This window comes from Lissotriton vulgaris, chromosome 10, assembly GCF_964263255.1.
Source record: "Lissotriton vulgaris chromosome 10, aLisVul1.2, whole genome shotgun sequence".
NCBI classification, from domain to species: Eukaryota; Metazoa; Chordata; class Amphibia; order Caudata; family Salamandridae; genus Lissotriton; species Lissotriton vulgaris.
Window position 1 is genome coordinate 764,428,702 of NC_141698.1, and position 144,179 is coordinate 764,572,880.

The following is a 144,179-nucleotide window of genomic DNA, read 5'->3' on the forward strand; positions in this document are numbered from 1 at the left end:
TTTCTTCCTAAACAGGATTTCATTATTCTCCATCCTGATATCCAAAGGAAGAAGGTTCCATTTCCTAGCCGCTAAAGTCCGGAAAGATCTGCCTCCCATTCTCGCTTTTTTGGGGCATGAAGTTCTAAGCAGGCACATACCTTTAGATCTAAGCGACCTGCTAGGTTCGTAAACAGAAGCCAGATCCAACATGTAGGCCGGTGCTCTAAGATGAATTATTTTGTGGCACCAAAGCATAGCTTTAAAATCAATCCTCTTCCTGATAGGCAGCCAGTGGAGGGCTACAAGAGAGGGGCGTGATGGTGCTCGGCGAGGGAGCCTCAGGACCAGGCGAGCTGCCGAATTCTGTAACACCTGCAGCTTTTTAATATTTTTCTCAGATGTACCCATGAGCAGCACGTTTCCGTAATCAATACGGGACGTTATTAGTGCTTGCGTCATGGTGCGCCTGGAATTGATGGGTAACAGGTCCAGGGTATGGTTCAAAGTTTTCATCACCCCAAAGCATTTGCCCACAGTTTTTCTAACGTGGCTATCAAAGGACAATTTATTGTCCACCCACACACCCAAATTCTTCGCCTCTCGAGAAGGGGAGGGCAAAGGACCAAGGCAACTGGGCCACCACTCAGTCGTCCATTTAGCTTCATTGCCTCCTATGATGAGGACCTCTGTCTTAGATCCATTAAGTTTCAGACAGTGGTCATTCATCCATGTGGCCAGTTTAGTCATGCAGGCATTAAAATTATCGGCTTCCTTGGAAGGGGCTTGGGTCAGAGATATGAGGAGTTGCGTGTCGTCGGCGTAGGAGACAAGCTCCACGCCGAACGACTGCACTACTTCTGCCAGTGGGGCCATATATAAATTAAACAGGGTGGGACTCAGGGCAGAGCCCTGAGGCACCCCCTGCTCAAGCCTCACCCCATCGGAGAGAAAACTCCCCCTTTGGACTTGAAAGCTTCTGTTAAGCAGAAAAGCTTTCAGCCATCCCAGTGCCTTATTGGTGACTCCCGCTTTGTTTAGACACTGTAGCAAGATGGAATGTGCTACAGTGTCAAAAGCGGCACTGAGATCAAGCATGATGAGGGCCATTGTCTTTCCCTCATCTGCTCCCTTACGTAGGGTTTCTGTGGCCCTCAGGAGAGCTGTCTCCGTTGAGAAGCCTGATCTAAAACCCGACTGGGATTTATGGAGAACATTATGGGTCTCAAGATGTTCCATCAGTTGGGTGTTAGCGATTTTCTCTGCCAACTTGGCCACATACGGTAGCAGGGATATAGGTCTTAAATTATCCATTACGTCCAGACTGATGTTGGGCTTTTTCTTAATGGGTAACACTATTGCCTGTTTCCATTCCTCCGGGAGACAAGAGGTAGCGGTCAGTAGTTCGCTTCCCACTCCCTGTATGGTATAAACGTCTACTAACACTACTTGCAGACGTATACTACAGCGCCCAGAGCCCATCCCTTTACAGCAATTACCTCGGTTTCATCCCCAAGTCTTCACACCGGTGGGCGTGAGTACATTGCTTCAAGCTTCCGGTATACTATAAACACACAGTAGCGGTCAGTAGTTAGCTTCCCACTTCCTGTATGGTATAAACGCCTACTAACACTACTTGCACACATATGCTTCAAACACCATGTCATATGGATACTTCATTACATATATTGCGTTAAGTTAGCATGAGTGTATTACATGTTTAAACAGCCGGTTTGCCTTCGGCTTCAGTTTTGCACACGACACATACTTGTTGTTGTAGCTTTCACCCTAGAAGCGGTGAGGTGGTTTATTTGAGAATAATATGTTATTTCTATGATATCAGCTTTGCCTGGTACACTTGGTACAACTGTCTGCACACTGAGAGCTGCACACTCTAAGATTAACCTAACACAAGGTTGCTGAGAGGCCTGATCCTCGCACCACATTAGACATAACACAAATAATGTTGATGCCAACATTTTGGGCTCTACGCGGGTTTAAGATAGAGTTACATGGAATGAACGTAGACACTTGGTGCTGCGCATGGAGAGAGCTGGTAGCTGTTGATGTGAACTGCTCCTACTGACATTGAGAGGTATGGGGCCGCCCTGCTAAAGCCCGAATGAGACCTTCTTAGATATAAAATAATATACTAGATAGGGTGCGCGAAATATAGGTGATATCGATTTCTATAGGTTTTGCATTATAACATGCTAGCACCTTTTGCTTACTATGGATTAGTGACTATGCTGCTGACTCTGATTTTTATAATCTGCATTTTGGTATTATACAAGATACTGCGTTTGAGAACTTTGCATTGAATAATAAATATTTCAAACTTGCACTTGTGTTCTTTGACTCCCAGTTTTGGTTTGAAATGATTATATAACGAAAGAGTGTTCATGTGTTCCACGATTCCTGAGGTATTCTAAAGATCATGTTCTGGTTTGTCTAAGACATGGTTCATTCCATAATGATCCATGAGACACTGTAGCTAGCTAGGTAAGGAGATTTCTGACACTGAGATGAGTTTTGGATCATCCTAACTCACTGAGGTTCTAGATCTCTATGCACAGTTCTGTGGGAGAACGGAAACCCTGCTACATGGCGCCCAACGGATTGGTTGGCCGTATTTCATGACACTCGAGTAGTATATCATTCAAACCTCAACACCTTCATTCCCGTTTCCGGTAAACGGTGGTGTCGGAAAAACCTACCTATTTTTGAAATAGGTCTTTTCAAGCTTGAATTCTACTTTAAACGGTTTCTTTGAATTACTACCCAGTTGTGCTACAAAGTGTTCTTTGTCTTTTTTTTCACTTCCGGTGCTACCATGGCTGTGGACATAGCGCAGCATAGCCGCGTCGCGGTTCGCGACCACTTGCGGGCATATAATGTCCCGGCGGAAGGTTTGGCTGTGGTTCTAGTGGTGAGTGCGGAACACGCGTACCCGTACGAATTGTTTTATTCCTGGGTGACGTTTCCGGAAGTAAACGCTAATTCGGGCGTCTACCATTCATACACTGCCTCGGCTGTACCGGCGGCTTATGCTCCGTACAGGGCACTGGAAGTACCTATCGATGCTTGGCAGCACGGAGTTTGGTTTGGTGGCGTCCTACCCCACTCTTTAACGGCTCCGAGGTTAGGTCCGTTGTCCATTCCGGGCACAGCCTGGCCCGCCTTGGGCGGATTTACTCCTCATCCTAATCGCGCCACTTGTAATGTGGGTGATTTGCGGCGTCTGCATGATGTCGCGGTTGACGTGATTAGAGCGCTTGTTCATTACATTGGTCGTAATATACATGGCGCAGCCCCCGCAGGTGCGCAGCTTCGAGCGGAACAGGCTGGTTTGAAAATCAGTCCTGTCTTGGTGAATTCCGTAATGGGCAGAAAGCCAGATAATAAGGATGATTTTCCTTACTGGCTTGCCGAGAAATTCGACCAGCTGGAGGCTGTGTTTCCTAATACGACTCCGGGTGAAAAACACCGGATTCTTACGCTTAGTTTACCGAAGGATTTAGCCCCTGAACTTGCTGACTGTGAAACATGGGGTAAGACTTTTGCAGCGGTTTACTCGAGGTGCTTTGGCACACCGACAGTGTCGAACCTGTCTGCGATCCTCAAGCGTGTTCAAGATGATCACGGACCTGAGTCGGCGGTTGAGTTGGGTATGCGCCTGAACGGTTCATTTGAGACAGTTTGCGGTATTATCCTTGCCAATGTAAAAGGGGATGCTGTGAACTTTCAGGTGGCCAATGGTCTGGCGTTAATTCCCGATGCCGAGAAACCCCGTCAGCTGGCAAAAATTATTGTGGCGGCTTATAAAACGGTTGGCCGCAATTCTAAGGGTGCAAAGGTTTTTCTTGAAAAAGAAAAGAAGCAGCCCCAGGGACAGTCTTCGGAAACAGGTGGACAGCCCAGGTCCAAAAAACAAAATTGGCCTAAAAAGCAGAATCAGGGTAAGCAACAACAACAACAGACACAGGTTTCGAGTCCGGCGCCTTCACAACCTGCGCAGTCAGAGCGAGTTTATGAATTGCGCGATCGCGCTACGATTAAATCGCCTGAGAGATATCAGGCATCTGACCAACGCTCTCCTCGTTCCTTTCAGGACTCATCGGCTCCGTCAACCGGTGGTGGAGGGGGCGGCAGGGGCAGGGGTGGCCAGCAAGGACGTGGCCAGCCCCGCACACGAAGTGAAGGGGATCAGCGGGACGACTCTACGCCAAAGAGACCGCAGTTTGCCAAGAAGAAAGTCGCTGCCTTAACGGCGCATCGATATGCCCCAGATAGTGAGAACGCGGCTTCGGAATCTGACGTGGGCTCTGACCTTGCTGGACAGCGCGGCGGAGATTACCATAGTGAGAGAGGCCCTCCGTCCACTGTTGAAGGTGACAGCGACTGAGACTTTTATTGTGATTGAAACAGCTGATACACATGTTGCTCCCCCTGAAAGACTTTTTGAAATTGTCCTGTTAATTGAAGGTGACATGCAGCGAACTGTAAAAGGGGTATTTTGGGAGAATCTTTCGGATACGTATGACATTTTGCTTTCGGAGGCTGACTGGCCCCCACCTTTTGTTCTCGCAGCTCCGCGAGGGGAGGAGGTAATCCTCCCCAGTTTCGCGCACACTGTGCCGAGAGTGGAAGCGCTGCATTTTGCAGAAGAGTGGGCTCTGGCGCTTGCGCCGGCTGTGTACCGGAATCAGTGTGGCTGGGATAAATTGTCCCCTAGCCATGAGATTCCGTTACGGTCACAGCCGCAGCCACAACCCCAGTATCCCATACGGCGTGAAGCTAAAGCTTCGGTCGCGGCTATCCTTGAACAATTGGAATATCAAGGTGTAATTGAAACGTGTGTGTCACCGATGAATAATCCCCTTTTTACTGTTAACAAGCCGGACGGATCATATCGTCTGGTTTTGGATTACCGGCATTTGAACTCGCATTGCCGTAACTGTGCAGTACAGAATACTCACGGCTCTGCCCTAGTGAATAGTCTTGAGCGTAAACGGTTCAAAACCACGCTTGACATTTCCAATGGTTTTTATGCACATAGATTAGATGGTCTAAGTTCCCAATGGACCAGTTTTACGTGCGGCGGCGTACAAAAAAAGTTTAATCGACTCCCAATGGGATATAAAAATAGTCCTGGAGTGTTTTCCGCCCGCATAGTCTCTCTTTTAGAGAGTTTCGATCCAGTTGCATGTTCATATGTGGATGATATTTATCTCACAGACGACGAGCTTTGGGTGCATCTGTGTCGAGTAAACAGCATAATTTGTAACTTTGCAGACATGGGTTACAAGTTTAACTTTGCAAAATCGCACATTGCGGAGTACACAGTGTTGTTTCTAGGTTATGAACTTAACCATGAAGGAAAGGGATTGGCTCCTCAGTTCCTGGAGAAGTGCGCGCAGTTGCGCTCTCCGACAACGCTGAAAAAATTACAGTCTTTGCTGGGTTTTTTAAATTTCGGGAGGACATACATTCCGGAATATGCCCAGCGTATCAAGCCTTTATATGCCTTGGTACAACCATCTTTTTCCAAATCATGCTGGCTGCCTGAGCATTCAGCCATTCTGCAGTCCTTGCAGGCTGATATGCTAACTTCTGACTACTTACAGACTCGTGATAACCAGACCAACCTGGTGATAAGAATTATCCCTGGGACGGTGGGTTTCACGTACCTGACTTTTAATGAAGGGGATACTGTACCTATTGCTTACAAGTCACACTTGTACACTTCGGCTGAACTGCGTTTTTCCACTGTGGAGAAAGTTTTGACGGCTGTGCAGATGGCAATTCTTAAGGAACGTGCCCTGTCGCAGGGAAAGCGCATGTTGGTTGTCACCCCGTGTCCAGCCTTGGAGGCGGTCACGAAAGCCAGTGTACCTAATTCTAAAGCTTTGCACCCTCGGTGGATTCAGTGGGCTACATCCTTGACATCTCAGGATGTCACGTTTATTTTTGACGCCGCTTTACGGTCGCAGGAGTATTTACAGTATGAATTTGTTCATCCTGCTCCTTTAGCAATGCGGCCGTTGGAGGATTTCCATTGTATCATTTACACGGATGGTTCGGCGCAGGTTGCGCATGGCTCTAAACACGCCTACGTTTCCGCTTGCGCCATTGTGGTCGGTGCCATGGTGAACGATGAGTTCAAGTCCAGTGTTGTGCACACGCAAACGCTAGGGGACTGCACCGCACAGTTGGCAGAGCTTCGTGCTCTTATGCTTGCATTGGAGTACGCTGATCCTTGTGTGACGACTTTAATCGTAAGTGATTCTTACTACTGTGTCCAGTCTTACAATGAGAACTTGTTCTTTTGGATTCAGAATGATTTTCGTGATTCCAAGGGTAGCACAATAAAACATAAAATGATCTGGGTCCGAGTGGCGGAACTTAAAGAGAAACTGCCGCTCGTGTTTGTGATTCATACTCTCGGCCACCAGCGCGTGGGGGTCCACGCTGTTGGCAACTCGCTTGCTGATGAAGCAGCGAAGTCAGCGGTATCAAAATACTTAGTTGCAGCAGTCACGAGGTCCAAAAGCAAAATAGATGATGACATCTTGGCGGCTGTTGCTGTTGCTGCCACGGCGAAGGGAGGTAAATATCCTGCGGGGTTCCCTTCGAAATACACATACCACTTAAGTCCCGATAAGGTTCCTTATGTGAAAATTCCTGAAGTTGGAGAGCGTTTAGTTCCCAACTCGGATCGCAGAGCTTCTCTGATTACAGCGGCTCATGAAGGTGTAGCGTCTGCGCATGCGGGCGTCTCAGCCACTGTATCTCAGCTACAACAGAGGTTCTGGTGGCGGGGACTGTACAAACAGACGCGCGATTATGTCCTTATGTGTGACATTTGTCAGCAGATCAAGCCTTCTACTGCTGCGCGTCCGCCTCAGACACAGTTGTACATCTCTAATAAACCACTTGGATGTGTTTATTTGGATCACTGCGGTCCTTTTTCTTCTGATACTGCGTATAAATACATCTTAGTAGCAGTTGACTCATGCACACGCTTTGTATGGGTATGGCCGCATCGAAGCGCTGATTCGCGAACTGTCATTAAGGATTTGCGTGTCTTTGTGGGAATCTTTGCTTGTGGTACTTTCCATTCGGACCAGGGTCCGGCTTTCGCCTCTAAGGCGTATAAGGATGCTATGGTTTCGTTGGGAGTACAGGTGAAGTTTTCAAGCCCCTACAGGCCTGAGGGCAATTCTGTAGTAGGAAGAATGAACCGCGACTTAAAGCAATCTTTGACAGCCCGTGTTATAGGCACTGGTAGAAACTGGCTGACCCACCTCTATGGCGTGCAGCGTGCGCTTAATAATCTCCCTAGAAGGTCTCTGGGTGGGCGGACCCCATACGAAATGCTCTTTGGTATCAAGATGTACGTCCCTGACCTTGATGGTGCAGACTGCCAGGCCCAGGCCGCGGCCTTTGACGTAGATGAACATTGCAATGTTTTACAGGATCTACAAAAGACCAGAGACAGTCTTGCAAAGGAACACTTGCCCTCCACATCGGATGATGCGTTGCAGATCCCGGTAGTTGGCTGGCTGCCCCAAGTTGGAGAACTGGTTCGAGAGAAGATCGATAACAAGAAAGAGTTTGGTCCCTCATATCGACCGCCGGTTCGAGTCCTTGGAGTGAAGGGCACAAGAACAGTCATTTTACCACCACTTCCAGGTCGTAAAGAAAACAGATTTATTTCTATTGACAATGTCAAGACACACAGGGTGGCCGATTCTTCATAGCATGACACCGGCTGCATCCTGTCCTTCCATGGTGAGGAACTCTGTGCTGGCTATTACATCTGGTACAGATCAGGAGGTGTCCCTCGAGATGCCTGCTTTATCCAGTCCTTTATTAAATACTATTCCTCTTGCTAACATTGATGAGCTGACCTATGCAGATCCTGCTGATTTATCTATGTCCGACCTACATGCCCGTTTGGCTAACCAGTCCAGATTCTCTTTTGACTCTGATTCGGAACTTTCAAAGAAACCATCGACTATTGCAAAATATGCCACGTTGTTTAAAAAACATTTTATAATTCCACCTTGGACATACGTTTGGCTGATACTATTTTCATTTTATCTTTTTATGTCAATTGGTTTTGTGTTTTATTTTTTCCGCTTGATCGATGGCCATTATGTGATAGAAAGAACAGGAATTCGGTACCTTAATGGAACATTGGCCCCTCTGTCCTCCTCACATTCAGTACACAGACTAAAGAGAGACTTACATTCAGTACAGATTACTGCTTGGCCAGTCCTTGATGGGATTGTGTGGGATGCGGTTAGGTTTCAGATACATGGCCCCACAGAAGTTATTAATGTTCCTAATGTGCTTAGAGTAAACATGGGAGATGTGATTAAGCAAAATGTTCGTTCTGATGACTGGGATCTTCAGGCTGTAGAAGCATTGTTCTCTGATTTGAAATATTATGCGGCCTTTGATGCTGAGGATTTGTACTTAGATTCTGTCAATTATGGTGATTTGTTTTGTTATCAACATTATGGGAATCATTTCTTACACAAGACAAGTTCCAGGAGGGTTCCTGTGAATTACACTCAGTGGGAACATTGCCCTACTCCCTTACAGGGGAGCTCAAGTACATTTCTGGGAAAATACTCTTATTTTACAGATTTTAATCAATCAAATCCTGAATCGTTTTATTTTAAAGTGAACCAGAAATTCATACCCAAAGTTAGACTTACAGATACAAAATTGCTGTATTCAAAGTCCTTTTTAGATAGGTTATCTGTGGATGGCTATGAGTTATGGAAGGATGCTATTGACCTTAAATCGGTTTGGGGTACCAAAGATTGGCAGGTACAAGGCACTGAGGCTTTGCATCGTGCATGTCTCATCCCGAATCACATGTTGTTTTTAAATTCTACTGTTTCTCAAACAACGTGTTTTGGATTGGCTACATCTAAAAAATTAAATACCCCTACTATCCCTGACTTAGAAGAATATTCAGGTTGGAGTAATTTCACTACAATATCCATCAATGGGATACAAGCACTTTTGCAGAATTCCTCCTTTAATATTTCCCGTTTTGATCCGGAGGGATGGCTTTTGTGGCAAAGAAGCACTGATGCTTGCCAACGTAGGTTTTTGGGTTTATCTGAGGGTTTTACGCACATCAGGTCAGATCCCAGGTTTGACACAGATCACACTGTCACCACTTATTCAGTAGGTAAATTGTGTCAGAACTGGTTACAACATTCCACTTTGGCTGCTGTTAAACTGCATCTGTCCCAGTTGAATGAGAATATAGAGCTAAATGATTTTATAAAAGGCCCGACTAGGGGTAGATCTAAACGCTTTATTTATGCTGTATACAATGAAATTTGGAAATTTTCACAAGTTGAGGCAGCTAAACGCCTGAGAGCAAATTTGGAAAAGGTGCTTGCAGTGGTCGATAACAGTATTAACATGCTTTCTTCCAGAATTTACATATTGGATAATATTGTTTCTTCTGTTGTTGATATTGTACATGATGAAGTGTCCACGTTATACCATGGTCAAAATCAATTGCGTTCTGTAATGCAGTTTGCCTGGACTCTACAGACAATTAAGGCTGGTCGAGTTCCCTGGACCTCATTGAACGTTTCATCCCTTTTCGCCCCTTTTAATCTAACTGAAAAACAGCGCATGCTTTCAATGCGTGATGCATCATTTTCTATGTTACATATTGAGAAGCTAGAATCCTTGCCTTTTTCTGTTGCTGAAACCACTACTGCCACGTGGCTTATTCATGGTTTAATTACATTACCATTTCCTTTATATAAATTTACTAACTGTATGCGGTATATTGCTATAGGACGATATGAACCACTAGGCAATGCATTCCTACATGAGGCATGGTCATTACCATACACATACAGATGTCTGAAGGATGGGAAAGAAGTGAATCTTAATGGTGAGGAATGCACACAGTCACCTGACCATTCATTAATATGCAGACACATTCAGTTACACGGTTCTTGTAATCAGGACCGCCCAAATTTAGCATGTGTTTTAAAAGGCACGCCAGTTCCAGCAGTGGTTCCCACATTTACATTATTAGCTAATGGTAGTTATTTGCTTTTAAACAACGAATTATGTTGTGGTTTATTAATTGGTGTGGCATATGTGGTAACTGTATCAGAGCGTGTAGTGTGCTGCAAGAATGTTCTATACCCACCCACGCATGGTTCTTCAGATGTCTCCATCTGGCCACGGATTCCAACCTTGGAAGCAAAATTCAATGGTTTAGGCAGAATAAGGGCCCTTTTGTCTCAAAAACAAGTGACCCTGAGTTCGGCCCGGGAAACTTATGTCCTTCACATAGCCAACACCCGCACAGAGGTGCAGGCGCTTTTAAATACTGATTTGCCGTTTCATTTCTGCGAGCTGGTACACCAGATATTTAATGCTTCTTCAACGACTGGGCTGGCACATTTTTTCAAGTTAGTCAGCAGTGGCCTCGTGACTACGTTTGAAAAGGTTTTTGGTATCATTCCCACGTTTTTCCACACTATTTTTTCGAGTCTGTTTGGTGGACTACCTGTGTTACTGGCTATAGCAGCAGGTATTCTGTTGGTGTTTTTCTTCATAAAACATGGATGCCCATCCTGCGCAAGACGCCGTTCAACGCCTCCTGACACTGTGCCGTAATCGGATGCTCAATTACTATGGAACATTGCCGCTTGCAGCGTTAAGCACGGCCTATAGATTGTCATTTCGGTTCACCGACTTCACGTGTGTCCGACCTGTGTTTCACTGCCTGAGCTGCGAGTTCGATTGGGCCATTGATTTGTGCCTATGCTTGAGGACTGCTCCTGACGTCGATTTTGATCAGCTAATGCGTCCCGTGGTGGCTCACGAGCTGATCTGTTCTGGCGAGAGAGTTATGGCCTTGGCAGCGATAAATGGAGTTCTGGGCCAATGGGAGATTTCTGCAGCGGCGGATGCCTTTCTGACACACAGCGATCTGGTGAACCCACCGAGTTGTCCTCTGACGTTACAGGAGGATCCGATGCTGGAGGAGCACGTATGTTCTTTCCCATTGCTAAATTGGATTGCTGAACTATTTTCGGATGATGGCAGTGATTTCATGCTGGAGGCTGTGGCAACTTTCTTTGCATATACTTTCCAATCGTGAGATGCCTGGGAGGAATGCTTTGTTGTGAAATATGAGTTTCCCCTCGCTGGATTGGAGGGATGGACTATGTTCAGCTGATGGAGAGTACAATCATGTGATGTCGCTGGGGATAACGTCAATGTGGCACATGACTTTGGAAATCGGATACGTGCCTTGTTTTTTCTCTTCCAAACATTTGAATTGATGAAACCTGGTCCTACGTTTCATATTTTTGAGACCTGGTGGATGACTTTTGGTTCAAAAGTTTTGTTTTTATTATTAGATTTGAGGCCACTGTAGGCATTCATACATATTCATTCATACATATTTTTAGCTTATTTTAGCTCAAGATTATTGAACTTTGCTTTCAATTGTTGTGTCTGATTTAGTATTGCCTTTTCCCTTATGTTTGACGGTGCTCGGACCAATGGGGGGGTGTCATATGGATACTTCATTACATATATTGCGTTAAGTTAGCATGAGTGTATTACATGTTTAAACAGCCGGTTTGCCTTCGGCTTCAGTTTTGCACACGACACATACTTGTTGTTGTAGCTTTCACCCTAGAAGCGGTGAGGTGGTTTATTTGAGAATAATATGTTATTTCTATGATATCAGCTTTGCCTGGTACACTTGGTACAACTGTCTGCACACTGAGAGCTGCACACTCTAAGATTAACCTAACACAAGGTTGCTGAGAGGCCTGATCCTCGCACCACATTAGACATAACACAAATAATGTTGATGCCAACATTTTGGGCTCTACGCGGGTTTAAGATAGAGTTACATGGAATGAACGTAGACACTTGGTGCTGCGCATGGAGAGAGCTGGTAGCTGTTGATGTGAACTGCTCCTACTGACATTGAGAGGTATGGGGCCGCCCTGCTAAAGCCCGAATGAGACCTTCTTAGATATAAAATAATATACTAGATAGGGTGCGCGAAATATAGGTGATATCGATTTCTATAGGTTTTGCATTATAACATGCTAGCACCTTTTGCTTACTATGGATTAGTGACTATGCTGCTGACTCTGATTTTTATAATCTGCATTTTGGTATTATACAAGATACTGCGTTTGAGAACTTTGCATTGAATAATAAATATTTCAAACTTGCACTTGTGTTCTTTGACTCCCAGTTTTGGTTTGAAATGATTATATAACGAAAGAGTGTTCATGTGTTCCACGATTCCTGAGGTATTCTAAAGATCATGTTCTGGTTTGTCTAAGACATGGTTCATTCCATAATGATCCATGAGACACTGTAGCTAGCTAGGTAAGGAGATTTCTGACACTGAGATGAGTTTTGGATCATCCTAACTCACTGAGGTTCTAGATCTCTATGCACAGTTCTGTGGGAGAACGGAAACCCTGCTACAACCAGACCACATCACTTTACAGCAATGACCTCACGGTTTAGGCTCTCTGTTTCGTCACCATATCATATCAGCACCATGTTACTCTGAGCAACACCGCACTTTCAGACCGGTAAGAGTTACTACTTTCGTTGCACTCCCCCACAGAGGTTACAGTGCTCCTACCCTCCTTTCCAACTTTTTCTGTCCTTTCTTCCCCTTTCTCGCTTCAACGGAATCACACAATGGCAGCCAACACTACCTAGTTGCAACCGCTCGCAGTGCTTACAGCCAATAAGCAGCAAGCTCATGCTCGTAACGCCTCAGCCAATTAGATAGCAGAATTCCCAAATATTGATATCTGTAAATTTCGATATTTCCTATGGAAATAAAAATGGAGTAAACATGTTTTGTGAACCCCCTTTTATCTCGCCCCCCCTTGACGAATCACCCCCAAACTTTCAACATAGGAGCTGATATGAACAAACAATTAGTTTTGAAAATGTCATGAAGATTCATCAAACAACGCCAAAGTTTCAAGTGAAACAAAAAATGCTCTTCCTATGGAAACTCGGTCCTAACTATAACTACCTACTGGTGACCACCAGTAGGTAATATATATATATATATTCACTGAAAATACAAAAGGTTACAGGGATGTTATACTTAGGCGCAGATTTCACTCATACAAAATCACTAAAAATCTGCAGTTCGAGCTAGCTGAGCTAACTTTAACTTCCGCCCCAAAATGCACTGCTTAAGACCTCACATCATGTCCCAGGAGGCCTGTTTCTGGTCCGGGATAGACCTGGCCTGGCAGTTCAGGCTGGACTGTTCCCATGATGAGCAGGGTCAAGACTGATTTGCATATGGCTGGGTTCAAACTGGGGTGGCTTAGAGAGAAGAACGATGATGGATTCAACCCAGATCTGTGACTGGGGTTGAGTGTCCAAAAAGTTCAGCACTCAGTCCATCATATTATTGTGCTTAGTAAACCTTGCCTAAGTGGCAAGGTTTTGCTCAGACATAAGTCCATTCCTGACTTTGACACTGGATTCAAGCTAGACTGGCTGATGACGGGTGATATCCTGAAATACGTCCCAGGATGCTTGTTTCGGGTCCAGGGAGGACCAGACCTGGCAGTTCGGGCTAGACTGTTCCCATGAGGCGCAGGGTCAAGACTGATTTACATATGGCTGGGTACAAACTGGAGTGGCTTAGTGAGCAGATCAACAATGTTGGATTCAGCCCAGATCTGTGACTGGAGGTCAGTGTCTGAAAAGTTTCATCACTCCGTCCATCATCTTATTGTGTTCACTATTTTCACCCTAAGTTGCCAGTGTCTGCCCAGACATGAATCCCTTGCTTACTTTGCCACTAGATTCAAGCTAGCTTGGCTGATGTGGGGTGATGTGGGGTGATAACCCGAAAACCGGTCCCAGGAGGCTTGTTTCTTGTCCAGGGAGGACCTATCTTGGCAGATCGGACTAGACTGTTCCCATGAGAAGTAGGGTCAAGACTGATTTGCATATGGCAGGGTCCAAACTGGGATGGCTTAGTAAACAGAAGAATGATGGTGGATTAAACTCAGATCTGTGACTAGGGGTGAGTGTCTGAAAAGTTTCAGCACTCCATCCATCATCTTATTGTGTTTGTTATGTTTGCACTAAGTAGCCAGGGAATGACCAGACGTGGTTCTCTTGCTCACTTTGCCACTGGATTCAAGCTAGCCTGGCTGATGGGGGGTTGATACCCCAAAACCGGTCCCAGGATGCTTGTTTCCAGTCCAGGAAGGACTTGGCCTGGCAGATCAGACTGGACTGTTCCCATGAGTGGCAGAGTCCAGACTGATTTGCATATGACGGGGTCCAACCTGGGGTGGATTTGTGAGCAGAAGAAAGTTGATGGATTCAACCCAGATCTGTGACTGGAGTGAGTGTCTGAAAAGTTTCAGCACTTCATCCAGCATCTTTTTGTGTTTGCTGTGTTTGCCCCAGGTGGCCTGGGCATACCCAGACGTTGGGTTCTTGCTCACTTTGCCACTGGATTCAAGCTAGTCTGGCGGATGAGGGGTGAAACTCCAATTCAGGTCCCAGGATGCTTGTTTCTAGTCCAGGGAGGTCCATGCCTGGCAGTTGGGGCTGGACTGTTCCCATTAGGAGCATGATCAAGACTGATTTGCATATGGCTGGCTCCAAACTGGGGTGGTTTAGTGAGTAGAAGAACGATTCAACACAGATATGTGACTGGGGGTCAGTGTCTGAAAAGTTTTAGCACTCCTTCCATCATCTTATTGTGTTTGCTATGTTCATGCTAAGGGGCCAGATTATGCCCAGACATAGTCCCTTGCTTACTTTGCCACTGGATTCAAGCTACCCTGGCTGATGAGGGGTGATATCCCGAAACCGGTCCCAGGAGGATTTGTTCTCATTCAATGCGGACCAGGCCTGGCTGTTCCGACTGGACTGTTCCCTTGAGGAGCAGGGTCAAGACTGATTTGCATATGGCTGGCTCCAAACTGGGGTGGCTTAGTGAGCAGAAGAATGATAAAGGATGAAACTCAGATCTGTGACTCAGTTTGAGTGTCTGAAAAGTTTAAGCACTCCATCCATTATCTTATTGTGCTTGTTATTTTTGCCCTACCCATCAATTTCCACCAAACAGCTCGGTTTGATCCCTGACTCTTCACACCGGTAGGCGTGAGTTCTTTGCTTCCCACTTCCGGTATAGTATAAATGCACGGTAGCGGTCAGTACTTCACTTCCCACTCCCTGTATGGTATAAACGCCTACTAACACTACTTGCACATGTATACTAGGACGCCTAGAGCCCATCCCTTTACAGAAATTACATTGGTTTCCTCCCCAAGTCTTCACACCGGTAGGCGTGAGTACTTTGCTTCCGGTATATTATAAAACACAGAGTTGCGGTCAGTAGTTCGCTTCCCACTCCCTGTATGGTATAAACGTCTACTAACACTACTTGCAGACGTATACTACAGCGCCCAGAGCCCATCCCTTTACAGCAATTACCTCGGTTTCATCCCCAAGTCTTCACACCGGTGGGCGTGAGTACATTGCTTCAAGCTTCCGGTATACTATAAACACACAGTAGCGGTCAGTAGTTAGCTTCCCACTTCCTGTATGGTATAAACGCCTACTAACACTACTTGCACACATATGCTTCAAACACCAGACCACATCACTTTACAGCAATGACCTCACGGTTTAGGCTCTCTGTTTCGTCACCATATCATATCAGCACCATGTTACTCTGAGCAACACCGCACTTTCAGACCGGTAAGAGTTACTACTTTCGTTGCACTCCCCCACAGAGGTTACAGTGCTCCTACCCTCCTTTCCAACTTTTTCTGTCCTTTCTTCCCCTTTCTCGCTTCAACGGAATCACACAATGGCAGCCAACACTACCTAGTTGCAACCGCTCGCAGTGCTTACAGCCAATAAGCAGCAAGCTCATGCTCGTAACGCCTCAGCCAATTAGATAGCAGAATTCCCAAATATTGATATCTGTAAATTTCGATATTTCCTATGGAAATAAAAATGGAGTAAACATGTTTTGTGAACCCCCTTTTATCTCGCCCCCCCCTTGACGAATCACCCCCAAACTTTCAACATAGGAGCTGATATGAACAAACAATTAGTTTTGAAAATGTCATGAAGATTCATCAAACAACGCCAAAGTTTCAAGTGAAACAAAAAATGCTCTTCCTATGGAAACTCGGTCCTAACTATAACTACCTACTGGTGACCACCAGTAGGTAATATATATATATATATTCACTGAAAATACAAAAGGTTACAGGGATGTTATACTTAGGCGCAGATTTCACTCATACAAAATCACTAAAAATCTGCAGTTCGAGCTAGCTGAGCTAACTTTAACTTCCGCCCCAAAATGCACTGCTTAAGACCTCACATCATGTCCCAGGAGGCTTGTTTCTGGTCCGGGATAGACCTGGCCTGGCAGTTCAGGCTGGACTGTTCCCATGATGAGCAGGGTCAAGACTGATTTGCATATGGCTGGGTTCAAACTGGGGTGGCTTAGAGAGAAGAACGATGATGGATTCAACCCAGATCTGTGACTGGGGTTGAGTGTCCAAAAAGTTCAGCACTCAGTCCATCATATTATTGTGCTTAGTAAACCTTGCCTAAGTGGCAAGGTTTTGCTCAGACATAAGTCCATTCCTGACTTTGACACTGGATTCAAGCTAGACTGGCTGATGACGGGTGATATCCTGAAATACGTCCCAGGATGCTTGTTTCGGGTCCAGGGAGGACCAGACCTGGCAGTTCGGGCTAGACTGTTCCCATGAGGCGCAGGGTCAAGACTGATTTACATATGGCTGGGTACAAACTGGAGTGGCTTAGTGAGCAGATCAACAATGTTGGATTCAGCCCAGATCTGTGACTGGAGGTCAGTGTCTGAAAAGTTTCATCACTCCGTCCATCATCTTATTGTGTTCACTATTTTCACCCTAAGTTGCCAGTGTCTGCCCAGACATGAATCCCTTGCTTACTTTGCCACTAGATTCAAGCTAGCTTGGCTGATGTGGGGTGATGTGGGGTGATAACCCGAAAACCGGTCCCAGGAGGCTTGTTTCTTGTCCAGGGAGGACCTATCTTGGCAGATCGGACTAGACTGTTCCCATGAGAAGTAGGGTCAAGACTGATTTGCATATGGCAGGGTCCAAACTGGGATGGCTTAGTAAACAGAAGAATGATGGTGGATTAAACTCAGATCTGTGACTAGGGGTGAGTGTCTGAAAAGTTTCAGCACTCCATCCATCATCTTATTGTGTTTGTTATGTTTGCACTAAGTGGCCAGGTAATGACCAGACGTGGTTCTCTTGCTCACTTTGCCACTGGATTCAAGCTAGCCTGGCTGATGGGGGGTTGATACCCCAAAACCGGTCCCAGGATGCTTGTTTCCAGTCCAGGAAGGACTTGGCCTGGCAGATCAGACTGGACTGTTCCCATGAGTGGCAGAGTCCAGACTGATTTGCATATGACGGGGTCCAACCTGGGGTGGATTTGTGAGCAGAAGAAAGTTGATGGATTCAACCCAGATCTGTGACTGGAGTGAGTGTCTGAAAAGTTTCAGCACTTCATCCATCATCTTTTTGTGTTTGCTGTGTTTGCCCCAGGTGGCCTGGGCATACCCAGACGTTGGGTTCTTGCTCACTTTGCCACTGGATTCAAGCTAGTCTGGCGGATGAGGGGTGATACTCCAATTCAGGTCCCAGGATGCTTGTTTCTAGTCCAGGGAGGTCCATGCCTGGCAGTTGGGGCTGGACTTTTCCCATTAGGAGCATGATCAAGACTGATTTGCATATGGCTGGCTCCAAACTGGGGTGGTTTAGTGAGTAGAAGAACGATTCAACACAGATATGTGACTGGGGGTCAGTGTCTGAAAAGTTTTAGCACTCCTTCCATCATCTTATTGTGTTTGCTATGTTCATGCTAAGGGGCCAGATTATGCCCAGACATAGTCCCTTGCTTACTTTGCCACTGGATTCAAGCTACCCTGGCTGATGAGGGGTGATATCCCGAAACCGGACCCAGGAGGATTTGTTCTCATTCAATGCGGACCAGGCCTGGCTGTTCCGACTGGACTGTTCCCTTGAGGAGCAGGGTCAAGACTGATTTGCATATGGCTGGCTCCAAACTGGGGTGGCTTAGTGAGCAGAAGAATGATAAAGGATGAAACTCAGATCTGTGACTCAGTTTGAGTGTCTGAAAAGTTTAAGCACTCCATCCATTATCTTATTGTGCTTGTTATTTTTGCCCTACGTGGCCAGGGTATGCCCAGACGTGGTTCCCTAGCTCACTTTGACACTGGAATCAAACTAGCCTGGCTGATGAGGGGTGATACCCCAAAACTAGTCACAGAATACACGTTTCTGGTCAAGGAGGAACTTGGCCTGGCAGTTCAGACTGGACGGTTCCCGTGTGGAGCAGGGTCAAGACTGATTTGCATATGGCTGGCTCCAAACTGGGGTGGCTTAGTGAGCAGAAGAATGATAATGGATGAAACTCAGATCTGTGACTCAGTTTGAGTGTCTGAAAAGTTTGAGCACTCCATCCATCATCTTATTGTGTTTGTTATTTTTGCCCTAAGTGGCCAGGGTATGCCTTGACATGGTTCCCTAGCTCACTTTGACACTGGAATCAAGCTAGCCTGGCTGATGAGGGGTGATACCCCAAAATTGGTCCCAGAATGCTTGTTTCTGGTCAAGGAGGTACTTGGCCTGGCAGTTTGGGCTGGACTGTTCCCTTGAGTAGCAGGGTCAAAACTGATTTGTATATGGTTGGGTCCAAATTGGGGTGGCTTAATGAGCAGAAGGACAATGATGGATTCATCCCAGATCTGTGTCCAGGAGCGAGTGTCTGAAAGGTTCCAGCACTCCTTCCATCATCTTATTGTGTTTGCTATGTTTGCCCTAAGTGGCCAGGGTGTGCCCACTTTGCCACTGGATTCAAGCTTGCCTGGCGGATGAGAGGTGATACCAAGAAACTAGTCCTCAGATGCTTGTTTCTGGTCAGGGACCTAGCGGTCCAGGCTGGACATTTTCCATGAAGGGTAGGGTCAATAATTATTTGAATATGGCTTTGTCCAAACTGAAGTGACTTAATGAGCAGAAGAACGATGATGGATTCAACCCAGATCTGTGACTGGTGTGTGTCTGAAAGGTTTCAGCACTCCATCTATCATCTGGTTATGTTTGCAATGACCTCAGATATTATATCACTGATGGCATGGTCAGTGACACCACTGATGACATCACTTATGACATCATCCAGTGACTGTGAGTGTTTTCTAACAGATTATAAGTATTAAACATATATATCAAGGTATTACAAGAGTTAAGATAGTATAGTTCATGTACTACTAATTAGTGATGTTATTTCTAACATATATTATGTGAGTGGATGTGTGACTTTGTGCATCTGTATGTGAGTGGGTGTCTGAGTGCCTGTAGGGGTGTGTGAGTGGCTGCATGTGTGTATAAGTAGGTGTGTTGTTTGTAGCTGTGTGGGTGGTGAGAAGCTGTGTGAGTGGCTATTGGTGAGTGAGTGGATTTGTCAGTTGCTGTATGGGTAGGTAAGAGGTAAGAAGGAGTATAAATAACTGTAGATATATATATATATATATATACATATATATATATATATATATATTCACTGAAGAAAACATAGGTTTCACATTTGTAATAGTTAGGAATTAGCATTTAAAAAAACTTTGAAATTCATTGAAAAAACCATAGGTTTCACACCACCTATAGTTAGCTGAACATTTTACTCATACAAAACCATTGAAATTCCCATGTTATAGGTAGTTGGACTCACTATACCTCGCGCGCCCGCAATCCACTGCTGATGATGTCACATATTACATCATTCATGACATGGTCAGTGACATCACTGATGACATCTCAAATGGCATCACTGATGACATCACTGATGACATCATCCAGTGTCTGTGTGTTTCTGTAAAGTTCTATACATCATTTGTGTGTTACTGTAAAGTTTAAATATGTTTTACATATTCAAGAATGAGTGGGTGTATAAGTGTCTGGATGAAGGATTTAGTTGGTGCGTGACTGACTGTATAAGTGAGTGATTAAATGTGTCTTACTGAATGCATGGGTTAGTGACTAAACTGTCTGTATGTGTGCATCATTATGTCTGTTGTTGTGTAAGGTGCTGCATGTGTTGATTAGTAGCTATGTCAGTGGCTATATGGGTTATTGATTGGTTGCCCAAGTATTTGTATGTGAGGGTGAGTGTGTGTGGGAGTGGCTGGGAGGTATTTGACTCTGTGCATAGTTGTGTGAGCAGTTGATTCACTTGGTGTATGGGTTCAAGAGTGCATGTGGAAACAGCTGTATGGGCGGTTGACTGTGTGCATGGATGTGTTGGTGAATGAATGGATATCTCAGTGCTACATGTCCAAGTAAGTACATATGTAAAACACAGTGCATGTGAGAGTTGGCATATATCAATGACTATACATGAGAGTCTGTGATTGCGTAAGTGACTGTATGGATCAATGTGTACTTGTATCAGTGATTGTAAAAGAGAGTAAGTATGTGTTAGTATATGTTTGAATAAGTAAGGTTATGTGTGTATAACTGTATAGATGAGGAAATGGGAGTGTGATTGATTCTTTGCATGACTGACTAGGTTTGTGAGTAACTCCATGGATGAGTGACAGTGTGTCAGTGTCTGTATAGGTGTATGAGTGCATATGATTGTGTTGTATTGATGAGTGACTGTATGTATGAGTGATTGTATGGGTGAATGAGTGGATGTGTGTGTAGACTTAGGAATCAGTGAGTGTGTATGTAGTAACTAGTATTGGTGTGTCAATGGTTTCAGGAATCGTAGTCTGTATTCAACACTGGATGTATCAAAGGTTAGATTAGAGTGTGAGGAGGTGCATTATATTATCACATGGATGATGTCATCAGTGATGTCATTTGAGATGTCATCAGTGATGTCACTGACCACGTCATGAATGATGTAATATGTGACATCATCAGCAGTGGATTGCAGGCGCGCGAGTTATAGTGAGTCCAACTAACTATAACGTGGGAATTTCAATGGTTTTGTATGAGTAAAATGTTCAGCTAACTATAACTGGTGTGAAACCTATGTTTTTTTCAGTGAATTTCAAAGGTTTTTTAAATGCTAATTCCTAACTTTAACAAATGTGAAACTTATGGTTTTTTCAGTGAATTTCAAAGGTTTTTTAAATGCTAATTCCTAACTATAACAATTGTGAAACCTATGTTTTTTTCAGTGAATTTCAAAGGTTTTTTAAAGCTAATTCCTTTGTATGTCAAGTTTGTAACCTACGATTTTTAAATTGATTTTTTTATTAGCTGTTTTTTTTAACTATTAATTATTAAAAAAAAATTCTCCCCCAAAATTTTTTCCAATGTATTTTTCATGTAGTTTTTTTTTAATCATTTTGTCTTGGAGCGCTCAGGGTGTGCGCACCGGTAAGCTAACCCGAGAGCGCAGCAAGAGCGCTATTTCCACAACCTTGATTTACCAAATGTGGACATTGTGTGGATTGGACAAAGAGGATTGAGAAGTCACCAATTGATACCATTGGTAAAATCCTTTATGCATCTTCCACACCCTGACCTCATAATTGTGCACTGTGGTGGCAATGACGTGGGCACTTTGACTGGGGTAGATCTGGAAATGCTTTTAAAGGACATCTTTGGGCAATTGATGTCACTTTTCCCAAAAACGGCCTTGGTATTTTCTAATATATGCCAAAGGCAAAAATGGAACTGGTCCAACCAATTTTGTCCACAGATTGAGAAAGCAAGGAAACATGTGAGTAAATCTGTTTCTGCTTTCCTCAGAGACTATGGTATGGGTTCCATATACCACAACAACTTGCGTTACAACATGAAAGGCATCTATAGGAGAGATGGTGTACATTTTACAGATGAAGGGAATAGAGTCTTCCTCTTGAATTTGAGACTTTGCATTGGTACCTACTTGCAGGTACAAAAAACACCCACATAACACAACAGCTCTTTTCAGAGCTAACATACCTCTAAGCACTCTAAATTATTTTTTTACTCTATTTTTTTTAACACTGTTTTTCCCCGTGGTGCGCTCAGGGTGCGCGTACCGGAGAGCGCACCTGAGAATGCACCCAGCGCTTACCCCGCGAAAATTTTTAAAAAAATAGTTTTTTTCCCCTTTAGGGTTCTTCTAGGCCCTCCTCAGAAAACCTAGAGGGTCAGGGGGTGTCTACCCTGCCCCCTTTTAATCATTTCCCCCTTTTTATTTTCACCTCAGGTGTCTCGATTTTACAGAGACACAAGATGGCGGACTCTCTGGACTGTTTAGAATGTTGACGGACATCCGACAGCCAATCACCTTTCCGCTCGTGCACTCCCGTAGCGCGCTGGGTGCGCTCCCTGGTACGCGTCCCGGTGAGCGCTCGGAGCGCGCCTCTAGATATATATATATATGTGTTTTTGAAGTTAATTTTCGTAAAAACCACTGGCGCAATTTTAAACAAATATGGAAAAGGCCCTACTACGTACCAGTCCCTACCATTTTGCCAAGTTTGGTGTAATTCCATTCAGCAGTACGGGCTGTAGCCCTGTCTAAATGTCCTATGGAAAACTGCATGGGGAAAATACATTTGAAACTATTGAAAATTAGAACCAATCAAAACGTTACTTACGTTTTGAATTTGTATGTGATGAAGTATGATAGGTTATATATATATATCTCAAATGAGAGGAAAACAGGCCATTTTGTGATACTCCTGTCTGAGGTACTTTTGAGAAGAATTTTGGGTGCTCAATTTCTGGACTTGGAATTACACAGTTTTAACTCTTCTCCTACTTACAAAAAGGTGAGTTGTTAATTTGTAAGAGGAACTATGTTGTACACTTTAAGATAATTTGGAAAAGGTTTTCAATTAGCTATTTACAGTCATTCTCTTATAATTATGGATTAAGAAAGACTTAATCACATGCAGTGCTTTATATTTCTAGTTCCTGCCTCATACTATACACTACCAATTAATTTTAAAAGAACTAAATACTTGATTAAGCTACTTTTATATTATGTATTTATAAAAACGATAAATGAAAGTGATTACTTTTTTCTGCAATTTACAGCAAGAAATTTGAAATTAAAATGGAGGGGAGCAAGAAAATTTCTTTTGAAATTACAACAACATATCTTGAAAATGAAAATGTCATTGATATTGAAAGCACCATTTCATCACAAAGAGGAGATGACTTAAAAGATTTGTTTGATCAATCTCTAGACGAAGAATTAATTGAATGTTTGGATGAAATAGAATTCCAACAAACATCAATGAACACTTTTCATGAGGACATTAATTATATGATTGTAGATGAAATACCAGATGAGGACATGCTACAAGTTCTAATAAATTATGAAAAATCTGAACAATAAATTATTAATTACAAATTAAAAAATTGTTGACATAATATTCATTTTTATTTCTAATTTATGAGGTAAAAGCGAAGTGATTGTAGTATAATGTAATACTTATAGTATAGAGTGCAACATTTGTATGTTACATAGTACGTTTACTCATATTTACTTCCCTTCTCCCACTGTATTTTTACCAATGTATATTTGACATCTCTTCTTCATCTCCTGCCTCCTTTCTCTCACTGTCTGTCTCTGATGCACCCTATCGCCGCCATTTTGTGTAGTTTCAGAAGAGAGTGAAATGTAATACTTCAAAACTTGAAAAGGGAGCAGGGTAGAGTGCCCCTCACCCCCTAGACCTTCTCAGGAGGTCCCAAAAGGATCTGTTTCTGCTTTCCTGAGAGACTATGGTATGAGTTCAATATACCACAATAACTTGCATTACAACATGCAAGATATCTACAGAGGAGACAATGTACATTTCTCAGATGAGGAGAACAGAGTTTTTCTCTTGAATTTTAGACTCTGCATCGGTACCTACTTGTAGGTAATTAAATCACCCACATAACACAACAGCTCTTTCTCGAGCTACCCTACCTCTAAGCAATCCAAATTCTTATTTAAAACTATTTTCTTTCACTGTTTTACCCTGTGGTGCGCTCAGGGTGCGCGTACCGGAGAGCGTATATGGGAATGCACCCAGGACTTACCCCGCGAAAATTGCAACAAAAAAAAAGTTTTTTTGCCCTCCAGGGTCCTTCTAGGCCAACCTCAAAAAACCTAGGGGGTCAGGGGGTGTGTATCCTGCCCCCTTTACACATTTCCCCCTTTTTATTTTCACCTCTTGTGTCTCGATTCCACCGAGACACAAGATGGTGGACTCTCCGGACTGTTTAGAATGTTAACAGACATCCGACAGCCAATCAGCTTTCCACTCGCGGAGAAGTGTGGCTCAATGGTTAGAGCAGGCAGACCTTGATGCAGAGCTCTGGCCAGGGACCAGGGTTCGATTCCTACTCCGGCAGTTCTTGGGCTCATTAATTCCCCTGACCAGATATTCTCGCCTCAGTGCCTATTCTGATCATGGGTCCCACGCTCCAACTCTGGGCAACAGCTTGCTTAGTCTCCACAACAGCCCCCACAACGCGAGGGATGCCTGGTCTGCACCATGGGGTATCCAGGAGCCGACACTTCACAGGGAAAACCAGGAAGGGTTCCCTTGCGGTATTCGTACAAGCGCCGGGAAACCCACTGCGGGTAGCTGTGCGCTATACAAGTACAAAAACATTTACATTTACATTTACTCGCGCACTCCCGTAGCACGCCGAGTGCACTCCCCGGGACGCGTATCGGAGAGCGCTCGGAGCGCGCCTATAGATATATATGTGTTTTTGAAGTTATTTTTCGTAAAAACCACTGGAGCAAATTTCACCAAATATAGCAATGGCACATCTGCGTACCAGTCCCTACAATTTTGCAAAGTTTGGCGTAATTCCGGTCAGGGTCAACCCCCCTTTTTTCTCAGCCCCCACTTGACGAATCCCCCCAAAACTTCCAGGAAAAGAGCGGAGCGGCGCTGGCCAAAATGTTGGAAAATTACACGCAAATTCCTCAACCGGCGCCAAAGTTATTCCCAATAGAATGTTGCGGATTTCCTATGGTAGCTAGGTCCTAACTATAACTACCTACTGGCGCCCGCCAGTAGGTAATATATATATATATATATATATATATATATATATATATATATATATATATATATATATATATATATATATATATATATATATATATATATATATATATCTTTAAATGCTTGCAACCTCTGTAGAGAAATGCCCTGAAATGCACACCACTTCCCAAGGGTGAACAGAAGAACGGCAGAACAAAATCCTTAATGACGAGGTGCTTTATTTGAATTTCTGTAAGCAACCACATGTCATGGAGCCACAACAAGCAAAGTGCAGAGGTTCATAGCATCCAAAACTGACCTACGTGCTTCGGCCAGAGCCTTTTACTGGGACATAGAGTGAAACATAGAGTGTCAATTTAAAGGGGAATCACTACCCTTTCCCCACCACCAATTAAAAGGGTACACACAACCAAAGTCACTTTAACTTCTTCATTTTGATTGTGAAAAGACCAATCTAATTGCAACATTGCAAATAGGAAAATAATGCTCAAATAATCCTTGTACACACAATTTCAGGGACATTTTGACAAAAAAAAAACAGATTTTCAAAATACATCTGGCATGTAAATTGTGCAAAAAATATCTGGCATGTTGATTGAGCAAAAAACATGTAACACTATACAGACCCATTCATTGAGGACCAATTACATATACACTCCCTATGGTCTTAACATTGGATAATTAACCACAGAAATTTAGGGGGAGTCTATTTTCGCTCCTCCATGTCAATATGAGGGTGCCAGGAACAAGAGACCCAAGCACACCTCCAACATGTGCCAGAACAAACCAGTAGTGAAACACACCAATATTCCATACATGGGACACCACGAGCAAGAATACAATTAACTGCGTCAGGTACTGAAATGGACCAATGTTCAAACCATGTTATAAACAAAAAGGTGTAAAGAAAACAGAGGGGAAAAAGCCTACAGATTACACCGATATTTAAGATCCAATGGTGAATACTAAGATGCACCTTAAAAAGGTATTATAAATAAATTATCTAAAATACAGCCAGTTAGATTTATTTAACAGTAGTTAAAGTGCATTGTACACATTTCTGTAAAGTACAAAAATCCCATAGAAAAAATCCTCTCAATAATATTCTCCAAAGTTGCATATATGCAATAAAAGTGCTGAGTGAAATTGTCATCCTAAATCGAGATAAAAGTGGCTCATACTGAAGTAAGCATTTTGATTAAGGTACATTATTAAACAACCTTGCTGCAAACTTCAGCACTGGGTTGATTCTATATCATCCTCCTCTCCAAGATTACACATACTTCAATAAAGTGCCCAGTGCAGTAAAAAACCTATTCAGGAAAAAGTGGCGTTTGCATATGCTGAAACACATTAAATATATAATTCATATTGAACCCACAATCAATTGAAAACCAGGTCAAAGCACAAGTAAAAAATCATTTGTAAAAAATCGCATTCATAGAAAAAATATCACATCCATAGAAAAAAATCAAATTCATAGAAACTGTCTACCTGGGTCAGTTAAGGATTAGAGATAATAGTCATCCTTCCATTCAACCAATTATTAAAGAGTCACTAAGCAGACAAAGGCATTACAGAAAGGTATAAAGTTTAACATCAGTATTCAGGCCCCATGGATTTTCTCTGCCCCGAGTCACTATCCATCATTTTTTTCCATTTCAACATCTTTATTCCACATTTGCAGTCATAAAAGCAATGTGCGAAATAATGAATGGGATTAAATATACAAAATCACGAATAATAAAAGACATACATAACTCGTATAATAAAACTACTTCGCATCCCCATAGATAAAAATACATGTAATAAAATCATTAAAAACTCGGTAAGTTAAAAAGATAAAAACATTTAAAATATGTAAAAGTCACAGCATTAAAAAGAAATCATTTTTTTTTGTTTTCACACACTCTGAGAGATTAGGCGAGCCCTCAAAATCCATCCCCAGCCTAGAAATTTTGCCATAGCTAGTACAATAGGTGGTGATGTGTCAGTCTGCAAGATGCGTTCGGCTTCCACTACCCCCCTTTGGCCCAGGAGCCTACAAATTGGTAACAGCCAGGCCTGTTGCGGGGCTACATAAGCATCACAAACAAAGAGTATATGGGCCGTGGACTCGTTGGAGGATCTACACCCCGGGCACCTAGTTGATGATTGGGCTGACCATTTAGTGGTAAACGATCTCACCGGGAGCGTTCCCACCCTGAACTGAAAGTACAATTTACGGACAAGGGGTTTAGTAATAGCATCCCAGTAAGGTTCCAGCCTCGGGCGACTTTATGGTCCAAAAACCCGCTAGTAAGTAAGGGAAGTTGATACTTGTTGTCTCTGGCAACAAAAATCCTCAAAGATTTTTAATGCCTTATGAAGCCCAATAGGGGTCTTGGAAAGGATCAACCTGTCGTCGGCAAACATCAATATTGGTACTTTTTCTCCGGCAAGTGTGGGGGCATCAGTTGGTGTTGCACTCATACATTTAGCTATCCCGTTAATATATAACGAGAATAGCGTAGGGGCCATCACACATCCCTGTCTCACACCGCGTTCAACAGGGAAAAATTCAGTGACTTCCCCCTGCCCCCCTCATCTTATTTGGGCATTATTGTCTTCATGGAGCATTCTGATCAAAGTCAAAAGGTCCAGGGGAAGCCTAAGCTGTTTCAAAACTAGCCATAATTTCCAACGGGGTACTAAATCTAATGCCACCCTAAGATCTACGAAGGCGGCATAAAGGCTACCCTTGCCTATTGTAACAATCTTCCAGTAAGTTAGGGTGAATCTGAATACCTGGTCAATGGTGCTTATGAACGCTCGGAATCCAGCTTGCAATGGAGATAGGACTTCGAACTCCTCTATCCCCCCCTGTAATCTATTTAACACCATTCTACCAATTATTTTCTGGAAGCAGTCAATTAGGATGATAGGCCTATAGTTCCCCAGGCATGCTTTGTCTCCTTTCTTGTAGACAAGGATGATTTCCGCACTTTTCCAAGACGGGGCTCCTTATGCAATCGCATTAGATAGCAAGAGGATATATCGGCACCAGCTAGCTTTATCATGTAGAAAGATGTCGCCAGGGATGCCATCAGACCCTGGGGCTTTCCGCGGAAAAATTGATTTCAGTGCTGTCTCGACTTCACTCTTAGTAAAAGAATACATCACACTTGTGAGATTGATTTCCCCCACTAAAGGGGGTCGAATCATATTGAGGCTTAAAGTGATTTACCCAGGCTGATACGGAGACATGATTTTGGGGGCGCTCAGCTTGGCCCCCGGTAGACCATTTATAGATGTGCCAAAACTGCTTTGGATATTTCGAGACCCATGCGTCCCTCAATTCCTGCCACCTTTTAACATCCCAGGCTTTCTTGGCCTTTACTAGCATGAGCTTATAGAGTGTTCTCGTTTCGCGGACCTTTATTGGGTCACCCCCTCTTATGGCTTTCCAAAGGGCCAGGAGTGCCTCCCGGCATTCACCATTGTACCAGCGCCCCTCTTTCTGGGCAGATACTTTGGGCTTCTTTCCCTGCTTCACAAAGTATGAGCACTAGAGATTAAAAAAGGCAGTGTGAGTGCTCACTATTTTAGCTTGATCTCCTTTCTGGTGTACGAAAGCCTCAAGTTCATTAATAGCGAGATCCAGGCTCCGTGCTATGTTATCTAACAAGTTTGGTGCTTCTTTTACCTGTACCCATTTAAATGTCCTTTGATCATTGGTGGGGACAACCTCGCCTAAGTGATTCCTATCAACTAACTGTGAGTCTGATATATGACAATTCAGAAGCAAAGAACCACAGAGCGGGTTACGATCACTTTCAAGCCTATCAGTGACCTTCATGTTCTCCACCAAATACCACAGGCTCAGGCTTACCAAAACATAGTCGATTCTACTTGCATGATGGCCATTATTAAATGTGTTTGCTCCTTGCCTATCAGATTTAGTGCGCCAATTCAGAGCCCTTAGGCCCAGTTCCATGCAAACATTATTTAATTGGATAGCCACATCTGTCCACTTTCCAATAGGCTGCAACTCAAGCGGTGGAACACCCCATTTACTGTCATCTACCTCAATCCAGTGGCCATCTTCTTCAGTAAGGGGTTCAAACGATATAGTAAAATCCACCATTATTATTACCTTAGAAGCGTCAGGTAGTATGTCAAGGAGCTCTTCAAGAGCCACTAAAACTCTTGATCTTTTTCCCCTTGTGCGCCTGACATAGATGTTGAATAACACTATTGATAAATGGTCCTGGGTGATTAATCTAATCACTTGGATATCCTTATTCTGGGTTGAAAGAACCTGGATATTGACTTTAAGCTCTTGACGAACCCAAATCGTTAGCCCTCCCGAGGGCCTCCCCTTCTCTTTTCTTTCAACTTCTATGGAGAAATTCAAATTCGAATACCCATTACAAACCAGAGGTGTTTCCGCTCAAGTCTCTTGGAAGGCACATATATTATATATCTTTACAAATGTATTCCATTCAGGCGAGCATAGATTTGAGTTAAGGCCTGTAATATTCCAGCTCAGGATGTTACATACTATTGCTAGATTCTCAACTATCTGTGAAGTTCCTGGTTGGTGTGTGCCCCTATTGCTAAGAGATTCTACAGGTACCCCCCTCGGGACATTACTTACAGATAGGGTAGTATCTGGGATCTGGGGCACGGGTTGTTTTATAGTTGGTAGGACAGCTAAACGTATGCCCCCATCAGCTTCTAGTGTCGGAGCCACATTATCGATAGGGGTCGATAGCCTCTCCTTAGATCCCTCCCTAGGGGATGCAATATAATCATCTTTTTGAGCCCCGGGAAGGTTTGTGAGATTTAGTTAATCGTTGATCTCAAGCCAATTCTGAACTGGGGTGGCAGAGTGGGCTAAAGAACGGTGATGGATTAAACCCAGATCTTTTGACTGGGTGTGAGTGTTTGATTGGTTCAGATGCTTCGTCCATCACCACCCCCTTTTGTACCACCCCAAAAAGAACAGCTTGCTCATTGAGTAAGAACGACATATGAGAAAGTCTTGCAGCCAAACAATAAAGCTATGCAAACACCATGAGAAAACATAACATGCATTGACAAAGCCTAAAGGTCGGTAGACATTGAAGACGTATTGGTTTTACCATTGCTTCTATTATCCGTTACTGAGCATTCTCCATTTTCAAAGTACAAAGGTTCCAATTGTTACCGCTAACCTTATCTACAAAATTGACAATGTGCAAGACTGCTGGCACAAGCCAGCTATTGCTGCCCAATGGATGGAATCTGGGTGAACAAAGAACAGTGCACAAACCCAAGTCATACATGTCATAAACCAGTAAACTGCAGATTGTACAGCGTTAACCTAAAGAGGTTACAGTTCAGCTGAACCTATCGACTTTTGTACAGACACATCCTAAAACGTGCATGTTTAAAACTACATTATGTGTTTTCTTGCCAATAATATATAAGTTCTGATTGAAACGGTAGCCCCATTTCTGTCACTGGGGATTGGCCTCATTTTTCAAAACACGTCACCAAATCAGATCATGGACTAATGTTGAAAGGTTATTTGTAACATACCTCTTCATCAACACTTTTAAAATTCGGAAATAGGCGCAGCTTAACTGGTATGATAATTATAGCACAGTGCCTCTGGTTTTTGTGGTCATGTCCATAGCAACCGTTGTCATGATTTGTGTTGTTGCTTGGAGCTTTTTGTAAGAGATACTAGAGTGACAGGGCGGTGCCTCAGTCACTCTTTGTCTGCCTTTTCAGGAGCTAGGGTCTCAGCGCTGAATCAATGTTGCCTCAAAGGAAAACAAAATCTATGAGTCGTTTTGCTCCTTCTCCCCCCAAGGATGATTTGCGAGAAAAAGAAAGACGGTTTGTTTTGGACTGTGTCGCAGTGGAAAGCATCGCCCGGGATTACAGCCAGTCGCTGCCCAAACTTATTTCTGTCATTCCGCCATACAACTCTCAGCGGGACCCCCACACCAGCGCTTATTTCAAATCAAGACCGGTGCCCCCTTTGCTCAGAAAAACCGGGCAAGTAAGTATGGTGCAAGCTGTGCTTGTGTGCTCTGGGCGTTTGTTTAGGGCGACCAAATGGCTTCATGTCACCGGGACAACACTTATCCATTCCTGGACTTTGCATTTACCAAGCAGTGCATGCTTGGAGTTGTAGTCTTTGTTCAGTTTTAATGAGTCCTATGGACAAACACACCTGGTAAAAGTGATAGGTGAAAACAGAGTCAGCCCTTATATGCCCTGTTTAAACACCATATATGCCAACGTTTTGTACCAGGAAAAGTGGGAGATTTTGAAAAAGAAGCAGGGGATTGGATGTTCCTCATTGACTTCTATTGAAGCAGAGGCAATATCAGGCGAGAGACAGCTAAAATAAAAACATTTTTGGTGTAAAAAATCGTAAACCTCCCACCTGAATTGGGTCTATTGGCTTGGAGCCCTCTACTCACCCTAAGTATGTTGCTGTGTGCTTTTGGTGCTGTTTGCGATTTGATGCCCCGAGTCATTGTTTTTTCCTTTGCTTACTGGTACTTGTAGTACAGCTAATTCCATACGACTTTTAGACCTACAAGAAACAATGCGCAGAAAAAGAGAGAAAGTGGGAGGTATTGGGAGAGAATTACTGAAATAAAAAAAAGAAACAATGCGCAGAAAAAAAGGGACTGGATAACCTGCTCCCCAATATAACTAGGACGTTTAAAGTTGTTACATGCCGTGCGATCCAGGCATGCTGGAATAATGTTCTGAGTAGGGGTGCTGCCATCAATGTTACATCACTGAAGGCATAGGCATTGTAAAAATGCCAAGCGTCACACTAACAACAAGTGTAGCAAATGCATTGGGCTGGAGTGTGATAAGGATGTAGTATGTAGCTGAAGGTGCATTTTGAAGCGCATTGTCACAAATATGCTATTAAAGCATGCCGTGGTAGCGTACTGTCCTTTACGGACAGCGTATTTCCATTGAAATAGCAACACAATGTGAACAAATATACAGTTTTACTGAAAAAAGATGCAGCACACAATGATGTGTAGAAATCGGGTTTCATCGAACATTTCATGTGTGCATCACCAAGTGTATTGATTTGATTTGATCATATTAAAATCTTTGTTTCGATCATACTTCAGCATTGCAACAACAAAAAACTTGCTTCATTTGTTCTTTCCTTACTGCTGATATTTATTGAAATATTTATACAGTTCCTATGCAGGCCTTTACATTTTGTTGCGGGTTAGGAAAAATTATATCCTATAGCTTTTCCTGTCACACTCACTGTACCCAGCAGGATTGTGTCATAGTTCACATTTAAAAATCCTCTAACTTTGCAGTCAGAGAAAGATAAGTAAACACCACCCACCTTTTTAAACGAATAAGCAGCAATTTGTCAGAAGCCACAGTCTGAAATTGGACTTCTGGTTTTGAACGCAGAGCAAATGTATCAATATTAAAACAAAATTTAGCACATCTTTATATGGCCGGGATGCCCGTCACCCCCTCCCAACACAATCCCCAAGGATGGGAAGTCGGACGCAGTTTTGAACTTTTGGAAGGCAGGAGGGAGTAACCCTCCCGGCCGTATCTATTAAAATATGAAACAAAATTTAAAACATTAAATAAAAGTTTCATAATCATGTACAATTTTACATTTATTACATTCCGATGAAGACATGTTCTTTGGCTAACCTTAACAAATCTCTAATACAAAGGTTTTCCTAGCCGAGTCTAACATCCTGCAAATGCATACATTCTAAATTAAAATTGTACATCCTAGCATTAAGGGCCAACGGCAAGGTCTTAACCGGTGTCAGATCCCTACTACCAAACTGTCGCCCTCACGGTGTAAATGACGCATGCGCAGAGGACTGTACCCTCATTGCCACCTGCAATTTCCCTTGTCTTGTTGGGGGCCCCCCTTTCCGCTCGACGCCATCTTAAAGGTCGTCCGAGCTCCCGTGTGAGGTATCTGTAGGAAGGACAGCGTGGACTCCCCCCCCATCCCCACACTCTCTATCCGCCGTCGCGGATATCCGGGCCCCGGGAAATTCGTAGGAGGGGGCATATAGCCGCCTCCTCCCCTGGAAGGGGCCTATGGCCGTCTCCCCTTAGGCGACCCATCCTTAGTGGGTTCCGCCTCTCAGTGGGAGGGGCCAATGGCCGCCTCCCCCCCGGGCGCTCCCATCCATAGTGGGTGGCGCCCCCCTCTAGGGACCTTGAAAGTACTGCTCACCGATCATGACCTTACCGCCCGACCAAAAATAAATACGGCAGTTGTTCACCTACTAAGGAAGCAAATATCAGCATGCTAATTGTATCAAACCTGTTTTAGTCCTAAAAAGAAAAAACAGAATCCTACAGGCAGAAGTACATCTTCAAACTAGACATTCCTTACTTTATACGGAGGAAAAAATGTGGCCTATCACAGCAAAACTTTATTGCAAGACAAACATTGCCATAAGGGGCTGGTGGGTGGGTCAAAATTGCTCCTTGTTCCGTCGAGGGCTCACGAGCAACGAGTGGGTGCAGCCTTCAGAGCACAGGAACAAGAGGACGCTTCTCCGGGTTCCCGCTCTATTTATTCTTCTTCGGGAGGGCGTGTACCCTCCTCCGGTACGCCTACTGGACGTGGTCATTGGTGTAGGTGTCTAGGACAACCCCTCTTGGGCGGGAAAAGGCGCGCCCCGGCTACGCCGCTTCGGGCATACCAGCCGAGACATGCCCCCGCCCAAAGTGGTTTCCCGGGAGGATCGAGGCACCCAACCATACGTTCGGGGGGACCGAGTGGTCGCCCCTTTCCATATGGCCGGGATGCCCGTCACCCCCTCCCAACACAATCCCCAAGGATGGGAAGTCGGACGCAGTTTTGAACTTTTGGAAGGCAGGAGGGAGTAACCCTCCCGGCCGTATTTATTAAAATATGAAACAAAATTTAAAACATTAAATAAAAGTTTCATAATCATGTACAATTTTACATTTATTACATTTCGATGAAGACGTGTTCTTTGGCTAACCTTAACAAATCTCTAATACAAAGGTTTTCCTAGCCGAGTCTAACATCCTGCAAATGCAAACATTCTAAATTAAAATTGTACATCCTAGCATTAAGGGCCAACGGCAAGGTCTTAACCGGTGTCAGATCCCTACTACCAAACTGTCGCCCTCACGGTGTGAATGACGCATGCGCAGAGGACTGTACCCTCATTGCCACCTGCAATTTCCCTTGTCTTGTTGGGGGCCCCCCTTTCCGCTCGACGCCATCTTAAAGGTCGTCCGAGCTCCCGTGTGAGGTATCTGTAGGAAGGACAGCGTGCACTCCCCCCCCATCCCCACACTCTCTATCCGCCGTCGCGGATATCCGGGCCCCGGGAAATTCGTAGGAGGGGGCATATAGCCGCCTCCTCCCCTGGAAGGGCCTATGGCCGTCTCCCCTTAGGCGACCCATCCTTAGTGGGTTCCGCCTCTCAGTGGGAGGGGCCAATGGCCGGCTCCCCCCGGGCGCTCCCATCCATAGTGGGTGGCGCCCCCCTCTAGGGACCTTGAAATTACTGCTCACCGATCATGACCTTACCGCCACCGGCCGGATAGTTGACCGGCTATCCGGCCCCCCCACAGACTCCTCCTAAAGGTCATGCTTCCTCAAACCCCTTAGCCATGCTATGAAGTCTCCTATGAGTAGAACATTCCCCTCCCGGGACAAGTGAACCCCATCATTCAGATACATGTGATCACCCCGAATACACCCATGAGGAATACTATGCAACTGAGCAGAGCGAAACAATCTACCAATTTTATTGTTAACCTTTTTTACCGAATGGTTCAGTGCTGACACCGAAAGGCCCCCCCGCCATACTTTCCTGGGAATCATGTGGGACCAGGCAATTGTGCACCCCGGGATTCTTTTTGTCAACCAGCTAACGGCAGACAACACTCGCTCGAACAATACTCGTCTACCCAGAGTCACCAAGTCATTGCCCCCCAGGTGTACTATGACTACAGATGGCGGTGACCTCTGCCGCCCTAAGAGACCCTCAACAAAAGATTCAAATTGGTCAATACAGAGCCCGCCCCTTCCGTGGAAGGCCACTCTGTACCCGTATTCCCCAGGTGTGCGAGTTGCGTCACCTGCTTTGAATACGTCCCCGGCCCGCCTCACGTATGAGTGGTCCACGACCCACACCACTCTCTCCTCAGACGGTGATCCATGACCGCTGGTCTCCTGGTACTGGGTCGACTGCAAATTCCGCCCCGCATGATATGCTCGCGAAACTGTAATTCAAACAAAAGACAAGAAGCGTGAGTGCATGTCAATTGACTTACAACATGTGCAATCGCACATACCTTTTGAAGCAATTCGAGGACCATCGTCCCAACTGTTTTACTTCCTCCGCACTCTGACCCCTGGCTGTAGCCTCAGTAGCAGCCCCTATCCTAAAGGAGTGGGTCCCGAAATCGCTCGGGTCCATGCCTGCGGCAGCGATTGTCAGCGCTAGCACCCTCTAAAACTGAAACCTCGTCAGTGGGGTGCCATCCCTGTGCCTCAGCAAACTTCCCCCCCATGTAGCAGTCCTCAGTGCCAAGTATTCCTCTATACACAGTATCGGGCACGTGGGGGACCCTCGCATGCGCTGCACAATAACACTGTTTCCCGTAGCCCCCTGGTCGGTTTTGGACCTGGCTATCGTCACTACCATCGAATCACCCCTAATTAGGACGTGATTCCTGCACAGGCCTCCCTCAACGTCTTTTTTATTCCTAGCGACCAGTTCGCTCACCCGCATCGCCCCATGGAACGCTAATGCGAAAGCTGCCCGGAACAAATCCGCCTCGAATTGGGAGGAGCATGTCTCGACTAGTTTCGCCATAAGTAGTGACAACCTGTCTAAGCCAATCGGGCGCCTCTCATCCTGCTTGCGGCCTTCAAGGCGCTGCCAGCCGCGAAGGGCTTTTCTCGCCAAAAAGGAACTGGTTGGGTCTTTTACGCCATGCACCTGCGCCATGAATGAAATGGCCGCCCTGTGCCTATTGGCCGTTGCCGCTGATCGGTCTTCTCGGTGTAGAGCTACCAAGAACCCCAGGAAGGAATCCTCCTGACCCCAGTTCTGACTCCCTGTCGGACCCAAAAATGCACAATAGGAACGAAACGCTCCTTCATATGCTTTCCTTGTCCTGGGGGCTAAACTTGCTGCCACGAGGTCTTGTAATCCGGGGCACCGATTAGCCAAAGCGCCTCGGGGAATGGTGCTGCCGCTAGGTCCGCTGTAGGTAGATAACCCCTGAACGCCTGCATATGTGAACGAGAGAGTGCATCAGCTGCATGATTCAGTACGCCCGGCACATGTTTCGCCCTGAACTGTACATTCAGTCTCATGCAAAGCAGCACAACTTCCTTCAACAATCTCAAGATCCATTTGCAGCGTGCTGCCTGATTGTTAATGCATTCGACAACAGTCATATTATCAGACCAAAATACCACAGAGCGGTCTCTGAAATCGTCCGGCCATGCCATCAGAGCAACAAAAATAGGGAATAGCTCAAGGAACCCTATGTTACTTGTGAGACCGCAGGAATGCCACCACGCCGGCCATATTTGCGCCGACCATCGGTTACCAAAGATGGCGCCAAATCCCACGCTCCCCGCCGAGTCAGTCCACAAACCCAGCTCGTCCGAAGACGCTGGCGGCTTGTTCCACACTACTCGACCGTTGAAGTCCGCCAGAAATGCCAACCAAATGCGCATATCCTGGCGAACCTCTGCAGACAGTCTCGTGCGGTGGTGTCCTTCCTTGAGACCAACCATAGCTTGTGCAATAGAGCGTGAAAAGGGGCGGGCCATTGGTATAACTCTTAAGGCAAAGTTAAGCTGACCCACTGTTTGCTGTAACTGGTGCAGGGTCACTTTCTCCTTACTAAGGCAAAGTTCCAGGGAAGCCCTAAATTTAGCTACCTTTCCCACTGGCAAACGGAAACATCCCTCCACAGAATCGAGCTTAATTCCCAGAAACTCCAGTGAAGTAGATGGTCCAACCGTCTTACCTGGTGCCAATGGCACTCCAAACTCCCTCATGAGGATGCAAAAGTCCTGTAGCGCCTGCGCACATTTCGTGTCGCCGGCTGCTCCCAAGAACAGAAAGTCATCTAGATAATGCATAACATGCCTATGCCCTGTGGCCTCGGTGAATGCCCACTCTACAAAACAGCTGAATTTTTCAAAATAGGCACAAGAAATGGAGCAACCCATCGGCATGCATTTATCCATGTAATAACTCCCTTGGAACGCAAAACCTAGCAAACGTTGATCCTGTGGGTGTACCGGGAGCAACCGGAACGCTGATTCGATATCTGATTTCGCCATCAGCGCCCCGGGCCCAGGCGATTTAACATGGTGACGGCATCATCGAATGATGCGTACCGCACCGAACCAACTTCTGGGTCAATAGCATCGTTTACCGAGAAACCCCTTGGAGCAAACAGATTATGGATCAGCCTAAACTCCCCCGGGTCCTTCTTGGGGACCACTCCTAATGGGGAACAGATGAAACCCGCCACTGGCGGGCGCTGAAAAGGCCCAGCCACTCAGCCTAGGCTCACTTCTTTAGCAATTTTTCTCTCCACCACCCCTGGATTATGCTGTGCCGAAAGCTGGTTTTTACAAAAAGGTTCCCACGAAAATCCCCTGCCGGGATGTGGAAGCCATATAAGAATCCCTTCCTCAACACCCCAGCAGAGACATAATCAGGGTATTTGTTTAACCAAGGAGTCATAGCCATGAGATCAACGGGAGTAGGCAATTGAACACAACGATCCACCTCAGTCTTGCTTGGACCCTCCTTTACCTCCCGACCCGCTATTTTTCGATATGCATGAACTCTCCGGGTGTGAGGAATTCCCACAGCCCGCACACACATGCTTGAACCTACATGTACCTTGCGGTCTGTTACAGTTGCCTCTATTGAAGCCCCAACAGACCCCCCCGCTTTCCACCATTCCCGCCGGTTTTCGGCTGGTGATCACCATCGGCGCCTGCTCGAAAGGGCACCGCGGGCTTTTGGCGGGAAACCCCCGACCCATTCCCACCTGGCGGGGATGTCCCTGCCGTCCCAGGCAGGAGCTGCTTATGCCAAGAAATTGAGTCGAGGCAGTCCCATGTCAGAGATGAATCATACTCTTTTGCTTTACGGAATTTCATGTCGTAACCTTTCCATTCGTCCCCCTCATACATTTCATAAAAATCCATTATACGGGCTTGATAACAAGACAGTTCAGTCAATACCTCGGGCTTACGTTCACCAATAATCGCAGTAAACATTGCAAAGGGCTTCGCCCAATTCGTTATTGTCTCCTCCACCCTGAACTCCGCCATCTTGGCGCGCCAGACGCTCGGGTGCCACAAATCTTTCTGTGTTTTAGCATATTCCATCTTGCGATGGTCAGTTAATAACGAAAACATATTGACATACTTGTCTGCCCATATCAATTCTTTCGTGGCAATAGGGATATGTTGTACCACCCTCTCCCGCCTTGAGGGTAATGAACCCTCCCCCGCCAATGGCAAAGCGAGCTTACCGGGTTCGGTCGTTGTTCCTGCCGTTTTCTCGAGACCAGCTGCCGGTCCTTCCGGTGTCACCTGTGGGGAAACAAGAGGAAGATTCGCCTTTGCGGCATCTCGCGACTGCCGCAACTGCTGGATTAGTAATTTGGCCTCTTCGGCCGTGTCTCCGGGCGCCGTAGCACCCCCTGCCTTCTTATTGAGCCATGCGGCCAACTGGGTGGCCAATTCAGGAGGCATATCCTCATCATTAGCGGGCGTAATCACAACCGGAATCGGTTGACCCGCGTCTGGGGTTGGTACCGGGTCATTAGCTGGTATGGCAGGGGTGACCGGGGGTACCTCAGGGACCGGAACCTCCCCTGCAACCGCCCTCCTCTTGACCCGCTTCCCTCTACCCTCGGGGACGATTCCCGGCAAGGTCGGGCCTATTACCTTCTTCGGGTTACCAGGTTTGTTCATTGCGGCCAGTTGCTTCTTGACGACCGCCAAATCTCGACCAAGCGCTGGGACTTGTCCAACCTTTTGTTCCATGCCCGCTATTCTGTTCACCAACATGCGTAGCACCTTGTCTGACTCGGAACCCTTCCCTGCCTTCTTGCCAGACATGGTTTCGATTATCCGCTCCGAGTTGATCAACACGGTCCTGGATCCTTTCGCTTTAAGTCACCGCAAGAGAAACACAAGAATTACAAGTTCTCAAAATCGCTCCTTGTTCCGTCGAGGGCTCACGAGCAACGAGTGGGTGCAGCCTTCAGAGCACAGGAACAAGAGGACGCTTCTCCGGATTCCCGCTCTATTTATTCTTCTTCGGGAGGGCGTGTACCCTCCTCCGGTACGCCTACTGGGCGTGGTCATCGGTGTAGGTGTCTAGGACAACCCCTCTTGGGTGGGAAAAGGTGCGCCCCGGCTATGCCACTTCGGGCATACCATCCGAGACACGCCCCCCGCCCAAAATGGTTTCCCGGGAGGATCGAGGCACCCAACCATACGTTCGGGGGGACCGAGTGGTCGCCCCTTTCCATTTGTCATTCACCCTCTGAATCCCAGTATGGTTTCTTTAGGATGTTGCAGCGCCCCTCAAACCCCTACTTCCAGCACTTATTGAAAGCAACCTAAACTCAAGAGACTAGAATGTAAGGGAAATCTCTTGGGAGTACAAGCCTCTACCTTAAACTCAAGAGAATAAACTTAAGGGAGAAGCCTTGGAAGTGCCAGCCACAAAACTCTGAAACACTCCCTCCCTCAGTGCACATAAAAAGTATCTGATCCTGTGAAACTATTGGAAACTGACCTATTCAGTCAACTACAGGATTAAGCAACTAGAATCCCATACATAGTAGTGCACAACGTTGGCTAGCAGGATACCTGCTAAGGGCAACTGATAACAACGTAATCCAACTAACACCATCTGTCAACCTACACTTCCACTACTAAAAATCATGTACACGAACATAGGTATAAGTACCTCAAACATATTGCCAGCCATAGAAAACGTCCAATAACTCCCTTGACCCTACTAACAGCTCATCCTTTTTAGTTTGCTCAGGATATATTCCACCTAAGTATTCAACTGTGATTATGTTGCTTTAAAGCTGCCAAGAAGTAGCACATTTGTGAAATTCCAAAACACCAAAATAAATGAATAATTAAATAAGTAAATAAATACATGTTTCAATGAGAACCATGACCTGGGGTAATGAAGCAACCTATTCAATTCGTAATGTAAGAGCCGTGAGAAATGGTCTTCTACACTCTAGGTGCTAGCGAGGGTTGAAACTCTATTTGAATGTTGCCTGCCTGCTGCCCTTGGAGAGATGTGTTAGGTTTCTAATATGTGGAGAAAGTTATTTCATAGTATAAGTAATATTTTCCATATTGGGCCTGCTTTTACCTGATGATTACTATTAACATGGTCCTAGTGTTCCTGCTATGACAATTCTTATTAACTAAGGCCTTAGTTTTAAGGATAGACAGGGAATGTGTAAGGCCTTGTTTTAAACACATTGAAGCTGGAGGAGTTGATGGGAAGGCAGTTCTGGGAAAACCTGGGAAAGATTATGGATAGAGTGCCACCACCCACATCAGCTGCAGTCTGCCTACACACCGCTAGCAACATCCAGCACCAGGTAACCACCTGGGAAGCCATTGGTGGAGTTTGAGCACAGCTAAGGAACAAGTGTACAGGGCCAACCCAGACTAGCAGCAACAGCAAAGCAGTGAATTCAGGCGAGTTGAACAGCACTCTTCGTTCTCTTCAAGTCTTCAAGTATCATCTAAAAACAGAAGAATAATAAAGAAAGAGCATGGGTACCATACAGAGGGATGACACTGCAGACAAATGGGGCTACCACTAGTCAACCCCCTGAAAAAGCAGTGAAGCCGAACAGAGATTGTCGCAGCTTCTCCAGTGCTTGGTAACTTACTGAAACTGGGAATTTCTGGCAAGGATGAACAAGCATTGGCATAGTCAATAGGTCTCGCCTTTGGGACCTTATAAGTGTTGTTCCATGCAACAGTTGATATTATTGCACCAAGGATATTATGCTGCATAACTAAATACTTATAAGGTCCCAAAAGCGAGACCTATTGGCTATCCCAATGCTTGTTATTTAAGTTCAGTATGGTTGTGGTTTAAGGACTTGGTAATAAAAAGAAAGAATAGCTGCTAAATGTAAGCCAATAAGCTGTGTGTTTTTTTGGGGAAAGATGCTTCATAATTGGCTGAAAGGACAGTGCTGCTTTTAGGCTACCCTTCTAGTTGAATGTGTTTGAAATGCATAAACACCTTTCTTTTAAAAGACGACCGGCTGAAGCCGCCAACAAGTCTGGAGTGGTGTGAAGCGTTCCAATAGTTTGTAAATGTGTTTGAATGGGAGTGGCACAATAAAGAGAAAAGTCGCTTCCTTGTAAAGGTCATTATCATAGGTAGAGATGTAAATGTGGCTTTGATCAACTTGCACATATGGGTGCTGTTTAAACAACAGGCTGGCAAGTTTCTTACACAGAAACGAATGGTGTACGATAGTTTTTATTCCGTTTGCGCTGTAACAGTTTTATTTGTAAAACGTGTAACTAAATACTCTCCCCAACAATGCTTCCTTTTTAGACCCACTCTTTAAACCTGTATGCTAGCATTTAAGCAGGCATAATGTAGCATTGTGGTGGTCGGGAGTAGGGCCTTTCTATTGAACGGACATCATTTGTAGTGTTAATCTAAGCAGAGCAAAACAAACAGACATTAAGGAGGAACATTGCATAAGATAGATAAAGAAAGAAACACATAGAAACTATAAGACCAAGGGACGAATACAAAAAACCCTAGAGTTAAGGAGAGGCCACAAGATTATTAGGGACCACTGTCCTCCAGAATATAATACAGTGTATCCTTAAGGCATTCTGGGGTGCCCAGTGTATCCCATATGGAGGCTAATGTAGAGTAATATAAGGTCCTCCAGCTAACTCTAAGTTCCTTTCTTTGGTGCAGATTCAATGCATCTCCTGGGGTCTCTTTGCCTCTGTGCCCGTGTCCATAATATGTTGTGAGCACAGAGGCAAAATTAGAGGAAAAGGATGGCAGGTTTAGGTAACAGCAATGCAATCTTTCTAATTTATCACCACTCTAGGTTTGAGCATTGCTCCTTGGAATGGGAGTGGTTTTCATAGCCATCAAACACAAATTGCTATTCAACATTCCTGAATCAATGTGCCCAAACTTTGTCTGTATGGATCAAAAACATTTAACACGTAGGATACACCTTCTCTTTATGAACTTCAGGACATCCAACTTTTGAGTGATCTCAGAGACAAACAAAACCAAGGGAGTGGCAGTTTAAAATATGAACTCAGATATCAATGCTACTCAAACAGAATCCAACCCCCGCTGGCAGGTGGAAACGTTTAGAGTACTGAAAAGACAAATATATTTTTGATCCTGTGTTTTATTAGCCTAAGTAGAGGAGTCTTCTTTTAGGTCTAAATTCTTTTACAACGTGCTAAATTTCAACAACAGACACCTTAGGTTAAGACTTTAATGTAAATTTGAAACCAGCTATCAAAAATGCACACATTAATAGACATATTACCAGACTGTACTGTGCAAAAGGAAGAAGTCATTTGTTGGACTCAATGACAACATTCAACTTGGTAGATTCCTAGAGAAGGGAATTTCCATCAAAAACCAACTATTTACTTTCTTTTTTCATTGGCACAATTCTAATTTAGGATATAACTTTTTCATTTCGTCACCACTTCCCCCTTATTATAGTTCTCAGATTTTTCATATTGTGATTACTGATCATGGATAGACTAAGGGCCTGATTAAGAGTGCCGCCGTCGTAAGACCACCGCACTCGCGGTGGCCTGTATTCCGTATTATGACTACATGTAGTCGTAGCAGCGGCGGACTGCCAGCTGAGCCAGGGAATCACCGATCCCTGGTGGTGGTACGGCGGAGGGTCAATGCAATGTGCTGAGCGGGTAATGGCGCAGTCCTGCTTAGCATATTATGAGTTCAGCCACTCCCATCCATTTCATGGTGGGAGCCCCACCATGAAAAGGCTGGTGGAGGAGGAACAAAGGGGGCCCTACAGGGTCCCCATGCAGCCCCCTCCTTGGGGAAACATCCAGGGGGAACAACATGTGCCCCCTGTCTGTATTCTCCACCAGTTCCAGCACGGCATGAACATCACCATCCATGTCGTGCTGGAACATTTTTGGCATTCCCATTGTGGTGCCCTTTGTGCACAGCGGGAACAGCAAAGGACCATGCTACTGTAGGAGAAAAACTCATAATTAGGCGAGCAGTCCTTGAGCAGCTTGGGCTGTGCTCTGCCGTGGAAAGCTGGCGCAGCACCGCCAAAGTTGTAATTAGACCCTCATACTTTTGGATACTTTAAAAATCTCCTTTTTATTCCAAAGGAAGGACGTTAGAGTAGAATTAATCTTTTTGAAAAATTTAGAAGGGATGGGGACTGGAATGTTAGAGAGAGTGTATAGGACAATGGAAGACAACATCATTTTAATGGTATCAAGGCGACCCCACCAGGATAAATAAAGAGGGTGCCATTTGGATGTGAGATCTGCCAATTTTTGGATGCATTTGGACATACAGAGGGAAATAGTATCTGGGATGGTGGGGGTGATGTGCATCCCAAGGTATTTAATGTTAGAGGGTTTCCATGTGAAGTTAGAGGCTGCAAAATCAGGTTTAAATGTAAATTTAGTTAAAGGAAGGATCTCACATTTATCGTTGTTAAGTTTATAGCCAGATATTTGGGAATAGGCATAACAGAGGTTTACAGTGGATTTCTCAACTCTTCTCTGACTCCTCTTTCTTACCTTTCCATACTCTTCGCTCCCTTTATAACTTACCCGCCTCCTTTGTTCGCAATTACCAAGTGCTTAAGGATACAGTCCTAACACAATACAATTGCCTCTCTCAGCTCTGCCCTCCCCCTACTTCATCCACTCTCCCTTCCTCACTTCACTCCTTTCTACGCACTACGCCAAAAGCTGCTGCTATCTACAAGTACCTCCACACCGGCGAGTCTCCCAGACTTAAATCCAAAGTGGAGGAATGCTGGGAGCACGACTTGTCTGTAGCTTGGTCAGTTTCCTTTTGGGATAAAATTTGGACCAAGATTCGTAAATCCTCAAGAGCAGCAACCCTTACACAGACTTTGTTTTTTATTTACAATAGACTTCTCCTCACACCCAATGATCTCCACAAACGCTTCCCTAACACCCCCCACACATGCTGGTCCTGTTCATCCCCACAAGCTACTTTATTTCACATGTTATTTTTATGCACTCATGTCCATAGTTTTTGGTTACAGGTTTGGGCTCAAATTAATTTGATTTTCCACTCTTGTACCCCCTTTTCTCACACACACGTTTTCATGGGCAGCCTTTCCCCTTGCTGGGATAACGTTGACCTAAAGCCTCAGATTGTCGATTTGCTGCTAGCCGCCGCCTTTCAACAAATAACGGTCAACTGGAAGGACTTCTCCAAAATTTCCTTCAAGGCGTGGTGGTTCAATGTCTGCCATAATCATAGGCTTGACACTGCTTATGTTTTTCCAGCTTGTATGGCTACAAAACGCATGGACTTATGGCTACCTGTTACTCTTTATTTGGACTCATGTACTAAACGCTCGTTTCCCCCTTCACCTTCACAGCAAGAAGTTCTCAAACCTCCTTAATTGCCTGATGCATTCCGCTTTTTCTTCATTGTATCACTTTCTTTTTTTATTCCTTTCGAATGTTTTTTATGCTTCTCATGTTCAGTGCTTAACATATTCTCCCTCCACCTTTTCCTTTTTCTTTTATCTAGTACCCAGATTTACCCTCTTCCAATATTTGCTATGTATGATTGTTTTATTCTGCTAATAGTCTTTACATTATTATTCCAATGTATTTTGTTTTGACACCTGGATTTTCTTTTGTCATTATTGAATAAAATTTTCCTGAACTTAAAAAATCTCCTGAGTCACTAAAATCTCATTATGCCCTGTTAAACGATCTAAGCTTGAAGATAGTGACTTAATATGTATAATGAAAAGGAATATTTCATCTCATATGATTAATTATGTTGATACATTGCATATCAGCATTTTCTGGAACGCTCTTTAAGATGTAAATAAAAAATGCAAAAATAAAGCTGAAAGATTACATTCCTTCTGTCGGGTTCCACTCCACGGTCCAATTCATGCTTCACTTTTATAAAGAGAGAGGAGAAGCAATGCTTGTTGAACTTTCTCCTACACCTTGTTACCGTTCAACTCAAGTCTTGTGCTGCCCTTCTGATTTCTGGAACCAATACAATTGACAAATAGCTTCGTTGTTGGCTATGTTTTGCAGCCAGTCTCAGTTTTAAGCCTTGGTATATAGCATTCAAACCACTCAAACTAACCAGCATCTCAACAGCCAAGGAAGGGTAAAGCAAAGACAAGAGCTCACCTATTCGAGTGAATCAGAGTAAAGAAGTGGTGTGCAATTTTAAATCTATTGGTCCTTGTTTTTTATTGACCCTGGAACTAGGTTGCTCATAGATGTCCAAGTGCCTGTGCTCTATATTCGCCTCAACTTTGGTTGGAGGCAGCTCCCGCTCTGCTGTGTTCAGCATCATTAACGTGACTCGAACCCAGTTCCCCAGATTCGAGGTCGACCATCATAGCCCTTAGGCCAACTCCTCTCCCCTATAACCATACTAACTAATATGATTATATGCTTGATTTATTGCTTAATTGTTTTACCTTGGCCCCATTTCAAGTTGTTTCACAGCTGAATAGCTGGTTTGGCCACCAACCATTACACCATTATTTTCAGGGGCATTTTCCTGGTGCACGCCTGTCCCCTTAACCCCTCCCTCGCGGGGCTAATTCCCCTGCTGTGCTGAGGGAGGGGGGGCGCGCGCAGCGCCGCAGTGCTCATGACGAGCTCGGCTTGCCATGCAGCACGGTGGCGCTGTGCTCATGACGAGCTGAGCTCGTCACGACCACGCCCGTTCCAATGGAACGTCCAGCACAGCAGGGGAATTATCCCCGCGTGGGCACGGCGCAACGGTCATGACGAGCACAGCGTGACCGTGCCTCATGACGAGCTGAGCTCGTCATGAGCACCGAACGGGTTAAAAGACTGTTCCTCACTATCAGCAAATGAATTCACCCCAGATTGAGTTTCAAACTGCTTGCTCTAACATGTCATCGATTGTTCTTGACCTAACTGGACAAACATCTCCTAAGACTTTCCATTGGAATCAGAACAGAATGCACTCTATGTCCAACAATCGTATCTGCAACTAATTTACAAAGATGTAAACTTGCAATGTCTCTTGGTTCAATTCATTTCTGAATGAGGTAGAACACTTTAGGAGCCAAGCCTAAGGAAGAAGGTGCAAGCATTGTCATCTTGAAGATAAAGAATACACAGAAACCTTGTGAGTCCCTAAACAAAATAACCACAAAATCAAAACATGATTTTACCATAACACAGACTAGACAGTAAGGAAATACACTAAAATAATTTTACTCTCTTGGCAATGACTTTATGCCAACAAACCTTATGTTAAAAAATGAGTTATTAAAAACTTTTAATATTACAAAATATCGGAGCATGGTCTCCTGCACCTGGCAAATGATGCACCACCTTCTGACCAGTTCTGGTCTCAACATGTGACTCAGCTTCCTTTCAACTCCATGGAATCAGAGTTGAGTATGTTAAAAGGTCCTAACTAGCTGAACATTTTACCTATCTATCTCTGATGCAGATTTTCGAAAATACACGTACAAAGGGGTTGGGCCTTTTAATAAGCTAGGTTGGGCCACTTACATATTATATTTCAACAAAGTACTCAGACTAATAATCATTTCATCGGAATAAGATTTTGAAAGATCAAGTAATTTAAATAACTTAACCTAATTATTTGATTTAAAGTTTGTTAAAGCGTTTGTTTTGAAACATAAAAAAAACATAAAACATATCCTTCTCACAAAATCTGAGTGTAAGACACAATATTTTAAGCCCTTCTTAAAAAGATACACTGAGTTTTCTAAATCACACAAAGGAAAAAATTGGTCTAGACTTAATGCATGGTTCCATGTTTAAATATCGATGTTAAAAATATCGATGTAAAAAATTTTGATGTAAAAATATTGATTACAAAAATATCAACTCCCTATACTTTAACAGGTAAGTACAATAATATTGACTAAAAAATATCGATGTAAAAAATATAGATGTAAAAAATATTGACTTTAAAAAATAACATAACTTAATTAAATTAATTAAATAATATTAATATTAACAAAATAAATTAAATGTAATATATATTTAAACTTATAATAAATAAACGTCATTTAATAAATATAAACACAAACAAAGTGTACATATACATATATTTACTTAAATACATTTTATTAACTATTATCTTTATTTAATTTATAAACGTTTTTAATTATATAAAAATAAAATAAACACATATATAAATAATTTAAATTAAAATAAAATATTCAATTTTTAATTAACACATTAAACAATAAAAAAATTATACATACATTTAATAACAAAATGAAAACATTAGTAGTTAAAACATTGGATAGAGAGGGGGTAAAAATGACTATTTCCACTCCAGTGAGTGCAACAGTAGGGAAAGCGCTGTATAGCGTAGGGGCAAAAATTACTATTCCCATTCCAATGAGTGCAACAGTAGGGAAAGTGCTGGATAGCGGAGGGGTAAAATTTACTATTCCCACTCCAGTGAGTGCAACAGTAGGGAATGCGCTGGATAGCGTAGGGGTAAAAATTACTATTCCCACTCCAATGAGTGCAACAGTAGGGAAAGTGCAGGATAGCAAAGGGGTAAACTTTACTATTCCCACTCCAATGAGTGCAACAATAGGGAAAGCATTGGATGGCGTAGGGGTAAAAATTACTATTCCCACTCCAGTGAGTGCAACAGTAGGGAAAGCGCTGGATAGCGGAGGGGTAACATTTACTATTCCCACTCCAATGAGTGAAACAGTAGGGAAAGCGTTGAATAGTGTAGGGGTAAAAATTACTATTCCCACTCCAGTGAGTGCAACAGTAGGGAAAGCGCTGGATAGCGCAGGGTTAAATATTACTATTTCGACTCCAGTGAGTACAACAGTAGGAAACGCATTGGATAGCAGTGGGGTAAAAATGACTATTCCCACTCCAAAGAGTGCAACAGTAGGGAAAGCGTTGGATACCGTAGGGGTAAAAATTACTATTCCCACTCCAGTGAGTGCATCAGTAGGGAAAGCGTGGGATAGCATAGGGGTAAAGATTACAATTCCCACTCCAGTGAGTGCAACAGTAGGGAATGCGCTGGGTAGTTGCAGCCCTGATTTTGTCAAAAATCGATTACTGTAACTCACTTTATCTTGGAGCCAAAAAAAGTGTAACACATAAACTGCAGCCGCATGACTACTACTGAACCTACCTAAATTCAGTTCCATTAGTCGTGCAATTCGAGAACAGCTGCACTGGCTCCCTATTTTGGCTAGGATCCAATTTAAGTTTATGTGTATTTTACATAAGGCATTGCACGAAAGGGACCAGGACAGATTAGCCAATATGTTGAGCGCTATGCCCCACAGAGAGTTCTCTGCTCCACCTCGGCATCCTTGCTTATAGTTCCAAGGATAAAGATGCTGAAGTGGGACGGTAGGAGCGTTCGACATTTATCTCCAAAGCTATGGAATTCCATGCCCTTGCATCTTAGAACCCAAAACAATCTACTTCAGTTTAGGAGGGATCTCAAAACCTGGCTGTTTAACTGTACATAATGAGCTGTACATCTCCCCACTCTATTCATGGTAGTAACCGCTAAGAGGCCACGGCATACACGCGCTCTATAAAAACCCTCATTTCATTTAATTTCATAGAGGAGGGGTAAAAATTACTATTCCCACTCCAGTGAGTGCAACAATAGGGAAAGCCTTGGATAGCGGAGGGGTAAAAATTACTATTCCCATTCCAGTGAGTGCAACAGTAGGGAAAGCGCTGGATCCCCAAAAAAATAAAAAACAAAACCATCAACATTTTTATTACATTGAATTTCCAATATTAACATAATTAATATATAAATGTAAATATATGATTATTAACAAAGATAATAAAAAATAAGGGGCCCATTATGATGTCGGGCGGATTGCCCCTGCCAGGCTGGCGGTAGCCCGACATCATCTCGAGAATTCCCCCCTGCCATATTAGAATGGCGGGGGGACCGCGGCGGACGGAAAGACCGTCCGCCGCTTTTCCGCCCCGGTCGCCTTGCGGCCAGGGCGGAAAATGTTTAATATGGTGGCGGTGTCTATGAGACACCGCCACCCATATTAGGATGCCCTTCCTGACATGCATTTCCGTGGCGGCATTGGGCATGCAGAGACTCCCTGCGGTGGCCTATTGCGGGCCCCCTGGGAGTCCAGGGGGTGTGGGGTGCACATGGTGGGTACCTATGGTACCCCCCTGCATTTCAAAGTGCAACATGACAGGCACCGCACAGTGCCTGTCATGTTGTGCTTTCAAATGCACAACGTGCATTTTTACCATTGTGGCGGGCGGCGCTTTCTGCACCACCCACCGCAATGGTAAAAATACAGGATGCGCCCGCCTGTGTGGCGGGCGCATCCTAATGCTCAAGGCGGGACCGCCGCTCCTACGGCAGGCGGTCCCGTTTTGCACGAGGGTGGCGGGCAGGCAAAGTCCGCCTGCCATCCTAATGGGGGCCAAAGTATTTACAAATTATTTAACACTATAATAGCCACAACACACACCTAAAATTGGTTACACAATTACATTTTATAATTAACAATTAAATAATGAAAAATAATCTATTATTTATTAATTAATCAATAAAAAATGATTTACTTACCACCCTTCACACCATTTACACATATAAACACCACAACACACACCTAAAATTAATTACAAAATTACAATTAATAATGGCAAATTTATTAATGGTAATTAATGTAAAAATATTTAATAAATAATCAATTAAAAATTAATTAATTACCACCCTTCACACCATTTACACATATAAACACCACAACACACACCTAAAATTATTAAAGTTAACATAATTAATTATTAATTGACTAATTGAAATTAATTAACAACTAATAATTGAACTATTATTAATTAATTAATTAATTAATACATTAATTATTCAATACATTTTATATCATTAAATTACTTCCCACCCTATTCCCCTATAAACCCACAACCAGCTACGGAACTAAAAACACAAAAATCTAATAAAAAAAAAATGAACTACTATAAATTATTATTTAAATCTATATATAATTAAATTACTTCCCACCCTATTCCCTTATAAACCCACAACCCGCTACGGAACTAAAAATGCTGAATTAAATTTAAAATAAATTAATAACTAGTAAAATTCTAAAACATATAATAAAATGAAAAACAATTCTCATTAAAATCAGTAAAATACATAACATTATTAATAAATCGATCTTATTGTAAACTATATTTTTGTAAACGATATTTATTACAACAATATTTTTGTAATCGATATTACTTACCTGTCAGTCGATATTCTTGTCAACTATATTTTTGTTGTCGATATTTCTTCCCCACGATATTTTTGCGGCGCTATTTATGTCCCACGATATTTCTCCGCCGATATTCCTGCTCTGCACCTTAATGCATAAACCAAAACAAACATGTAACAAAAATTAACTATAGTGATGAACCAGTCTTAAAGTGCTGGAGTTTCTATTATTAGTTTCTCTGTCTGGATGAAAAAACTGAAACTCCTATTTGAAGCAACTACAGGGGGTTGAAAAAACAATAGGTAAAGTGGCGTTATAGTTAGGTAAGGTGCTAAGATATTAGCTTACATTTTGGGGCCAATTCCGATGTCGGACGACTCAGGTCCGTCCTACATCGGTCAGGAGCCGTAACTGACCGACCTGCTGTGTGTCGGTTATGGCCCTGCTACTACGATGCGACCGAACCCCATTCGGTCGCATTCATATGTTTCACAACGCAAGCATGCATTCCGACCGGAATGCAGGCCTGCATTGAGAAAAGCAGGAGTGCAGTTCATCCCTGCACCCTGTGGCCGGCACCCCAAGGTGCCTGCCACCGGGTGCAGGGATCCACAGAGGGGCACCATAGGTGCCCCCATGGGGGCCCTGCTGGGAGCCCCCAAAGACAGTTTCTGACTGCCTTTTCGTGCCGGACAGATCGGCCGAAAAGGCAGTGAAAAACTGCCATTGTACTCCCTCGGTCGTAAAGAGGCGACCGGGGGAGTACTGGAGGATTTCCGGATGGCAGACGGGCTCTCCGAGCCCATCGTAGGCCATCCGGAAATCCGAGTCGGATTCCTTTCCGACAGAGCCCATCGGAATGGCTCGGTCATAAAGGAATCCATCCGACACGTACCGATTCGATCAGAAGGGCTACGAACATGGTTCGGAGCCCTTCCGACCGAATCGAAATCGGGCCCTTAAAAGAAAACCCTAGAAATTCACTGAAAAGAAACAAACGTTAATGTGAAGTTATAGTTCAGCCTTGTATTAAATCAAAATTCGCCAGTTATAGTTTGCTGAGCTAACTATAACTTGTGACCCTGCCATGCAGTGGTTATGACTGGTTATGACCTCACATATGAAAACACCCATGACATTGATGACAATACTGATAACATCTTAGCTTACTATACATCTTTGATAACATCACTGAATACATCATCCAACCTACTGCTGTTTAAACTGCTTAGGGCCTTATTCTGATGTGGTCAGGAAAGCATTCCCACCTAGGGCCTCATTCTGATGCGGTTAGGAAGGCCTCCTAATGGCATTTGCTCCTTCCAAATTGAATAGGGAATGTGTCCTTCCGTCCCAGGGCCCAATTATGATGCGGTTAGGAACATATGCTCCCATTGAAGTCAATGGGAGTCCAACCAAATCGTATCTGGAAGCATCCGGATGCATTGTACTCCATCGGTCGGACTCTCCCGATCCGAATGGGTTGGAAAACATTTCCAAACCGATTCAGTCGGGAAGCTTTCCAACCCGCATCAGAATCAGGCCCTTAATATTAACACCACAAAGGGATGGTGAGTACTTGGTGTAGGAAGGGTACTTCCCTATCCAATCATACCTAGAGAAAAGAAATTAAGAAGAGAGAGGGCAACATCAACAGGGACCAACTACTAACCACCCACATAAGACAGCCAGTTACAAGACCAATCTGTGGGACCACAAACTGTCCCATCTTGAAAAGTTTCAGCACTCCGTCCATCTTGTTGTTGTGTTTGTTATGTTTGCCCTAGTGACCAAGGGTATGCCCAGACGTGGGTCCCTTGCTTGCTGTGCCACTGAAATCAAACTAGCCTGACTGATGAGGGGTGAGACCCCGAAACCGGTCCCTGAATGTTTGTTTCCGGTCCAGTGAGGACCTGGCCAGGCAGTTCAGGCTGGACTGTTTCCATGAGGAGCAGGGTCAACTGATTTGCATATGACTGGGTCCAAACTGGGGTGGCACAGTGAACAAAAGAATGATGGATTAAAGCCAGATCTCTTGGCTACGGGTGAGTGGTTGAAATGTTTCAGTACTCCATCTATCATCTTGTTGTGTTTGCAGTGTTTACCCTAAGTGGCCAAGGGTATGTTCAGACATGGGTCTATTGCATGCTGTGACACTTGATTCAAGATAACCTGGCTGATATTGGTTGATACCTCAAAACCAGTCCAGGATGCATATTTCCGGTGCAGGGAGGACCTGGCCTGGCAGCTCGGGCTGGACTGTTTTCATGAGGAACTGGGTCAAGGCGGATTCACATATGGGTGGGTCCAAAGTTGGGTGGCACAGTGAGCAAAAGAACGATGTATTAAACCCAGGTCTTTTGACTGGGGGTTAGCGGTTGAAAGGTTTCAGCACTCCGTCCATCATCTTGTTGTGTTTAATACACAAACTCTAATTTTAAAACAAAATTCTTAAGTTATAGTTTACAAAGCTAACTATAACTTGCAACCCTGCCATGCAGTGCTTATGACCTCACATATTAAAACACTCATGACATTTTCAATGATTTAATTGATGACAATACAGATAACATCTCAACCTACATCTTTGATAACATCACTGAAGACATCATCCAACCTACTGCTGTTCAAATTTGTCAATATCAACAACACAAAGGGATGGTGAGTACTTGATGCAGGAGGGAAATTGATTCCCTATCAAATCCTACCCTGAGAGAAAAATTAAGAAGAGAGAGGGCACCATCAACAGTCCAAATAAGACATACAGTTACAAGACCAATCTGTGGTACCACATACTGTCCCAGCTTGAACAAATTAAAGAAATCAATCAACAAATATTGAAGTATCCTGACTTCTGGACGACTTATTGTGGAGAGACCCATGTTATCCTTCAGGAGGGGCTAAAGTCTCAGTGATACATTGGTCAACATACACCTGAAGCGGCCGCAACTGAGGAGGGAATAGCTACCCTATGTAACATACCACCAGCTAAAGGGCACTACTCTTTCGAGGGGGTGGGAGGTAGGGGCAGTACTGTGTGTCGTTACACCAAAAAATGCTGGGCTCTGGATTTTGGACTTCAGACTCGAAGGCAGCTGAGCAGCCTAACGATTTGCAATTCAACAATGTGATTGACATTTAAAATGCCTGTGTTCATTAATGTACATAGGGCTGACTTGTTGAAAAATGCGAGCACAGGAGCAAGTTGGGATGCAAAAAAGAACATAAGACTAACAAGACATTATCTCCAAGGGGGCATAATGAAGACACCATTGATTGGAATGTCATTGAGAAACTAAAACCACACTAGGCTGATAAGCCAACAACTCTTTTCCCATTCAAACAACTGTGGGTGTACAGGCTCAAAACGAATATGTTATGTTATGTTAAAAGGATTTATTCAGCGCAAACAATTGCCCAGAGGTGTCAAGGCCAATTACACTGGGTCTCAACGTGGAGATAATGTAGGGGAAGTTGACGAGGCATACATAAGAAATTGAGAGGGAATGCCCTTGCCTGCACTCAGAAAAGAATTTAAAAAGAGACTTGCTGTATAGGTAAGGCCAAAATAAAATTAAAAAGAGAACAACAAGGATGTCCTCCTGGTCAATAATTTAAGGAGGTTATCTATGGCCTAATACTCTCAAATAATAATGTCTATCCTTAGCTATGGGGAAATTCCCCTGAATGGACGGATGTCCCACCGGTCCATTTAATTGATTCATTTAAAGAGTCACTTAGGAATAATAAGATCCACTTTCAGCTAAGAGGAGGCATCCAGCTAAGGATGGATGTGATAGTAAATTATGTGTATAAACTGTTACAATAATATAGTCCCAGTGTGATGGTATTGGTGCAGAGAACACTGACCCCGTGACACAATATATATTAAGTAATAGTCTTGATCCCTGTCTTTTGATAGGGTTTAAGTAGGCAATGGGTTCCTACACACATAAGAACGCAGTGGGAACTATATTTACAAGGGGCTCACTCCCAATATGAGGAATATCATGTGACCACATGTTGTGGATCACTCTGCATACCACACTATGGAGGTTTACTCACCTGAGAAGTAGAGCACTGCATGACATCATGACGCCAGTCATGAGACAAATGACGTGATGATGACCATGTCCATGCATGATGGCCCCCTCTTCTAAAATAGGGGAGAATAGGCAACAGCGAGGTGATTTTGACTGGCTGAATGGGGAACTTAATTACAAGACCTGGAGCACCGCCCTGATAATGTGAGTAACAGGAATACCAGATGCAGGATATCACTGACCATCCTGGGCATATGACATTTAACAAAGTGGAGTGGCCATGGCATATTACCATGCTGATTACTTCATTGAAAAACATTACCAATTTCTCAATTCCATAGTCTTCCTATTTATGGGACATTCTTGAGACTAGTGGGACAATTCCTGCTAGATATAGAGATAGGGTTTGCAAGCTATATATTTAAAATAAAATAACTGGTACCCTATTATTGGGTCTACACATTAAATGATGATGTGATCAGTCACTAATCAAAGACTGATGCCATTATACTCTATATAATTTATTTATTTATTTATTTTCAAAGTTTTATATAGAGCGAACAAGATCTTTGCAGATATCAGAGCGCTTTACAGAGAGGAGGGGTAAGGGAAACAAGAGGGTGAATAAGCAGACTTTTGTTACAATAATTATAATAGGTAGTACGTGAGTAACAAAATAAGATCGCAATCAGATAAAAGCATAATACATGTAGATAATCAAATATAAACAGCTAATACAGAGTCGGTGTAAAGTCTTAGGTCGGACCAAAATAGCGTTCAGGTGAATTTAGCCATTAGTATGGCTTTTGTGGAGAAGATCAGCCTCGTTTTGGGCGGGAGTGCATTCCAGATCCTAGGTGCCATTCCTGAGAAGGAGCGTTTGTATGTTTTTTCCTTCCGGAATCTTTGAGGTTTCAGGAGGAGATTTTTTGAGCTTCTGTTGGTTCTCGAACCTCCTGATACGGTCAGCTTTTGGGTGAGGTAGTTGGGTGACTTTGGTGTACAGCCATGTGTGTCATGCAGGCAATTTTCAACTGTATTCTGGCAGCCATGTGTGTCATGCAGGCAATTTTCAACTGTATTCTGGCTTCGAAAGGCAGCCAGTTCAGGGATCTTAAGTCAGGGGAAATATGCAAATGTTTTCTTGATCCAGTGATCAGTCTCGCAGCAGCGTTCAAGGAGGCTCTTAGTGGTGCGGTTGTATAATGTGTGTGACTAAAGGAGCTGCCCCCCCTCCACCAGATCATGACGTGAAGGACTTCGCTTAGCAAGGTAAGTCATAAATGAAATTCATAGAATTGCACACATTTTGTCATTTGATACACATGTCGTTTGTTTGTGTTGTCTGTAGTGCCACTTGCTCATCATGAGTGCTGATAAAAGACTTTTGTTTGACAGATTGCTACCATTTGAGCATGATGATGAATAACAACTATATTGCTGTATTTGTATCCTAAGTTAGCTAAAAACGTCATGGAAGATAGGAATTTCATGTCTCATTTGGGGTCATTTATTCACTTATACTTAAAAATAGCGATCCTTTGATAGCCCTGAAGAATGACCCTGGCCATTTATATGGCACTTGTGAGGGCAGACACATGTTGGGACATTCAAAGGAAGTTAGGGTCATTGCACCCTCAAGCATCCCCATATTAAGTTTTTTTAGCTTTTTCATTTTAACAGGATCGCAGCCTTATCCAGGTAATTAGTACCATTCAAGAACTCTTTCATAATTTGAGGTTGAGTCTGCTCTAGTACAACTTTCTATCTAGGGTGGGATGAGGAGGCCAAAGATGAATCATGCCACCATATATGGGTGAGGTACCTCATTCAAATATATAATGACTTTGCATTTTCTTTGCCCGTAGGTATATGAGATAGTATAGGGAAATAATACCCCTTCTACATCAAGTACTCACCATACCTTTGTGTTATTGAGTTTTCACTGGAGGTAGTACAGTGTGTAATCCTCCTATTTTATTCTTGTACTAAATAAAATACTCTGTATACCAGTACAGCATTCCAGTTATGAAAGTAAGCACTAAATGGAGCAGAATCATGTAAAGCTTAATTTACTTTTCAGACACTCAAGCCCCCTTAGATGAACCAATCTCCTCCTACGAACAGCCTGCGCCTTTTACCGAACACTTTATGGGTATCAGACCTCAAGTGGGCAATCAGACAGACACCGGTGGGCAAGACCCTTCTGCACATGATCTGCACCATGTGAATAACTGTTCATGGAGAATCCACTCCCTCCACACACCCAAGCTCCAATAGGTGGCCAAGCCCCTACTGTGCACAGTCTTTGCCCTTTACCAAACCCTTCGTGGATAGCTGACGTGGGGTGGATAATGAACCAGAAATGTTTAGGAAAGTACCTACTGTGACCAGTGTTCTTCCTGTCCAGAACCCCTCCACAGACAACCCAAGGCCCCCTAGAGAGTAATTACCTACTATGTACAACCATCGCGGTGTAGCAAAATTTGACAGAAGCTGACCTCTTGTGGCCTATCAACAAGATAAGAGTCTCAGGAAGTATCTGCTGCGCACTGTCTTCATCCACACCCACAACCCATTAGAAGGTTAAGCATTCTGCAAAGCTTACAACCAATAGACGTAAAAGGGCTACTGAAAATTAAGTCTAGATACACTTTGCTGAATATCTTCCAGTATTATAAGCATATGTCTGATAGAGACGCCTACGTGCAGATTCCTTACCTTTGAATATCCCAAGCATCAGACTGGATCTGGAATTTTCTGCTGAGCAATACCCCTTGTGCGCACCATGGGGTGGCTCGGCTTTCGACACCTACCATCAAATCTCCACTGAGATCCGTGTCCCGATCGAAGGAGAGGAGGTCACAGGACCTCTGCCAGAGCCCAAAGTCCTATTCGTCCCACACAAGGTCTTTGGACACTTGGAGAAGAGGCACAAGAAGAAGAAGAAGTCCAGCGGACTTCATCTTTACCTCGGTTGTTGTCTTTCAACGAAAGATGTAAGGAGGAGCACAGATGCCATAGTCACGATTCTGCAGAGCCGGAACCAGGATCAACTTCGTGTCTCCCTCCCTTTCCGGGAGCTGGAGCAACCCCCGCTCAATGTAAAGAATTTTATGAGGCCATGCGCCACGTTTTTGAGCGAGCTGACCTCTCTGGTGAGCCCTCTGGCCCCACAGAGTCAGAGGGGCCCTATCGGGTTCGACGCCATTGGCCCCGGCCATGGTGCCGGTAGTGCATTGTGGATCTGATACCGGATCCTGGTAGACACCCAGCGTGGGTGCCTTCGTTGTCGCCAGTTGCCATCGGCAGCAGCAGCCTCATCCTTATCCCCAATGACATGGAGTCGGAACAATGTCACTCAATGCCAATTTTGGCGCTGATTGAACCTAGGGGGTCTATGTTGTTGTCTGAGCACTTTGAGGATGTGTTAGGCTCGGGAGACAAATTGGAGGAGTCTATGGACCCTTTGGAGCACCAGGATGACTCTGTAGGGCAGTTGGACTGGTAGGGGGAACTTGGGGTAGCCAGTGGACTAGACACTTCTCCAGATACTGGCTTGCTCTCTCCGTCAACTGTGGCTGCGGAGGAAGGGGCATCGTATGCCTTGGAGGTTAAAAGGGCAGGTGAGGTCCTCAGACTAGAATTGCCCTCCATGTAGGTCAGGGCTATTCTCCTGACTGAAGTGCTTCAACCTGGGCTTCCACCTCCGAACCCCTTTTGCCCTTTAACAAAGCATTGACTGATGCCCTTCTAGGCATGTTGTCAAGCCTAGCACAGCGGATCCTATGAATAGAGCAATTGCAAGCCGCAATTGGCCAGCACTAGGTGACCCAAAGTACTTCAGAAAACACCCCACCCCTGAAAGTTTGGTAGTGCTTGGCTCTACATCCCAGGGCGTGTTCTCTTCCGCCCCTCCTGATAGGGAATCCAAGAGGCTGGATTCATTTGGAAAGAAGATGTTTCCTTCCTCAGGCCTGGCACTGCGGTTGGTGACTACTGCATGCTTATTGGGCCGTTTCACCCACTCCCTTTGGGAGACAGTTGCGCAAGTGCTGCCACAAGTCCTGGAGGAGTCCCAGGCTGTGCTCTGCTCTATCAAGCAGTTAAGGACGGGAGAGATGCAACAAGTTCCACCTGACAGTGTCTCTTTGATAGGATGGGTTTGTTGGGCAGATCAATTTCCATGACAGTGGTCTTGAGGTGCCATGCCTGGCTGAGGACAACAGGCTTCTTGGGTGATGTCCAGGTAAATTTGATGGACATGCCTTTTGATGAAACCCATCTTTTTGGGGAAAAGGCCCCAATGAGTTTCAAGTACTCTCAAGCTGTGTCCAGATCCTTGGGCCTCTCTTTTACTCCTTGTGGCCAGTCTACCTTTCGCCCCTTTTGTGGCAACGTAAGGGGATTTCAGCTGCATCAGCCCTATCCCAGCCACCGTCCTATACAAGCTTCCTAAGCTGTGCGGGGACGTGGTTCATTCCAACCAAGGAATGGAATACAGAAGTTGTCGGCCACCCTGCCTTTGGCAGCCGCAGCCTTCAAGCACTCCTAGCCTGAATCTGCAAGACCACAACACTCTATTTGGCGGGAGAATCCATCATCATCTTCCCCACGTGAGATCCATAAAATCGGGCAAGTGGGTCTTGAAGATCATTCAGGAGTCCTATTCTCTGCCTTTCCTTTCTTTTCCTCTTCCCATTCTGCTAAATCAAGAACGGCTGACGGAGGATCATCTAAAATTGCTCCAGGAGGAAGTTACAGTTCTCTTGGCCATGATAGCTATAGAAAGGGTCCCGGTTTCAGAAGTAGGCAGTGGCTGTTATTTCCGCTACTTCCTGATTCTGAAGAAGAACAAAGGGTTGGGGCCCATTTTAGATCTTTGGACCATAGATCTCTTCCTCAAGACTGAGAAGGTCAAGATGCACACTCTAGCTCAGGTCTTGTCTGCCCTAGACCAAGAAGACTGGATGGTATTTTCACATCCCCATCCTGCTGGGCCACAGGCGCTACTTGCGGTTCAAGGTAGGCTGCAAGCGCTTTCAGTTTACCATTCTCCCCTTCGGCTGTACCAGTGCCCCTCGGGTGTTCACCAAGGTGATGGGGGTGGTCGCAACTCATCTGATCAGATTAGGGGTGTTAGTCTTCCCCTATCTTGATGACTGGCTGTTGAAGGCCGTTAATGACAGAATGTGGAAGTTTAAGTTATTTATCTGAGTCACTGTTGGAACCACTGCTGATGCCATAAGAGACTTCTCTAGCTTAGGCTCATCTCCTATCTGCTGGGATTCGGGCTGGCCTCCGCCCCCGAGCCGGGCTGCTTCCGCACCGGGGCCACGCTCCAGAAGAAATTATTGGATCTTTAAAAAGAGCCAAAAGCTGCGTGTAAGAAGATTTGTTTCGGTCACCAGCAATCAGATTGACTAGGCCTCTATTACACGCCTGATATTTTGGGAGGGGGAGAGGGGGATAAGGAGATGATATTTTGTTACTTTAATATCTTAAAAATCGTTTTTGTAATTTTGTGTGTTTGTTATTAAAAATATATAATGTCTTCTTTTTTATTAAATACTAAAATATATATATATTTTTTGGAGAAAAAAGTGGAGTCGTGCACTCATTGTGTACCTATCTCGGTGGGTGCGCAGATTCAAACCGCCTTATTGGTGAAGGCGTGCAGGATAAGTGTTTCAGCCAGTCCACTCTGCTTACGCTTACAGGGAAGGAACGACAAATCTACATGTCCCAGGTCTTTCCTGTAGTGATCTGCTGATCACAAGTCTAGTTGACAGCATGCCACAGCCACTCCCTCATGGCTAGTTTATACCCACACCACACCCATGCAGCACAGGCGTCACAGGACATGTGATCCTGCCAATAAAAAGGGCTGGGCGCATGTGCTGGAGGCAGCTTAGGCACTTTGCCCGACACGGGCCTCCCGCCACATGGCGATGACTTGAGTTCCACTGAGTTAGTGCCACCAGATCTGAGTGGGTGTGCGGCCTGCAATGATGCGTAGGCCTCGATACACCATCCTGGCAATCAAGACCCGATTTGAATTGTGAGCTTGGCTGGACCGCGTGTACGCCACACAAAGATGACTCCGCAGTGCATTGATATGTTCTCGGCAATTGCGATATCAAGACCCAGAATCAAATGTGCAACCTTCTGGCTGCCAAGGACGCGGGCCCCGGCCTTGCAGCTCACATCAGCATGTGGGGGACCCTCTTGGACACACGCCAGTGGCGGAAGGTAAGCAGAGAGGCTTGTTTGCGCAGCAGCGGGCAGTCACCTCTGGGCGGTGGGAGTGGTTGGTGTGCAGCAGCCTGAGTGCGCAGGGGCGGGCAGACGCCTCTGGGTGGTGGGAGTGGATGGTGTGCAGCAGCCTGGGTGTGCAGGGGTGGGCAGTCACCTCTGGGCAGTGGGAGTGGATGGTGTGCAGCAGCCTGGGTGCGCAGGGGAGGCAGACACCTCTGGGCGGCGGGAGTGGATGGGGTAGAGACTAGTAGCCTGGGTGCGCAGGGACGGGACAGTGATGAAGGCATGTGCAGTTGTATGTACTCTGACATTACTGATTCTATACTATGTTTCAGATGAGTGAGCTTGAGGGCTGCAGTATGTCCCGGCACGTGGTTGGAGACACACCGGTGGGAGAAAGGTGAGCTGTGAGGGTTTTGTTTGCAGTGTCAGTACTCACACTCCCTCTCCCTCTCCATCTCTTCCTTTCTCTCTCTCACACTCTTTCCTCTTTCTCACTCTCTTCCTCTCTCTCTCACTTTTTCTTTTTCTCTTTCTCTCTCTCTTCCTCTCTCTCACACTCTTTATCTCTCTCTCACTCTTTCTCTTTTTCTCTCTTTCTCTCTCTCTCTCTCCTTTGATGGGCGCATGATGCACAATCTTATCTTGCTTTTTGTCTTGCAGGCTGTGATTCACAGATTGTGAAGGGATGACATTCCATGGCTGTACCTACTTTTATTTTGTTGTTTTGTTTAAATAAAATGTTTTATATGTAAATCTATAGATGACTGTGATTCTCATTCGTCCAACCTCACATGCGTCTTGATTGTTATAATTGTCCAACATCAGCCAATTTGTTACGTTCCAGATTTCTGAAGATTGTTGTCGCATTTGCTTGTCAGGGGGTATGGGGGGATGACGGACAAGGGGGTGGTGGAGGGGGGTGTCGGGGCACTCTTGGGTGTCCGAGCTGTATGATCGTTTGCTCCATGGCATCTGTTGTCATTCAGGTGTGGCTGTGGGCTGACTCCCACCCTGTTGCAGGTTGCAGTACGGCTTTACAACAGGCCAGAGCAGGTGTAAACTTCCTAGTGCTAACGCACTTTATTGCCTATTTTGTGTTCTCTTCGTCGATCTTGCTGGTTGTTGAGAATGTTGTAAAGAGGTGTGTTCGCTGCTTTTTGCACGGAAACACCTACTGTGCATTTCATTAGCGATATTTGCTGGGGTCATCCGTGACGATGTTTTTTTGAGGCTGCTATCGCTGGTAAACTGGTGTTATGGGCTGTTTGCACCAGCTTGTGAATGGTGTGTTAAATTTATCACCATTTTGGCTGCAATAAAGTGCAGTTAACTCAGCGATGTATCCCTGAGAATATGCCCCTTGGTGTTTTAAAGACCTGAGAAGTACTCGAGTGCCGCAATGAGAGCCGCGCACCCAGCGCGTTCACACTAGGGGGCTGCGCTGAGAGCTGCGCACCCTTAGTATTCACACTAGGAGCCGTGCTGAGAGTCGTGCACCCTTCTTCTTCATACTAGGGGCCGTGCTAGGGTCACGACTCCAAACTTTTTGGAAAAAAAAACGTTCACTTTCATTAATTTACATTTGCCTTGGGGACCCCATCCCCCGAGGCATGCCCACATCAACATCATTTTTTTTTTATTATTGTTTTTTTAATTAAAAGTTTTTATATTTCCAACTTAAATCCACAAATGTTACAGCACATTTGTTTACAGCTTGACATACATAACATATTATACCTTGAAAATCCGACAACACAGAATATAAGCAGCAAAGATCTATCCCTGGAGCATCCCTATCCCAAGCTTACTGCACTCCCCATTCTGCTCTTCCATAATTCTATAGGATGCCAGATCTTCACGCCTAGTGCTCTGGCTCTCCGCCCCTTCCTACCATATATTGCACTTTCCACATTATAGGTGGAGAGTAACCTAGCAAGCCAAATTTGAAAGGTTGGCGGAGCTCTATCCAACCAGGCTTTAGCTATGTAGATCCGTAATACTTCCATGGCGACAAACATAAACTCTATGTGATGTCCCTCTCCCTCCCTCGTCAGCCCAAGCAGTATTAAATTCGAAGAAATTTCTACTGGAATCCCTAGTGTACCTCCTACAAAAGACTTTATTGCCGCTATTAATGAGTACAGTTGTGGACACTCCACAAACATGTGGACTATATCCGCATTAGTTGAGACACAGCGCAGGCAAGTTGTTCCCGAGGTGCCACCCCATTGCGCTGTTCTAGCAGGGGTATAATAAAGTGAAAACAGCGTTTTGTAGTGCTGTGCCTGTAGCGTAGCTGAGCATAGCACCGAGCAGCCCAAGTCTAGTGAATCCTGAAAGTTCTCTTGCGAGGAGCCTATTTTCTCCCCCCATTTTGCGGCATACTTTCCCCTGTCATCTTCTTTCAGTGCACACAGTTCTGCGTACAGCTGCCGGATCGTGCAGTGCTGGCTACGCTGTATATACTCCATTATTTTGCACTGCCCAAACCCCAGTGTACCTCCCTGCTTGTTCATAAAGTAACTTCTCAGTTGCAGATACTTAAAGAAACTCCTTCCATCTAGTTTGTACTTTGTTTGTAGCTCCTGAAACAGAAGAATGCCTCCCTGATCACAGAGATCCCCTATTTTCCTAATGCCCTTTTCCTCCCATTCTCTCATAACTGGATCCCTGAATATATCCCCCGGGAGTGAGAGATTTGTATATAACCGAGTGTACCTGTTGTATCTCCCCAATCCTAGTTTTTTGGGCACTGCTGTCCACACCTTGTAGGCTGCTTTCAGAGCCTTGAACCTCGTATGCTTAAAATAACTGAAGTCAACTGTGTTTAAAAAGGCATTCTTCGCATCCCCTCCATCAGTGCAGTATATACATTCATGAAGGCAATTCCAGTACCCCCTTGATCTTGACCCCCTCCCCCTATCATCCCCTGGAAGTACTGCAGGGCTGCTGCCCAGTAATACAGTCTAAAATCTGGAGCGCCCCAGCCCCCTTTCTCTCTCGGTAGTGTGATGTACCAATACGCTCGCCTCGTTTTCCCATGCGCCCAGATAAGTCTGTTGAGGATTAATTCCAATTTGGTGAACCAAACGTGTTCAAAGAAAAGCGGGATGGCCCTAAAAATGTAAAGAAATTTGGGGAAGGTAATCATCTTTATAACATTTATTCTGCCCATTAGAGTCAGATGCAAATTATGTATTCTTTCGGTATTTTTCTTCGCTTTTGTTATTAAGGGATCCATGTTTATTTCATCCAACTTATCCAGATCCGTGGTAATTTTAATCCCTAAATAAGTTGCCTCTGAGACTATCCTATTGTCCTGATATACTGTGCTATTATTCTGTACTATCTGTGTCTTCCCTTTATTTATTGAGTACCCCGAAATCCTACCGAATAGCATTGCCTCCTGCTCAATTTCCATGATGGCCCTCCCTGGGTCTGGTGTAATGATTGCCACGTCGTCTGCGTAGGCAAGCACTTTGTATTCCCTAGTGTGCAGCTTAACCGGAGCGATATGGTTATTGCCTACAAGCCTCCGTAAAATAGGGTCCAAGTATAGTGCAAACAACAGGGGAGAAGCGGAGCAGCCTTGCCGGGTCCCTCGCCTTATCCTTAGTATTTCCGTATTTCCTTTATTGATCCTAATCCTTGCCGTAGGTTCAGCATACAAGGCCTGAATGGCTTTAATGAACCGCTGGCCAATCCCAGACCAGGCCATCACCCTCCACAAGTAGTTCCTGGAGACCCTGTCGAAGGCCTTCTCTGTGTCGAGAAAAATGGCCGCGGCAGGGTCTCCTGCAACTCCCGCGGCATCAATTATGGTGATCATTTGCCGTGTATGTTGAGTAGTTCCCTTCCCTGGGATAAACCCATGCTGTGTATCACTAACCAAACTCTCGATAACCCTGCTCAACCTTTGTGCCAGTGATTTAGAAAAGATTTTAGCGTCCGCATTCATGAGCGTGATTGGCCTATAGGACCCTGGTTCTAGTGGAGGCTTGTCTTTTTTGAGTATGACTATAATATCTGCCCCTGCCCTGGAGGGGGGAACTGATAGCCCCTGCTGTGCCTGACCAAGAGTCTTATGCATATCTTCCCCCAGCACGTTCCAGAAAGTCTTATAGAATTCTGCTGGGATTTGGTCCGGACCAGTGGCTTTTCCCGAGGGGAGTTTCTGTATAGCTTCCTGAGTTTCTTGTAATGTTAACGGAAGATCTAGCTCCTCCTTCCCCTCCTCTGATAATTCTACATGTGGTGTCCCAGACAGGTACTCCATAATCTCGGCATCTGTATTGGGGGGGCCCTGATCGTATAGTGCCTCATAAGAATTCCTAAAGGTCTCTCTGATCTCTTCCACCTTGTTTGTGAACCCACCTGTCCTATCCTTGATTTCTTTTATCTCACCCATAGCCGAGCTTTGTCTTGCTCTGATTGCAAGCAAATGCCCAATCCTCTCACTGTATTTATAGCATTTTTCTTTTTTGGCAAGATACCTACCTGCGGCCTTCCTCGCTATGTTTTCGGTGGCTTCTGCCTTAGCTACTTCCATCTTGAATAAGATTTCCTCTAACGGATCTTGCTTAGCTATAACCCCATTAAGAATTTCTTCCAGATCTGCCAGTTCTTTAATCTTTTCCTCTACCTTACTCCTTTCCTGCCTATCTCTATGCAATGTGTAGCTCAGGGTTTCCCCCTCACTGCAGCTTTGAACGCATCCCAGGTTATGCCCGATGAGGCTGTTCCCCTATTTATCTCCCAAAATAATGCGATCCACCATTGCATATGCTCGAGATAGCCTTCCTCCCTAAGAAGCCCCCTCTCAAAGGTCCACATGCTCTCCTTCCTGCTCTTATTCTTGTGAGCTAATGATAGAATGAGTGGGTTGTGATCTGATACTATTCTTGGTGTCCTTTCCAGCTGTCTGCAGCTTACTAATGAACTTGAGACAAAGAAATAGTCTAACCTGGCCACCATCCTATGGGGTGCAGAGTAGTATGTGCTCCCTGTACCCGGTGAATTCTTCTGGGCCCATAGGTCTGCTAATGCATTATTTCGTACTAAGTTACCAATAGCCTGGGAGGTCTTCTTCTTCCTTCCCCTGTATGGGCTGCCTCCCGTTAGACCTAGTCCATCCATGCCATTTATATTAAAATTCCCACAGCAAATTATGGGTTCAGGCCAAATCGCCAGCTCTGTGTCTAGAAATTGGAAGATATCTGGTTCATCGTCCGTGGAACCATACACCGAGACAAGTGTGCATCTCCCCGCCTCTGTTTCCCCCTCCACCATCACCTATCTCCCCCATTGATCCTCTTTTTTCCTCATGACCCTAACCCCTCCTTTTTTTGCTAATATGGCCACCCCTCTTGTTTTGGTGCCTTGTTTCGTGTATGCAAGTACCTCAAATCCTAGATGGTCCAGTAAATGTCTATTATTCCCTTCAACATGGGTCTCCTGAAGGCAAATTATGTCTAATTTAAGCGTTCTCAACATGGCAGCCACTTTCATCCTTTTGCCTCCCTCATTCAAGCCACAGATATTTATCGAAGCTATCCTTAATGCCATGTATGTTTCCTTAAAGTTTCCAGCATTACTTCTGCCTTTCTCTGTGTCTTACTCACCCCAAAAATGTGCCTCTGTGTCCTATTGTCTTTGTGCTGTAATGTACCTTCCACCATCCCCCCACCCCCCCAAACCCTCCTCCCCCTGTAGAACCCTCCCCCTCCCTTTTACAGGCAAATAGGTCAGGCATGACCTATGTGTGGCTGTAGAAGATTGTAGTGTCGCTACCCTCTCCTGCCTTGACTAATATAAGGTTTGCTGTGTTACCCCTATGGTGCCTGAGGTGGTCTTTTCCCTCTGCTACCATGTCCCCTTCCACTGTTAGCCTTTATTTCCGAGAAAAACATCTTGACCTGCCCCCTCGTTATGACTTTAAGTCTTGCTGGGAACAACAGGTAGGCTTCTGAGGCTAGACCTTGGAAGGGTGCAATTAATTGCCTAAGCTTTCACCTCCTCTCTACCGTTATATGGCAGAAATCTGGTCTTGAGAAGAAGGTAATCAGGGCTTGCTTTATCCATTATCTCTTGCCTTGCCAGAAAATTTCCTAGAAACACCAGCATGGCCCTAGGTAAATTATCCTGGTTGCCATCCCTTTTTTTCTTGAGTGTAAGCGGAAACCGGTGATCCCTTTGGACCTCCGTCTCCCACTGCCAGTGTGACTCAGGAAAGGCGCCCTTCAGCAATTTAATAACATAATCCCTCGGATCTTGCCCTTCTATCCCTTCCACCAAACCAAGAAGTCTAATGTTATTCCGCCTCTGGCGGTTTTCAAAATCCTCCATCTTCCACTGGAGATCTTCCACCACCTTCACTTGATCCGCTTTAAAGGTCTGCCAATCTGCTGCGTCGTCTTCTAGTCTGCCCGTTCTTTCCTCCACCTGGGTCACTCTTTCCTCCATTTTATCAAACTTCCTGTTCATCTTCCTTAAGGAGCCTTGGATTTTTTTTTTGCATGCCTAGTCCTCCGGCTCTCCGCTCTGGCTTCCCCCTGCATCTGCTTTAACGTGCTGAATATTAAATCAAGTGTGGCATGATGCGATGGGGACCTGGTGCTGCTCATTTTTTTTTTTAAGTGGCGAAGAGCCATGTGGCCACCTTCCCAGGCCACTTCTGGCCCCGGGAACTCCATCCCCCGGGGCCTGGCCTCTCTTTTGGGGACCATGGGGGGGAGCCCCAATGACCTCACGGCCCCGCCGGCTCCCCTTCTCCTGCGGGAGCCGGCATTGCTTTTGGGCAACGGGAGCTGCAAAAATGCAGCTTCCCTTGCCCAAAAGCAATTCTCCTTTCCTTTATTGAAGCCAGAGGAGGTTTTCCTCCTCTCGCTTCAACGAAGCAAACCAGGGTTTGCTATCACAGGGTGGAAGCCATGCTCCCGCCCTGTCATACTAAACGGCAATGTCCTGGGTGTAGACACCCTGGGACATTGCAGGAGCCGGCCCTGGGTGGTGGTGGTCCCCAGGGCCAACAAGCACTCTACGAGGCGGGTCGTGCAGCCCCCTCCCTCTATTTTTGAAGCCCCAGGTGGTGGTGGTTCCCGGGAAAGCCCTGAGGAGGTGGCGGTATAATTATACAATTGGCCCCAGGGCCTGGCCTACCTGGCGGGGTCATTTAAATGAAGTGGGGGAGCCCCCGCTTAATTTTTTTTTAAATTGCACACCCAGCGTGCATTCGGACGTTTAAAAAATAAAATTGAGCAGGCCTAGGGGGTCAGGGTGTTTCTATCCTGCCCCCTTTTCTTCATTTTTTACTTTCTTTTACTGTTTTCTTGTGACTCGGTTCTATCTAGTCACAAGATGGCTGCCAACACTTCCTGGTTTAGAGTGTTGGCAGCCAATTAGAATGACGCTCGTGGTAGGGAGGTTTCGCGAACCCACAGCGCCCTAGATATCGATATTTTCATTTTTTGATTTTCTCAGCAACTCTGAACGGATTTACACCATTTTAATAAAAGGTCGCTTTCTGAACCAAGAACTACCTTTTTGGCAAATTTGGTGTAATTCCGTTCAGCAGTTCGGGCTGCAGCTTTGGCTAAAGTTTCCTATGGGAAATAGATTGTTTGACTTTTATTTTTCGAATTTCTCTGCAACTACTGAACTGATTTACACCATTTTAAAAAAAAACGTCGCTTTCTGAACCAAGCATTACCTTTTTGCCAAATTTGGTATAATTCCGTTCAGCAGTTCGGGCTGTAGCCTTGGCTAAAGTTTCCTATGGAAATTAACATGGCGAAAACACTTTTTGGGACCCCCCTTTTTTCTCAGCCCCCGCTTCACGAATCACCCCCAAACTTTCAGGATAGGAGCTCACCTGGATAGAACTTTTTTTTGGAGAATTTCTCGAAGATTCGTCAGACAACGCCAACGTATTAGCAAATCAAAAAAATGCTTTTCCTATGGAAAATAGGTTCTAAATATATATATATATATATATACACACACATACATTATCAAGTCCCCTGTGCCAAAACATGTTGCATGAGCTGATGTTTTTGTCCAGAACAAATGATATATTTATTGCAAAGACCTGAGTGTTCGCGTTCGCGTTTTGATTCATTTAAAGCGTCTTTTGGATTTAATCCAGGACCCGCTCCTGGGCATACCCTGCAGACTTAAGGCCCAAAAGCAAAAGACACACCGATGATGGACGGAATGCAGAGCAAATCAAACATTGCCCCCCAGTAAAGAGATCTGGGTTAAGTACATAGTTCTTTTGCTCACCATGTTTAGACCCAGCCATATGCAAATCTGTCTTGACCCGTTGAATGGAGCAGCCATCAGCAGCGTTCTTTGTGAATAATTTTATGTATATCTATAGCGATAGATAGATAGACATAGATATGTGTGTGTGTGTATATATATATCTATATAGATAGATATATATGTATATATGTTTATATATATATATATATATATATATATATATATATATATATATATATATATATATATATATATATATATATATATATATATATATATATATATATATATATATATATATATATATATATATATATATATATATATATCACGCCAGTAGGTAGTTATAGTTAGGATCTACTTTCCATAGGAAATCCGCAACATTCTATTGGGAATAACTTTGGCGCCGGTGGACGAATCTTCGCGAATTTCTCAAAGTAGGTGGCCCGCTCCGCTCCGCTCCTTCCCTGAAAATGTGGGGGGGATTCATCAAGCGGGGGCCAAGATAAAAGGGGGGTCCCAAAACGTGTTTTTTCCATGTTAATTTCCATAGGGCGGTCGAACTCACTTTTAGCCCGAACGGCTGAATGGATTTCCACCAAACTTGGCAAAATTATAGGGACTGGTAGCCCGATGTGCCTTTGCTATGTCTCAAGATATATGCTCCAGTGGTTTTTACGAAAATTATCTTTGAAAAAATATATATTGGGCTACATTGGGCTATATATATGTTAGAGCCCAAATGTAGCCCAATGTAGCCCAATGTAGCCCAAAGATGGCCACCAGAGACAAAAAAAAACAAATGTAGCCCAAATATCAGCCAGATGTAGCCCAACTATAGCCCAATGACAGAATGTCCCGGAGTGTTCTAAAGAACAACTACAGCGCTAACAGTCTTACTTATAAAGTGAGACTTATAGTTAGGAATTAGCATTTAAAAAACCTTTGAAATTCACTGAAAAACCATAGGTTTCACACCAGTTATAGTTAGGAATTAGCATTTAAAAAACCTAAGAAATTCACTGAAAAAAACATAGGTTTCACACCAGTATAGTTAGGAATTAGCATTTAAAAAACCTATTAAATTAACTGAAAAAAACATAGGTTTCACACCAGTTATAGCAGAGGTCTTCAAACTTTTGGATGCCGAGACCCCCCTTTCAACATTTCCAAGCGTAAGGACCCCCTCCTGACAAAAATTTCGAAACATCTAGGTTATGAGGAAGGTGAGGACCAAATTATGCGACAGGCTTCACTAAATTGTGTGAGTAGAAAATGTAAATATTGTTCTGTGATGCTGCGTATTTTGGGGTAGCATTGCTTTATTATTTAGAAGTGTTTTAAACACAGTAATACTGAGGAAAGATTTCACCCCATCAGTACCGGTTTATAACCAAAATACAGCAATTAACATCAGAAAGATGTCTAGTCAACCTCTGTGAAGGGCCTCCCAATCCGCAGGAAAACGCGCTGCCACATTAGAAGCTCACCTGGCCATGGCCAGGAGCAGCAAGGGTGCATTCAAACTGTGGTGGTCTTGTGCAGAGTTAAGCAGTTTACCCATGCCCCTTTCCTCTCACCCCCTTCCTTCCATCCCTCTCTTCTCTCCTCTCCCAACCCCGGATCCCAGGCAGATGGTTATTAGCCCCAGGACACCTTTTGGTAACAGTAGCGCACTACAAATGTAAATAATAGGCAGAAGCAGGGGATCCACTAGACCCGTACTTCGGGGGGGGGGGTTAACACTCCCAGCCAGGGCTTGTCCAAGCACCGGTCGCACACGGTGCAACAGTCTTTCCACCTTCTCCATGAATTCCCTCACTACCACTCACCAACAATACACCTCATCTCTCTATAGCACCTGTCTGACAAACATTTCATTTTTTATAGCGCTACTCATAGTTTACTCACACTCAGTTCTGTGATGTGCATGGTACATCTTCTTTGTACCAGGCACTTTAACCTTCTGCACTGTGGGGGGGGGCGCTAGAGGGCGCCGGACAAGATGGCCGCACTTGCGTGAGGCTCTGTCCAGACCTGAAAAAATTCGCTCATTTATCCTCAAATTCCCGTGCCTGCAGCCTGTAAAAACGCCGAGAGCACCCCACTGACATCGGGGGTCGGCGGCGACGTCTTTTCCCGGTGCCTGCTGTGGCTGTGTAAGCCTCTGTGAGCCGGGTCGCCCTGCACCGCGATCGCGCTGGTGCGCCTCCCGCTGCTGCCCGGCTGGTGAATACCGCTGCTCGTGCTGTCCCAGGGGTGCGGAGTCGGCAGCCTGCGGGGGTGAGACGGTGAAGGAGCGGAGCGGCGGAGACCCACCGGAGCTGCTGCGGAGCGGACCGGACCCGGCCTGTCGGCACTGGTGAGTGGGGCGGGGCTGCACGCAAGCCCGGGGCTGCGGAGGTGGCGCCGGGCATGACTAGGCCGCGCCGCGCGAACTAGGGCTGGCGGGGGAGGGGCGGAGGTGCTCTGGTGAGCGGTACTGTCGTGCAGGCGGCCCTGGGTGTGAGCTTGATGCCACGGGCGGTGGCGGCGGAGAGGCCCATGTGATATCGGGGCAGTTGGGACCCTGGGCTACCTCGAGACACCGGCGACCTGCGGTGCGTCCGCCATTAAGTGCAGAGGCGATCCTGGTCGGCTGACTTTGGCTCCCAGGGGGGCTTTCTACAACAACACAAAGAACTGAACAGCGAGCACAAGTGGTGGTGAGGCTCTGCTGTACTTCGTTTGAGACTCTGCTGGGCGCAGACAGTTAAGCCGCGGAGTGCCTGAAAGTGCGTCGGAGTGTGCCTCTAGTTCCCTCCACGGCGGGCGTTTGGACTGCCTGCGCTTCCCTGGGGTACACGGGGCGAGGCTGGAAGTGGCGCTGGCTGGTGCTCTGGACCTGCCCTTTGCACATAGCCGGACATAGCTGTGTCTCTGCTGACGTCACTTTTTGAGCTGACCTAACTGCCACCATGGGCAGGCAGGACAGAAACCAGCCGAAAATAACATTTGACACGAATAAAAAGTCTGCGCACACATCCTCGCAAGCGCCTGCTGACCATGATCAGGGGGGGGCTGTGGGAGGCGCCCCTAACCTGGAATCCACCCTGATGGCCATGCAAAAGACCTTGCAGTCAATTGAAGGGACCATGGAATCTGTCAACCACCGCCTGGATCACATGGCGGCGCAATTCGACCGCCAAAATGAACGCATGGGGGAGGTAGAACAGAGAGTATCTGCCACAGAAGATGGTCTGGCCACAGTCTCTTCCAAAGTGTTCAGCATGGAGAGGGTCTTGGCGGTCATACAGGCCAAGAACGAGGAATTGGAAGGGAGGTCCAGGAGGAACAATGTGAGGGTCACGGGCCTGCCGGAATCCACAAATGTGGGGCGCATGGAAGACTTCATGGAACGTATGCTTATTGATATTTTCGGGGCTGATCACCTGTCCAAAGTCTTTATAGTGGAGCGAGCCCATCGCTCTCTAGCCAAGCGGCCTCCACCTGGAGCACCACCGCGCCCGATAGTAGCCAGGATTCTCAACTACAGAGACCGTGATACCATCCTTCGGCTTGCAAGGGACAGGGGGACAATCGAATACCAGGGCAACAAGCTCGAGTTCTACCCCGACTTCACCATGGCGGTGCAGACGGCTCGCAAGGAATTTACCGCGGTGAAACAGATGCTGCGAACTGAGGACATAGCGTATGCCATGCTTTATCCGGCGCGCCTGCGGATCGGACCCCCTGCGGACAACAAGATATTTTCCTCCCCGAAGGCGGCCATGGACTATGCCAAGCAACTGAAAAGGAGAGCTAAAGGGCCGAGGGAACCTCGGGACGGAGAAGATGGCGGGCAGGAGGAGGCCGCCTGATCTGAAACTGTGCAGTTGCCTGTGGAGGGGGCCATGCTGCGAGGCGCTGAGATATACTGCCTCCACTGTCGTTTGGGCGGTTATAATTGCTGAGTCTTTGGATCCCCCGGGTCCTGCATTGATCTACTCAGTGACTGCGTACATTCTGGATGGGGGAGCATACTACCTGATGGGGACTCTGTGGTTTACGCTGCACTAGCCCGTCGTGGGTCACTTCTCCTCTGTGAGCATGACTAGGCCGGGCTGCGGCCCGCTGGGGTGGTGCGTGGAGTGCATGAGCTGCGATGCGCATGTGGTGCCCCCATTTGCCTGCGAGTCCTGAACTTGTTACTGAGGGCCTGGGCTGGAACACTTTTGACATTGTGCCGGGGGATATTCAATTGCCTGATATTGTACTGTTAACGGAATTGGTTTGCAGGTACGGGGATGTAGCTCTGGATAACAGGTCTACGCTTTCGTCCGTCTCTGGCGTGAGTGGAGTGCCACTGCGCCCCCCAGGACGGGAGATCCCCACACGCAGTGGTTGATGTTACTGGGGTTTGGGGTAGGGGGGACAATGGGATTGCTTTGGCATTTGGGGCACGCTGAAGTGGGTGGAGGGATGGGGGTTGGGGTTCCGGGGACTGTTGGGGGATTGTTCTTATTCCTGGTCAGGGAAGTGTGCTCTTCGTTGATGTTGGATTATGCTTGGGTGTGCTGGTGCTGGAGGGATCGCTGTAGCGAATGGTCTTACTCCCTTTCTGTGCTGTTGATGTCTCTGGGTGGGACTCGGGCATGGTCGCCGGGGAGGGCCTATTATGTTGAGGGTGGATTGCGGGGTTGGTGTAATGGAGAGGGGGGGTAGGATTAAATGCATAACGTGGAATGTGCGGGGACTTAATAGGCCGCAAAAGACCAGACAGGTGCTTGCCTTTCTGAATAGACATGGGGTGCAAGTGGCATTCCTACAGGAAACGCACCTTCAGGGGAAAGCGGCAGATAAGGTGGGCAGACAGTGGGCGGGGGTGAAGCTGGCCACGAACTATTCTTCCTATGCAAGAGGGGTGATGATCCTGGTAAAGAGGAATGTTCCATTTGTACTGTTGCATGAAGACATTGACCCGCACGGTAGATACGTCATAATGCAGGGTAAATTATATGGCACACTGGTAACTCTGCTCAATGTTTATGGACCAAATGTTGATGACCCTGAGTTTTACGTTACTCTCTGGAACAAGCTGTATTCACTTGCACCTTCAGCTATCATTTGTGGGGGGGATTGGAACGTTACTCTGGATGCAGAGCTAGATAGGAAACAGGATAGAACTGCTGTGCGTAAGAAGGCGGTGGATGCGGTGTGCGATGGTATGGATGGGTTGCGGCTGCTGGATGTGTGGAGACTGCGAAACCCGAGTAGGCGGGAGGGCACATGCTACACCTCAGCACACGATACGTGGTCGCGGCTGGACTACTGGCTCACGACACGGGATGTCAGTGGTTGGGTGGTGAGTGCTGACCATCTGCCTCGCACTCTCTCTGATCATGCGCCCGTTACGTTAGTGCTACGGCTCCCGTGTCAGGTTCCCGCTCCTTTCACTTGGCGGCTTTCATCCGGGGTGCTGACGGATCAGGTGTTGTCTGAGCGACTGAGGCAGATCATAGAGGAGTTTTTTACTAATAATGTGGGGTCAGTGGACAGCATGGGTACTGTTTGGGAGGCCTTCAAGGTGACGGTGAGGGGAGCGTGCATTGGGTTGAGGTCGGGGGTGCTCACGTCCATTAGGGACTCCATGAGTCGATTAGAGAGAGAGTTACGTGTTCTGGAAAGGCGATTGGAGGAAGGGACAGGGGGCACGGTCCTCGCTGACATTCGTACGAGGGTGAATGAATATAACGATCTGGCGGACCAGGAGGTAAAATTCCTCTCTAAGACAGCCACGGCCAGGTATTATGGCGAAGGGGGCAGACCGGGCAAGGGCCTGGCAGACCGGATCAGGGAACCGTGGGCACGACACTGCACGGTGCAGGAGATTGTGGATCAGGGGACTGTGGTTACTAGCACGGAGGGTGTATTGTCCTGCTTCGCCAAACATTATGAGCAGCTCTATGCACTAAGGGACACAGCAGATGAGGAAGAGGTGAATCGCTATTTGGAGGATGTAGCCTTGGTATGGCTCTCTAGGGGGCAGCAAGAGTTCCTTATGCACCATGTCACTGAGGCAGAATTCAGAGATGCAATAGCGGCCCTACCTAGTGGTAAAGCGGCTGGTACGGATGGTTTGCCCTCCGAATTTTATAAAACGTATGCAGATTTACTGATCCCGCAGCTAGCACAGGTGTTGGAGGAAGCATTTGACTGCGGACAATTGCCGGCAACCATGAGGGAGGCACTGCTGGTGGCCCTGCCTAAACCGGGTAAACCGCCAAATCAGTGTGATTCATATCGCCCCCTTTCACTTATGAACACCGATGTGAAGATTATTGCGAAAATATTGGCCACGCGGTTGCGGTTGCTGTTGCCTGTAATGGTCTTACCGGATCAATCGGGCTTCATTCCACTCAGATCCACTACACATAATTTAAGGACGCTCTTCGCCGTACTGCACCTGCTTAAACCTGAACTGCCTGCAGCTGCGGTCATGCTGGACGCGGCTAAGGCCTTCGATTCGGTGGCCTGGAAGTACATGATGGCTATCCTGCACCGTATGGGGGTACCCTTCTTTTTCACGTCGCTCATCGCCCTCTTATATACTGCGCCCATGGCAAGGGTCAGGGTCAATGGCCATGTATCTTCCTCGTTCCCGGTACGGAGAGGGACGAGACAGGGGTGCCCTCTGTCTCCATTACTGTTTGCCATCATGATGGAACCACTGGCCTGTATCTTGCGCCAACGGTATGCTGAAGCTGCATTGAAATTCCCACTACGAGCACTGGCGGTGTCAATGTACGCGGATGACATGGTCCTGTATGTCAGGGAGCCGGCTCTTCACTTGAATAACATCCTACGCGAATTCATTAAGTTTGGTAGACATTCTGGTCTCACTATAAATTGGGACAAATCAGTGATACTGCCGCTCACGGAGGCAACCTGCCAGACTCAGCTGGAATTCCCCCTGGAGTGGGCAACTGAGTCCGTTCGGTATCTGGGGGTCTGGGTGCACAGGGACAGTCAGGAGGTGGTCCGGGCCAACTACGGTGTTGCTGTGTCCAAACTGGAGGATCAGGTAGCGCGCTGGACTCGACTCCCGTTAACTCTAGCTGACCGCATATCCTTAATAAAAATGGTGGTGTTACCAAAATTCCTCTACCTTTTCATAAATATTCCTATTCTACTAAAATCGCATTTCTTTGCAAGGATAAGATCGCTCCTGATAACTCTCACGTGGGCTGGCAAGAAACCGAGAGTGACTTGGGAGGTACTGACCAAGCCGTATGCGCTGGGAGGGTTCGCCCTACCGGACATGAGGCTGTACTATCTCTGCGCACAGGCGCATTTTATGAGTTATTGGTTGAATGCCCCACCATACACCCCGCACGTGGCACTTGAGGCGAGTGCGGTTCTGCCGTATCCGCTGAGGGCCATGGTTGTTAACAAACACTCGGTTTTCGAGAAGGGAGAGATAGACGCAGTGAGGGTTACGGCGACGGCTTGGGAACACCTTGGTCGGAGGGCGGCCCGCCTGCCACTGTATGCTCCGTCTATGCCATTACTGTACCATTCAGGTATCTCGGTCACTGGGGAGATCGGAGGGTTGCATGTCTTGAGGGAAGCTGGATTGCAAACCATGGGGGACCTCTTCCCTGGGGCGTCGTTTCTCTCCTTGCAGGATATGACAGCTGGGTTGACTAACACGTGTATGCCTACCTTTATCTATGCCCGTCTGCGGGCGGCGATAAAGGATTTATATCCGACATACCCGGAGGAGCCTCCGGCGCTCGGGGCATTGCAATTGATCTACGCAGCTAAGGACAGGGCTAAATTGATCTCTAAATTATACAAGGCTGCGCAGGAGGATGAAGGAGGGGGGGCGGACCGGGCCAGAGCACGATGGGATAGAAATCTTCCTGACCCTCTCACTGATGACGAATGGCTTGAAAGTTGTACGATGACGGGAGGGTATGTGATAAATGGCAACTTCCGTCTCTTGCATTATAAATTCCTGCATCAATGGTACTACACACCGATGCAATTAGTGAGATATGGGCTTCGCACTGTGGCACGTTGCGTGAGATGCGGCGCGGAGGATGCTGACTTTATACATCTTGCTTGGGGATGCCCGAGAGTGTATGATTTTTGGAAGGCGGTGACTGAGTGCCTCACGGTCATGACTTCCGTTGAGATTAAACTTGATGTGCGGCTCTGTCTGTTGGGTATAGCCTCTGCGGTAGCAGCGCAATCACGCCGACTAGTTGTACTGGCGCTCCAGTTGGCCAAGAGGAGGGTTGCTATGGGGTGGGGGGGAAGGAGGGCACCAGACTTGCAACTATGGCTGAAGGATATGGCTTACTGCAGAGACCAACTGAACTGTTACTATGAGGGATTGCCGGAGAGGTCTCGCCCGCGGGACATATGGGCTCCATTCACACTGTATGTCTTGTCTCTGGATGACTCCGATAGCGAAAGGAGTGCGATTGTTGGATTGCCGGACCATGAACATGTATCGGATTGAACGTTGTTTGTAAATGTTGGGGATGACTGCGTTATGTAGGGTGATTGTGCTATAGAGCTCTGGATGTGTTGGCCATTTGATAAGGTGGATGGAATGGGTCGGGCCGCCTCTGCCGCCCGGCTGTGCTCTGAGTCTAGGGTGGGAGATCTGCACTGCGATCTCTATGTTGGCCTCGCCCTCTGGGCCGCGGTCTGCACCAGCTAAACCTTGAGAGCTGTAGCTGACCACATAGTGTGGCTCACTAAGACCAGGAGTGGGGGGGTGGGGGGGAGTTGAGGTTGTTAGTTTATTAACTCTGTTCTACATAACCGAAAATGAGACCGAGATCACATGAGGGCTAACGGCTGACGTCAATGTGTGCTTTGAACGCTGCATTTGGACCATATTTGGTGCCTACAGGAACTCGATCTGGGGCTGTGATTGTAACACTGAACTATATTATGGAGTTCAACTGTGACTGTATGGTGCACTGATAGCGGCCGGCCCTGACAGTGGGTTGTAGGCGCTCCGCTGTGTTTATTCATGATGTGCAATAAAGGTCTACCAAAAAAAAAAAAAAAAAAAAAAAAAAAAAAACCTTCTGCACTGTGTGGGTCACAAGAGTGCCCATGTGACTGCACAGTGAGCAATGCAACAGTGTGAGAGTATGGTAAAAGGAGTGACTGCAGGGTGAGTGAGGTGACCATATGAATTTGGGTTCGGCTGTAAGTGCAGAGTGGGACGAATTAGTGCATGGTTAGTGATGGCCTTGTTAAAGAGAGCTACAGATTGAGCAGTAAGGGGGGGACAGGTGAGTGGAGTGTCACATGAGTGCAGGGTGAGAAGTGTGCTCGTGTGACTGCAGGGTGAGGTACAGAGTGAACAATGCAAGCGAATTTTTAGTGCAGCGTGATCACTGTGAGAGCAGGGTGAGCGGGTTAATGTTGTGAGTGCATGGTGATCAGTGTGAGTGCATGGTTATCAGTGTGAGTGCATGGTGATCAGTGTGAGTGCATGGTGATCAGTGTGAGTGCAGGGTGAGTGGGTGAACAGTGTGAGTGCATGGTGATCAGTGTGAGTGCATGGTGATCAGTGTGAGTGTATGGTGATCAGTGTGAGTGCATGGTGATCAGTGTGAGTGCATGGTGATCAGTGTGAGTGCATGGTGATCAGTGTGAGTGCATGATGATCAGTGTGAGTGCATGGTGATCAATGTGAGTGCATGGTGATTGCTGGGAGTGCAGGGTGAACTTGAAAGTGAAGGCGAGAATGAGAAGTGAGTAGTTTGAAAGCAGGGTGCAATCCCAGAAACTTGAAGCGTAGGGTTTCAGATATAAGTTAAACTATTGCTATAATGGCATTAATCAGGGTTCGAGGGTGGAGGAAATAAATAATGTGCTGATCCTGCAACAAACATCCAGTCTAATGATTAGGGTTACCAGCTCATTATTTTGATGGCCCAGAAATAAGCAGTCACCTACATCTGTATTTTTTTTGCACTTATCTGTGAATACTTAGAACAGCAAATATAAATAGAAAGCACTTTTAATTGTGTTCTAGGGATGCCTCAATGATCCATGACTAATAATTAAAGAAAATAAAGACAGAAAAGTCACATCACTAATTAATACATACTTTTTTATTTATAACTCAATTTGGTGTCAAGAGCAGGCCTCTGCAGGATCTTTAAACAACACATAGCAGGCATGTTTCTTTTGGCAACCCAACTTTATTTTTCTTTTCATTAAATGCATTCTTCCACTACAGCAGTAAGTGTAAAAATACAAATGTAAGGAATAGGCAGAGTGGGGGCCCAAGGGGTACCGGAACCATAAAAAAACTAAGCTTTGGTAATCATTTAACAAAGGCATGTAAATATGTTAATGGTCTTTAAAGACCTGTGAAAAACTCGGGCCGGAGATAAGACCCCAGACACTGCCCAGCCGAGGCCCCAGGAGCGCAAGCTGCACTGCAGCAGCCCGGGCTGAGACACAGGATGGGGGAGGAGGGGGGCTGAAGCCCTGGAGGCCAGGGCAGAAGTGACACTGTGAAGGCGCGACCCCCTTTGCATCGCTCCACGGCCCCCCTGGGGGTCGCGCCCCACAGTTTGAAGACCCCTGAGTTATAGTTACCTGGAAATTTTACTGACATAAAACCATTGAAATTCCCACGTTATAGTTAGCTGGACTCACTATAACTTGCGCGCCTGCAATGCACTGCTAATGACGTCACATATTACATCACTCATGACATGGTCAGTGACATCACTCATGACATCACTGATGACACCATCCTTGTGAGAAAGTGACAGATATCCTTTCAGTGTAATGTAACCCTTGAAACACATATTCAAAAATAGAAACTAACATTTTCAAAAAAATGGAGATACCCATACCAGTTACAACAACCAATTCAGTAATTCCACCATCTATATACACATCCACTCATTCACCAACAGTTCTATATAGTCACTCATACATATACTCACTCATCATATGTAGTGATACACCTATACATCCTGTTACACACCGACAGTCATCCAAAAGTTACTCACACATGCAAATAAACTATTGAACATCCATTTATTTGCATATACAACTATACACACACTACCACCTTACTTCTAAGGAAACTTACACATACTTACTCACTTAAACAATCACTTATAGAAACACATACTTATTTAAACAGGAACTCTTACAATCTCTCACTCTCTCATATACTCACTTATATACATCAATACTCACATATACTAGATTAAAACATATCTTGTTACTGATAAAGACACTAGTGAGACAGTCATTCACTCACTAACACACACATATACACACTCATCCACCCATACAGTCCTGCACATATGCTGTCTTCAAAACACATACAAACAGTGAGTCAGTCACCAATCCATGCAGCCACTTATACACAAAGTGAAACACTGATACATATATTACAATATTTAAAAGTTACTCGCTAATGTATGTATTCACTAAGATACACTTAATAAGGCAGTTAACCGATCAATTCTTTTAAAAAAAAGCATCCATTTACACACTTATTTAACCATTTATTCTTCCATCGTTCTTTACAAATACATATATAAAACATATTTATTTTTCAGAAAGACACACATTCACGGGATGGTGTCATCAGTGATGTCATAAGTGATGTCACTGACCATGTCATGAGTGATGTAATATGTGACGTCATCAGCAGTGCATTGCAGGCGCGCAAGTTATAGTGAGTCCAACTAACTATAACATGGGAATTTCAATGGTTTTATGTCAGTAAAATTTCCAGGTAACTATAACTGGTGTGAAACCTATGTTTTTTTCAGTGAATTTAATAGGTTTTTTAAATGCTAATTACTAACTATAACTGGTGTGAAACCTATGGTTTTTTCAGTGTATATATATATATATATATATATATGTATGTATATATATATATATATATATATATATATATATATATATATATATATATATATATATATTCACTGAAAAAACCATAGGTTATAGACCATATATAGTTAGGGATTAGCATTTACAAAACCTTATTTTACTCGCACAAAACCATTGAAATTCCATATATAGTTAGTTGCACTAACTATATATCGCGCACCCGCAATCCATTGCTAATGATGTCACATATTACATCATTCATGACATGGTCAGTGACATCACTGATGACATCACTGATGACATCTCAAATGACATCACTGATGACATCACTGACATCTCATTTGACATTACTGATCACATCACTGATGATATCATTTATGTGATAATACAATGAACATCTTCAGACTCTAATATAACCTTAGATACAATCAGTATAAACAGACACTCACAGACTGTCACTTATCCATGGAGTTACTCACACACCTACTCAGTCATGCAAAAGATTAATCACACCTCCATTTCCTCAACTATACAGTTATACACACCTTACTTATTCAAACATATACTAACACATATTTACTCTCTTATACAATCCCTGATACAAGTTCACAATGATCGATACAGCCACTCTCACATTCACTAGCTCTTATGTTCAGTTATTTATATATGTCAACTCTCACATGGACTGTGTTTTACATATGTACTTACTTTGACATGTAGCACTGAGATATCCATTCACTCACCAATACACTCATGCAGTCAGTCGACCGCCCATACAGCTGTTTCCACATGCACTTTTGAACCCATACATTTAGTTAATCAACTGCTCACACATCTATGCACAGAGTCATACACCTCCCAGCCACCCACACACATACTCAGTCTCCCATACAAATACTTGGGCAACCATTCAATAACCCATATAGTTACTCATATAGCTACTGATTTAAACATGCAGCAGTTTACAGAACAACATATATAATGATTGCCAAATTAAGACAGTTTAGTCACTAACCCATGCACTCAGTGAGACACATTTAATCACTCACTCATACAGTCAGTCATGCACCTACTAAATCCTTCAACCAGACACTTATACATCCACTCATTCTTCAATATGTAAGACATATTTTAACTTTACAGAAACATACAGTCACTGGGTGTTGTCATCAGTGATGTCATCAGTGAAGTCATTTGAGATGTCATCAGTGATGTCATCAGTGATGTCATTTGAGATGTCATCAGTGATGTCATCAGTGATGTCACTGACCATGTCATGAATGATGTAATATGTGACATCATTAGCAATGGATTGCGGGTGCGCGATATATAGTTAGTGCAACTAACTATATATGGAATTTCAATGGTTTTGTGCGAGTAAAATAAGGTTTTGTAAATGCTAATCCCTAACTATATATGGTCTATAACCTATGGTTTTTTCAGTGAATTTTCAAGGTTTTGTAAATGCAAATTCCTAACTATATATGGTCTATAACCTATGGTTTTTTCAGTGAATTTCATTGGTTTTTTAAAAGCTAATATCTATAGCTGTAAAATATATTCTTTATTACGTGACGTATCACGTAGCCCGTGAGACGCCTCATGATGCATCGCATAACCGTGACGTATCGTCTCTGCAGCGCAAACCAAACCCGTAACGTAAGCGCGCCAGAGCACGCTTAAAGATATATATATATTTTTTTTACCTTAATTAGACAAAATCCACACGTGCACATATCACAAACGTTCCAAAAAAAAACAATATGTCGGACTCCCATTACGCTGCCAGTTAGCTGCCCGGTTAACGTACCGGAAAGCACCTCTACCGCGAAAAATCGCAATATTTTTTTCTTTTGCCCCGCGGGCAACTTTAATAGCCCCCTCATCAATCCTAGGGGTTCACCTTACCCCTTTCCTTCATTTACACCTTTTTTTTTTCCACCTCTTGTCTCTCGATCTCCAGACTGTTTACAATGTTAACAGCCAATCAGCTACTCCTCAGACTCCCGTTACGCTGCCGGTTAGCTGCCCGGTTAGCTGCCCGGTTAGCTGCCCGGTTCGCGTACCGGGACGCGTCTCTACGGCGAAAAAATCTGAATTTTTTTTAAATTTTTTTTTTGCCCCGCGTGGCTCTATAATATCCCCCTCATCAATCCTAGGGGGTCAGAAGGGGTCTACCTTGCCCCCTTTCCTTCATTTCCCCCTTTGTTTTGGCCTCCTCTTGTCTCTCGATCCTACCGAGAGACAAGATGGCGGCCGCTCCGGACTGTTTACAATGTTGACAGCCAATCAGCTACTCCTCAGACTCCCGTTACGCTGCCGGTTAGCTGCCCGGTTAGCTGCCCGGTTAGCTGCCCGGTTCGCGTACCGGGACGCGTCTCTACGGCGAAAAAAATCGGAATTTTTTTTAAATTTTTTTTTTGCCCCGCGTGGCTCTATAATATCCCCCTCATCAATCCTAGGGGGTCAGAAGGGGTCTACCTTGCCCCCTTTCCTTTATTTCCCCCTTTGTTTTGGCCTCCTCTTGTCTCTCGATCCTACCGAGAGACAAGATGGCGGCCGCTCCGGACTGTTTAGAATGTTGACAGACACCAGAGAGCCAATCAGCTTCGCATCGCAAAGTTCCGATACGCGAAAAGTACGCGAACCGGAGCGCTGCCCGGAGCGCTGTTACAGATATATATCTTGTTTAAAACGTTAATTTCTCAAAATTCACTGAAGCACATATATTGAGACCTAGCAAAGGCACATCGGGCTAACAGTCCCTACAATTTTGCCAAGTTTCGTGCAAATCCATTCAGCCGTTCGGGCTAAAAGTGAGTCCAACCGCCCTATGGAAAAATGAATGGGAAAAACGTGTTTTGGGACCCCCCTTTTTTCTCGGCCCCCCCTTGAAGAACCCCCCCCAAATTTTCAGGGGCTGCTCAGAAACAAAATGTGCCATTTTCCTGAAAATTTCAGCCAATTCCGTCCACAAACGCCAAAGTTATTAGACATAGAATTTTCAGAAATCCCATAGGGAAAAAATCCTAACTATATATACCTACTGGCTATCGCCAGTAGGTAATATATATATATAAAAAAACACATATCTACATATATATTAAAATATGTGACAACCAACTCCACATAGGTGTAACTCCCAGTCATGCATGTGCAAGTCAAAATTGTTTGTGAATTCCCACTCATAAATTAAGACCATGTGTAGGTTTACATCCCGATCTTGTGAACTGACCCATTGAGCTCTTTACAAAGTAAGCTGGGGCTCCCTCTTTTATCAGTATTACTACCTTTTTATTAAATTGATTTTCTAAACTGCTATATTTCCTGAAACCTATATACATCATTATATTAATAGTGTAAAAACAAAAGCAACATATATTTTTTCTTTTGGCAGGCAATGGGAGGAACATCAATCTATGGGAAACTTGCAGATTACTTTCAGCTAAAAGGCGCAGCTGCGCTGTACTTACAAACCAGGAACAAAATAGGGGCAGGTAAATGAAAGAAAATAACTTGTATTTATTTATGTTTTAATTGAACAACTGCAGGTAACAAGTACTGGCAATGCCAATAGTTCTGGCTTGTTTTAGAGGCATATGGTCTTGGTTGAAATGGCTGCATGTTGTTGTACTATACATTTGGATGTGCAAACAGAATAGAGGGGTCCATAGTCAACACAGACCACACCTATATGCAAATACACATACACACAGACAATACCCATACACTCAGAGATGGAGTCAACCAATGTACTAATGGGCACCCAAAGGTGGATTGATGTTGATTAGGTTTTGATGACTGTGTGGCTGTATAGAAGGATGACTAGATGATTAGATGAGTGTGGGTTTATATCGTGGTGGATGGATGGGTGTGGTTGAATAGGTTAATGGATGCAAGTGTGGGTGGAAAAATGAATGGTTATTGGTTAATGTTTGAATGTGGAAGTGTAGGTGCACAGATATGTAATTGGGTGAGGATCAATGATGTGCATTTGGGGATGGGTCTATAGATGCATATTGGTGGGTAGACCCAATTTCTCCCTTGAGCGTGAATACACTTTTAGTTCGAGATCACATTTAGGAGCAAAAATCCCATTTATGTGCAAAAACACATTTTAGTCGAAAACCACTTTTTATTCAAAGTAAGAAGAAGTGTGGTATCAAATCAAGGTGCTTAATCATTCTATTCACAGAGTCAAGACGTGAATGTAAGATGTTACATTAGGCGTAATAGAGCATCAGTATAGCTTCACGCGTGGTTGGCAGTATACAGAAGTGCAAAATACATTTTAGTCAACATCAACAAGAGTAGGAAACATGTTCTGGAACACAAAATATATTTGGGTGCAATATCAATTATAGGTGCAGAATCACCATAATTGCAAATTAAGTCGGATTGTGTTATCACATTCAGAAGCAAAATTAAATTATAGGTGCAAAATCGCTCCTGGTACCCATCCATTTTTATACGAGGAAGCTCATCATGCAACTCGACAGCCTTACTACCAAGAACGGTGTGTCCTGTCATGCTTTACACTTCTTCAGATCCTTCTTTCAAAAGAGAAGTCATCAGATGAGCATAGAAGACCTATCCCAAGTGTTTCAAGTTGCAAAGTGCTTTAAGGGTGTCACTTGTCCGCTATTCTATTTAATGTTTATGAAAGTCCCAGCATCACTCTGAGCTGAAGAATCTAACACTGACAGCCCACAACATCATTTAGGTGTCTAAGTCAGACCATAGGTATGAAAAATTGCATATCAACCACACTAAGGTGGGAAAACATTGACAAAGCCAATATATTTGGCCTTTAATATCCAGCCACAGAGTTATAAGCTTTGCTAATGCTTGAGTTTGGCAAGCTTTATTATTTGAATTCGAAATTATATAAATCTTTGCCGTTCTAAGGTGGCTGATTCCTTTAAAAAGAATGCGGCGGCTATGTTGGATGTCAAAGATTGATCAAAGGTGCCAAATACCTTCCAAGATTGCAGGTGGCTGCCTGCAGATGCATGGGCAGCAACCTTGGAATTGTTTTTGTTATACTTTATGACAAAACCCATTTAAAGATGGGTACCTATGCCTGCATATGCATGTGCACAAACGGGTAGCCATCTTGCAATGCCATGGCTACCTTTGCGTTTGCATACATGCATGCTCATTCACGAGCTGTCACCTTTGAATGGTTTCAGTCTGCTCATGCAAGGGCAGACATCTTTGAATAGTCTTTCAAATACTTTTTGATTAATAAATAGTGAAAACGTCCATTTCAAGATGGTGGCAATTTACAGTGCCTGCAAAGCATGAGCACACTGCAAGTGACAGTGAGGGCACAATAGCAGTGTCTGCTGAGTTGCAGGGACCCTGGAAAAGTAAAAGGTAAGGAAAAATTGTATTCAGAAATAAAGCACATGTTGTTCTATCAGTCCAGGTGCTTAAGTGTACTAGTTCTGTTGTGGACTTGTCTATTCCTCAAAAAATAAATTGCTGTCACTTAGAGGGGAGTCAATAACTAAAGAGTGCTGACCCATTTGCATCATGCTGTATAATTTGGTGGATTAAAGCAAAGTATGAATCACACTTTAACACACTAATGAAAAGTCTACTGACCAAAAGCTCGTATATGTATGTGTATTATATATTATTTTGAAAAGCAAAAACAATAGTTAACACTGTGTCATATACCAGATCTAAACATTGATGCACGTCAGTTTATCAATACATAAATATTTCATAGAAATGATCATAATGATAATTTTAACCTGCAAAATGCAAGGAATAACTTTGGACTTTCCAGCACAATCCCAGCTGGCTTTCCAGGAAAAAGTACCTTTTTAATCTGAATTAAGAGTCTTAAATTATCATTACACAAGAAGGAAATAGCTTGTGCTTATACATAGCTTGGTTAGAATGTGATAACTCATTGTTGGGAAAATACCGATAGAAGAATCCTACACGAATATATGACCTTACAATGCAAACAATTACAACGCATTCTTTTACAATGCAGTTTTTACATTGCAACTACCATTACATCGCATTATTTTACAACACGTGCCATTACAACTCATTTTTAAAAACTACCATTACATCGCATTGCATTATAATGCATATGATTACAACGCAAACCAATACAACCCACAATACTTTTAGGGCAACAGTAGGGTAAATGTTGGAGAGTGTAGGGGTAGAAATTACTATTCCCACTCCAGTGAGTGCATCAGTAGGGAAAGTGTTGGATAGCGTAGGGGCAAAAATTACTATTCCCATCTACCCTAAAACCCATACCCACCCTAAAACATAAAAAATTCTATTACTTACCTTATAGTGCTTTGTAATGGCATGCGTTGTGATTGTATGCATTGTAATGGCATGCGTTGCAGTGACATGTGTTGTGATTTCATGTGTTGCGATGGCATGCGATGTAAAGGCAGTTACGTTGTAACAGCTGAGTTGTAAAAGCAGTGCGATGTAATGACTGCGTTGTAATTGATGTTTCCCATCCTACACATGTCGCTAACAGCAAGTGGCCAAGATGTCCCATGGAAATCAGGTCCCATCCTTTCTTGCACCATATTCAAATTCCAATCCTACTTTACTATGCAATGAGGGGAATGGTAAAATGCGCTACTTAAGACCAGCCTTTGACTTGTCTCATTTGGGCAGAGTTTATGGTGGCTGGGAGGCACTTACCGGTCTCCATGATACATGCTTGGGCGTTTCATGGTACATGCTCTACCCTTACTGAAGAAGACCGCAGCATTCCCTGTACCAGGGGATATTGCCCTATCCACCTTCGGTGGAGTAAATCTTCCTGGCTGACCACGGAATCACTAGAAGAAAATGATCAGGTTTAGAGTAAAATGTACTACTTGATGTCAGTTACACATCAGTGGCCACCTTTATTGTCTGCCTCAGGAGGTGGCATAGTTTCTGTCATGAGGCCCCAGAGTTTCATTCAAAGCAAGCCTTTTAAGATCCTTCAAATCAACATAGTAGATAGAGGTAGTATGCTTTTATGCTTTACAGCTAATATAATACAGATCAACACATGAAGTGACCAGTTCTACTCACAGGAACCTTTTTAATGAATGTGATTGGTCACTTAAACATAAGTTCATGATCAGAGAACTTGATACTTTGGGCCCGATTAAGAGTTGGACGGATCTGGCAGGGTGCACACTCTGCACCCGTGAACACCGGCTCCTTGTGGAAACACCGGCCATTGGCACGCAATTTACAAGGCAATCACTATGAAATGGTTAAAACCAAGCAGATCCGGTATTTCTGAGTAATATCATGCATGCAATTCCCAATTCTGAGGGCGTTATCGCTCCCATTTAGCAGCTGCTTCAACCAAAAAGTAAATGGGAGAAAACGCCATGTTGGAGGGCAGGGCTGTGGAGATACCGAGGCACTGGGCAGGTCATTGGGGGATATTAGGGAGTTCTTTACTTACCCCCCTTGTTGTACCTGACGGTAAGTACGGGGGCTGTCCATCATAGGCCCCTGCCACTGGCTTTACTCTATCAGGTCGGTGTTGACTTTCACTCAGCGTTTCTGCTGGTGGGACGGAGGAGGTAGGGTGGCTGTAAGGGGCTGGAAAGCCATAGCAGGGCAGGGCATGGGAGGTCTAGTGTGGGGGAGCATTGTCATCTCCCGGAGGTGTTGCAGGGGTCAAGCGTGGGTGGGGCTATTCCTCTCCCCACAGGCCTTGCTCTTTTGCCACCAGCTGATGTGTTGAGTTTGAGTCTGCACCCAGTAAAACATTGACCGGTGTTTCCGGATCTGAAATTGTCAGTTTCTTTTTACAAACCTTGTAGTTTTGAGTCAGGAAACACTGGGCCGTTTAGAGTCAGCCAGGGTCGTTTTATTCCAAGTGTGAGATGCACAAATGACAGGCTGCTTTAGAACGATAACAATGCACTCGTGGTCATTTAGTGGCATGGAAACAGAACAAACAAGCAATGCTGATGAAATCGTATGCCTCGTATTAAAGCATTGTTTAAAACACAGTCAATAAACAAAGTGCACTCTGAGGTCTTGTTTACTTGCACAACACTCCTAGGCTGTAATTACTACAGCAATAGAAATGATGGACACAGCTTATTATATCATCTGTTTTTTTTGTCAGGTCACTCCTCGGAAAATTTAAAGGGACACAGTTTTGTATCAATGAAACCTATGTTCGGGTACAATGGTAGCTATGGATACAGAAGGAACGTGCCAACTCTGCGCAAAATGCCCTCATGTTTCGGACTCGTGACCAAGTCGGCGATTCATTGACGCATTGAAGGTTTTGCTGTCACACCTGCAACAAAATAATTTTCCTATTAATCATGTAATGTGTCTACAGGTGATGTCATAAAGCAATGCATAATGTAAATACAACATTGAATGTGCTACTTGTATACTCTGCATGGAACAAAGTTTTCCTGAACCTAATTATATGAAATGTGCGGTGTGTGCTATGTAAGGGAATCTAAAATTAGAATGGAAAAATTAACTACCTTGTTTTCCTGACTTGCCTTGAATTCGACAGATTGCTACTGGAACTGTATGCTGATCTAAGACTGGGCTGAGTCTTAATAAATACTCTTTTATGGGTAATTCTGCTATTTGACTTTAGAAGCTTCATGCTCCTTGATTTCACTCACTTTCCATTTGATTTCGAACTCTTCATGATTTTTTTATAAACTAAAACTCTGATGCTGATTCTGTAGAATAGGGAACTTATTCCCATTATGGGACACGTGTAACTACATTTGTTTTTGATGATGAATTGCTCTTACCAATATTCCTTTTCAGGCGATTTCTGTAACCTTATTTGATTGATGGACTAACTGAATAAAGATCAAAAATAGATAAAGATCATAACTAATCAATTAAGGGCTTATTCACAAGCCCCTGGCGCCGCCGGTGAGTCACTTTTTGTGACGCACCTGCGGCTCATTTTGCTGCCCCGTATTTACAAGGACAGGAAAAACGACCCTGAGTGGCTTTTACTGTAATTGTAAATACAGCCACTTTACACGCAGCACTTTGCGTGAAAGGGGCGTTCCATGGGTGTTGCTGTGGGTGTTCCCACACGCCACCCATGGCACCTAACACATTTCCAGATTTACAAGAATTCGTAAACCTGGAACTGTGTCTAAATGCTCACCTCCCTAGGGGTGGCGAAGGGAGCCGCAATGAGGAGAAATGTTTTCAATTATCCTAGTTTTTCCTCTTTCTATGCGTGCTGCATTCAGCAGCACACATAGAACGAGGAAATCACCTCTGGTGATTCTTTATATGCAGGAAGGTGTTCCTTCCTGCACATAAACAATCGTTAAAAAAAATGATGTTTTGCAAGTTTATGTGTGCTAATGCAGCACACATAGGAGTTGAAAAACACCATTTAGTTTATGTGCAGGAAGGGACACTTTCATGCACATGAACAATCATCCCTGTGACGCAGGCATCCTTCCACCATGGTGCAAGGGTGCCTACATCGGTGCATGGCAGCAAATTCTGCATCAGCACAGGGGAGAACACAGGGATCCATCATAACCTTGTAGCTATGGCTCATCCCTGTGCTTTTAAAGTGCTGCAGCGTGGCACAGCCAAAGTGCTTGCGGTGCCATGCTGCTGCACTTTCTTGCAAACGAGGCCCTTAGTGAGAAAATAAAATGTTAAAATGACAATACAACTCTCATCATTGACTGAACATAAATGGTTATTTAAGGTGTTTAACTTACTCCTTGACTCCTAATGCACAATTCATAGATCCATCGCAGGTGAAGAAAGGCATCGCACAGGAAGGTGGGCTCAACTTCGACTTAAATGACCTTTTGAAATAAAATTCGAGACCCAATACTGCGCTATCATTTGTAAGGGACTAGAGTGCATAAACTGGACCAATGTCAGCGATTTTGCATCTGTTGTGGAAAATTGTACATCACTATAGCGCAATTTTGCATTTAACGACAATTGAAAATATTGTTATGCCCTGGTAAATTAGAATTAATATATTTTTTCACTAACTGACCAGGGTAAGCATCAATTTAAAATTGAGGTGGGGAAAAATACTTTAAGTGACACAGTTCTTAATACATTACATTTGTATGTTTTTTAACCAGAGCAATGACGTTTTTTTCATGATTTAAAAAACAAAAATCAGCGGTAGCAGAATAATATGCAAAGTTTTGAACAACCAACCTAAAAACCAATTAATTTATTAATAAATGTGATATGTAAAAAATGTGTGCACCTGATTTATTTTATTTAAGGATCATGAGTAACATGTTCACAATGATTCCACAAAACAAGTCCAAGAGCAAATTATTTATCCATTTACATTTACCTAACCTTAACAATTAAGCTTATAGCTCCAAAAATGGTGATAAAACTATGTCAAGTTTACTTCGGTGTTACTTACTTTTGCATATTAACCTTTAAAAAGTATATTTTTTAAAATAATTTTCATTGGACTATTTTGATACAAACTTTCTGTTTTTCAAAATATTATTTCTCTAAAAATAAGGACTACTATTCCTGAATTCAAAAAGACAATATCTGTAAAACATTCGAGCTGTTGCACATATAAGAAACGGGAGCGAAAAACACACCTGGACCACTAGGAAGTATTGCAATACAGGGAAGAAAGGACTGACTCTTTATATACTTTGCAAACAGGAAATGGAATCAGGAAACAAGGAAAACCATATTCGATTGAGAGCCCTCCGATAGACTGTACAGGTTTGGTGGCCATCTTGGACTGGGCACATATACTTGTGGAGAGATGTTGAGGACACAGAATTCCCTAGGAAGAAATTAAATTCAGGGGCCCCCTGAAGAGAGAAGATGGTGGTGTGGAACATCAAGTCAACGGACTGGCCATTTGCAAGTAAGCCTTACTGAAAGCAGAGTCTTCCCACTGATTCTCCTTGGTGCTGACTCGTGCTGCACTGGTTACGTATCCCACTCACCCCAGGCAATCTCAGGGAGTCACGCCAAGTAGGACACTAGTACCGCGGCATCTTTAACTGAAGAGGGGTTGCTTTGGAAGGTGTCCCACTGTAGCCTGAGGATGAGCCAGTCTCTCATCAAGCTCCTCCCGTGCAATGGAAGAAGGCTCAGAAGACTACTCAATAGATGAGCAGAATCCTCAGCAGTGGGCTTGTTGCTGTGCTAGATACCCTCAGAAGGGAGCACAACACTCTCATAAGGCTTCTAATATGCCCCTCTTTTGTCAGGAGGCCTGAAAGGTCTATCCAGCCAGTCTTTTATTACTGACAATATAAAATTATTCTACCTCTAATAAATGCCTCAACCAATTCCATTTAAGACTTGCTTCACATACTTTCATTGGATAAGGATAAACTGGGCAAAAAGGCCTAGAATCAAGATATGACCTAACATATCAGGAAGATGGGTCTTGAGGCCTCATTCACTGTGTGCATGAATTTGCCAAACCTATACCCATGAAAGGAGATACCATTGCCGGGCATACACAATGCCAATGGAGCAGGACCCAGAGAGCCACACAGTCCTTTGAGGTTAATAGGATATGATGAAATAGTATTTTATGTGCAACATGGTAAAGGAGAGTTTGGGTCCCATAGAGTAAGTCATAAAATCCAAAATGATGAATATACCATCATCAAGCCAGATATAATCACAAAATCTATACTAATAGCATAGATAAGGCAGACATAATATACAGAAAGCAGTGGTGCTGCAACAAGGTTCTGATTGAGGGTGCTGCCATCAAAGTTACATCACTAAGGTTATAGGAACTGTGAAAAATGCAGGCGTGACTCGAAAAACAAATATAACAAACGAGCCATGTACATTCAGCAGGAGAATGGTAGGGATGAGGTTTGTAGGTAGTGGTACATTTTGGAGCATACTGTTGCAAATTACTAAAACATTGGGGCATATTTACAAGAACGCAAAGCCGCCGTAGCATCAATTCTTGGACATTACGGCACTTTTTTTTTATCTTCTTATTTACAAAGTGCCACAAACTGCAGTTAGTGGCACTTTTCCATCATAAACACGAAATTTCACTATCAAGACTTCTGTAAGCAGGACTTAATGAAAAGGAGATGCAAGGTAGACGTTCCCATGAAAAAACTGCTGCCAACTACAGTTTGCAATATTTACAATGAAATTCCGGTACATTGATACCCCCAAAAACTACAGCTAAGTCCAGTTAGCAGCAGTTTTTTAAGACCAGAAAAGAGCTGGTCATAAAAATGGTGCAAATACACCTGCATATAAGAAAGACAATCCCAGACCCTCATTGGCAATCTGAACGATGCCATGGAGGTACTTCTCTTGAAACTTGGAGCTCCAAGAAGACTAGCACCACAACCACAGAGGCAGCGCTCCAGAAGAGAGCGGGTCTACGCCAAAGGATCACCTTTATTTACCTCCAGCCAGATGAGGTGATAGCCCATTACAGACTAAAAAGGTCCTCCATCCTGCACATACTCAACCAGAAAGCTCCAAGGCTGCAGGCCCCATCTCAGCACACACTAACATCCCTCCACAGACCAAGATACTTGCTGTGCTCCACATGTTGGCCTGAGGTACCTTTCAACCCACCACTGCCAGAGTGACAGGAATCTCCCAGGCATCCTTCTCAAGGATCCTCCCCACTGTCTTCTTGGATGCCATTATAAGCCTGACGCAGCAGCACCTACACTTCTTCAACACTGCGCAAGAACCACTTGCCAACAAGCAAGGCTTCTATGCCATTGCTGATTTTCTGCATGTGTTGGAGCAATCGACTGCACCCATTTGAAACTTGTGCCTCCTGCAGACCCTGCACACATACACCGCAACAGGAAGCACACATACTCACTGAATGTACAGGCAATTGTGGACCATCTTGGCCTATTCATCAATGTTATTGCCAAGTTTCCAGGCTGTGTGCATGACTCATACATCTTCTGCTAATCTGTCATCAACCAGCGGTTCTACAATAGCATATGTGGAATGGACTGCTTGTTGGTGAGTACAAACTGAACACACCAAATACCTCAAGTCAACAATCATGTAGCTCAACTATGTGGGAATGCACAAGTAGCAAATTGAATTCTGCATACATTGTAACTGGGCCAACTACATAACACAAACACCTAATGCCAAAGAACAGCACATATGTAAGTAGGCCCAACAAGGGAGTAGGCTAGAAATACTCTCAGAAACCACTAAATAACTCTAGGAATACAGATCTTGCAGGACTCATCAGATGAAAATCGCAAGGACTCCATGCAGCATGTGCCCCACAAGACATAGGCTTGCGTATGCTGCATTCATTCTGAAACAAAGATATGTGCCATCTGTACAACAAGATGACAGATCACTCTGCTATCTCCTGCGCTGCGCCATGCACAGTATGCACCATGGTGCAAGGGTGGCTATGTCATGGGGAGTAAAGTATTTCTACATGAAGGGACTCCTAACTGCACACAACCAATCATAAAAACGTGACTTACCTGTGGTGCAAGGGACTTGTAAATAACCCCAAAGGTGTTCTGAGGTACCCAGACATCCTGACAGTTATAACATGGAGGTAATACGCAGGACCTGACCAATGGCATCATGGGGATGTGTAGGCTGTAAGTATAGGCAATTCAATGACAGTGATGCAGGTCAATTGTATGTACCACAACATGATGAAGTAGAAAGTACAAAGATGCGCAATGGACACAAAATAAAAAAAGCCCACTCTGCAAATACATCAGGTCTAAATACTAATGAAAACTTCTCTCCATTTTCTGTTTCTGGTGATCAAGGATTTCACCATGGCTGATGACCCCCATCAAAGTGACCCACACACAATCCCGGAGAGAATACAATGTGGCACTGGGACGCACAAGGGCCATTGTGGAATGGACCTTCGGAGTCCTGAAATCAAGGTTCTGCTGCCTTGACATTTCAGGTGGAAGACTCCTGTACAGGCCTGAACTGGTCTGCAAACTCATACTGGTATGTTGCATTATGCAAAACATCTGTGTACGGACCAACACACCGGCCAGAAGACCAGGAGAAGCAGAACAATTGGGAGGATGGGCAGGACGAAGAAGGTGATGCAAGACTCACTACTGCTTCTGCAGCTGGAACAACAAGGAGGGGTGCCATCAACCGCAATTTTTTTTCATAATCCCTATTAAAAAAAGTCCTGTCACAAATATTTCTTTCAACCAAAGTTTAAGCCTTGTCAGTTTGCAAAATAAAATATCACTACAACAATGTTGTGTATGCTTGGTTTGTGACTTCAGGAGGTAAATAATCATGTAAAGTCACGTTAACAAAACAACAGTGTCATACAGATGACTCACATAGCAGGGAATATGACAACAATCAAAGAAAGAGTGGGAATGGGACAATGTATTGGGCATCTGAACTTATGACTGTATATTTTTTTCTCAGTGACAATCAAAACTGTGTGTTGTGTCTTCACAGGAGCACAATCAGGTCTGTTTTCAAACAAGAGTGTAGTACAACATACAATGTGTGTCTGATGCATCATTGTAGCTGGAGCCACATAGCTCTAAAGCATTATAAAAGTTGAAAAACAACATATCTTTGAAGTCCATGCCAAAGGAAAAAAGGTAACTGAAAATAGTCACAAAGAAGTATGGCAATTGTGGACTGGATCCATTTTCAGGAGTGGAGGATGAAGATTCAAAGGATAGTACAGCCAGACTAACGGATGTATCAATAAAGGAAAGGGAATGCTTCTAACACTAAGCATACCCATTGATGCAACATTTGCAAGTGACACTACCTCCCTAGCTGACACGTCACACTGGAATGACAGATAAGCACGTCTTGTGTCACTAACACTGCATGATTCATCCATCAACACTGCACTGATCTAACAATGCTATAGTTCTATAAGCACAAACAATGACTCTTAGGTCAGCCATGGGACGATTGGCAAGGTCTCAGCAATCAACAACGTGTATGTAGGACTATGGCTATGGCTATGCAATGGCAAGAAAGTGTTAAAGTAACATGCACAACAACATGAGCGTGGCATGGCAATTAAGGTGGAGAATTGGCTACATCCTCATCAAATAACACTTACTCTGTGTTGACACACCCAAGACAGAGAACAGACATACACATAGGTGAAGTGCAACTGGGAAACCAATAACTACAGCCAAAACATTCAAGTAACATACAACCAATTACATCCGGAATGGACCTTGTATTGGGTCAGACGGACCTGAAAAAAAGGTAGCATCATGAAGTGTCTGGATGGTCACTACAAGTTTGCTAATGCCAAATGAATGATGTTTGTAATTCATGGATTAATCACAACTACACTAATCAAAATAGCCACACATCTGCAGGCACAATTGAACACAGATACAAAAATGCATCTAAAAAGAAATGTCAATGTCACTTACTGTTGTATCTCTCAAGGAATGTACAACATACTCTTGAAAACCCATTGCTGCGCTAGATGGCCAGCCACCATATATGGCATGTGTTGCAGTCCAGTGAGGCCAACCAGCCTCTCAACTCCAGTCAGTTGTATGCTAGAGAGAAATCTTTGTCCGGCTAGCACCAAGGGAAATCCACCTTATACCAAAGATCTCAATAACATGTGCTGAGGAAAAGCAACACCAGCTGGTTGCCTCCTGGATGCCAACTTTGGCAAGCAGATTACATGTTCAACATTCCCACCGTAAATTTGGCTTGTACAAGCAGTGTGCCCATGGCTTTAGGGCAGATACCACCCATGGTCCTCCTCCGCTTCACACCCAACCATCTCACAACCTGTACAACAAAACCAGGCCTCAATACGCACCGCCTTTTCCAAATCGGTGACTCAGACATCTGAATTCCCTGTCAGTCTGGATTACACAAGCCTGGGTACAGCAGGGTACTCTGAGTATGCAGGATAACCCGCAGGCGCTGGTGATGCAAATGGCCCCTCTAAGTTACCTAGTCACAGGTCCTCAGTCACACATGATATGTCCAGGTCAGGGGCCTCACCCTCCACAGCTAACGGGCAACAATAATTACTCCGGCGTGATGATTTTGAGAGGCACAGCACAAAATAGGATGCCTCCCTCATCACCCCAGTGTAGTGTTGGTGTGTGTCATGCAATGCAGACTACCCTTTGTCCTTTGTTCCTGATCAGGAGCATCTTTATTGCCCAGCACTACAAGGTGCACCATGAGGGTTTCTCATGTCAGCAATGTGTCTACTTTCGACATGCCAGACTTTGCCACCAGGTAAGGGTCTTTGTTGACAGGTCAATGCCTATAGCCAGGGCTCACAGGCTTGTGCATGACGCAGGCACCCCTTCCAACATCAGTCTACAGTAACTCTGCGGTACCTGTGACTACCACTATGGGTCTCATACAAAAGCACAGTGTGGTCTCAAGTTAATGGGGACTGACTGCGCTTACTGTCATTGGACATCATGCTGTTGCAAGGAGTGAACATTGTAATGTGCTGCATTGCTGTCTCCAAGCAACAATGTCCTTCCCACCTGGGACTCTGGGTCTTTAACATGTTTTACATGGCTTTGTGTGGCTTGTTGACCTCTACCTGTCCAGCCGTCATATCGTTTTGTCTCCTAGCTTCAAGCTGTGTATCGCTGTCACGCTAGACTGATGGGCAATTGTGTCTGACACAAGCTGATCCTTACGCCATGGAACAACGTATTGTACATATGTTGCTAACATGACAATGAATCTGCTTGATAGACACTGTTTAAAAAGATTTTCAGATTTGCAAACTCCCTACTGCGTCCCACAAGCTCTTTAAATCATGCCCATGAGTGATTTTGCAGAGCCCATTGTAAATGTGCACATCTGCAACTACAGCAAATCAAATACTCAAATGTGAATCTGTGGTCAAGCCTTCGCATTGTTTGCTGCATCTTAAACCTGATTTTCAACTAGTGAATGCCTGATGTTCATGTTCATGTGTGTTGCAAGCCCGTTAAACAGGTACAGATATCACAGCAATGTGTAATGTGACAGTCAAATATGTGGTCACACATACAACCTTGTCTAACCATTATGACTACCACTGATGCATGCATTTACAATCACAAATGACGAGATGTGGATAGGCATCTTTGTGAGGAACTAGTGCATGTTGACAGCCCAAGATTACTGATATCATGACATATCAGAATGACTGAAGTCACCTACACAACACAGATCACATCCCATAGCCATATGGTGTCATTATTCATGCAATTTCATGAGATATGATACATCTGATGATAAACTAGAACTTAGCGTTAAAAATGTTGCCGCCTTAACAAGTAAGCTAACATTTGTTTCATAACCGCCATTTAAAATAAAAGCAAAATACATGTTACAACAATGAAAATACCCGCTTAGCCCTTAGCGGGTAAAATATTCCCACAGAGTCCCAAAACATGCCTGTTAGAAATGGGGGTGTTACAAACAACAGGGTTATACCCATAAAGTCAAAGGGACCTGGGTGGATAGTCGTTATGGACAGAGGGGTCCCAGACCTGAGAAAGCTATCAGTAAATAGTATACCAAAAAAGTACTTGCTTACTAATGGAAAAGAAAGGAAAGAACAAATCGCAAGTGCAATGTTTTTATTCACAACGCACTTATATCAACCTTTTTATGGTTAAACGTTATGTATCAAAAGAGACATTGTTCTTTTATCCAATGATTTTTGTGCCCACATAGGGAGGGGGGGGAGGGAGTGCTGGGTGAGGATTTGAGTGAAATAGTTGTGACTCAGTATTCAATAATATGTGACATAAACAACATACGTCAAAGTTCATGAATATATTCTTTAGGATGGTCCCCATAAATCGGGGCCACACGGGACATGCAAAAGTCAATACATTATATACAATCAAGCTCCTAAACGGCTGTATATATCCTGCTGATGATAGGAGTTGATAGGGTAGGCAGCAGTCTACGTTTCGACCCTAAAGGTATGTTGGGTGGATTGCCTTTACAACGCGGGTCTTCATCAGGACAAACGGGTGAAGGGAGGTTGGGGGATGGGGCTGATGGGCTGACCTCCTAGGGTTAAAGAGGAAATAGGAAACTAATTAGTCTTGAGGGTCTGCAGAGAGTCCCTGTTAGGCTGTAGCGGTTGCACCACTCGGCGGTTACATTAAAATACACTGAGGGCTGTCCAGGCAAAGGGAGCCACATGGCTAAATGTGCTCCTAACAAACAGTTACATAAACAAACTATGATTACCTGCCAAATTTACAAGTCGGATGGCGTCCGATGCGGCCAATCTCGCTCCGTAGACAATCTAAGGAAAGCGAGGGGACTAGGTCAGGATGGGTTTTTCAATACGTTACAGATGATGCATGACTCATTGGTGTGACAGTGATTTACCTTATTATCTGGAAAAATGGCGGGAAAGGATCATTCAGCCGCCCGTATCTGAAGGAGAGTAATTAGGAGAGCTAGTGAGTATTTAGGAAAAGGCCTTCGGAGTCTTTCAAAAGGACTTATTCATGACACGGAGGTCTCATGTAAATCTTACCTATTCAAATGAATTTCTAGGGCTTGTACGAGGTCTCGGGGCTGCTCATCGCGTCTCCCGTAACCAGGAAGTAAGACAGGGAGGGGGCGTGGTTACGTTCTTATCTGGTTCGTTAAAGAGGGAAGAAAGACTAACATGCGGTGGTTGCTAGGTAACCTCTAGCGTCTCCTTGTCCTTTATTGATGGGTGCAAAGCAGATCACTAGGCATCCATGCGCGAACCTACCAAAAGGCGGTTAGACCACATGTTACTTGAATGATTACAGCTTAAATCTAAAAGCTCATATGTACGTGAACCTGCCACCATGGTGGTTAGACGTACGACATTAAAGATTGAGGTAGTCAGATTGTAAAGGTGCGCGCGGCATATTTCTCCTTATCCTGTCTGGATGCTTACAAAACTGATAACAAGGCATTGATCTACCAATGAGTTTGTCCAAACGCTTGACATATAAACAGTATTTCACCTCATGAGTGCTGTATAGAGAACTCCTAGGTGCGTGAACCTACCCACAGGTTGGTTTAGACGCACGACATTCTCAATCGACATAGTGAGATAAGGGCTGTCCACACATGCGCAGCAGAATTTCAATAGATCACCATTTACGTGAACCTACCTACAAGGTGGTTTGGCGCACAACATTACAGTTGGAAGTGGTAGCTGCAAAATTCACGCCAAGTTACACACAGTAGTGATAAAGACTTAGAACAGAGTAGAAAAAAGTCGAAAAAAGGTTCAGAGGAGGGCCAATTGAGCAAAGCTGCTTTCGGATTCATTAAGGCCATTTCGTACAGAATCAAAGAAATCAATCCATTTAAGTTCCCTGACGTTGAAGATGGGTGCTATGTTGCCACCCCTGGGACCAAGTTTGACCTGTTCGAGCACAACCCACTTCAGGCTTTCAGGTGAGTGGTTTTCCTTGATACAATGTTCAACAAGAGGGGCCCCTTGGACCTTGCACCTGGCACGGCTGCAGTTTTGCAAAAAACGCATTTTTACACGTTGCTGTGTTTGTCCGACATAAATTAGATCACACGGGCAGGTTATACAATACACCACATCAGTGGTGTTACAGTTTGTGTGTGATTTAAGTGTTACACGTTGTTGCTTGTGAACAAATTCCTTTGTTTGGATAGTCGATGGGCAGGCCTTACAGCTGCCACATTTGAAATGGCCCACAATCGGTGGAAGATTCCACATTGAGGTGATAGTTGGTCCAGAGATGTTGTCCAGGAATGAACACACTACGTGATCTCGGATGTTCTTAGCCTTCTTGAAAGAATGTAGGGGTAGGTTATTGATGTTGAGGTCCTCTGAGATCAAGTTCCAATGTTTGTTTATGGCTTTTTTGATCGCATTACTTTGGGTTGAGAAGGTAGTTACACAAATTAGGCCCTCTTTGTCACTCCGAGTTCGTTCATTAGGTTATAGCAAAGTCTCTCGAGGATTAAACCACGCTCTCTTTCTTGCTCTCTTGGTCAAGCGCTTCGGATAGCCACGTTCGATTAGTCGTTCCATTAGATTCCTTGATGGCTCCATGTAGTCCTCTTTCTTGCTACAGTTACGACGGATTCTCAAAAATTGCCCGAAAGGCAGGTTGTCCCTGAGGCCTCTCAGGTGATGGCTGGAATACTGAAGTAATGAGTTTCTCTCTGTCGGCTTCCTAAACAGAGTTGTGTGTAATATCTCATCTTCAGCGATGATTGAAAGATCCAAAAAGTTTATGACTTTCTTGTCAAATTGGATAGTAAATTGAATATCCTGTGATCTCCTGTTGAGCCAAGTGAAAAAGTCTGTAATTTCAGTTTCAGTTCCCGCCCAGATCAAGAGGATATCATCATTATACCTCATCCACAGTTGCATATTGGATCTGAAAGGATTTGAGTCATTTAGTATGAACGTTTCCTCATACATGGACATGAAGATTATAGCCAGATCGGGGGCAAAGGCAGCCCCCATTGCGACTCCTTTAGTCTGAAGATAGAAACAGTTCTGGAATAAGAAGAAGTTTCGCATCATGGCGATTTTTAGTAATAGAATGATAAATGACGTAGGGACAAGGGCAGGTGCCTCACGTCTATCCAGCGCTAGTGCAGCCACCACCAATGCTTCCTCCTGAGGTATACTCGTATAGAGTGACACGATGTCGCATGTCGCCATGGGGGTCTCTAGTTGGCAATACATTGTTAGTGGTTTGTGATTTCTGGTGGCACTTATGTTTTATGTGATTTGATGGACTGGTGATTTGGAAGTTGGATGCAACAGATTCATTCCTAAAACAATCATTTGAATTTTGAAGTTTGGTCAGGAAATCATCTTCTATTGAAATGCTACTGTCATACTGTTGTTGGATTGTGATTAGAAAACATGCAATTATATTTGGGCTGGCAAAGTTGACTACTGACCTCACATAGAGATAGTCTGCTGATGTTTTTTGCATCTTATGAGGAACTGACGGATTTGTTAGAAACATTATGCTTCATCATCTTTGTAAATATGGTGAGGGATCTATCTTGAGATGTGGCATGTCATGACACCCAACACAACAACCATTGTCCACACCATTGATTAGGAGTATATCTGCCAGGTATGACTTGTTAGCAATGCGAGATAAAGCCACTTCTTGTGGCATGACACTGACTTGAATATTAAAACAAGTCCCTCTCCCAATTCTGAACGTAGGGCATGGCAAACTCACACATATCCTGTCATCTCACTGCCTATAAGGGACACAGACTCAGCGGGACCCTGTTTCAAATGGCCCTCTGGATTTGTGTTGCTGCCTATACTGTAACCCTGGGCGTAGTTCCCGAAGTAGCGCTACGCGTAGCTACGCAAAGTGCACTTCGCACTACGCGAGCTACGCGTAGCACTACGCGAACTGCGTAGTACCCTGTTCGCACTGTGCAAGATGCCGTTTTCAATGATTGCACAGTGTGAACAAGCATCCGGTACTGTGCAATCATTGAAAACTACATCTTGCACAGTGAGCTGTACTTTTCTGACACTCGCGTAGATTTTTACTCGAGCGGCAGCTTTCTCAATGCGGATTGGTAGTTTCTCTTCGCGAGGGGTCGCGAGCATACGCAACCACTCGCAAGGATAAACCTGACCCCCCCGGGTTGAGAATCTCGCCTGGAGGTCTATTTTCCACGCTTGCGATCGGCAACTTGATGTTGCTGATCACGAACGAGGAAAAAGTCTAACCGGGATGTCATTTTGCTTGCTCGCTGTCGCCAACTTGACGTTGAGGACCGCGAGCAAGCAAAAAATGACCACTGCACTAATCTACGTTACGCTAAGTTACACGTGCTTGCACTGTGCTATGTGCAATTCACATAGTGCGAAGTAACGGAAACTTCGCAAACTACAAGAGCGTAGCGTAGTGCTTTGCCCAGGGTTACTATACTGCTCATGAATTGTTGACACATCAAAACTTGAATGGTCACAGGCAACACACATCTTTGTAACTTTAGTGCTTTTATTTGCAAGGGATTTTCAGGAGTTAACAGACTGGCCCAGTTCTTTGGATTACAACTCCACATTGTGTACATGGCCGGTGGAGGGCCAGACAGAGTCCTTGGGGAGGAACATGTACAGAGACATGTGGCGGAAGAAGAAAACCTCAGACAGGAGGCTGATTGTTGTGTCGTGGGGATCAATGGCCACAATTTAGCAGTCCATTAAAAGTCTGAGATGAATGTAGCAGAGTAAATCTGAGGACAGTGACAGAAGATGTGCCGAGGTATGATGCTAAGCACAAGGCTAAGCAGAAACTATCCATTTGATACAGATGAATGCTACGGCTGACATTTTCTTCTGAATGTTGTTTCATCCACATCTTCCTCCTCTGATGTGTCATGTGCCTCCCGTGAGGGTGACAGTGGATTGGCAGAAGCACGGGGGCAGTGATACATCAGGGGAAAAGAGGTGGGTGCTGAAGGTGCAGCAGCATTCATCTGTATCAACAGATGACACATCACTGCAGTGATGATGAGCTGCAGGGCTTGCAAAACTCCAGCAACATCTATGTGGTAGGCAGCCATAGCAGCCAAGTGGGAATCCTGCTTTTGCTCCATGTTCTCCATGATCTTGCGCATTTCCCCAAAATGTTTGGCAACTTCGCTGGTACCACTTTGACAGGACAGTTGTTCTTGTCTCTGAGTAAGGACTCCAGTGATGTCACCCAGGGAATGCTGGAGAGCATGGAGTTGACTGTGGGTGACTCTGATGGTTGGTAGGTGGCCCCAAATGGGACTGAGGAACCCATGGATGCAATCCAGTTTGACCACCAGGCTTTCCAACCCCACCAGCACCTGTCCAGCCATCTCATGCTGGACTTCTACCGCACAATGTTGGAAATGTAATTGTGGGTCCTTAGAGTCCCGGGTGTCAGCTGTGGTGCTAGGTGGTGCCTGCTGTTTGTTTTGCAATACTGGTGGAGAGGCCATGATGCTACTGGATGTCTCTGCTTCCGGAGATGGGCTGCCTATGGAGTCGAGAAGTTCTTGGAGGGTGTCCTGATCAATGGTTGTGAGCTCTTCTTTATCTTCCTCATTGAAGGGTGGGACAGTCTACTGAGCAGGAGGTGATATTTCTTCCTCTGCAAAGTAAATGGCAGATACTGTTGTATGTGTTTGTCCACTTTGGTCAGGAATTTAAGCAGTTACAGAGTGCATTTCACTTTCCATTCTCTATTCTTACATGCTGTACCTATTATCCGCAGCTTTGTAAATCATTGTAGAATATCACTCATGTGACATTTAGGTTGATCATAGTTTTGGGCAGTTTCCCTGTATGCCAACAGTGAGGGGCTTACTTCTACACCCTTGCTGCACCTGTTACGTCATCTGTTCAAAACTGACTGTGGGGCTGGTTGATTCACAATATTGACAATGCAGAATTAATCTGATTCATGTGTCATTACACTGCATTGTGGATGAGTCACCCTTACTCAATCAAGTTTGCATATTGATTTTAGTCACTAGGTTTTGAGGTGTAGATTAGACTACACCCACTCTTGATGCTGGCAATGCCACCTATTCTGTGGTGTGGCATGAGGAGGGCTATCATGCACTTGAGATCAGGGATACAGTGATGTACACAATGAGATGACAAGTAGATGTGCTTGATTTCCCATACTATGAAAAGTATCTATGTGTTTAAAGGTGGCCAACTCACATTGACACAACTCAATCCCATTAATGGATATTGTTGTGAAGGGAGGGACAACTTCTTGTTCATCTACAGTCATTCCCTCTCTCCAGTCACTCTTGCACTTTGGTGCATTGGCAATGGTAATATGATGCAAGCAAGAGGAAGTAGGACTTTGGGGCAGGCTTCTGGAATTAGTGCATTGTTGTACTGCAGACCTTTTTTTGTATTGCCAATGCATCAAAGTGGATTGACAACATGCTCAGCTACCTCTGTGAAGCGGGACTCAGAATTATTTTCTACAGTATGTTGATGCATGGAATTTTGGCATGCACAAGCATTTAATGTAGTTGGCTAGCCCCAAAGCAGACACTCTTTCACCATTGTCCATGTGGGCCTGCTTTTTCACTAGTCAACTACGTGCAAAAGCACGTGCATGTTGTGGCACAGGACTGAGCCATATTATTGTATGTACAGAGCTGTGCTACGTTTAAAAAATGGCAGAGGGCTGCGTTGAGTCAAGTGGGCTAACCCAACGCCCAGTGACTTATTGGTATATTTACAATCCAATAACACCATATGTATGTCACTTTGATTGACTTTCCTATTACAATATGAGCTTTGCCTTATTTATAATGCAGTGTAAATCCACTTAACGTGGCTCAATGCTGCCTTGTAAATGATGCACCCTTTCGCACTGTACTTTGCATGAAGGGGGAAGGCAATGAGTGTTGCGGTGTGTGTTTCACCGCAACACCAAATGATTTGGACACTGCCCCCTATTTACAAGGGCTGGTTGTTTAGGTGGCAGCAATAAATTTAAGACAAGGTAGGCCTGGTCTTCACCTGCATTTTATTTCTCCTTATTTTTGCTGTTTCCATGTGCGCTGCATTGTACAGCACACATTGAAACAGCAAAAGGCCAATGATACTTTTTGTGCAGAAGTGGGAGACCTTCCTGCACATAAACTATCTTCCCCTCAACACAAACACCCTTGCACTGAGGTGCGAGAGTGCCTGTATTTGTGGTAGGCTTTTAACTTTTGCACCAGTTCTGGGTGAAATGCAGGGCTGCATCACATTGTTGGCAATAAGGTGCAGCCCTGTGTTTTTCCAAATTGGCAGAAAGTCGTGTTGAGCAAAGGAGGCTAATGCAATGCTCCCCCACTTCTCTAGTCAATATGCCCCTTTGCTTGTTGATGTAGCCCAGAGTTAGGAGACACATGTGTAGTGAATGTTCCATATATTTATATATTTATATGTGAATGTTTGCTGCATTACAAGTGACTTACACCAACATGATGTGTTTTATATGTATTCAACAGCTAAGTGACATGTTAATATACCCACAAAAACCTATGTATCTGGAGTTTGGTCTGCACATAGTGTGGGTGGGCCCTGAGACAGATTTAGATGGCCAGAAGAAACATTACTCCCCACCCCTATGTCCCTAGTTGTTACTTATCCTGTTGCTGATGTAGCTGGCTATATTTAGCACGATCCTGTCCCTTGACTCTAACCCCCAACTCCTCACAGATGACTGCGGACAACTGTTCCTCCAAGGCATCAAGCTCCTCCTGTGGCGCTTGACCCCAACCTCCGGTCTGAAGTTCTGCTTGCCGATTGCTGGACAGTTTATGCTTAGTCTTGCACTTGGCATCATGCCAACGCTTCTTACAGTTGGCCACCGTCCTCTTGATTTCTGCTACTGCATTCACCTTGGTCACAATCGGCAGCCAAATGGCATTTTCGGTCCCCAATGACACCCTGGATCTTAGGAAGAGCTGGTGTTGATTCTCCGTCACCTCCGCAATCAGGATCTCATTTTCCTCCTGACTGAATCTTGTTTTCCTCTTCCTCTTCCCCTGGGACTCTGACTGGTCATCCTAACTGTTAAGGGGGATTGAGGGGTTGGTATCTCCTGCTGTACGGGGTCCAGCCTGCTCCATTTTGCTTCCAGGTACTTTTTTTGTGTGCTTTGCTGGAATTTTGAGGTTTATTTTTCCCACAAAGCATGAAAAATTGATGTGATGCTGACTAACGTGAGTTTTCTGTCAGCTAACTGGCCAGCCAGCACTTTTTTCACGTTAGCAGCAAGCTCTTTATCGCCGTGACGTTAGTGTTTGATGCAACATTCGCCGCCGCGGGCAGATCCTATCACCATGTAGTGATGTATTGTAAATACATCGGTATAATGGTGATAGTTTTTGTTGATACACAGCGGTAAGAAAATTTGCCGCTAAACAACACTAACTTTGCTTAGCAGCAATTCTTGTAAATAATAATATACACCATTGTGTGATAGCGCACTGTCATTTATAGATATCACATTTTCAATTGAAATGGCCTCAAAATTTTCACTGACATGCAGTTTTGCTGATAAAACCATATGGTGCGCAAACAAAAATGTGTGAAAATCAGTTTCAGCAAATATTTACTATTTGCCCGTCACCAAGTAAAGTGGCTTAATTTGTTTTGATCCTATAAAATCTTTGTTTGCATCACACTTTAAAATTACTAAAAACATGTGCTTCACATATGCTTTTCTAACTGCTGATATATTTTGAAAGAAGGTTGGGTGGTAGACTAAAACTGACATTAGCATATTTTTCTTTAACACTTTCTGTGCTCCAGCAAGACTGTCAGATAGTTGACTTTACTAAATCCTCTAACTTAGAAGTCAGAGAAAAAAAAGTAAACAACAATATCTGTGTTAAAGAAATTAGCAGCATTTTTTTCAGAAGATATAGCCTGACATTTAACATCTGTCTTTGAAGGCACAGCATATGTGAGACAATAAAACATCATAAAATTTAAAGGCATCATTATTGCTCATTCACTTTCTGAAATTCAGCATATGTATTTTAGGGGTGCTGTAGCACCCCAGAACCCCTTCTCCCAGCGCCTAGACCAGAATGCAAGAGAGACATTTTTGCTGTGCAAAGAAAATCCTGAGTCACACAACGTTTCTTAAATATCTAAGTCACAGAAGAATTCCATAAGTTAAAAGAGTAATTTCATTCAATGTAAACAGTGCAAACTGTCATGCAGTTTTACAATCAGAAGGCAGGATAAACCACTGATAAGAGCAGAACAACAGGTTCACAGTCACATTGAAAATACAGCGATACAACTTTGAGTTTGCGGTTATATTCAATCTGAATAATGACAATACATCAGTTCTTTTATGGTGGTCTTTCATCTGTTTTGGGGACAAGTTTAAGAAGTTGTGCACCCTAAATTGTGGTTAATGTCTCTTTCCCAGATTTTCATCTGATTAACCTGCCCACAGCCTCCTCTGCTGTTGCCCATTTAAGGTCACACTGGATGCTCAAGAGGACCTCCAACTCATTTCAATTGATCTCTTGTCCAATAAATTTTCTAGTGCATTGAATTTGCACCCAAATTTCTTGGCTTTATCTCGATACATCAACTGCACTTCTGGTCTATAAGAGACTTTTTCATTTGCCACACCTGTAACCTGATTTGTTATCTCTTTCAGAAAACTTTGAATCAGAGGGCATGGCCTCACCCTGTAAAAGAATAAGGCCTTATCTGCCCATCACCTGGGAAAATTATGCGAAAGACAAATGTATTACATTGTTTCACTGGTTGGCATCTCACTCAATAAACGGTCAACCACTTCTTCTGAAGTCTCCAGAACACAACATTCTACGTGAAACCAAGGAAGCTTAGGGGGAAAGGGAACAAAGGGGATAAAACATGCATTAAGGCACAATTACATTTCACACTGGAATACAACATATCTCCTCCCTTTATGAAACAAGAGAACTTTAACAGCCCTGAAGAACTATCAAAGAAGGGGTTCTGTTAAGTAGAGTTAGACCTTATTCTATCCACTATTGTGGCAGAGTCAGTTTGGGATTCTATAACCTCAGAAGGTCTCAGAAGCTGGTCACCTGTAGTTACACTATACAGGGAAAACACTAGATTGGGCGAACTTGGGTCAGTCTCCATTGCCAGTTGTTAAAAGATTAGGACAATCAATGAATTGTCCCCATCATTTACAATTAAGCTAGTATTTTTTTCCGGAGTGGATGGGTCAGTTACACACTTTGATACTCTTCTCTTATTCCAGCATTTCCCATCCTGGGTTATTATGATACTTTTCTCATTGACTTTGACTACTTTAATGGGTCTAATGTATTTGCTCTTTCCCTTCACTTTTCTTTTGGGAATATGTATCCTAACCAGATCTCCCACTTGGAAGTCTACTGGGGAAACATCATTTACAGCGAAGTCTTTTCCACGCATGACGTTTTCAACGATCCACTTACCCCGCAAACGTCTCTTCAACGAGGGAGCCTTCAACGACCGTCTTCAGCACGCAAGTGGTATTCCTTTTGGTCGTCCAGCATTTAAGTTCTGCGTGGCCTTGGAGGGTTGGGGGGGTCTCCCCCCCATTAAAAAAACAAAAAACGAGCAGGCTACATACAAAAAAAAACGCACTAAAGTGTCAATAAAAAAAAAAAGAAAAGAGCCGCACCGAAGACGTGGCGAGTACGTCATAATTGAAGTCCTTTTTTAGTTTTTGAAGACGTGTTTTAACGCATATTTCGATGGAGGATGGAAGTAAGAGCTGGTGAACGTAACGTTTTTGAAATGCGAGGTAAGAACTTGCGTTCTAAAAAGCTGCGTGGAACAGCCACTTGCGAAGTAAAATTCGCGTGGTAATGCCATGCGGAGTATTTGTGTTCGTGGTAAAGTCATATATTCAGTCTACTGCAGTGTACTTCTGTAAAGTGTTAAACCTAACTCTGTTTTTCTTTGGTATTTGGAATTGTCACTTTGAATAGCAGATAATATTTGACTGGTACAGATATTACTATTATCTTGTAATTTGGTTTATAACGACCATGCACTAAGATTTGAAGAAGGGCTTCGTCCCTTCAATAACAAAATTGGGATACTCCAGTAACAGAATTGGGCAAAATTCTGTATGCACACAACCTTTTATGAATGGACAAAATATATGGCTCTCTGCTCATAAGTGCTAGTTGAACACTCTCTTTGAGATATAGATTGAAGCATTCTACAAGCCCATTGAACTGAGGATCATATACGGCTGTGTGGGTGTGTCTTATGGGATGGTGTTGTAAGAATTCTGCTATTTCTCTGGAACACAGCTGGACAAAATTGTCAATAACTAGAGTTCCTGGAAACTCTTCTCTACTGAGCATTTCCATCTTGAACTCCAATACCACAGTTGTTGTGACTTTGTCCATTAATTTGACCCCAGGCCATTTGAAGTGGTAGTCTACAAGCACGAATACATACTGCATGTTTAATAGTAAACTTTTTAAAGGGCCTGAACTGTCTAAAGCTAATTTCCTCCAAGCAGTAGTAGGCCAGACACACGTTTCATGGGAAGTATATGGGTTTTGCAATTTTTATCTGATGTAGCACAAACGTTGTGTGTTCTTATCATATGTGGTGCCTTAACATCCATGCCTGGCTAGCAATAATATTCTCTAAAAAAGTTTTTCAAAGCGGACATTCCCATGTGGCCCTGATTACCTTTTCTCACTAGACACTCCTGTATGCCTTTAGGAGGAACATTGTGGGAAATGTAGTCCCAACATCCCAGGTACCATCTCAGAGCTTCTAGACCCTTGAATTGGTGTTTGGACAGTTTGAACCCCCATGAGGAACTTCGTGAAGAAGTTCCAGAAGTTTGGAGAAGTCTAGGGCAACTTTTGTAAAAAGCACCATAGGTTGATCAGGTGCATGGTGGGAGTTTTAATCCCATACCCCAAGAGGCAAACCAGAGCATCTGAACCCTTGGCTGGTGCTGTGGACCACTTTCCTGCATCAAGAAACACTTCTGGAAGTAAGTGTAAAGAACTCTTGACTTAGCACTGGTCCAACACAACCTTTTTTCTTTTTTTTTTTAAAGTTTCAAAAACCTTTATTGTAAGCAAGCACTGTTGAAAGCAAAAACTTTTTCTTAACCCATTGAACACTATTTGCTTCTGAGCACTAGTATTACTTTTAATCTTTAAAAATTCATATTTCTGGTACTTGGGGGAACTTGTGTAGGCAAAACATTGAAAGACGAAATGCCTTTTAGCAAAACATGTAGCAAAGACAATTTCTCTAAAATATTATTTCCAATTCTCAGTAGAGAATTTAAGAATCACTCACAAATACACAAAGCGCTGAAACAGTATTTCTTCAAACATTTTTTCTAAGTAAGTATTTATTATTTTTTTGGGAAAGGTCAAATACTGAAAACCACACTTCCCAAAGGGGGTTTTACACCCACTTGTAATGAAGTTGTAAATTTTTGTACACAGGATAGGGCGCCTGTCCCAAAGTGACTGCGTCAGTCATTTGTCCTGTAGAATGGCGTATGTTGCACCAGAGTCTGAGCAATGGAAACACCAGGGGCCTCATTTATGAGAAATGACGCATCGCTGCGTGAAAGCAGTGATGCGTCACTTCTCAGTGCGCACTCCTTGCGACATACCTGATGCGTCATATTTACTATATGACGCATCATGTCGCAAGGAGTTACAGATACGTCAGTATTTCTGACTTATCTGTATGGCGCAAAAGTGACGCATTGCTGGAGTGTGTCACAAAAGTGACGCAACTCCAGCAATGCGTTCTTTCACATGGGGCAAGCCCCATGTGAAAGGGCCTGCGTCAGTCTTACGCCTGCTGTGAGGAAGGCGTAAGATTTTGACGCAACGGCGTCCTAGAAGTGACGCAGTGAAATCTCACAGATTTCACTGCGTCACTTGTACGAGGCTTTTTGCGGGAGAACGCCCCCCCCCTGCATACATTATACCTGACGCAGGTATGATGTAGCGCAGGGGTTTACAAAGTGACGCATCTGCTTAGATGCGTCACTTTGTAAATAGTGCGCAACAGGAGGCATGTTTTACGCCGCCGATGCGTCACAAAAAGTGACGCATCGGAAGCGCAAAACTGACGCAAGGCCTCATAAATGAGGCCCAGGCATATTAAAGACACACAAACAAGCTCAAAAGACAAGAGGGGAGATTTACTAAGATTTTGCACTGTGTTTGCATCAAAAAAAGTGACGCAAAGCAGCCCAAAATATTTTTTTCCAATATACTTTTCAGCGCAAAATGTATTTATCACTGGAAATAACCTCAAAGTTATGCAAAGCAGCACATAGCACTGCTTTGCATTACTTAGCACCAAGGGAGTTTACCAAGGGTGAAGCATGGGCCTTCCCATGCACTCACCCAAGGTGTTTGACGCTAAACGCTATTTACTAAAGAAAGTAGATAGGGTTTAGCATCAGAAAACTGCGCCCTTTTGAAGTAGATGCAACAAACATCCTTTTCTGACTTTGTACGTGTGCTGCCATTTACAGCACACATACAAAGAGTGAAATGCGTTAAAGTCAGTCTATGCATAGTATTCTGTATCTTCCAGTTCAAAACCTATGCTAGACTCATGGAGATACCCTTGCACTATGGCGCAAAGGTGTCTCTGTGTCGCATGGCTGCTGGTTTCAGTGCCGGTGCTAAGGAAAGTGGAGGAGAGTGCCACATTTCTGTAAATATGCTTCTCTCCTCCTCTCTCCTTTTCACGCAGTGCAGCATTTGCGACTGCTGCACTGCGCTGCATGAGTAAGTAGTAAATCTGGCATATGGTCATCTAGCAGATCTGACAGCGCACTATTCAAAGAGCAGGTGATGTGAGGGCAGTAAATCGAGAAAGTGTGATGTACTTTATGCAAGTGATGTGAGGGGTATAAGCTGGTACATAAGCAATGTGAGTGGTGTGGGTGGTGTAAAGGAGATGTGAATGGGAATGATATCGATGATGTGTTAGGTGTAAATGACATAAGTAGAGTGAGCAATGTTCATAGTCAGAGGTGTGAGTAATGTTATGTGTGATGTGAATGATACAGGCAGTATGAATGATGTGAATGGTGAAGCCATATGAGTGAGTTTGCTGGTATGGTATGCAAATGGTGGTGTAAGTTGTGAGAGCGGCACGTTTGACAAGATTAGTGTGCGTGGAGTTAGTGATATTTATGATATGTGTAGTTACAGTGACCGTCTGTGTTTTATTTTCATGGACCATCTGTTATTTTGAATGAATGTCCATTGTTCATAATAGGTTTTATTATAGACGGCGATTAACCATAATTTTTAAGTGTGTCTCTTACTTGAGCCTTCCTGTCTGGCCTCTGCTCCAGAAGCAACACTCCATGTTTGTATAGTTTTCAGGTCGAGCCTAGAGTCTGTGTGCATGCGCTGCTCTGCGAGACTTGTTGTAGTGGAGTATGGAATAGAAGCCCCGCTCACTCTCCGCCCATATTTGTCATTCGCTTGTGTCATTGTCCTTCATAAATGCTGGCTTTTGATTCGTAAATAGGCTTGATAGTCCTTCCTTAGTACCACCTTGTCTTCATTTGCAACCTCCCAAGTCGATTGGCCCTTTTACTGTGGTTGTTACACGGTACGTGTTCTTAACCCCTTAACTGCTCCGAACATTCCGCCCCAGTGCGGAACGTTCTATTGAGCGGGTGGGGCCACGACGGCCAACGTACGTGCGCAGCACTACAAAGGTAGTGCACGCGACGGCCGTTGGCCGTCAGAAGCAGCCATGAGGTTATGTCTGTAAGCACTATTTTCTTTTTGCTCTGCAAAAGACCCATAGGAGCCCCTCACCCCAGTGGCTCACATTTTGGTGGACCGCCCACAATGCTTTGAGTGTTTGAGCTTTGGCACCCGTCACTTAATCTCCCCACCCTGCTCAAAAACAAAGAAGAAATTTCAGATGCAGTTTTACAGCTTGTTTAGTTTCGGTAAATTAATGTTCTATTGTTACAAAATAATTGTTACAAGTAACCAAATATGTCCCAACCCTAGATCCTCCTGATGTGCTGACAAGTGAATGTAACTGAGCGCAACTATTATGGCCCCTTGGGTCTGTAGGTGAGCCAACATATTTCCCAATCTCTCCACAAGTAAGCTAGTCGTATGTCACTTTTGACAGGCGATCAAAGGATTATAACTATCAGAGCCTGTCTCCTTGTTCTTCTTTCACCCCTTTCTTTACTGCCTTTTTCTGTCACTTTTTCTCTTGTTTCCTGTAAATAACCTCATGTGGTGAGGGAAGGACCTGCACAGCTAGATAGTTCAATGATTTTCTCAGTAGTGTGAATTTGTAGCGTGCCAACAGGGTCAAACGCTGTCTGTGCCTCACAGCGGTCAACTGTAAACTAATGCAAAGCTCCCCCCACTCGGAAGGAGACACCCTGTTGCACAGCATGAAACACAGACTATTTGTCTATAGGCAGTTCATCAAAATTAATTCCATCTCATGTTGGGGTTCCAAAATGTTTAATGTTTCATCAAAAGTTCAAAATTATTCAAAGTTCAAGTGTTTTATCCAACGTCAACATAATCCAATCATATAACTTCCCCAATGCATTTCGGGCTGATGACTGAGCCCTTCCTCAGGGGGCAACTCTACAAAAAAGGAACAAATCATAGTATCACTATGTCGGTCTCAACTCATATCGATACAGTCTCCTAGTTGTATCATTAACAGCATGAAACAAAATTACACGAAAGGCAGTGTGTTCAAAGCTGTGATTATCTCACCAATGTCATGAACAAGTAGTGTGTTCTATTCATGCTCTTAAAAAACCGAGTAAACAATTATCTGCGTGTGTGAATCCAAAACGTGCCTAAATGATACACATGCATAACATGCAAAGACTTGCGTGAGGTTTATCCAGCTCACCAAACCGTGCAACACCTTCAGTGCCGGTGTAAAACAATAACGCTCACGTGAGGCCAATACTCACGGCTTGTTTTTGCGGTGTGCGTCGCGTTATCTAAAGTGGTAAAAGAGCGTGTCAAAATTCCAACAGGACAAAAGTGCCGTGAATGTATCGCGGTCCCCGGTCACGGTGTACTTACATGAAAAAGGAACTGTCACGGCGTGTAATCGCCTCGGTATCGGTCATGTGGGGTTAGCTAAGTAAATGTGTCATAATGCCTCCACAATGTTGTACAAACTGCAACTGGCTAACCTTGTAACAGAAATGCTAATGTTTTTGCATAAAATAAATGAAATACTTTGAAATAAAAAAAAACATTGCTTGCCATATCAAGGGCTCTCTCCCAATGTTATTTGATTTTTGAGAAAAATTTATTTTCTTTATACTTTACATGTGCATAACCTTTTAATAAGTGACTCAGTTTGTCCCAGCCGTACCAGCCTTTTCTATTTAAAATGCAGTCAGATTAAGGTCCATGGGGACATTTAGAGCATGTATTACTCTGGCCGCTAAAAGCTTTCTACACTCTGATGCAGTACCTCATCACCAACTCTACCCCCACTTGTGTAGACACTTTCATACATTAACACTTGCCGCCCTACATTCACTGTACCCGGGCAAGACTTTATCCTACTCTCACAGAAAGGCAAACATGAGGGTGCCCCTCCCCACATGAAATCCTCTCTCCTGACACTATTCTTACGTATGTCAACATTATCTTATCTTCCTGCCTCCAATGCTTCAAGTGTTGTGCTTCGGCGCCGGTCACTTACTCTTCATTCAAAGACAAAGATAAAATATTAGACACTTCAGGCACGGTTTTACAGCTTGTTTTCTGTCCATTGGGGGTTGACCTGTAAATGCTTAAGAATCTGACACCTAGGAACAAACATGGCATAAGCATCAGAAAATCTAGGGCCATATGTAGGTAGCGGCAGAAATTCTGTAAATTTCCCGTTACCGACCGGTATTTAGGCAATTGAGATGTAGGATGCCAAAAATAAGGATTCGGAAATTATGAATTGGTAAATACCGATTCATCATTACCGAATTCTAAATTACTGAAGCGGTATTTACCGATTTCTTATTTACCAAATCGGTAAATAAGAAACGGTAAAAACGAGAAAAGAGATGTAGGTAAAATCCGAAATACCGAATTTCATGAAATTTGGTATTTAAGAGTCGATAATTAACACTGACTGAAAGCAGGTGGTAATCATCAACAGTGTATATAAGCAATCCCAAAATGCAACAGTGTGATCACCATGGCGGCTTTCTATGTGATTGCAAGGCGGCTACGTCTACAGGCAGCAGGATTGAGGATCTGGAGACGGGAGGAGCGCATTTACAGACAGCGCATCACACTCTTCCAACAGACTGAGGCTGAGATACATGAAAGGTACAGGCTACACCCCCACACCATCCTGGACTTGATAAGGGACCTGCAATAACTCCTGGAGCACCCAACACCAAGTGAGCACGCCATACCACCACATGTGCAGGTGCTCTGCAGCCTATATCTACATGCATCTGGCAGTTACCAGGGGGTGATAGCTGCGGTAGGCGGGGAGTCTCAGAGTTGCCTGTCCCGTTTCTTTAGAAAGTTTCTGGATGCCATGATGCAGAGAATGCATCACTACATTAGCTTCCCAAACACACAGGCGGAACTGCAGAAAACCAAGACAGACTTTTACCAGATGGCATAGTTTCCGCACATCATAGGCCTTATTGATGGGACACACATTCCAATCTGCTCACCTGCAGCCACTGAGTACATTTACAGGAAAAGAAAGTCCACCCACTCCATAAATGTGCGGGTAATCTGCGATGCTGACAACATAATCACTGACATTGTGGCCAAATTTCCTGGGAGCACCCACGACTCCTACATCTTCCAGAAGATTCACTGCCCTTGTATGGCGTTCAAACTTCTGCCTCTTCCTGCGCCATGTTTGCCTGTCGTCATCCATCTTGCTGCACAGCAGCATCACTGAATGGGACCTGTCCCGCATGCCCTCTGCCATCTCCTTCATTCCCTCAGCCATTGAGCTAATGCCCTTATCAATGTTGCTCATGTTGTCATTTAGGCGTTTTTTTTTGTTGCTGGACTGACTGAATTGCCTTTCCTTGTAGGCGCTGCACCTTTACCATGGTCGACTCCAGCCCTCCGAAGACACCATGACTCTCACCCTGTGGAGGTGCACTGCTCTCACGAGCCCTGCATCTGCTTCTGGCACCTTTGGGTGCTCGCTCAGCAGTGGACAGAAAACCAGCATTGCTGCCATCCAGTGGCACAGCAGATGTTTCCTCCCCCTGGAGTCTTCTAAGGAGGACTCAAACTCCTGCAGTCTGACAGCTGCATGCCTCCCAGGTCGAACCACTGCAGGTGGTGTTGCTGCTGGTGAGGCTAGCTGTGGTGGTGAAGCTGGCAACTTCGGCTGCCAATGATATTCTGAAGTTTAGGCGCTTGGTTCGCTGCAGCCCTAGGTGCGTGCTGAATGACGTGATACACCGGCTCTCCTTCGCTAGGGGTAGTTGGTGGTATCCGGGAGTTGAGGTCCAGTTTGAGAACCATCTGAATCCGTTGACGTCTGCGATTGTGTCGTCCATTGTTGGTGTGATGTGGCGCTCGCGCTTGATGGCGTGGTTGGGTAATCTTATACAGCTGTATGGTCCCTGCCTGTTTGGGCTTTTCAGCGATTCCCATCGGCGATACTCACAGCATCGGGCCTGATACTTTTTCAATTATGCCTTGTCTTTCTAGCTTCTCCAGCTCCTTCTCCACCAAAGCTTAGAGGTAGAACGGGACTCATCTGTGTCTCAGCGCCATTGGGGCCACTGTCTTGTTGATGTGCAGCTTGATGGGCGAGCACTTGAGGCTGCCTAACCCCTGGAATCGTTTGGGAAACTGGTCCAGGTTGTCATCGACCTGGTGTGTCCAGACGCTCCTGGTGAAAGACGCCAGCCCTAAATCCTCAGTGGTGTGGCTGCCGATCAGGCTGTCTGCTTCACAGTCTATGACGTGGATTGTCGTCCTAACTTCTTGGTCTTCTGCTTTGCCTGGTACTGACATCTTCCCTCTTAGGGGCAGTGGGAATTGGCTTCCATATGCAAAGATTTTAGTCCTGGATGGTGTGAGAGGCGGTCTGGGCTGGACACGCTCATACTGCTGGATGCCCATTAAATTGACCGAGGCTCCGATGTCGATGATGGTCTTGACTTCGGACCCAGCTATCTTAACAACGCACGTGGGTTGAGGTCTCCTGCGGTGTTTGAGTTCTTGCATGAAGAAGATGAGGAAGGTTTCTAGCTCATTTTCATCAGGAGATGAGTCTTCCTGCCCCGGTACGCCAGGCTGGCTCCTTTCGGTTCTTTGCGTTGTGATACATTCTTGATGGACAGCTGTTGCACCGCTCTGGATAGCATTTTTTGTCCTCTGTTGAACTTTCTCCTGTTCTTCTTCTGGCATTCTGCCCTGAAGTGGTTAGGAATCCTGCAGTTTGCACAGGTCCACCCTTACGCAGGGCACTCTCCAGCCGGGTGCACATCACACCCACAGTAACCCCATTTTGCCTTAGGCGTTTGGGACTTTGGTTTCCTGTATGCGTCATTTTTTGTTCTTGTGCAGAGGGTGTTGACCCTTTCTGTCTTGATGTCTCTTGCATAAAAATAGGAATACAACTGTTAAGGAAGGGTCTAGGGGACAATGTTTACCGACCTATCAAGTTCATACCCCTAATGAACTACATTACAACAACAGAAAAACTTGAAGGTCTACAAAGTTGAGAAAAAGAAGTGGCCACAAGAAAATATCACACACCACTATCACGACTAACGGTGAAGGACCATCAGTTGTAAAGAAGTCCTATCAGCCCACCCATATGGCGGAGCATCGTCATCTAGGACTTTATCAGCAGGTTTTTCTACGGCCATGCCTGAATGTTAGTGCTTGGTACCAATAGATCCAGAGCTGAAAGAAGATGTGTCCTCACTGAGAGTGGTACTGATAGGGTGCAGTGCTCGAAGGAATAAGTGTGTAATTAAAATGACGGTCAGGGTAGAAAAATGTCTTTATTGATATCCCCCTGGACGTCAGGTAAAAAGAGTGTGATGACAGTGTAAAAAAATCACTGTACAGTAAGTGTATAGAATCTAGGCCAACATGTTTCTGCCGTAGAGGTAATATTTTACCAGCATTCTTCAGGGCCAGGCTGGAATAACAGCTACTGCAACATCCACTATTGTGAGTGTGAAATCATAATCAGAATTTTTTTTTTTTTTTTAATAATATACCATGGTTAAGGTAAGTAGAATTCTGTGGCTAAATGAACCACCCTACCGTATCCTCGTGGATAACCATGTCAACAGCAATCCTTTCCTGCAAACATCATGGAAAAAAGGAACAATTTTGTGACAAACAAAAACTCTCTTATAAACAGATGTGTGAACAGAAATTGTGGCATTCAATTACTCGGTGGGCCAGTTAATTATATAACGGCCAAGTGGAAATCTGTGCATAGTATAAAGTCACAACCAGATAATCTGTGTACAAAAAGGTAATAAATCTAATTTGCACTTACCCAGCTTTGTGTGGGAAGTAAGCCTCACCTCACCCGGCAACGGCTCGGATAAAGAGGCCCCGCTCTATTGAACATATAGAGAAGGACAAGTTCAGGACATGATAGCTGTCACTATCTCAAATATGTATTTTATGTTGTGTTGAAACTAAAAAACTTGGTTGTTCTAAAATAGCCCACAGGTCCCAAAAAAGCGAAATGCTGCACTCAGGGGGCTGCACTCAACTAGGATTCTAGTTATTAATTCATCTCTCATTCATGTCTTGTAGGTTTATAAGGGTTCAAAGGGAATAGTACAGGAAAAACATCCCTAGGGTCTACATTTAGACTGCTGGCAATGGTTCCCATGTTGGTATCCAATATCTCCTCAGAGCTATCCTAGCTAGACTAATAGTCCTATGACCTGGCCTGAGTAGAACTGCCAGACATAGACTATAGCGGTTAAGGAAACTTAAAATACATGACAAAGATTCCTGGTATCTTCATGTCCTTACCTGTCCGTCGGTACCTCCAGGAAAAAGCCTGAACCGAAGGGGAGGTGCCGGCGGACAAGAGGAACCGCGTATTTATGTGCGCGCTGATTGGTAATGGCGCCAGCTAATTATGTACACCTGCAGGATAGAGGCGCGGCCTCGAAATGTCATATTAGAGCGCATGACGCGAGGTGAAGTCTCTACCTCGAACATGCGTAGTGTGCAAAGTAAAAGGCGGCGCAGGATGATAGGTATTATCGTTTATTCATTGTGCACGCCTGCAGGCTAGAGGCGCGGCCTAGAACTGTCAAGTCAAAGCGCATGACGCGAGGTCATGTCACTGCCTCGCGCATGCGTGGTGCGCAAAGTACAAGGCGGCGGGGCATAGACTTTGCCCTGCGGTGTAGGCCAGATTGAAAAGAGGAAGGCGCGCCGAGCATACACTGTGCAGACAGAAAAAACGTGTTTCGGCATAGCCAATGCTCCATTTAGTAAGAAACGGTCTTTACTACTGTATAGACTGAGTGTTGACACATACAATGCAAACGAGCACAGCTTTACAAATAATGTGGTTTGTGTGTTCTAACACTGGTGGAGTAAACAAAGATTTTTTACCATGGAGAAGATGTTAAGTGCATTCAGATATTTATAAAAGAAGTCTTCTCATATGATGGTAACTGGTATTAGATCTTGCCACTATCTGCATATCTATGTGGAGTAACCCAGTAATGTATGCATGCTAGTTAACTACAATTCGAAGAGTTTTAAAGGCTAGAAAACCACAAGATGCACTATCGGATGTTGGTTTTAATGCTATGGATTTGCTTATAAGGGATATAAGCAAACCACTTTGTGCGGACAAAGTGCAGTATGTGTTTTGACGCAATCGATATTGCCCTGGTATATGGAGAGATGAGTGCCAAAAGGTATAACTCACATCATTGCTACAGCAGAAGTAGGCAGTATCCCCAGTGCTGAAAATGAATTAAACTTCTTTCAAAGAGACACCCAAGGTATATTGTCTTTAAGGCCCTGGACGTCCGTCCTGAGTTTGAAAATCCAGCGCTGCTCCCTGATGAATAGAAAACGTGACACATCAGACTCGTGTGGGGGAATGAACGGTCGTTCCAAAACTACCCATTTGATTTTATCTGCTTTGTGTCTAAGCTCCAGAAAGTGGTTGGTTAAGCGAGTAGATTGTTTATTGCACCGAATGGTGCTTTTATGCTCGCTTATGCGGAGCTTGATCTTCCTGGTAGTGTGCCCAATGTACCTCAGCTTGCATGGGCATATGATCATATAGATCAATTTGTCTGAATTGCAGTTTGTGTGGCTGTTCAGTCGCCAAGGTCTTGCAGTTCCTATGTCTATTGTCAGGGTTTTGCTTGTCTGAGGGCAGACAGCGCTTCCTGCACAGGGATAATGACCACGTACTGGTTCGGTGTTCCATAGGGTATTAGTGACTTCATTTCGATGGTACCTTGGCCTGGTGTGAACCAGGTTATCCCTGATACTGGGACCTCTTTTAAAGGCAAACAAAGGGCGTGGGATATCTCCCATCACTGTATTGAGTATTTTCCAATGTCTGAGGATGATTTTCTTCACATCATTGGAGCGAGTGTTGAAGGTGTGTACCATGGTCATGCGGTCCGCAGTTGTTTGCTTATTCCTAGGTTCCATGAGCGCTTCCCGATTGTTATTAGACGCTCTTTTGCAGGCACGTCTGACCAAATGGTTAGGGTAATGTCATTCCCTGAGATGTGTCGTCAAGTCTTTAGCATGTCGTTGAAATAAGGTCTTGGAGGAACAGTTCCTTCTGACTCTCAAAAATTGACCCACCGGTAGGTTGTCCCGGAGTGACTGGGGGTGAAAACTGTGATAGGACAGCAAGGAGTTACGTGACATTGGTTTACAGTAAAGTTCACTTTGTAAACCTTCTGTACCCGCACAAATCAAAATATCTAGAAATGGAAGTTTCTCTTTACTTGATTCCATAGTAAAGTTTAGATATCGATTTTGTGAGTTGAGCCACGTATGGAACAATTCTGCCTCATCAATAGAGCCTCACCAGATGACTATCACGTCATCAATATATCTTCTCCACAGCAACACCTGGTGGAAAAAAGGGTTGCTGTGGTGAAGGACGTGATCTTGCTCAAATTGATGCATGTATAAGTTGGCTAGGCTTGGGGCGAAAACGCTCCCCATAGAGGTCCCAGAGACCTGCAAAAAAAGTTCATCCTCATATTGGAAAAAGTTTTCCATCATGGCCAACCTGGCACATTCCATGATGAACCCTACTGGGGTGATTGTATTCAGTTCCCTAGTTTCAAGGAGACTTCTAATGCAATCCAATGTCTCTTGCTGTGGAATACATGTGTATAAAGACTCGACGTCAAAACTGACCAGGAGGTCAGTCGTGACGTCGAATTCCACTGCTGCCAATAGTCTCAGGACGTCACCAGTATCCTTCAAATATGTTGGAGTTTCCGATACGATCGGTTTTAAGAAAAAATCCACAAACGTGGATAGAGGCTCTAAAAGTGAGCCAATTCCCGATATAATGGGGCGTCCTGGGGGTGGCCTTTTTTCTTTATGTATTTTCGGTAGGCAGTAGAAGTAAGGTGTTACAGAATGAGTCGTGATCAAGTATCTCGCTTCTGAAGGCGTGATCCATCCTTCACTTGACGCTTCTTCAATAAGACTTTTAATCTCGTGTGTAATCCTGGTGGTAGGGTCCTCAGTGAGGTGGCGATAGGCTCTTGTGTCATTAAGCTGTCTCAAGCACTCTACTCGATAGACCTCTGTATCCAGGAGCACAATAGCCCCACCCTTGTCAGCTGGTTTGATTGTCAGGGATCTATCCTTTGCCAGTTCCATAAGAGCAGTTTTTTCGGCTCTCGTAACGTTGTGATAGGGTCTATGCTTGTATTGACTAAGGTTCTTGATGTCATGGGTTACAGCCTGTTCAAAAGCAGTAACCCGTCCTGGAACTTGATGGCTCAAAGGCGTGTATGTAGATTTGGGTCTGAGACCAGTATTACGGTCTGTCGGTTCATCTGTGTCCATTGTCTCTTGGTTAGTGTTGAAGAAAAAATGGAGACGTATCTTCCTGTAGAAATTCTCAAGTTCACGTCTCAATGTGAAGGGGTCACAGATGTTCGTGGGAACGAAACCTAGCCCTTTGTTCAGAACAGATTTTTCATCTGCTGTGAGTGTCCGCGTACTCAGGTTGACGACTAAGTCGCTGTCCCTGTCCTCGATGTGCTCGTCTGTTGTTGCCCTGATCGAGTGTCTGTGTGTGACGGAGTGGTTTCTGGTGCCCAATGTACTCCCTGTTGTCCTCTCCTTTTCCCTCGATTTCTGCTTCGGCCCTGCCATAAAAAAGAGGACTGATCTTGGTAGAATTGTGGATGAGGTGGAAAGTTGGGCATCTGGTAGCCCATTGGAGGTATGCCCATGGGTGGTTGTTGATAGCCCCAAGGTGCTGGCGGCCACCATTGGCCAGGATTTGGATAAAAATTCGGCATCCCTCGCCCTCTGTTAGATCTTCTTTGGTAGCCTCTTCCTCTCCCTCTACCAGGAGTCCCTGTGTTTGTGTTGTTTGAATCACTAGAATCAGTGTCTGAACCAGAAGAGGAATAATTGGACCCGTATTTCTTGCCTTTGGAATTGTAATCTGGGGCCATATACGAGTCGCTAGTATAAGGGTAAGCTTGTTCCATAGAGAACCAAGCTAAATCTTTCTTAAATTTCTCAATTTTGCTCATTAGAATATTATCTCTGTAATCTTTGTTCGTTTTATTGGTCTCATCCATATTCTTTTTGAAAATCACGGATCTAATTGCGGCGTTAATTTGACCTTCAAGAATTTGTATCTCAATAAGCACTGCGTCTGCAGCTTTCTTGGCCGTCTTTATTATCAAAATCAACCAATCGCGCGTGCAGCGCCAAGCTATGGGAGACCAATTACGTAAAAATTCTTTATCTGTGAGAAAAAGTCTGGGTACATTGGTTACGATCAGGCCCGATGGTGCACATTTACCCTGCAGGTATTCATTCATTATCACCCCGTGTAAAGAGATGCGAGAGTGGTTCTTTTTGAGATTTAACAAAGTTACCCAGTCATCCTGGGTGGTAGTGGATGTGGTGGGTAAGTCATCTAGAATGCTTGGATTGTCACTTATGATGTTATTAAGATCTTCGTCATCGAATGCTAACCCACCAAAGTCAGCCATCGCGGAAAAATACCTCTGTGGCTAGGAAGAATCAACCAAGTGAGCGGAAACTAAAGCTAACCTCAATCGTGAGGAGCCAGGAATTAAAAAGACCCGCAGCCGAGGCTGCTCAACAACTAAGAATACAACTGTTAAGGAAGGGTCTAGGGGACAATGTTTACCGACCTATCAAGTTCATACCCCTAATGAACTACATTACAACAACAAAAAAACTTGAAGGTCTACAAAGTTGAGAAAAAGAAGTGGCCACAAGAAAATATCACACACCACTATCACGACTAACGGTGAAGGACCATCAGTTGTAAAGAAGTCCTATCAGCCCACCCATATGGCGGAGCATCGTCATCTAGGACTTTATCAGCAGGTTTTTCTACGGCCAAGCCTGAATGTTAGTGCTTGGTACCAATAGATCCAGAGCTGAAAGAAGATGTGTCCTCACTGAGAGTGGTACTGATAGGGTGCAGTGCTCAAAGGAATGGGTGTGTAATTAAAATGACGGTTAGGGTAGAAAAATTTCTTTATTAATATCCCCCTGGACGTCAGGTAAAAAGAGTGTGATGACAGTGTAAAAAAATCACTGTACAGTAAGTGTATAGAATCTAGGCCAACATGTTTCTGCCGTAAAGGTAATATTTTACCGGCATTCTTCAGGGCCAGGCTGGAATAACAGCTACTGCAACATCCACTATTGTGAGTGTGAAATCATAATCAGAATTTTTTTTTTGTAATAATATACCATGGTTAAGGTAAGTAGAATTCTGTGGCTAAATGAACCACCCTACCGTATCCTCGTGGATAACCATGTCAACAACAATCCTTTCCTGCAAACATCATGGAAAAAAGGAACAATTTTGTGACAAACAAAAACTCTCTTATAAACAGATGTGTGAACAGAAATTGTGGCATTCAATTACTCGGTGGGCCAGTTAATTATATAACGGCCAAGTGGAAATCTGTGCATAGTATAAAGTCACAACCAGATAATCTGTGTACAAAAAGGTAATAAATCTAATTTGCACTTACCCAGCTTTGTGTGGGAAGTAAGCCTCACCTCACCCGGCAACAGCTCGGATAAAGAGGCCCCGCTCTATTGAACATATAGAGAAGGACAAGTTCAGGACATGATAGCTGTCACTATCTCAAATATGTATTTTATGTTGTGTTGAAACTAAAAAACTTGGTTGTTCTAAAATAGCCCACAGGTCCCAAAAAAGCGAAATGCTGAACTCAGGGGGCTGCACTCAACTAGGATTCTAGTTATTATTTCATCTCTCATTCATGTCTTGTAGTTTTATAAGGGTTCAAAGGGAATAGTACAGGAAAAACATCCCTAGGGTCTACATTTAGACTGCTGGCAATGGTTCCCATGTTGGTATCCAATATCTCCTCAGAGGTATCCTAGCTAGACTAATAGTCCTATGACCTGGTCTGAGTAGAACTGCCAGACATAGACTATAGCGGTTAAGGGAACTTAAAAAAAATGACAAAGATTCCTGGTATCTTCGTGTCCTTACCTGTCCATTTGTACCTCCAGGAAAAAGCCTGAACCGAAGGGGAGGTGCCGGCGGACAAGAGGAACCGCGTATTTATGTGTGCGCTGATTGGTAATGGCGCCAGCTAATTATGTACACCTGCAGGATAGAGGAGCGGCCTCGAAATGTCAAATTAGAGCGCATGACGCGAGGTGAAGTCTCTACCTCGCGCATGCGTAGTGTGCAAAGTAAAAGGCGGCGCACGATGATAGGTATTATCATTTATTCATTGTGCACGCCTGCAGGCTAGAGGCGCGGCCTAGAACTGTCAAGTCAAAGCGCATGACGCGAGGTCATGTCACTGCCTCGCGCATGCGTGGTGCGCAAAGTACAAGGCGGCGGGGCATAGACTTTGCCCTGCGGTGTAGGCCAGATTGAAACAAGGCATGCGCGCCGAGCATACACTGTGCAGACAGAAAAAACGTGTTTCGGCATGGCGCATGCTCCATTTGGTAAGAAACGGTCTTTACTACTGTATAGACTGAGTGTTGACACATACAATGCAAACGAGCACAGCTTTACAAATCATGTGGTTTGTGTGTTCTAACACTGGTGGAGTAAACAAAGATTTTTTACCATGGAGAAGATGTTAAGTGCATTCAGATATTTATAAAAGAAGTCTTCTCATATGATGGTAACTGGTATTAGATCTTGCCACTATCTGCATATCTATGTGGAGTAACCCAGTAATGTATGCATGCTAGTTAACTACAATTCGAAGAGTTTTAAAGGCTAGAAAACCACAAGATGCACTATCGGATGTTGGTTTTAATGCTATGGATTTGCTTATAAGGGATATAAGCAAACAACTTTGTGCGGACAAAGTGCAGTATGTGTTTTGACGCAATCGATATTGCCCTAGTATATGGAGAGATGAGTGCCAAAAGGTATAACTCACATCATTGCTACAGCGGAAGTAGGCAGTATCCCCAGTGCTGAAAATGAATTAAACTTCTTTCAAAGAGACACCCAAGGTATATTGTCGTTAAGGCCCTGGACGTCCGTCCTGAGTTTGAAAATCCAGCGCTGCTCCCTGATGAATAGAAAACGTGACACATCAGACACATGTGGGGGAATGAACGGTCGTTCAAAAACTACCCATTTGATTTCATCTGCTTTGTGTCTAAGCTCCAGAAAGTGGTTGGTTAAGCGAGTAGATTGTTTATTGCACCGAATGGTGCTTTTATGCTCGCTTATGCGGAGCTTGATCTTCCTGGTAGTGTGCCCAATGTACCTCAGCTTGCATGGGCATATGATCAAATAGATCAATTTGTCTGAATTGCAGTTGGTGTGGCTGTTCAATCGCCAAGGTCTTGCAGTTCCTATGTCTATTGTCAGGGTTTTTCTTGTCTGAGGGCAGACAGCGCATCCTCCACAGGGATAATGACCACGTACTGGTTCGGTGTTCCATAGGGTATTAGTGACTTCATTTCGATGGTACCTTGGCCTGGTGTGAACCAGGTTATCCCTGATACTGGGACCTCTTTTAAAGGCAAACAAAGGGCGTGGGATATCTCCCATCGCTGTATTCAGTATTTTCAATGTCTGAGGATGATTTTCTTCACATCATTGGAGCGAGTGTTGAAGGTGTGTACCATGGTCATGCGGTCCGCAGTTGTTTGCTTATTCCTAGGTTCCATGAGCGCTTCCCGATTGTTATTAGACGCTCTTTTGCAGGCACGTCTGACCAAATGGTTAGGGTAATGTCGTTCCCTGAGCTGTGTCGTCAAGTCTTTAGCATGTCGTTGAAATAAGGTCTTGGAGGAACAGTTCCTTCTGACTCTCAAAAATTGACCCACCGGTAGGTTGTCCTGGAGTGACTGGGGGTGAAAACTGTGATAGGACAGCAAGGAGTTACGTGACATTGGTTTACGGTAAAGTTCACTTTGTAAACCTTCTGTACCCGCACAAATCAAAATATCTAGAAATGAAAGTTTATCTTTACTTGATTCCATAGTAAAGTTTAGATATCGATTTTGTGAGTTGAGCCACGTATGGAACAATTCTGCCTCATCGATAGAGCCTCTCCTGATGACTATTACGTCATCAATATATCTTCTCCACAGCAACACCTGGTGGAAAAAAGGGTTGCTGTGGTGAAGGACGTGATCTTGCTCAAATTGATGCATGTAGAAGTTGGCTAGGCTTGGGGCGAAAACGCTCCCCATAGAGGTTCCAGATACCTGCAAAAAATGTTCATCCTCATATTGGAAAAAGTTTTCCATCATGGCCAACCTGGCACATTCCATGATGAACCTTACTGGGGTGATTGTATTCAGTTCCCTAGTTTCAAGGAGACTTCTAATGCAATCCAATGTCTCTTGCTGTGGATTATACGTGTATAAAGACTCAACGTCAAAACTGACCAGGAGGTCAGTCGTGACGTCGAATTCCACTGCTGCCAATAGTCTCAGGATGTCACCAGTATCCTTCAAATATGTTGGAGTTTCCGATACGATCGGTTTTTAGAAAAAATCCACAAACGTGGATAGAGGCTCTAAAAGTAAGCCAATTCCCGATATAATGGGGCGTACTGTGGGGTGGCCTTTTTTCTTTATGTATTTTCAGTAGGCAGTAGAAGTAAGGTGTTACAGGATGAGTCGTGATCAAGTATCTCGCTTCTGAAGGCGTGATACATCCTTCACTTGACGCTTCTTCAATAAGACTTTTAATCTCGTGTGTAATCCTGGTGGTAGGGTCCTCAGTGAGGCGGCGATAGGCTCTTGTGTCATTAAGCTGTCTCAAGCACTCTGCTCGATAGACCTCTGTATCCAGGAGCACAATAGCCCCACCCTTGTCAGCTGGTTTGATTGTCAGGGATGTATCCTTTGCCAGTTCCATAAGAGCAGTTTTTTCGGCTCTCGTGACGTTGTGATAGGGTCTATGCTTGTATTGACTAAGGTTCTTGATGTCATGGGTTACAGCCTGTTCAAAAGCAGTAACCCTTGCTGGAACTTGATGGCTCAAAGGCGTGTATGTAGATTTGGGTCTGAGACCAGTATTACAGTCTGTCGGTTCATCTGTGTCCATTGTCTCTTGGTTAGTGTTGAAGAAAAAATGGAGACGTATCTTCCTGTAGAAATTCTCAAGTTCGCGTCTCAATGTGAAGGGGTCACAGATGTTCGTGGGAACGAAACCTAGCCCTTTGTTCAGAACAGATTTTTCATCTGCTGTGAGTGTCCGCGTACTCAGGTTGACGACTAAGTCGCTGTCCCTGTCCTCGATGTGCTCGTCTGTTGTTGCCCTGATCGAGTGTCTGTGTGTGACGGAGTGGTTTTTGGTGCCCAATGTACTCCCTGTTGTCCTCTCCTTTTCCCTCGATTTCTGCCTCGGCCCTGCCATAAAAAAGAGGACTGATCTTGGTAGAATTGTGGATGAGGTGGAAAGTTGGGCATCTGGTAGCCCATTGGAGGTATGCCCATGGGTTGTGGTTGATAGCCCCAAGGTGCTGGCGGCCACCATTGGCCAGGATTTGGATAAAAATTCGGCATCCCTCGCCCTCTGTTAGATCTTCTTTGGTAGCCTCTTCCTCTCCCTCTACCAGGAGTCCCTGTGTTTGTGTTGTTTGAATCACTAGAATCAGTGTCTGAACCAGAAGAGGAATAATTGGACCCGTATTTCTTGCCTTTGGAATTGTAATCTGGGGCCACATACGAGTCACTAGTATAACAGATTATCTGGTTGTGACTTTATACTATGCACAGATTTCCACTTGGCCGTTATATAATTAACTGGCCCACCGAGTAATTGAATGCCACAATTTCTGTTCACACATCTGTTTATAGGAGAATTTTTGTTTGTCACAAAATTGTTCCTTTTTTCCATGATGTTTGCAGGAAAGGATTGCTGTTGACATGGTTATCCACGAGGATACAGTAGGGTGGTTCATTTAGCCACAGAATTCTACTTACCTTAACCATGGTATATTATTAAAAAACATTTTTTCTGATTATGATTTCACACTCACAATAGTGGATGTTGCAGTAGCTGTTATTCCAGCCTGGCCCTGAAGAATGCTGGTAAAATATTACCTCTACGGCAGAAACATGTTGGCCTAGATTCTATACACTTACTGTACAGTGATTTTTTTACACTGTCATCACACTCTTTTTACCTGACGTCCAGGGGGATATCAATAAAGAAATTTTTCTACCCTGACCGTCATTTTAATTACACACTTATTCCTTTGAGCACTGCACCCTATCAGTACCACTCTCAGTGAGGACACATCTTCTTTCAGCTCTGGATCTATTGGTACCAAGCACTAACATTCAGGCTTGGCCGTAGAAAAACCTGCTGATAAAGTCCTAGATGCCAATGCTCCGCCATATGGGTGGGCTGATAGGACTTCTTTACAACTGATGGTCCTTCACCGTTAGTCGTGTTAGTGGTGTGTGATATTTTCTTGTGGCCACTTCTTTTTCTCAACTTTGTAGACCTTCAAGTTTTTTTGTTGTTGTAATGTAGTTCATTAGGGGTATGAACTTGATAGGTCGGTAAACATTGTCCCCTAGACCCTTCCTTAACAGTTGTATTCCTAGTTGTTGAGCAGCCTCGGCTGCGGGTCTTTTTAATTCCTGGCTCCTCACGATTGAGGTTAGCTTTAGTTTCCGCTCACTTGGTTGATTCTTCCTAGCCACAGAGGTCTTTTTCCGCGATGGCTGACTTTGGTGGGTTAGCATTCGATGACGAAGATCTTAATAACATCATAAGTGACAATCCAAGCATTCTAGATGACTTACCCACCACATCCACTACCACCCAGGATGACTGGGTAACTTTGTTAAATCTCAAAAAGAACCACTCTCGCATCTCTTTACACGGGGTGATAATGAATGAATACCTGCAGGGTAAATGTGCACCATCTGGCCTGATCGTAACCAATGTACCCAGAATTTTTCTCACAGATAAAGAATTTTTACGTAATTGGTCTCTCATAGCTTGGCGCTGCACGTGCGATTGGTTAATTTTGATAATAAAGACGGCCAAGAAAGCAGCAGACGCAGTGCTTATTGAGATACAAATTCTTGAAGGTCAAATTAACGCCGCAATTAGACCCGTGATTTTCAAAAAGAACATGGATTAGACCAATAAAACGAACAAAGATTACAGAGATAACATTCTAATGAGCAAAATTGAGAAATTTAGGAAAGATTTAGCTCGGTTCTCTATGGAACAAGCTTACCCTTATACTAGCGACTCGTATGTGGCCCCAGATTACAATTCCAAAGGCAAGAAATACGGGTCCAATTATTCCTCTTCTGGTTCAGACACTGATTCTAGTGATTCAAACAACCCAAACACAGGGACTCCTGGTAGAGGGAGAGGAAGAGGCTACCAAAGAAGATCTAACAGAGGGCGAGGGATGCCGAATTTTTATCCAAATCCTGGCCAATGGTGGCCGCCAGCACCTTGGGGCTATCAACAACCACCCATGGGCATACCTCCAATGGGCTACCAGATGCCCAACTTTCTACCTCATCCACAATTCTACCAAGATCAGTCCTCTTTTTTATGGCAGGGCCGAGGCAGAAATCGAGGGAAAAGGAGAGGACAACAGGGAGTACATTGGGCACAAGAAACCACTCCGTCACACACAGACACTCGATCAGGGCAACAACAGACGAGCACATTGAGGACAGGGACAGCGACTTAGTCGTCAACCTGAGTACGCGGACACTCACAGCAGATGAAAAATCTGTTCTGAACAAAGGGCTAGGTTTCGTTCCCACGAACATCTGTGACCCCTTCACATTGAGACGTGAACTTGAGAATTTCTACAGGAAGATACGTCTCCATTTTTTCTTCAACACTAACCAAGAGACAATGGACACAGATGAACCGACAGACAGTAATACTGGTCTCAGACCCAAATCTACATACACGCCTTTGAGCCATCAAGTTCCAGCACGGGTTACTGCTTTTGAACAGGCTGTAACCCATGACATCAAGAACCTTAGTCAATACAAGCATAGACCCTATCACAACGTCACGAGAGCCGAAAAAACTGCTCTTATGGAACTGGCAAAGGATACATCCCTGACAATCAAACCAGCTGACAAGGGTGGGGCTCTTGTGCTCCTGGATACAGAGGTCTATCGAGCAGAGTGCTTGAGACAGCTTAACGACACAAGAGCCTATCGCCGCCTCACTGAGGACCCTACCACCAGGATTACACATGACATTAAAAGTCTTATGGAAGAAGCGTCAAGTGAAGGATGGATCACGCCTTCAGAAGCGAGATACTTGATCACGACTCATCCTGTAACACCTTACTTCTGCTGCCTACCGAAAATACATAAAGAAAAAAGGCCACCCCCAGGACGCCCCATTATATCGGGAATTGGCTCACTTTTAGAGCCTCTATCCACGTTTGTGGATTTTTTCTTAAAACCGATCGTATCGGAAACTCCAACATATGTGAAGGATACTGGTGACGTCCTGAGACTATTGGCAGCAGTGGAATTCGACGTCACGACTGACCTCCTGGCCAGTTTTGATGTTGAGTCTTTATACACGTGTATTCCACAGCAAAATACATTGGATTGCATTAGAAGTCTCCTTGAAACTAGGGAACTGAATACAATCACCCCAGTAGGGTTCATCATGGAATGTGCCAGGTTGGCCATGATGGAAAACTTTTTCCAATATGAGGATGAACTTTTTTTGCAGGTCTCTGGGACCTCTATGGGGAACGTTTTCGCCCCTTGCCTAGCCAACTTATACATGCATCAATTTGAGCAAGATCAAGTCCTTCACCACAGCAACCCTTTTTTTCCACCAGGTGTTGCTGTGGAGAAGATATATTGATGACGTGATAGTCATCTGGAGAGGCTCTATCGATGAGGCAGAATTGTTCCATACGTGGCTCAACTCACAAAATCAATATCTAAACTTTACTATGGAATCAAGTAAAGAGAAACTTCCATTTCTAGATATTTTGATTTGTGCGGGTACAGAAGGTTTACAAAGTGAACTTTACCGTAAACCAATGCCACGTAACTCCTTGCTGTCCTATCACAGTTTTCACCCCCAGTCACTCCGGGACAACTCACCGGTGGGTCAATTTTTGAGAGTCAGAAGGAACTGTTCCTCCAAGACCTTATTTCAACGACATGCTAAAGACTTTACGACACAGCTCAGGGAACGACATTACCCTAACCATTTGGTCAGACGTGCCTGCAAAAGAGCGTCTAATAACAATCGGGAAGCGCTCATGGTACCTAGGAATAAGCAAACAACTGCGGACCGCATGACCATGGTACACACCTTCAACACTCGCTCCAATGATGTGAAGAAAATCATCCTCAGACATTGGAAAATACTGAATACAGCGATGGGAGATATCCCACGCCCTTTGTTTGCCTTTAAAAGAGGTCCAAGTATCAGGGATAACCTGGTTCACACCTGGCAAAGGTACCATCGAAATGAAGTCACTAATACCCTATGGAACACCGAACCAGTACGTGGTCATTATCCCTGTGGAGGATGCGCTGTCTGCCCTCAGACAAGCAAAACCCTGACAATAGACATAGGAACTGCAAGACCTTGGCGATTGAACAGCCACACCAACTGCAATTCAGACAAATTGATCTATATGATCATATGCCCATGCAAGCTGAGGTACATTGGACACACTACCAGGAAGATCAAGCTCCGCATAAGCGAGCATAAAAGCACCATTCGGTGCAATAAACAATCTACTCGCTTAACCAACCACTTTCTGGAGCTTAGTCACAAAGCAGATGAAATCAAATGGGTAGTTTTTGAACGACCGTTCATTCCCCCACACGTGTCTGATGTGTCACGTTTTCTATTCATCAGGGAGCAGCGCTGGATTTTCAAACTCAGGACGGACGTCCAGGGCCTTAACGACAATATACCTTGGGTGTCTCTTTGAAAGAAGTTTAATTCATTTTCAGCACTGGGGATACTGCCTACTTCCGCTGTAGCAATGATGTGAGTTATACCTTTTGGCACTCATCTCTCCATATACCAGGGCAACATCGATTGCGTCAAAACACATACTGCACTTTGTCCGCACAAAGTTGTTTGCTTATATCCCTTATAAGCAAATCCATAGCATTAAAACCAACATCCGATAGTGCATCTTGTGGTTTTCTAGCCTTTAAAACTCCTCGAATTGTAGTTAACTAGCATGCATACATTACTGGGTTACTCCACATAGATATGCAGATAGTGGCAAGATCTAATACCAGTTACCATCATATGAGAAGACTTCTTTTATAAATATCTGAATGCACTTAACATCTTCTCCATGGTAAAAAATCTTTGTTTACTCCACCAGTGTTAGAACACACAAACCACATTATTTGTAAAGCTGTGCTCGTTTGCATTGTATGTGTCAACACTCAGTCTATACAGTAGTAAAGACCGTTTCTTACCAAATGGAGCATGCGCCATGCCGAAACACGTTTTTTTCTGTCTGCACAGTGTATGCTCGGCGCGCATGCCTCATTTCAATCTGGCCTACACCGCAGGGCAAACTCTATGCCCCGCCGCCTTGTACTTTGCGCACCACGCATGCGCGAGGCAGTGACATGACCTCGCGTCATGCGCTTTGACTTGACAGTTCTAGGCCGCGCCTCTAGCCTGCAGGCGTGCACAATGAATAAATGATAATACCTATCATCGTGCGCCGCCTTTTACTTTGCACACTACGCATGCGCGAGGTAGAGACTTCACCTCGCGTCATGCGCTCTAATTTGACATTTCGAGGCCGCGCCTCTATCCTGCAGGTGCACATAATTAGCTGGCGCCATTACCAATCAGCGCGCACATAAATATGCGGTTCCTCTTGTCCGCCGGCACCTCCCCTTCGGTTCAGGCTTTTTCCTGGAGGTACCGACGGACAGGTAAGGACACGAAGATACCAGGAATCTTTGTCATGTATTTTAAGTTCCCTTAACCGCTATAGTCTATGTCTGGCAGTTCTACTCAGGCCAGGTCATAGGACTATTAGTCTAGCTAGGATAGCTCTGAGAGATATTGGATACCAACATGGGAACCATTGCCAGCAGTCTAAATGTAGACCCTAGGGATGTTTTTCCTGTACTATTCCCTTTGAACCCTTATAAACCTACAAGACATGAATGAGAGATGAATTAATAACTAGAATCCTAGTTGAGTGCAGCCCCCTGAGTGCAGCATTTCGCTTTTTTGGGACCTGTGGGCTATTTTAGAACAACCAAGTTTTTTAGTTTCAACACAACATAAAATACATATTTGAGATAGTGAAAGCTATCATGTCCTGAACTTGTCCTTCTCTATATGTTCAATAGAGCGGGGCCTCTTTATCCGAGCCGTTGCCGGGTGAGGTGAGGCTTACTTCCCCCACAAAGCTGGGTAAGTGCAAATTAGATTTATTACCTTTTTGTACACAGATTATCTGGTTGTGACTTTATACTATGCACAGATTTCCACTTGGCCGTTATATAATTAACTGGCCCACCGAGTAATTGAATGCCACAATTTCTGTTCACACATCTTTTTATAAGAGAGTTTTTGTTTGTCACAAAATTGTTCCTTTTTTCCATGATGTTTGCAGGAAAGGATTGCTGTTGACATGGTTATCCACGAGGATACGGTAGGGTGGTTCATTTAGCCACAGAATTCTACTTACCTTAACCATGGTATATTATTAAAAAAAAAAAATTCTGATTATGATTTCACACTCACAATAGTGGATGTTGCAGTAGGTGTTATTCCAGCCTGGCCCTGAAGAATGCCGGTAAAATATTACCTTTACGGCAGAAACATGTTGGCCTAGATTCTATACACTTACTGTACAGTGATTTTTTTACACAGTCATCACACTCTTTTTACCTCACGTCCAGGGGGATATCAATAAAGACATTTTTCTACCCTGACCGTCATTTTAATTACACACTTATTCCTTTGAGCACTGCACCCTATCAGTACCACTCTCAGTGAGGACACATCTTCTTTCAGGTCTGGATCTATTGGTACCAAGCACTAACATTCAGGCTTGGCCGTAGAAAAACCTGCTGATAAAGTCCTAGATGACGATGCTCCGCCATATGGGTGGGCTGATAGGACTTCTTTACAACTGATGGTCCTTCACCGTTAGTCGTGATAGCGGTGTGTGATATTTTCTTGTGGCCACTTCTTTTTCTCAACTTTGTAGACCTTCAAGTTTTTTTGTTGTTGTCTTGCATAAAAATCCCAGGGTGCAGACTTCTTTATACATAGCAAGATGCACATCACACATGACAATGCTGTGTGGGTGGGTGGTTTCTGGCCATTGACACTGTTTGTCTAATTTATATTCTCCCTAGACAGAGCTCTATATCTCTCAAATGAACATCTTTACATCCGCGGCATCCTTCCGATTACCTGTTAATGGCAAAAAAGGTTTTAAGACCAGGAATTGCAATCACAATGTTTTCATAGGGTAGAGACCACAACCAAGGCGTAATATGCACCACATCACATATGCTCCCTTTCCCTGGTAGTTTTCAGGCCTCATAAAAATAAAATGCACAGAAAGAGGGATAAACTTGAAAATCAAAATGTTTTGCTTAAAATGCTATAGTAAACCATATCTCCAGTACTGGTTTATATGTATATGGTACCCATGTAAAGCTGGATTAGATTGTCGTCCATATTAATCACAAGCAAATATCAGCCCAGGTGGAATAAACGTTTCCATCGCACACCTCATAAACTACAACGTTTGATCTCGGGCAGAGTCTGTCAGTTGTAGAATATCAGGGACAGTGTTCCTTTCCTGCTGCTCAGTACCATTGTTCGTGGAGTCCTGTTCAATGACAGAATAACAGTCTGCAATCCTGCCAATCAATGGTGGCAAGAGCTAGAAAATACAAGACTGCCGAACACACTGGATGTAAGAAAAAAGCTGCACACACAGGTTTGGGGTGAAGGGCAGCAGAGGGAAAAGAGTACTTCCAAACAACTGATAAAGAATGCCAGCTAAGGAAACTTAACTGGTGTTCCTCAGCCTTGAATGGAAGTGAGGTATTAGGTGCAGGAACCAATGAGGAGCAAGCAAAGAAGAGCAGTACAGGAGTCAACCTATGGTAAGCATATAAAAGTCTCGCAGACGCAGGCGCGCAGCCGAGCTCAAACTAAAAATGGCACCTGTTCAGCAAACTGCTGTGTTCCTAGGAATTTGCTGCCACCCCGGCAGAACCTTTGAAGATATAGAAATCTGCGGTAGGAAGGTTTGGATCTCCAACTATGATTTTTTTGATGTATGGACATTTTTGAGTATAAAAGTCACACAAGATACCAGAAAGAAAAGGAGAAAATGTTCTGTAAGCGAAAATTATGCAAAATTACATAATGCAAAATTTTGTGTAACATAAAATTCAAATAATTTGACTTTATTTTTATTTTGCCATCTTGATTGTATCCATTAACCACTGCTGTGACGTACTACAGTTCCAGGGCATCATGGATATTCACTGCACACAGCGACTTCAAAGACAAAGCTCCAAAGCATATACAAACTGACACCCTGCTTGATTCCTTGCAATGCTTTGAAAATGGAAAAAAACTGAAAATATATAACAGACGGTGACCATGTCCTTCGAGGGCGATTCAAGGAAGAATGTCTACAAGCATTTGGAATTAGATGAGGTCGCCTCACTGTACACAGAGGGGCTTATTTATGAGAGCCCTGTGTCACTTTTTCACAATGTAAAAGTAGTATGCGCATGACGCCGGCTCTCATAAAGATTTATAAAGCCACGCAAAGCCAAGCTGCGTGGCTTTGAGTGGTGTCATAAATCATGACTAAGGCGACACTGCCTCTCCTTACTTTGTGCCCGGGAGGCGTTCCATGGGCATTGTGAGCTTTCCCATTAAACACCCATGGAATTTGATGCTGCCCCAGATTTACAAAGTGATGTAAACTTGAGGAAGTGTGAAACCCCTTTCCTTCCTGAGTTAAGGAGTTGAAGAGGAGAAATAACTTTATTCCTTCTCGTTTTTTTCCTCTTTCCGCATGTTCTGCATTCTGCAGCACACATAGAAAGAGGAAAATGCCTCGTTGGATTGTTTTCTGGGAGGCAGGTACCCCTTCCTGCAGAAAAACAATCCTGCCTCCGACGGAGGCACCCTTGCACCATGGTGCAAGGGTGCCTATGTTGGCACTAGGTTGCTGAAATGGCACCTGCGCAGGCAGAAAAGACAGGAATGCAACGTGTTACTTAATTATGGTGCATTCCTTCCATTTCACTATGGCATAGGGCTGAGGCAAAGTGCCTAAGCCAAGAACTTCAACCAGAGTAAATAAAGAATAAAAACATATCAGTCTGAAAATGCACACAGCAGCTCTGACCGTTACACCACATCCTGTAGTTCCCCACTGTGTCTCGCTACCCTTGGCTGTGATCCATAAGTAAACCTTTCATTTGCTCAATGTTCCCTATGTTTGCCTTGATTTTCATCAGCCCTGTCTTGTAAGCATCAGTGTCACTGATTAAGCGCTTGTTTTGACAGAGGCGGGGCAGGAGGCGCAATGTGTTGTTACAGTGCGAGCACCACCCATCTTCTTATCAGAACACGCAGAGCTACAGAATGGGGTAGACCGGTTCCTCAACCCATCTCACCAGCTAAGGGAGAGGAGAGTCGCCCCATTGCTTTTCAGCAGTGCAAAAAAGGAAAATTAAAATGACAAAAACACAATGTTATCATTTTGTTTTTCCGTGCTGAAGCCAGTTTTGAGGTGGGCGGGGCAGGCTTTGCTGTCATCGGAGCCAGCAGGGAGAGGAGTGGTTGGTGCACTTAAGTGCACCTTGCAGTTTGGCCAACAGTCTTGGGCTGGCCAAACAGCCAAGCGCACTTAGCATGTTCTCCTCCTGGCTGCATTCTGCAGCACACATAGAACACATAGAAAGAGGAAAATGCCTCTTTGGATTGTTCTCTGGGAGGCAGGTACCCCTTCCTGCCTAGGTGGAGAACATGCACAGGCACATGCCTGTCTGTGTGCCGAACCAGCCGCTCAGACCAATCACGACTCTGCTGTCATGCTGGTGACAGCAGCATCGTGCTGTGTGCATCCTGCTTCCGGGAAGAGAAGTGGAGGAGAGACAGCGGCGGTGAAGAGGTGAGTGACATTTTCTTTTTTTATCCATCACCCCATTCCCTACCAGCCGCCACTGTATCTTACCATCTACTGATGGGACAGGAAGGAGATCCCAAAGGCCGGGAATGCATAGTATGTGGCCTTGGTCTGAAATTTAGCGCTGCTTTCACAACCTCTTTAATACAGTATAAAGTATTACACTGTGTTAGAACTGGGGGTCTCTAGTTGGCAGAAGTAGGTACAACTGTCCAAATAGGAACCCTTGCTTCTAGTCAGGGTAAGAAGGATGCACTCTTTAGATAACCCCTGCTCACCCCCTTGGTAGCTTGGCAGGAGCAGTCAGGCTTATCAAAGGCAATGTGCTAAGTATTTTTACCAACACTCACAGTAACACAGTGAAAACACCACAAACTGACTCCACAACAGTTTAGAAAAATAAAGGTATTTAATCTAAACAGCACAAGACCAAAACGACAAAAATCCAACATACACAGTTCAAGAATATGGTTTCAAATGAGTTCTTAAGGTTGCGTTAAAATAATCCACAGTTGCGTCACGTTTTAGCCAACAGTACCTTTAGATGCGACAAAAGTTCCAAGTGAAAGCTGTAGCGGTAAAAAGCAAGCGATGCATCACTCCTGAGACCCTGGGGAGGTGATGCGACAACCCCGCTGGACACAGCGGGTGTGTTGCAGTGACTCCTGTCTGTATGGGGAGGGATGCGATACCTTGCGTGGATTCCGGTGCACAGGTTTCGGTGGAAGCAGCTGGAGAAAGGTACGATGCGATGATCTTTGGGGCGGCGACAATCTCCAGTGCGGCGACAATGCGCGGCTCGGCGTCGATCTTCTCCTCTCAGTGGAATCAGCTCGCGAAAGGTACGATGCGATGATCTTTGGGGCGGCGACAATCTCCAATGCGGCGACAATGCGCGGCTTGGCGTCGATCTTCTGCTCTCGCGGCCCCTTGATGCGATGGCTCTGCGACGACTCTCGCAGCGACGTGATGCGGTCCGCAAGCAAGCGGTGCGACGATCTCACCCAGTGAAGACAGGCTCTGTGATGATACTCGCAGTGATGGTAATCTTCCCGCACCGGACTGGTGCGTCCCGCAAATGAAGGATGCGACGACTCTGGCAGCGGCAAAAGGCGCTGCGATGATTCGGCCTTCGTAGTGCCGGGAATTTCCTCGCACTGACGGGGATGCGCTCCGCAAGCGAGCGATGCGTTAAAACTTGCAGAATGTCTTTAAAATCTTGGTTTCCAGCTTCCCAACACAGGTACAACTTCCAGAGGCACCACAACTGGCCCAGGCACTCTAGGAACGACAGAACTCTCTCAGCAGAGTTCAGGGAAGCTGGGGGTGAAGTCCTTTTGTTCCAGGGACTTCTTAACAGGGAACCGGCTCTTCTTCAGGCCCTTGTAGATTCCTTCAGGCAAGGGGACACAGCACAGAGCAAAGTCCTTCCCCTCTCCTTGGCAGCAAAGCAACTGCAGGTCAGTCCAGCAAAGCAACAGCAGGACAGTCTTCCTTCTTCACTCTTCCAGCATTCTCCTTGGCAGTCCTTCTTGATTCCAGGATGATCTAAATTTCAGTGGTCTGGGGTCCTGTACTTATACCCCAAAAAGTATTTGTTCCCTTTGTGCAGGAGGGCTCTGAGCCCGGTCCAAACCAGTTCTCAAGCACTCTGTTTACATGACTCCTTCTTTCCTTTCACAGTGCGGAGCAGAAACATCAGACGCCCCACAGGAGGTGGAGCCAGCATTGTGGAGGGAAAGCACAGCCCTGGAGCACTTTGTTGACATGATTCCTTCTCTCCTTTCCAAGTGCAGGGCAGAGACATCAGACGCAACACAGGTGGTGGAGCCAGCACTTTGGGGGGCAGGCACAGTCCTATTCAGGTCCCAGGTGCAACTCCCCCCTCCCATCTAGATGCAGGTCTCTCTATTCACCACTGGAATCCCCCAGCCCTGTCACTCACAAACCAGACAGTCAATTCACAAAAAGCCAAAGGCACACAGAAAGGTCAGACAAGAAAGCAGCCACTTTCTAAAAGTGCTGCTTTCAAACACAGGATTTAAAAACCATCCTTCCTAAAAGATGTGTTATTAAATTCTGAGTTCAGGGATACCAGACTTCAATTTTCTATCTTGCTCCTATGGGAAGATATGCTGGTAGGTATTATACACAGTATTCCCCATTATAGCCTACGGGCAAGATAGCCTTTCAATAGTGGGCAAATAACATAATGTCCCCGTGCCTACCAAAAAATTATTGTGTCCTTCTGTGATGTAACGGGTGCTCATGTGAAGTGTTCCAATACCTTCAGGTCAATTTTCTGCTATATAAAACTGCAAAAATTCCTTGCTATACCCACACCATTTCTTTCAGTCGAGACACGATGAAAACGTACATTTCGAAGCATGCTTTTCATTACACAAACTGGAACTTTCATGACGAAATATATAGGTCAGATTATGGAATACATATATTATTTGCAGCTTAGATAATTACCTGCTGCTTCTCGGTGGAATTTTTTTGGCTTCTTCACATCAGGAGTGCCTCAAATAGCATTTTTGGGTTTCACCACTGTCAGTGAAAGATATTGTAAATAAAAAGGTTTTTAAAAAGCGCCGCTGTGCAACATGTCCATGCGTTCAACCCTCCCTACTGCTTTTTTAAACATTAAGACATGCTACACAGCAACTAGTGCTGCAGTGTAACATATCTAAAAAGCATTGACAAAAACAAGTGTTTGCAAAGGCGAAACCTATTGGCTTTGCCAATGCTCGTTTAACTGACGGTGGTATGTGTGTGATATTTTTTTACCTTGTATACTATAATTGAATGCTTCTAGACAGATGGCAGGTGGTATGGTGGTTAATACCCTGCATTTGTGGAGGACAAATATGCTCACAAACAACAACTAATTGGTTGAAATATTTATAGGCAAAATCTATACAATAGAAATGATTCACCTTGTGCTTCATCTAACTATTAACTACAGAATTTCCATTTTAGTAATTGAAGTTTCAACTTTTGAGGTATGGAGAATTTTCACTTCCTAAAATTTGGAATGACTTACATTTTTCAATATTGATTTTTCGGCTTTCTTAGGTAATTGATATGCTTTGCACACTAAACAAAGGTTAAACCCATGAGTTTTCCACCTTCTGTTGGGTGATGGTAGCACCAACATTCCTAATGAGCTTCAAGGAATTCTAGGGTTACCCCAGCCTACCACAGATTATGGATGGAAACCCTCTAGAATTTCATGACAACCTTGTGGGGATCAAATAGGCTTCAACCAGCTGTAAGGTGGCCTCCCTACTTAAGCTGGTTGTCATCCTTCTAAATCAGTGATACTCAAAGTACGGCCTGGGGGCTGCTTGCGGCCCTCTAGACCTTTGCATGCAGTCCCCTGGTGAACAGCAACACGAGCTGTTGTTTAGTTGCTTAGCACTTATAATTCCGTTTTCTTTTTTTATAAACAGGTTAGTATTTATTAACCTGCAAATAAATACTTGCCTGTTTATTTAACATGTTTTTAGACCTCCTTACAAAATCCCTTATTTACCCAAACACCCTACCGCCACCCTGCTGGCATCGGTGCAGCCTTTGGTCACACTACAGATCGTTCTTTGTGGCCCCTGGGCAAATGTTTGTGGGTACCCATGTTCTAAATCATGATGCTCAGTTTTAGGTATGGCAGTTGCAAAAAGAACAATTAATGGACAGAATTCAGAACAATGTCATACATTCACCCCGGTACAGAGATCTGGGCCTAAACCCATCGTTTTTTTGCTCACCATGCCATTCCAGTTTGGACCCAGCCATATGCAAATCAGTCTTGACTCTGCGCCCAATAGAAACAGTCCAGCGCAAACTGCCAGGCCAGGTCCTCTCTGGACTGGAAACAAGCATCCTAGGAACAGTTTTGGGCTTTTAGCCCTCATTAGTCAGGATGGCTTGACTCCAGTGGCATGGAGAGTACAGGACCCACGTCTGTGCATACCCGTTCCATTCAGGTTGACAAATGCAAAAAGAACAATTGATGGACAGAATGCAGAACAATGTCATACATTCACCCCAGTACAGAGAATTGTGTGTCTCTTACTTCCTTGCCCTAAGTGTGCCAGGTATGCCCAGACGTGGGTCCCGGGTTCACTGTGCCAGTAGATTCAAGCTATCCTGGCTGAAGAAGGGTGAAACCCCGAAACTGGTCCTAGGATGCTTGTTTCTGGTCCAGGGAGGACCTGGTTTAGCAGTTTGGGCTGGACTATTCCCATGAGACAAAGGGTCAAGACTGATTTGCATATGACCAGGTCTAAACTGGGGTGGTATGGTGAGCAAAAGAATGATAGATTTAACCCAGATCTCTTGACTGGGGGTGAATGTTTTGATTTGTTCTGCATTCCGTCCATCAATTGTGTGTCTTTAGGTATAGCAATACCTGGGAGCTGGTGAAGCAGGGGTTCCACATGTTGTAGGTCGAAATATCAACTAAAGAAACATTATGCTACCAAAATATTGTGGCCAAAATATCAAGGGCCTAAATATCAGGAAGGTAAGTGCATAACAGTAAGTAAATATTTACTGTTTTGACTACACATCAACGTACCTTGAAGATATATGGCATACCTCTACGGGCCTTGAACATTCACATAGTGTATGTACGATTTTAAGTAAAGTAAACCTATATTGACCAATGTATACGTACCTTCACAATGGTCCTCAATATTTTGACCTATATATGCTGGTAGCAGGATACTCTGGAGTAAATATTAGGGTGGAATACAATCCTAGCATCAGTTTAGCATTATCTCTGCCTGCATTCGCCTCTAACTATAAATCTGGCTGGACGAATGTTGTCTGCTTTCTCCCGCCATCCTCTACACCAGGTGCCACATGGCCAGCAAAAACCAAAGTGAATACATCTTCATGAATGAACTTCCAAATCTGCATGAATGAACTTCCACCCCCAGCATTTTACATCATACATTGGATAATTAATTCATAATTTGTAGGATGCTGTGTAGTTGCTGACAGGACCAGACTGGCCGTAGTGGACACCAGGTGTTTTCCCGGTAAGCCGGATGGGTGGGGTCCTGTTTTGGAGTGGTGGGGGCCGTGTTTTTGTTACTGGGGCCCCCCTGTACAAAAATAACAAAAGCAGCAGCAGTGTTTCCCACCAGCACCCCTCGTGGCCGGTCTGACTTAATTGCCAGGGATGGCTTGTCTTCTCAGTCCGGCCGTGATTGCTGTTAAGATACTTGTTATTTACCTGGCACTTAGCATTCATGGACAGCCCTTTTATGGCCATGCACATTTGTGACATTTGCTCAATTGCTATTTCCAGTGCTAAACACACTTCCAGTCATGCTCTGCCATTTACCACCCCCTCCCCCACAGCCACAGTGGCATGGTAGCAGAGTCCCTTCCTTTCATTAGGGGCTCAGTCCAGCCCACCTTACTGATACTAACTGTAATCTGGCCTATTTTGTATGATTGTGTGGCCACCTACCAACTTGATTCTCCATGCCTCCCAAGCAATGCAGTGACTGTCAGGAAAGAGATGCCAAGCCTGCTGCCCTTCTCCAGACT

General features: G+C 44.5%; 1 protein-coding gene across 1 annotated transcript; it reads left to right on the top strand.

The window, feature by feature from the left end:
• Positions 1–30,860: 30,860 nt before the first annotated feature.
• Positions 30,861–89,812, top strand: LOC147688771 (sperm microtubule associated protein 1-like). The gene is made up of 3 exons (XM_086939970.1): positions 30,861–31,172; positions 84,587–84,686; positions 89,324–89,812. The coding sequence occupies exons 1-3, from the start codon at positions 30,924–30,926 to the stop codon at positions 89,473–89,475; spliced, it is 501 nt and encodes a 166-aa protein (XP_086796096.1). The 5' UTR covers positions 30,861–30,923; the 3' UTR covers positions 89,476–89,812.
• The last annotated feature ends 54,367 nt before the right edge of the window (positions 89,813–144,179 follow it).

Bases quoted from the DNA above. Each gene is read 5' to 3' on its own strand.
- LOC147688771 (XM_086939970.1), top strand. From the start codon at position 30,924: ATGTTGCCTCAAAGGAAAACAAAATCTATGAGTCGTTTTGCTCCTTCT. The intron at 31,173-84,586 runs GTAAGTATGGTG...TTCTTTTGGCAG, and splicing joins TGCTCAGAAAAACCGGGCAA to GCAATGGGAGGAACATCAAT. The intron at 84,687-89,323 runs GTAAATGAAAGA...TTTTTTTGTCAG, and splicing joins CAGGAACAAAATAGGGGCAG to GTCACTCCTCGGAAAATTTA.